General features: G+C 41.5%; 1 protein-coding gene and 1 long non-coding RNA gene across 2 annotated transcripts; both read left to right on the top strand.

Moving 5' to 3' along the window:
- Positions 1–18,933: 18,933 nt before the first annotated feature.
- Positions 18,934–22,836, top strand: LOC138767949 (uncharacterized). Its single transcript, XR_011358885.1, has 3 exons — positions 18,934–19,189; positions 20,430–20,553; positions 22,319–22,836. It is a non-coding gene; the product is annotated as an uncharacterized lncRNA (long non-coding RNA).
- A 9,427-nt stretch (positions 22,837–32,263) lies between these two features.
- Positions 32,264–121,692, top strand: ADAMTS5 (ADAM metallopeptidase with thrombospondin type 1 motif 5). Its single transcript, XM_069944361.1, has 8 exons — positions 32,264–33,736; positions 54,501–54,633; positions 80,961–81,128; positions 98,628–98,911; positions 101,526–101,709; positions 106,344–106,519; positions 107,606–107,781; positions 119,491–121,692. Exons 1-8 carry the CDS (start codon positions 32,681–32,683, stop codon positions 120,044–120,046), a joined length of 2,733 nt encoding a protein of 910 aa, XP_069800462.1. The 5' UTR covers positions 32,264–32,680; the 3' UTR covers positions 120,047–121,692.
- The last annotated feature ends 22,487 nt before the right edge of the window (positions 121,693–144,179 follow it).

Raw genomic sequence — 144,179 nt, 5'->3', positions numbered from 1 at the left:
CTGGAAGACTTGACATTTTAATAGAAGTACATTACAAATATCTAGCACTTTCTGGCACTAGTTAATTTTAAATATTTTTTCTGCTCAACTACCCCTTTAAGCTATTGACACTGGGCTATGGTGGGAGGAGGAAGTATGAGGCGGGGGGATTAAACTCAGGGGGCTGTGAATATAAGGCTAAGGGGGCATAAATCAAGTTGATTCCCCTAAGCCTATATATATATATATATATATATATATATAAATATTATTATTATTATTACTTTTTTTTTCTTTCCCTTTTCTACTTACCATAGCTCCACTTAAATAGAAGATATTAACAAAGGCGTTTTTTTTTACATTAGATGATTGGTTGGAGGTGGAGATCCCTGCTCCTACAACTATCAGCAATTCTTATATTATTATCTTATAATATTATCCCAGTACAGCCATGCTCACAGATACCCATTAAAGAGCAGACTGCCATTTTGCAGAACCATTAAAGGGATAATTTATTCTTCATTTAAGGGGTCATGAGAGTCCCAGAGGTCGCAACCCCTCCACCCACCCGCCAGTCATAAAGTTATATAATATCCCACCAAATGCCATAACGTAAGATGGGAGCAGCCCTTTAATTATTCAAATGATCAAATGCGGAAAAAAAGTAATAAACTCCAGGCCCCGGTTCGACACAAAACTACCCACATAGAAGTTACTGATTAAAACAAAAGAAAGTCCATCCACCATTCATATAAAGTAGTTAAAAAAACTTTAAACTAATTGTAGTGTGATTGAAGAATAATGAAATTTATGTAATAATAAAAGTTTAATATATGTTGAGGCCTAATGTGTAGGAGTCGCATAGATGATCCATGTCTTCTCTAATTCCTTCTAATCCAAATACTTGTTGATCACGTCTAGCAATCCAAGTGCGTAATTAAAGCCATTCAGTATGGAGAGGAGTAAGCACTTATGTGTCTCTATCACGCTGCGTTTATGCCGAATAACTCTTCCCTTAATGACCGCTCTAATGTTTCCCAAGTTCACCGCAGACACCGAGGCTTTAAAACATTGTTATGTATTGTGCCTGTTGTCTTTCCAATTTTCTGTGCACTTAAACTCCTTCATTAGCCGAGATGAGAACACAGATTTCCGAAGTGAACTTGAGAGGGATAGGAAGCGTGATAAGCAGAGGACCAAACATCGTAAAACGAGAAAAAGAATGCAAGAAATGTCTGGATGTAAGAAACCATTTCGAAAGAAGGAAGATTAAAGTCTTATATAGCTGGCCCCTGTTTATGTGCCATTAGGGTATATGGCCTTTATAGAGGGAAGTCCCCAAGTTAGGTACCCCCTTATGACCATCTCCCACTCCAGCAGCTCAATGGCTGCCATATAATGCCGCTATAGGAAGAATTTCTTGTTGGCTGTGGTTTCCATAGCAAAAAACAAACAAACAGCTGGTTATTCTGTAATACTATGATCTGGAGTTAAATCTGGTTTTGGAGGTTGTCTGAAGAATAACTTTTATCTTGAGGTGATCAAAGTAGGGTGAAAAAATTGCAAAAATGAACTTGCCTGAGAACAACCTGTTTTTACTTCAGAACACATGTACTTGTAAAAAAAAATTCTCAGGAAAACCAGTAGTTTTATGCTGTCCTAATTAAGGGTCAATTCACACAGAGCAAAAGCTGCAGAATTCCGTCCGCCTCAGACTTCCACACTGTGTGTATGGGAGGGCTTGTGTGCCTTCCGCGGCTCCCCACTCAAAGAATTCACATTGAAAGAATTGAGGTACAGAGTAATTACAGTGAAAAAGATAGCCACACTACATGGTTAGAAAAAAGCGCACCAGAAGAAAACTTTTTGTGCGGCAATTGTACCTGGTGCAAGTTCTTATTATTCGTGCAAACCCATGAATCTAGGAGTATGCTTTGACATACGAGACACTATTTGTTGCCGTACGTAATGTGTTGTCTATTATGTGGGAAAAACCACTAGACCCATGAATGTTAGATTTTCCATACATGTACGATCAGTAAGGCCTGGTAAAGGAGTACCCATTGAATTTGCCATGTACAGGAGATGCACGGAGGAGACGCTAAGGTCCTGAAATTCACAGGTCTCAAACGGATCAGTCTGAATTATGACAGAGACAATAACAAAACCTTAATACGGGAAGAAGCTAGAATTATACGTGCTACTAATGCCCAAGGAGCTTTGGGCATGAATGAGAAAATGGACTTAAAGATGTTCTTATAATGATATTATTATATTGCATTGCATATTTGTGATTTTGTATCTTGTTTTTAACCCACTTGCACTTTTGTTCTAGTAATGCGCCTGCGTGCCACCATTATGCCATTTTGCTGTGTCAGGTGAGCGCATACACAGAAGCACATGTGTTGTGCAAAGCATTTTTAACTCACCACACCCCTTCACACTGGCGTCCGTGCCAACCCAATGAATTTTTATGCCTACATGAAGTAACTACAATAAAGACTTTCTACTCTTTTTATTTTTGAGACTACAGCAATAGACAGTGGTGTTTTGGTTTAAGAGTAACTTGGATTGAGAGCGCTTTGCAAGAAGAACTCATAGCTCAAATTGTAACTTGGTTTAAGTGGGGAGTGGAAAAGGGGCATGGTCTGCACTGTACTCTTACCCAGGAAGTCTCTCTCACCTTCCAAATCATAACAGATCCATTTCAGGCTAGGGCACAGGACTGTGGAACTAATCTCTCCACACCTGTAACCCCTCCCTTCCTTGACCTAGATCGCTGCATGTATGTGCTCACATATGCTTATTCCTTTAGGCTCCCTGCAGTCTCTGTCGGCCTTTGTTTTCCCCATCTCCTCTCCATTACTGCTATAATGTGCCTGCACTTACACTCAGCTATACACACTGCTGTATAGAAAAGTATCTGTCACTGTCCTCCTGCACAGTTCTGTGATTCTCACTTCCTGATTGGCCCATTGCTGTCATGTGACCACACAGACCTCTGAAAGCAGCCCTGCTTCTCTATTCTAACCTGTTGTACTACACTACTGCATTATGGAGATCTGCAGCTCCATCCTGTATCTACAAACTGCAACCGTTTTTTTCAGGTTTATGCACTTGCTATACGTTATACTCCACATGCTGATTGCTATACTGTACAGTAACTTATAATATCACATATTCATCTGTTTATAAATGTTTGTTTCATTTGTTTTATGTGTTATTCAGAATGGCAAATCATTATTTTTGGGGTGTGGAACCAATTGTCTGCATTTCTATGATTTCTTATGGGAAAATTTGCTTTTGTTTAGAAGCTATTTGGATTACAAGCACAGTCCTGGAACGAATTATGCTCGTAATCCAAGGCACCACTTTAATTTGATTCTGGTAGTGAGCACCCCGTAATTACGGTTGACTCCCCACAGTTACCCTCCCCATTTTAGTAGTGCCAGTCTCTTTTTCTCTATGAATGAGTAATGTTCAGTTTATTTGACGTTCATTTACTCAACATCATTCATCTGCACCTATTTGTACTTTGTAGACGGCTGGTCCTGACATTTGCACAGCGCTCACCTGCTGCAGTGTGGGCACAAGGGTTTATTGAATGAAAAACATGATTAAAATAATTTATACCCGTCAGAGAATTTCTTGACTTCTCTCCCATTCATAAGGCCAGCATAGTAGGTTTTTACAGTATGAAAACTTGATGCAGCCAACTAAAATACATTACCTTAGGAAGTCGGAATCCTTAACTAGGAACTGGATTTCCTGTTCTACCATCATCAATAAGGGCAGAAATCATTACGTTGTAAATAGGTTTTACCAGTCACTTCCCAAATCCTAAAATTGGTTATTTTATTTTATTTTTTTTTAAGTGTAGACAATAAAACAAACAAAAAAAAAGAATATAATAAGCAAACTTCCCTTGGACTGTTTCCAATGACGTATGTGACCCTGTGAAAGGTAGATATATAGATATAAAAAAAAAATTGAAAGTGAGCTCACACCTGCTGTTTACTATATGTGAGTGTAGCCTTAAATTGAAGCTTACAGTGAAGAAAAGAAAAATCTTTCAAAACAATTGGTATCAGAAAGTTAAATACTTCTAGTTCAAAATATTCCAGTCTTCTAGTCCGTATCAGCTTCTGTATGTCCTGCAGGAAGTGATGTATTCTTTCCAGTCTGACACAGTGCTCTCTGCTGCCACGTCTGTCCTCTCCTGCTCTGAACAGTTCCTGACATAAACAGAGGTGGCAGCAGAGAGCAGTATGTCATACTGGAATAAATACACCACTTCCTGTAGGACATACAGCAGTTGATAAATACTGGGTGAGATTTTTAAATAGAAGTAAATTACATATATATACATATTTCTAAAATCAGTTGATTTGAAAGAAAAAAAATTACTCCTTTACCCCTTCATGTTAGCAATCTGTATAGATGCGTTCCTACTGCACATAGCCCATGCAGTAGGAATGTATATATATGCTCATACACTGACGGGGGCTTTCTGATGTGAGCGAGATCACTGCAGAGAGAGCGATCCCGCTCACATCTGTGTCCGGGCCGGAGGTAATGAGAGTCAGCTGCGATCCCCTAGCCGACTCTTATTAACCCCTTAAACACAGCGATCTACAGCGATCAAGGAGTTTAAGGTGCTCAGTGACAGATCAAGCGGGGGTCCCGATCCCATGTGCCGACAGGCAGGGGTAAGCTTCTTACCTCCGTCCTGTCAGTTCGGTGATCTGTGTATAGAGTCTGCTCTCAGGCAGGCTCTATACATAGATCACCGATAACACTGATCTATGCTATGCTATGGCATAGCATAGATCAGTATATGCAATCTAATAATTGCATATTTTACAGTGAATTAAAGTGTAAAAAAAAAAAGGTGTAATAAAAAAAGTTTTGATAAGTATTAAAAAACCCTTATAAACCCCCTCTCAATAAAAGTTTAAAATACCCCCTTGCCCATTATAAAAATATAAATTTAAATAAATAAACAAACATATTACATATCGTAGCATTTGGAATAGTCCGATCTATTAAAGTATAACATTATTGTTCCTGCACGGTGAACGGCGTAAACAGAAACAAACAAAAAAAAAAAGCACCAGGATTGCTGATTTTATTAGATTATATATCACAATTTTTTTTTTTATAAAGAACAATCAAAATTTTTCTGTTACACCAATATGATATTAATCAAAACTAGAGATCATGGCGCAAACAATGACACCCCAACCATCCATGTAGGCGGAAAAATAAAAGCACTATGGCTTTTAGAAGGCGGGGAGGAACATTTCAAGAACACTGTCATCTAATGGCTGCATTAATTTGTACAATAACCCCTGGATATGATGGCCTTGAGATACTGAATTTACCTCTCATGGGTCTTTATAGAGTTGAATGGAGTACTAACATACAATACTACCAGCTACACACTGTTCCAAAGAGAAGTAAAGCTTAAAGGAGCATCCCAATATTGTCGTCAAATTCTTTCAGGTTGAGGGTTTGAGGGTGTGAGAACTTTGAGGAATTCAGAATTAATTATTGGTCTTCTATAGAGTTAACGTTTTAACATACAATGGTTGTCCCTTAGCCAATTACCATTATATGGTGACAAGATGTAAGTGCATACGCCTACCACTTCACAATAGGGTACAGAGGACATACGGTACAATCTGTGATATCTCATGTAAACAAACTTGTTAATGAGCAAACGATATTACATATGTTCTCTCCACTGTGATCAGAATATGAAGCCAGATACAAAACCCAGGGTCAGGATGTGCGTAGGATTCAGATATGTTTCCGGTGCTGTATATAGATCAAGCAGCCAACGTGGAGCCTGAGGTGAGAAGAGCTGACACTTGTTTAATCCAATAAGCAGCATTGCAGCTGTTGTTGCACAGCTGAAACCATCTAATATGTATTAAGGAAGGAAGTATACAGTATACAAGTGCAAACAGACAAGAATGTATTATTAATACAGACTCAGTAAAGAAGTGAATGGCATACCAATGCAGGGAGTGGTAGGGTATGGGCTGGACATTTGTTTCAAAGAACAAGAAAAAAATACTAAAGGGGTTTGCCATTGAGCGTCTATATTTGTGAATGGCTGGTGGACATCTAAGTGCTGTAATCCTGGCCCATCACTGGTCGTCACCGCAGCATCATGACTCTGTAGTTCTTACCTTTTTTAAGGTGCCATGGTTGGTCCAAAATGGTTAACAGCTGGCCATACCACTGGCCATACAACTGGCCATACCACTGGCCATACAACCAACCAAAGGTGCATTGTCTTCTTCTGCGTTGCTGCTTTTTAATTTCATAGATTGCTAGAGGTCACAGGGGTCAGAACTTAACCAATTCAACATTGATATTTCTTCAGATAAGTAGTGTATGTTCAAAAATGTCTGTATACCACCAGAAGGAAAAGCTTAACCATCAGCCGATGAATGGCCATTTTCTTGTTTGTCGGCTGATTGTTGGCCCTTTTACATTCATTCACGTGATAATTAGCTCATTCAAAAGGCCTTTTACTCTGACAGCTTTCTGACCCAGTGTTATCCATCTGGAGATAACATTTACTGTTATATGAGTTTTAGAGTCTTAAGGCTTGTCTATGTTGAATTTCGAATGCCTGATCCTTCTTTTTTGAGTGTTATAATCTACTGCTAGAGGGTGTTGTCTAATGATGTTTTTACACAAACAGATTTATCTGACAGACTATTGAAGCCGAAGCCAGGAATGGATTTGAAAAGAGAGAAATCTCAGTCTTTCCTTTGTGACCTGTTCTCTGTTAATAGTCTGTTCCTGGCTTTGCCTTCAATAATCTGTAAGATATCTGTCAGATAAATCTGTCTGTGTAAACACACCCTAAGCATACCCTCCCCTTTACACGAGATACCCCTGATGGTGGAGATAGACTTTCCCGGAGGACACACATCTAATGCTGCGTTTACACAGACAGATTTATCTTTCAGATTTTTGAAGCCAAAGCCAGGAATGGATTTGAAAAGAGGATAGATCCCAGTCTTTCCTTTATGACCTGATCCCTGTTTATAATCTGTTCCTGGTTTGGGCTTCAAAGATCTGTCAGATAAATCTGTCTGTGTAAACGGACCATAACTATCGACAAGTCCTAGAGGCCGGATGCTGTATCTATGCTGAATCTATGACACTGGACTGGGTGTAGGAACTGGACAGAGAAGGTAGGAAAACTGTAGTGGGCTAATATTGGTACAGGAGGCTCTTACGATAACAGCGCAGAACAGACCTTAGCAGGACCAAAGGACTTGACGCTCAGGCAGGGTACATGTGCATAACGCCTCCTTATATACCTAAACAACAGGTGGGAATATTTAAGGCACTGAGACTTTATATCTGGGAAGGGTGCAAACGTCCTCCCCCCTAGTGGTTGGGTCTATGCTGCTGATGGACACATGCTAGCTCCATGCGGTTAGGACTGGGGACAACAGTCACCACAGATGGGAAAAGATGGCCATGGTGTCAAGAGGATGGCTATTTCAAAGGCCTTCCCTAGTAGCCAAGTGGCATGATTTTTCCTTCCTCTGCTTCTTCATTGTCTATGCAGCACTGTCAGAAGCATTGTCCTATAACCCTGGCCTGGCAACCATCCCTAGTGAGTGGTCACAATCTTAGGAGGCACGGCAGGCTGTCCAATCAAAGAGCAGGGACACTGGACCAATCTGACTTTGCCTCTGTCAAGTCTGTCTGGTTGTAACCCAGTCTGTCTGACTATCCCCATGCAATAAGTCAGTGTAGGGGCAGTTACCCAGTTGGAGGTCTCCAGTTATCAGAGATTGTTATAGTAATATATTGGCATAATGGGGTGGGTTCAGCCTAGGGCCGCACTGTACCCCTTGTCATTAAAGCATGTTTTCCCAATCCCTAACAATACGTTTTTTTTTTAAACTATACCTCTCATACCAAATACTAAATAAAACTACAAAACAATAAAAATATAGCCTGTTTTTTTGTTTTTGTGTTTGTTTAAACCCATTTCATGAACATTTCTCCAGAGAGTTAAAAGCTCGCTATCAGTCTATGGCGATATTCATGAATACGTTTAGGTGCTCTTTCTTTCTACTATATCCTCCGGTCCCAGCTGTTGTGTGATCTCACATGTCCCAAGATGCCGACTATGTCTGTGTCGCTTCTCATATTCAGCTTCAACACAGACTGCTTTATGGCCACTAAAGACCTGAACCCGGCCCATAAAGCCATTTGTCTCCCATGTGAGTATGGATAATGACGGAAGAGTTGGTGCGAGACATTTAGAGCCATATAGCAGCTGGGACCAGAGGATCTGTGCCTGGCAAAGAATCAAAAAAGCCTAAATCTAAAGAGAATATATTACCTTACTTTTTACTGAGTAAAATGAAATTTACCATATACTGAAACATAAGGCTGGGAACACAAATGCCTGGCAATCAGGCCTACTTACCCTCCAGGATAGACACATAAAATTAAAAGACATTGCATGCAGCATTTATCTACATAGATCCACTCTAGACACCGAGAACAATGCTTATTGTATCTGGTTCCTAAGTTAAATTTAATCTATTTTTTTCTTTCAGATGTTGAGATCAGATATTGGTCAGGTTCAAGGATGGAAGTTTTGTGGTGAGAGCTTCAATCTGGCCTTTGCTGTGTAGTGAAACACTGCCCCCTGCTGTTGTGATGCTGTTGGAAGAACACACTGCCCCCTACTGGTGTGATAATGTGGGGAGGACACACTGCCCCCTATTGGTGTGATGATGTGGGGAGGACACATTGCCCTCTATTGGTGTGATGATATGGGGAGGATACACTGCCCCCTGCTGGTGTGATGATGTGTGGAGGATACACTGCCCCCTATTGGTGTGATGATGTGGGGAGGACACATTGCCCTCTATTGGTGTGATGATGTGGGGAGGATACACTGCCCCCTATTGGTGTGATGATGTGGGGAGGATACACTGCACCCTATTGGTGTGATGATGTGGGGAGGATACACTGCCCCCTACTGGTGTGATGATGAGGGTAAGATACACTGTACCCTGTTGGTGTAATGATGTGGGAAGGATACATTTCCCTCTGCTGGAGTGATGACGTGTGGAGGACACACAGCTGGTGTGATGACGTGTGGAGGACACACAGCCCTCTGCTGGTGTGATGATGTGTGGAGGACACATCGCCCCCAGCTGGTGTCATGATGTTGAAACCATAACATACTACAGTCGGTCATCCCTATCAGTGATACAAGGACACTAACAGCCCAGTGATATGTACAGGACATCCTGCGGCCACATGTGTTGGCCCCAGCTGCTGGATAATGTCCCCCTACACACAGGGGAACATCTTCTCCAGATTGAAACACTTCCTGATTTATCACTAATCCAGCATTTAAGGTTATTTAGGTTCAGCAACCTACAAGTGTGCAGGATCTACAGGCCGAGCTGTAATATCTATGGTGAATGTGCTGCAGGACACCATACAGAGCCTGTATCCTCCATGTCCAACTCTATCTCATCTTGCATACACAGTAGAGGCGCCCAACAGGGGCCCAAACAGTGGGGTAGCTACTGTGAAGGCAGGGAAGGCAACTGCTATGGGGCCCCTGCACTAAAGGGGCCCGAGAAAGCCTGCTCTGCCTCCATGGTATGACACTGACAGCCTGCCCTACCCCAGGGGCCTGGAGAAGGAGAGGGACCCGCCACTGTACTACAGCCTACTGTTGTGCAGGGTTAGCGGGCTGAACGACAACAAAAGAGGAACAGAGGAGCAGGACCTGCCAGCCTTCTGCACACACAGAAGGAGAGGGATAAAGGACCTTATCACATGACCCAAAGGTCCTCAATACTTGTGTACAGATAGCCCGACTACAGGAGAAGGAGTAGGAAGGCCTGGGAGCTGTAAGTGCTGTGTCTGTATAAGTGTATGTATTTGTGGGTATGTATGTATATGTCAGTGTATGTATGTATATGTGGGTATATATCAGTGTATGTACAGTATGTATCGGTGGGTATATATGTATAAGTCAGTGTGTGTGTGTGTATGTATCTATGTATCTTTATGTAACAGTGGTGTATATGTGTGTCAGCAGTGCCTCAAGTGATTGACAGGTTTGCTCCCAAAGATGTTCTGCAGCAACTTCTATTAATGCTGGGCTCTTTTAAGAGAACCCTCAACTAAAAGAAAATGCTTCCCAGCTTGGGCTATGTTCACACAACGTATATTTTTGTAAAATCACGGCCGTTGTACACAGGGTATACGCTTTGGCCGGGATCCCTCGCGGCGCCGCAAACAACTGACATGTCAAAACCATGTCAGTGCACACTATGGAGCGAGCGGCTCCGGCCGTATGCTCCATAGCGTGCAGTGGAGAGTTCTGATGCGGGCGCGCAAGGATGCTCCCGCATCAGAACCTTTTAGCCAAAAAGAATATCCGGCCGGGATGACCTTTTCTAAGACCGGTTGTTCCGTGACCCACCTAGGTCACGGAATGGCTGGTCTCTTACTGCGTCTGAACATGGCCTTATACTGTCTCTCATTCCAGCAATCTGGTGACTGACAGATCAGTTTATAAAGATGTTCTGCAGCAGATGTTATTTCTGGTTCAAAAGCTTTTATAACACTTGGGAGATAACTTGTGTACAGTCTATTCATGGTGTATACATCTGCACTAGTATATGTCTGCATGGTGTATACGTCTCCACTAGTGTAATCACATTCCAGTGTGGCTATGTTCACACTGCATATATGTCCGGCCGCATATTTTAACGGCCGGACATATACGCGGTAAACTCCGGCCGGAGATTTACGCTACTTGCGGCCGGCTACGTACAGACCGCGAACTTACGCCCGTAGTCTACTTACGCTTCTCGAGCGCCCTATGTAGCGATCCGACAGCGGTCTTTTACTTGGAAATCTTCGCCTAGCCCCGGACACCCCACAGAACCTTTTGGATCGGCACAAAAAGCTGCAAAAATGAAGAAACAATGGTCTGGTTAATTTTTTAAGCCGGCGTGTACGATCCGGGCGTAAGTGTGAACTGTGCAGCCGTACTTCGTATACTTTCCATTATACGCAAACTACGTAAGTCTCCGTCCGCTTATTCACGGAACGCGGTACGGCCGGAAACTTACGTAGTGTGAACATAGCCTAAATGTGTGTATGTCAGTGGTGTATCTGTATATATGTTAATCATGCCCTGTGACATGTGCAATGAGCAGGTAGAGGAGGGGAGATTTATAGTAACTTTAATGATCCTGTGTTTTCCACCTCCACCTCTCTAATAGCTGTGCCTCCCTACATTATAATCCTGCGAGGGATGCCTCTAGTATACACTGCTTAATATAGCAAAAGAGATCTTCTGGTATCTATATAAGTGACTAAATTCACTAAAGCCTCATGTGTATGGTGCCTGTCCACTACACACCCTGGTCTCATATTACAGAGCCATAGACAAAGTATTTGTCCTTGTACAATGCCTCCGTACTGTGCCATATTATGGAGGTATTGTACGTACTAAAATATATTTGGAGTCATATTAAGTTGTAGTGTATCCCATAGACTTCTATGGTCATCATATTACAGCTCCACACAACTTTATTGTTCTGTGGCTCCATAGAGTGCATGCCGCCTCGGAGCAAGTAACAATAACAAGTCAATTAGATAAAGTAGGTGAAACAGACAGGCAAACACTATAATAAAAGTAAAGTATCTTGTACAATCTACATGAAAGCATCGACATAGCGGCGACACGTCCCAGGAAAATAGTTCAATATCCCCGGCTGCGCTTACAGCTATTGTAGTAGTAAAGGCTCGAAATAATCAGGACAACATTCAGTGAAGTATTTTTAGAGAGTGCAACAATTGAGGAAAAGTGCTTGGAGCAGGAAAACTCACAAGAAGGTTATTTCTAAGACAGATTAATGCTGCATTTGTTCATTCCCGGCTTTTTCGAAGTGCAATGTACAGATAACTGGAAGAACATATGTTGCCGGCTACTTTTTTGCACACTGCAAACTTTGCGAAACTGTAGAAATCTTATTTTTCATAAAACTACCTAACATGGGCAGATGGTAGATATTAAAGACGTCAGCCGGTCTTAGCCTAATAAAGTTAGCCATCTTGGCCTTTTACTCCGGTAGAACTTATTTGCTGTATACCAATATCCAAATGTGATGTATAATACGATTGGTGATTGGTGATTTTTAGGCACTCTTTTTTATTTTAAAAATGTGAATTTTTAAAAGGCTTTGAATAATAATATTAATAATAATAATTATTATTATTATTATTATTATTATTTACTCCAGCTAAGACACGCCCCCAACCAAAGAGACAATCACTGACCACTCCCTCACCTAACAACTGAGTTGGCAGTTCTTGAAGGATGCAGGGAGGAACGAAGAGCGCAGGGGACTAGAGGGCAATGAAATGATGGTAATGGGGGATTGGGGCAGGCAAGTATGCTTTATTAATATTTTTGAAGCAGCTTTGTAAATATTTTGTCCCTGGACAACTCTTGGGTATATAAGCGGTTCTAGATGTGGAGGCATTTTCAGTGCATAGAGGTAAATATTAAAGCATTACTGCCAATTGTATGTCACAGTTTCAGCAGGTCACCAGAGTAGGACAATCAGTAAACTTCTAACATGTCTGAGGACATGTCCATCATTACTGCAAATAATAGTAGGGTGTAAAGTGATACTGTCATCCCACCCCCTTATTTTCGCTTAATTTCATTGGTAGACAGTGTCACCTAGTGTCACTAGTTTGGTCTCATCTCCCTAGGAAGACCTGGAAAAAAGCCCACGGCTGTATCCATGTTTTCCTGAAAGCTCTAGGGCAGCTTCTCCAGAGACCAATAGATGAATGCCAGGCATTTAGCTTCGGAGAACCTTGCCAAACCCAAACAGCTTGGCAAATCCATTGAACACTACCCGTGGTCAAAAGTTTCAAACATTTTATTAAATGAAAAGATTTTTTTAAGGGCAAAACAGCAACATCACTCACCATGTGTGATTTATAATACTGATGTCTTCTTATGTATCAGGGTGAACGCTAGTCCCCATCAGCCACCAGGGTCTTAGTATGAGACTGCTACCTCCAAGAGGGGGGCTAGACTCCTGGGGGGGGGGAGATTTATGAAGATTTACGAAGCGTATGCCACAGACGTACGACAGAGTGAAGGTGCAGATATGCCCCTTCTCCCTGGCGTACACCTCCCACACGCCCCGCTCGCCTGATGGGCGGGCTGGCGGAGCTTGCAGGGCGTGATGAGGTGGGGAGGAGGTGCAGCTTCTTCCCGCACCTAATTTATCATGCTCGCAGACGTAACTCATGATAAAAGTCTAGACCTGCTGGAAGCAGGTGTAGATTTCGTACGCCGAGCGCAGATTCGGGCGCCCAGATGGCCGGATTCACTACGAGGCGTGTGCCGGTCTTCTTACCCTCCCCCCCCCCATGTTAAATTTTCTGTCATTTGTTTTACAAGTAGAAGGTCCACTTTGTCTTCGAATTCCTTCACATCTACGTCATCTCCAACACAAGAGATGGAGGTATCACTGATGATACGATTTAATACGTCTCATGTGATTCATTACTTTAGTATAGAGGTCTTTGAGCAATCCTTTAATATAATTTTAATTGAATTTTTCAATCCATTTGTCTCAATTGCCCAATTGCTTAGAAAAGTGTAATGCAACTTTAGAGGAATGCAAATGTTTTTTATCTATTATTTACAGGTGAGCTGATCCTTAGAATTTAATGGGAAATTTGTCTTGAGCCCCGTTTCTCATCCTAAAAAGCAAGCACAGTGGTTTTTTTGTATTTTTTTTAAAGAAATTTTCACTTTCAAAATACATTACATTTATCATGTGGAGAGACTACATCAAAAGCCCTTGGAGGATACAGTGAGTTAATGTAAACTGACCTATTTTAGAGCGCGCTTTTAAACAAGACAAAAAAAAAAGCTGTAAGATAAAGTCGAAAGCGTTTAATGAGGATTTCTCATTGCAAAATAAGATTTACAAAGCGTCCAAGGGAGGCAACAGCTGTTTTTTGTGGCGATATGGTATATCTTGGGTTTAAGTGGAATATATTTACATAGCTTTATTATTAGAACATTTCCCAGCAGTATTAGCTGGATGCTATATCTCGGTATTATGAAGGTATTATGTGGTAATAATATTTGGGAACCATATGGTCATATATTTGCACTATAAGTAAGAATGATTTGGGTCAGTATTAGGGTATGTTCACACTGAGTAAATGTAGCAGAATTCTGTGGCAGAACTCTCTTCCTGTCAAACGGTGTCTCTATCGGAGGGCTCGCACGCCTCCGCTCTACTGTCAATTCTTTGAGCGGACAATGGTGGAGAGCGGAGGCGTGCAAGCCCTTCCATAGAGATGCCGTTTGACACGGAGGCAGGTGTTATTTCACGGCGTAGACTTCCGCCGCAGAATTCTGTCACATTTACTCAGTGTGAACATACCCTTATAGAAGAACCATATGATTTGATTTGATTTTATCGGAAAAATCTATGATGGTATTTGAAGTTGATCTGTTGGACAAATGTATAATGGAGTTTTAGTGACTCTGTTAAAAAGTGTAATGACTAGATGCCTGGGTAAGATCATGTGCAAAACATCAGGTCTTGTGAGGATTTTTAATTTTAAATTGGTTGATACCTAATGTTGAGCATTCACACTTTCAACAAGAGTTAAGGCTATGAAAACTTACTGCTCTTGTCTTCTATCTTCTATTGGTTTAAAATTGCCATTCAGCCAATCAGATCAGTGGCTGCAGCCATGTCCCGCCTCAGCCACTGATTGGCTGAGCAGTTGAATATTAACCCCTTAGTGACCGCCGATACGGCTTTTTACGGCGGTCACTAAGTGTCCTTATTCTGCTGCCATCAGCTTTTTACGGCGATGGCAGAGAATAAGGCTGCGGGGCCGGGACGGCCCCCACCCCATCCCCCCAGCTACCGGAGGTAGCTGAGGGGTTGGGGCAGTGTGTGGGGTCCGTCCCGCCCCCCCCCCCCCTTACCGACGATCGCCGCTATTAACGTTATAGCGGTGGCCGTCGGTAAAGGAGATTACCGGTGCCGCCACTGCTTTTCATCTCCCCCCGCCGTGAATCCACGGTGGGGGGAGATGAAATAAGTGTCTCCTCAGACTCCAGATCAGCCCCCCCTAGTAGGGAATCACTAACCCCCCTCCCCCGGCGATAATTTCCAAGATGGCCGCCGCCATCACTGCGAACAAACGATGTTTGTTCGCAGGGATGGAAAAGTTTAAATGAATGAAAGCCCCATGCTCTCCGCCACTAAACAAACATATTATTGGAAAAATTTAAAGTTTTTCATTTTTACTGTCTAATTTTAAATACTTTCCTTTAATACCTGTGGGGTCAAAATGGTCACCACACCCCAAAATGAATTCTTTGAGGGGTGCACTTTCCAAAATGGGGTGACTTATGGCGAGATTTTACTCCGCTGGCACTACAGGGGCACTGCAAACGCACCTGGCGCTTGGAAACTTCTGCAGCAAAATCTACATTGAAAAAGCTAATTGGCGCTCCTTCCCTTCTGAGCCCTCCTGTGTGCCCATACAGTGGTTTACGCCCACATATGGGGTACCGTTGTACTCAGGAGAACCTGCGTTACAAATTTTGTGGTACTTTTTTCTCTTGTTCCTAGTGAAATTGAGAAATTTCAAACTAAACAAACATATTATTGGAAGAATTTGAGTTTTTCATTTTTACTGTCTTCTTTTGAATACTTTCCTGTAATACCTGTGGGGTCAAAATGCTCACCTCACACCAAGATGAATTCTTTGAGGGGTGCACTTTCCAAAATGGGGTGACTTATGGTTTTTTTTCTCTCTGCTGACACTACAGGGGCACTGCAAACGCACCTGGCGCTCAGAAACTTCTTCAGCAAAATCTGCATTGGAAAAACTAATTGGCGCTCCCTTCCTTCTGAGCCCTGCTGTGTGCCCATACAGTGGTTTACGCCCACATATGGGGTACCGTTGTACTCAAGAGAACCTGCGTTACAAATTTTGGGGTACTTTTTTCTCTTGTTCCTCGTGAAATTGAGAAATTTCAAACTAAACGAACATATTATTGGAAGAATTCGAGTTTTTCATTTTTACTGTCTTCTTTTGAATAGTTTCCTGTAATACCTGTGGGGTCAAAATGGTCACCACACACCAAGATGAATTCTTTGAGGGGTGCACTTTCCAAAATGGGGTGACTTATGGGGGATTTTCTCTCTGCTGACACTACAGGGGCACTGCAAACGCACCTGGCGCTCAGAAACTTCTTCAGCAAAATCTGCATTGGAAAAGCTAATTGGCGCTCCCTTCCTTCTGAGCCCTGCTGTGTGCCCATACAGTGGTTTACGCCCACATATGGGGTACCGTTGTACTCAAGAGAACCTGCGTTACAAATTTTGTGGTGCTTTTTCTCTCATTTTCCTTTTGAAAATGAGAAACTTTAATCTAAACCTATATATTATTGGAAAATTTTAATTTTTTCATTTTTTTACTGCCTAATTGTGAATACTTTCCTCCAGCCCCTGTAGGGTTAAAATGCTCATTAAATCTCTAGATTAATTCTTTAAAGTGTGTAGTTTCCAAAATGGGGTCACTTATGGGGGTTTTCAGGATACCAGACTTCTAAATCCATTTAAAAAAAGAACTGGTCCCTAAAAAAATCAGTTTTGGAAACTTTCACGAAAATGTGATAATTTGCTGATGAATTTCTAAGCCCCATAAAAAAGTAAAATATGTTTACCAAATTATGCCAGAATAAAGAAGACATATTGGTAATGTTACTTAGTAACTAATTTATGTGCTACGACTTTCTTTTTTTAGAAGCAGAGAATTTCAAAGTTCATAAAATGCATTTTTTTTTTATTTTTCATGATATTTTGATGTTTTTCACAAAAAACACACAAAGTAGTGACCAAATTTTGCCATTAACATAAAGTGCCATATGTGACGAAAAAACAATCTCAGAATCGCTAGCATACGTTAAAGCATCACTGAGCTATAAGAGCATAAAGTGAGACAGGTCAGATTTTGAAAAATTAGCCTGGTCATTAAGGCCCAAACTAGCTGCAGCACGAAGGGGTTAAAAAAATGCTTGATTGGGGTAACGAGCACTCAAGCAATTTAATGCTTGATCAACACTAGTACCTAGTAGTGATACTCCTAGGGAGGACATGTGGGGTGCCACGGATGAGTAGGGAAGTAAAGACAAGCCTGGCTAATATGCCATAGACAAGGTACTGAGTATATATTCTTGCTGTGTGTCCAAACAGCTTGGTGTGGAGCTTTGGAGCTACAGACCAATCAGCTTGCTCTTGCGGACCTATCCACCCCCTGAAAGTGCCTAATCAGGTATGTGAGCATTAGAACTGGAACATGGAGCAATGGAATAAGGTGGCTTAGTTTGATGATTCTCTTATACTTTCGCACCAATATTGAGTCCGGCCCTCATTTTTTTTTTTTAAGTGGCTAATGTAGTGTATTTTGTGTACATGTTTTTTATGGGGAATTAATTGTTGCAATAAAGATCATGGAATTTTTCAAGCGATTTGTGTTTGGTTCAGATTTTTTGAGGTTTTTGTAGGTTATATATGTGGTAAGTGAACCTCATATTGAGTATAATTTGAAAATAGGTGGTGTTCTTGTGTAGGATATATCAATAATGGAAAAGGTGGCTTAGTTTTATGATTCTCTACTTTTACATCATGCGGATGGTGCCTCACTTACCTAAAAAAGAGACGGCATAAGGATGTACTATAAGAAGAAGATATGCCAGCAAAAGCAGTGTGATGGGCAATGTTCGGCTGGAAAACCTTGGGTCCTGTCACTCATACAAATGTCACTTTGATACATTTCACTTCTTATAACTGTAACCACCCCCTTCTTAAGTGGCGGTGCTCTACAGTTTTTATGTGTTCACACTCTGGCTTATTGCTGGACTACCTGCTAAGGTAGTTAGATACAACATAATGCTGTAGCAAGCAGAGATACACACCTGCATTGGCATTCACTGTACTATTCTGGACATGTACATTATTGGGCAGGAGAGTATCTACACTGTGGCACCTCAATGTCATGCTGTCATGATATCATTGGCAACTGCTATATCTATAAACATTGTACAGCACTCCCCCCATGGTAGTGGGATATGTTTTGTCAGTCATCAGTGTAAAGTTCTGGCCATTCTACAAATAGCTTATTAGTCGGGGTGGGAGTCAAATATCTTTTTGATAAAGAGAACGCCAAGACTCGACAGGTCATCTTCTCCACTCTGGAGGATCGCAGAGCATTAGGAAAAACAGTGTCAAAATGCTACTCCCCTGACCAGTCAGGTCCTGGGGCCAGCTTCTGAAGTTCCAGGTTTCCCTTTAAGAAGTTATTTTTTTAATTCTTAGGTAAATTAAGAAAATGTAGTTACCTGCTTTCTCCATCTCTCCCCGCTTTCTCTTTCCAGGGTAGGAATAGTCTTACACACACTGCACATTTAAAATTACCAATGAACAAGAAAAAAAAAGGATTAAATTATAGTGTTATAACCTTCTCACTGTTACATATAGACATGGAAAGTCAATCCAAATGAGATAATCCTTCTGCGATGAAGTAGTTATATATGGCAAAGTGTGCTGACCCATCTTTATTTCTATGCCTTTGTGGCGGTGACTCATATACGGCCACACAGAACGGACTGTGAGCTCAGACCTCAGAGTTCACGGCACACACACAGACCATCTCAGATTTTATTAAAACCACAATGCTCACACAAAGGAAAAGACCGGCAGAAAAACGTAATGCGTGAAACAGTTAAGAAAAGGTCATCTTCCCCTTGCTTGAAAAAACAACAGTATTAAGATGTTAATGCGCTGTAAAATCCAATTACGCACAGGTCTATTGAGAAACTGAAATGTAAAGAATGCAAGTAAAACCACTGGATCTGACCATTAGTTCTTCTTCATTCCAGTCAACTAGGCTTTTTCTTTTACAAATGAATGAACCGGACTCTGCAGTCATTACGGCTTTGTGTATAGTTAGAGGGGAAGACTTTGAGATCTTGACTCACTTGGAATGACATGTTCTTCGCCGCATCAGGGAATATCATGACCGGAATTTTGACGAAGACCTGTCAATGAGCCAGGTGAGGATGATGGAAGTTTATTGATATATAGAAAAAACATAGTTTAATAGAAAAGAAAATTACTTTTAGCGATTGAAGTGAAGACATAAATATGGTAGATGGCTTTTGCCTCCTTAGATCAATAAAAAAAGGCCTGGCACTCAAGAAATATTACATTGTAATAATCTTACCTGGTTGTGATCCAGTGAAGTCTTTCTTTCCAAAGGCAAATCTTGAAATCTGCTGGAAGGGGGAGAAAGGCCAGGTATGGAGGTTAGACCCCCCCATGATCTTTACTTGTTTCCTATCCCATGAATCGGGGACAAGTTAGTTTTGGGTTAACAACCTCTTTAATAATCTTTAAACTAACACAGATTTTTTTTGTTGTGCCATTTCTCTATTATTTCTCCTGAAAAGTAATGACTTCACTGACAGCTGAGTGTTACCATTCTCCTTAACATCAGGGTATGTCTCTGAACATTCTGACATTGTCAGCCCTAATTGGACAATATCAAACTATCATCTTTTTCTTGACAATAAACAGTGGTAAATGCAGTGTCCCAGTACCTGTAACCCAGCTATCAAAGGTATGAGGTTGTTGTGTGGCTGTGGAATTCTAAAGTGTCTGAATCTGTGTCATGAGGTAACTTGTGTGCACTGTAATTTTGTTTGCCACACTGCTAATGCTGCATACATGTATTATGTACAAGGGTTAAAACTCCTATTTCCACTACAAGTGGATCACATTTCCAATGAACCTTGGTCACATGACCTTTTCTCAATCATATTCTACTTCCGAGGGAGGAGCCTCTCAAGCTCCTTTTTTTCTTAGGTTTGAACCAATTACTGCAAACAAAAGTCCTACCCAATCTTGAAACAGGGTTGGGTCTTTCTAGTCAGTCCAGGCAAGGCCAGGAAAATGTAAGGAAGCATCTGCCAGTTTATTAGACTTGCTAGGCCCTATGACAAAAGCTTAGGCCTAGTCAGTAAGCAGTTCCCAGTTAAAGCCTTCTTCAAGCAAGATAACTAGGGTGTGTCTGCAGACACATGTTCCAGCTGGGAAAGCTTCATATGGGCACAGACCCAAATCGACTCTACAAATCCTGTTTCTGTTTTTAGAAGGTCAATTGTCTAGACAGAAGAGGGAATATAGCTGTGCAAGGACTCTTCGGCAAACATTAACTCTTTCTGGATTGGACTTCTAACTGCAGTTAGTGCCGAATGACTTGCATTTTATAACTGTATTTATCTTTATGCCCAGCAATAGGGTATCGTGCTGCACCTACCTATCTAGAAAGTCTTCTCAAGTATCCACACCAGAGTTAGCCACACCACAGTTAAGGAATGAGAATCACCTGAACAGCATATCTGAGGATCAGGGGATGGTGAGTATTACTGTATTTTTTTTGTTTTTTTTTAGAGCACCCCAGAAAGAGATGGGTAAATAGATAGATAGGAGATAGATAGATAGATAGATAGATATTATGTTATATATATCCTCACACAGCCCTTTTAACAGACATGCAGCCAAACACAACTTAATATAGCATCAAACAAATCCCAAGCTGAGACATGTACAAAGCCTACACATTTCTACATCAATCCTTCCTATAAAGCCATCAATATATTTTATATTTCCAATAAACTATGTGTGAGGAGGCAGAGCCAACAAGAGAAATGTTTAGTCACGGAACTCAATCCACTGTGCTTGCACTGGTCCTTGAGCATTGTGTTATCTGGCTGCTGTTATACTTGAGCCACTATTCTTTAAAGAGTATTGTTATGTTTTATGAGTTTTATGCTCTACTTAGCAACCAGGCAGGTCCAGCCTAGAATAAAAGAATGACAGCTCTGAAGTGGAAGAGAAGGCAGGAGGGGAAATATGAAGAGAGAATAAGAATGAATTCTAAGCTAAGTAGATATTTAATAGGCTCGGGCACTATAAGATTACATACTTACAGCAAGAAAATATGTTGTACAAGGCTTTTCTTTGTTGAGAAAAACAAGGATAATCCTTTTTTCTGAGAAATTTTAATACATATAAATATTCTATCATTCATTGTTTTTACCTTTCAGTGTTCTTTAAGTGATCGCTATTGTACTCTAAGGGCTTCTCAACATTTTTTCAGCCAGTTGGTGAGGCCTGGTTCTCACCGGTGGTCAAAGCCTATGCCGAATTTAAAAAAAATATGTACAGTGGTACCTCGGTTTAAGACCATCTTGGATTGAGAGTGTTTTGCAAGAAGAGCTCACAGTTTTTTAAAATGGTTTAAGAGCATTGCTTTGGTTTAAGAGTGCCCTATACTAGGTAAGGGAGGGGCATGGTCTGCATAGCATTGTTTACAGTACTGTACTCTGACCCAGGAAGTCTTCCTCACCTTCCAAACCATGGCAGATCCATTCAGGCTGGGGCTTTGATCAGAGGACAGGACTGTGGAGGTAGTCTCTTCATAGCTGTAACCCCTCTATGTGCCCACATCTGCCCTGCTCATTCCTTCATGCTTCCTGCAGTCTCTGCCAACCCTTGTGTTTCCCAGCCTCTCCATTCCTGCTATAATGTGCCTGCACTCACACTCAGCTATAGACACTGCTGCTATAATGTGTCTGCACTTATACTCAGCCATTCACACTTCTGTATAGAAAGGTTTCTGTCACTGTCCTCCTGCATAGCTCTGTGATTCTCACTTCCTGATTGGTCCATGCTGAACACCTTCCCCATTGCTGTCATGTCATCACACAGACCTCTGACAGCAGCCCTGCTTCTCTATTCTAGCCTGTTGTACTAGGCTACTGCATTATAGGGATCTGCAGTTCCACCCTGAATCTACAGATTGCAGCAGTTTTTTCAGGTTTATGCACTTACTATACATTATACCCTACATGTTGTTTCTAATTATTTGTTTTGTTTTACATGTTATTCAGAATAAAAAAAAATCATATTGTTTTCATTGATTTCTTATGGGAAATTTTACTTTGGTTTAAGAGAGATTTGGATTACAAGCACAGTCCCGGAACGAATTATGCTCGTAATCCAAGGCACCACTGTACTTGATTTTATTTGTCTGCTAAACTTGATATTATAAGAGAAAGTGGGTAAATTGTGTTACTTACCCAATGGCTAACTCAGTCTTTTTTTTTTTTTTTCTTTAGAAAGACATTATAATGAAGTCAGAAACCTGCTTTGAACTTTTTTTGTTTGAGCAACAACATTCATGTTTAGCTGTGACGGTGTTTGTCTGCTATTTTGGATTTGACCCAGAGTCGCTGCCTGTCCTGGCATGAATTCTGCCAGTCCTGTCCTTGGATCTCTTATGACCACTTTTTTGTTTATCAACTCTGGTAACCTTTGTAAACATCATGCCAGGATATGGGACAAGGACAACAAAGGACAGGTGTAGCCCTGATGCTTACACCCGCTTAATGTCCCTGCCTATTTGCCTCAACAGCCCTAAACATCAGCGGACAACTGGTCGACGGTTCCTAACCCTGTATAAGTGTGAACACAAAACAATGACAAGACAGAGAAGTTAAAAGTCCAAAAGCCAGAAAGTGAGAATACCAAGTACACGATGCAGGGAATGCTATTTCAAGGTCTCTTTTTTGAGCAGGGAAAGACCAAATATCGGCATGGAGGGAGCATGGACCACAGTTTGGTCATATGTATAATGTTAGAAAACTTTAAAAAATATATTAAATAAATAATATAAGTATATTGCAAAATTCTTTGTGGTCACAATCCCTGGTGATTTCTTGATAAAAAAATAAAAAATTACGACAGGTAAATAGTGTGGTCCTCAGCCTAATTTAAAACAGCCATTTAAATATTGAGGGTCCCATGGCTAAAGGGTTTTCTTTTAATAACAATCACCTCTTGTCAGGGAATTGTTATTCAGGTACCTCTTCCCTATAACCTTCCGAGGTGGGTGAATATCACTTCAATGTATGGGAGAAAAGACTTCCCATGGAAGCAGTTGTGCTTGTGTTTCATGTGTATAGTTTCTGTTGTTTGTTCCCTATCTTTCCGACAAGGTCGTGTCGCCATGAGCCTGAAGTGGAAGCATGTCCGCTCATCTCGAAATCTGTGCAATTACGGCCGTACAGTAGATAACACTTTAATAACTTATTGAGTTTTGCCACGGCTGCCCTCCCTGTGCATCTGTAATATGAAACATTCAGCACTTCTTCATCATTCCCATGTGACAATGTCATCGTGGAGAAAAGTTATTATCAGATGCTTTCCGTTTGACACGTATCTGATGCCTGAGATTCACACCAATCTGGACTGCTAATGTCAAAGAAAAGAAAAGGAGGAAAAAATAGAAGTTCTGCCAAACAAGTTAAAGTGTCTCCTATTATTATTCTATGGCCGCAATGGGAGTCATCCGTAATCTGCGATGCCAAACCTGCATTGATTTTTGCTTTACATTTGATAAACAGACTTTTGCCTTTTTTAAAAGTCCGGTCTGACCGGCGTCTGGAGACGAGATTATTTATTTACTTCATTCAGTCTAAATGTCACTTGATCATTTTCCTAAATAATTGTTATTCTTTTCTCTGGTATTTTGGTGGCTTGTCAAATCACTCGGAGACACAGCTATAAGACAGATGCAGTCTAGACTCCCTATTTTGGCCTTTTGATGAGGAGGTCCCTCATGTTTGTAGAGCATCATGATTTCCTATAGTGATCAAAGTTTGGTCTAACAGAATAATGGGGGGCGGGGGTGGGGTTACCTTGGACAATAAAATATGGCCATATTAAGGTAAGAACTGATAGCATATCACTATCGCTTCTTGGTGTAGTATGTCAAGGGAATACTTCTACGCAGGGTTTGAAAAGTGCCTTGAATCTCTCACCTGATGGGGTTCTGCAACACCATAGATACAACTCTATTGAGCGTATAAAGAAGTAGCTGTGTAGCTCTCAGAGGACCACTACCAGGGGAGAACACAGCAAAGAATATTGAGATGAAAGTCAACCCAAACCATTGGATTTTAACACACATTTTGGCCTAAGGTATGTGCAGATTCCTTCCAAATGTGCCCACAAACTATATTTCACTATTTTATATTGGACTCCATGCCACTGACATGTCAGTTTTTTACAGAAATCCCATCTAGAAATTATGCCTGGAAGCAGATTAAAGGGGCTATCCAGGATAAGAAAAAGCAAAGCTACTTCCTTGTAAAAACAGCACCACCCCTGTCTTTAGGTTATGTGTGGTATTACAAGTCAGCTCTATTCACTTCAATAGAACTGAACTGCAAAACTCATTCATACCCAAACTGAGAACAGGAGGAGTGTTGTTTCTGGAAGAAAACAGACATGCTTTTCTAAGCCTGGATAACCCCTTTAAGCCTATTGAATGGAGAAAATCTACTTCTAGCCAATAGGAAGCTTTAATATAACCTAGCAATTTGACCTTGCATTTTGATAACATATATCATCCCACCCACCTTCACACCTTTTACAAGACTATTCAATTTCTTAGATCCTAGAAGACATAGTAGGAGCTCCATGGTCCCTAGAGGCAAATTCACACACATACCTTTTCCTTTCAGCATAATAAAATACAAAATAGGTGATGAATTGCAAGCATTTTTAGCATGTTTGGTGGCCTTTTTATTTTGAAACATTTTGTACAGAAACGAGTTACACCTGGAGCATGCTGCTTATAACAAAAAAAAAAAAAAAAAAAAAAACTTACCGACCTCAAAAAATGCTACAAAAACAGCAAAAGGCTGCGTATAGATGCTACAGTAACATCTGGCCAAAGCGTTTTGAAGAAAACAAAATATACTTTGAAAAACACCAATAAAAATGCTAATGAAAACTCAACAAAATGCTGTGTGGGATAGTTAACAGTTTCCAGGTTGATTAGTGACAGAATCTGAAGCAGCACTTACCTTCTAGCTATAAAACTTCACATCCTTCATTATATAATAGTGAATATTATGGTTGTGTCCTAAAACTTACTTGGTTTCAGAGTTATAAATAGAGCCCTCTGGGACTTAGGGCAATGGTGACAATAAAAAAATAATTTATTACATTAAAACACTATAAATGGACCAATTTTTCCCCAGTCACCATATAGAAGAATATACCGGTGCTAGGCAAGATCAGCATACCATATATATAATTATAGTGCAGTTACATCCAGTGACTCACAGGGGGCGTCTTCTTTGAGTGAATGACAAGTAACATCTTCTCTAATCAGAATCGTCCACTTTTCTAAGTCGTTTCCATCCAACACAGGCCATCATGAAGACTTCTTCAGCCATGAGTCCTTTCTCTGAATCAGGACAAATATTTTAGGTTTCTTGCACCAGTTACATCCTCACCTCTATACAAACTTTCCATATGTATTATACTGCCCCCATATGATAGTTAGGCCCTCCATACTGTCCTTATATAGCAGTTAGGGTTCATCCAAACCTGAACATGCTGCATTTAATTATCAGTGGCTTAAGAAGTTGGATGCAGACCTAGGGAGTCCTGGAAAACATGAATACAGTCTAAAGCCTTAGGGCTGCATTGAATTTCTTCAGCCACCAGTAATCAAATTCAGAGTGCTCAAGGTTTGCTCATCTGTACACACACCCACCCACACACACTGTCACCATATAGTAGTTAGGTCTCCCATACAGCCTCCTTATAGTAAATTCCCTTTGTGCCCCATATAGTATAGGCCTCTTCTGTCCCCCATATGGTAGTTAGGGATTAGGGACCCCACACTACCCCTTTATAGTAGTTAGGGATTTCCACACTGCCCCCACATTTGCAACTTAAAAAGAAAAATACTAAGCTGACATAGAGCTCTCATTATTATTTTCTTATTTACAAAATTGAACCTAAAATTAACTCCTAATTTTGCTTTAAAGTCTTTAATGGCACAAATCCAAGTCCTGGAAGTAAAGAAACCTTTCTTAATAATAATAATAATAATAATAATAATAATAATTATTATTATTATTATTATTATTATTATTATTATTATTATTATTTATTTTTAAATTTTTGTTTTTATCCGGGCTGTTCTTTTTTTATTTTTTTTGAAAATATTTGTATCAATGGACAACCCCTTTATAGGAATATTTCCAATTCAAAAAGTTATCTCATATTTACAGGATAAGTAGGGATAACTAGCTGATCAGTGGAGGTCCCTGAAGTCAGGCCCTCATTGCAGGGACGTAACTTGAAAGAGCTTGGTCCCATAGCAAACTTTTGATTGGGCCCCCCTCCTTTCCCTCCATCCCACTGTAGGTAATCCCCCTATTTGTTAGCCCTCCACCCAGTAGATAGCATATGTATGGCATTCCTCCCCCAGTAGAAAGTGCCCCTATGGTAGTCATCTTCCCTAATGTGCCCTATGGTAGGCATCTCCCCTTGTGTCCCCCATGGTAGGCCTCTCACCTTGTATTACCCTGTGCACAGTGTCCTCCTATTATTCTTCCATGGTAGGAATATCCCTAGGTAGTATGATGACAGCCCAGAGGCCCAGTGCATTGCAGGGAGCCGCCGCTATGGCTTCTACAGTGGTGTTCTGCCTCATTGATCAGCTTGTTATCCCCGATCATGTGAAGGAAGGAATAAAATAAATTGAGAGCAGTGTGAGTGCACAACCAATGGAAGCTTCATTGACAATTTGGGGAACAATTTTCTTCTGTTCTTGGTATTATGGAGGTTCCTGCGCTTACACCCCTACTGTTCGGCATGTTGGACCCTGTGCATAAGGGTTAATGTTTAGAGTTGGGATTATCCCTTTAAAACTAATGGAGGCCCACGGGCAAGAAAATACATTTGATGATTGGCTCCACCTCCAGGATCTGGATCCTCAAAGATACTTTATCAAAGACATAATTAGGGTAAAGTGGGTGGCCAAACCTTGATTTGGGCCTATCCTCTGAAGTCTATGGGAGGTATGAAGCAACTTATTTAGATTTTAAAAGTTATATGTATGCGTGTATGATCACCTCTTCATCTCCTCTCGATTGGATGGGATCCTGCAAAAGCCATCAGGGATTGTGGTGGAGGTCAGCTAGGTCTCCTGCCCCATATGTCCTCCTTATAATCTTCACTTGTTTACGACACCATCCATTGTTGTCTTACCTCTCAGCCAGACAATTGTCCATCCAATGGGTGTAGTCTGCTTGGCTACATACACACCTTAGCATGATAGATGTGTATTTACTGAACATTAAGAGTCGCCATTTGGTCCTTTAAACTCAAGGTTGAGAAGTTCATGTTTATTCTGCCTTCGGCCAGAGTGATCAGCCAGGTTTCCTTTTGTTGAACCCAGAGACTCCATGTATAATTTTTTAATATACTTCTATTATCTAAATTGCTCCATTTACGTCTGGGAGTGACCTGACAATGCAAAAGGGCAGCATCGGGGAAATTCATCTTCAAAGGGAAACCTCATTCTCCTCCCCTCTGGGAAATCTAAAAAGAGAAATGTAAGGAGAAACCACCTGCAAAGTGCCTGATGTGAACAAGTACAAATAGAATAAGTGCTTTATACTGTTGTTACTCTCAACTTTTTACCTGCATGAATTTGAATGGAGAAAGATTAGAGAAGCTTTGGTTCTTTGTGATGGCACGAATAATGCTTTATACTGTATATTACCAGAGCTGCAGGGATGTCTTAGAGAATGGGGACATAAGTCAATTTACTGTAGTGTACTCTATACATTGACTATGTTAATGCTCTGTGCCGTATACCATATATCCATCACAGGCACAAATATCTGTATGTTCTAGGAGGGATGCCTTACAATGATCTATGGACACTACCAAAGTACCCGAGAGATCTGCCGAAAGCGGGCAGATGTTGTATACAGCCAGCTTAGGAAATATTTCAGGTCCCAGCAATTTACCCCCGAGAACCCCCCACCCCCAATCGGATTTTGACTGAGGCTCCCCCAACGTGAGTGCCATAAAAGCTAGGGGCTTGCAAAGCCTATTAGGCCATGGGTGCATTTCTTGGATTCTGTGAAAGCTGGAGAACTTTGGTCGCTGAAAGATATTATAGAGCTCGAAACACACATTTAGTTCTTTTTTTTTTTCAACCAAAGCCTGAAAGAGATCTGCGGTAAGAAGGAAGTATAAATAACTTTCTTCCTACAGGTTAATAAAATTATCTTCCCTAACTTGGAGTGCTCTAAAGGATGCTCTGCTTCTCCAAAGAAAATCAGACAACAACACTTCAGATAATTTACTAAAGGGGTACTCCGGTGGGGGAATAAAATGTTTTCAAATAACTGGTGACAGAAATTTAAAATTCTCTATTTAAAAGTCTGAAGTCTTCCAGTATTTATCAGCTGCTGTATGTTCTGCAGGAAGTGGTGTATTCTTTCCAGTCTGACACAGTGCTCTCTGCTGCCACCCCTGTCCACATCGGGAACTGTCCAGAGCCGCTCTGGACAGTTCCTGACAGACCACTTCCTTCAGGATATGCAGCAGCTGATAAGTACTGGAAGACTTGAGAATTTTAGATAGAAGTAGTTTACAAATCTGTATAACTTTCGGAAACCAGTTAATCTTTTTTTTTGCCAACTTCCCACTTTTGTCCAAAAGATCACTGATAGGTGGTATTATGCAAATCACACTGCAAATTTTCAATGTTTTCCCCTTAAGTTTTCAGCAATGGTCTCCATTTGTACTATTATGTTTTTAACCACTGAACGCGTGAAGTAAATCAGCTTCTAAGGCTACAACAAATGCTGTCCTCCAGATCTGACACTTGGGCAGTTCTTTCAGGCTAGACCTGGTTCTTTAAAAAATAATGGCTGATCACTCGTGCATCTGAGAAAGCCTCAATGTATGTAAATAACATACTGTTTCTGCAACAGCGCCACCTATCTGCAATTTTTTATAAGTCATTTCACAATTGGTGGGCACTAGAGATGAGCAAACCTAAAGCATGTCCGGGTTAGTCCGTATCTGAGCATGTAGCATTTGATTACCGGTGGCTAAAGAATGCAGCCCTTAGGCTACCTGGAGAACATGGATACAGACATAGGGGGACATTTAGTGCGCCAGGCTTAAAAATGTTGCTGCAGTGCGGATGCTCTGCATATTCACGTAGAGGCGCACTGCCTTACACAAATCCTGTGTGCACCAGTGTGTGCGCAGAGTGAAACCTATGCCAGTTCAGAGCTGACTTAGATTTCCTTAACATTTTTCAATGAGAAAAATTAAACATTGAGCGGACCCAGCGCCCTTGCTCCCCATTGTGCCCCCTTTCCAGACCCTCCCCGTCCCTCTGGCACAACAAGCAACGACCTGTTTTGAAAATGTATTTGCACAAGCATGTGCAAATAAATTTATCTGCAAAAAGCCCCTCTACACCAAAAAAATAAATCCACCCCATAGACTGTATTAGTGAGAAGTGCCCAGTTTTTATTTGCAGCAGCAGAATGTTCCCCATAGCCCTCTGAATTGGGGAATACCTCTTAAGAACACAAAAAGTGCATCTGTGATTCTATCCTATGGTTGGTTTCACATACCGTTTTTTTAGGCCACCTTCACACAATGTATGAACATCGCCGTAGGTCAAACAACGGCCGATGTCACAGAAGTTTGCCTGGCTGGTACTGCAGTATTGGATAAACATTACTTTATTTTAATTGGAATGTGGGCACATTTGGGTGTGCCGCTTTCCAATTAGCCGTAGACCACAACGTAAAGTAAGGTTGGGAGCCGTACTTTACACTGTGAGTACAGGCTATCTTGTATGGCCGCTGATCACTGAATAGTGGTCACACAAAATAGACCTGTCAGTTATTTTGTGCAGCCACAGAGACCCACAGCCATAGGGTATACAGAATGTATACACTACCGCCGTGGTTCCATAGACTGCTATTCAATTTAGCAGTGCTGTTAAACAACGGCCGTTGTTGCACTTTGCAACAACAGCCATTGTTTAACGGCCGGATACACTGTTTTTGAAGTACAGCCAGTGGTGGATTCAGAATGCGCAACAACTATTAGGAAAGGCCCCATACTCTTTCCTTGACCCACCCCTGCACTTTGGCTTACAGTGCTGCATTACAAACTACACAGATGTTTTTTTAAAAAAAAAGTGCCGTGTGTGAAACCATCCCACGAATTCTCACCCTTGAAAGACATCTGAATGGGAATATTAACAAAAACAAGAGACCCGCACACGTTTACACTTTTATTTATATTTATTTATTTATTTTCAAAGCCAGTGAAATTATTACTGATATAGAATTCTAATAGTGTATACACAGTCCATACAGTATAGTGCATAGGATGGGAGCCGCATATCAAAGATAATAATAAAGGGGCACATATATCAATGTGTGCCCCTGGCATAAGCAAAGGAATAGGTGCCGCCTCCTCCTGCACCTAAATTTACACCTGGAAACAGAAGTAAACCATGGCAGCAGTCTACACTTGCTCCGGAGCAGGTGCACCTCTTAGTAAATCCTGCGGACTGCATGGGAACAGGACTTTGTTTATGACTGGTATACGAGTACGCCATTCTAAATAAATCTTCACCAAGGTTGGCCATTGGAGAGCTGGCTGACACCAACACATTGCTAATTGTCCAGGCCAGGAGGTCTTTGTGCCCCCACCATATTTAATCCACTGTTTACCAACATTTGAGACCTGTGGAGCTCCCATATTGGACATTTACACTATGTAATGCATGCTGGGACTTGTAGTACACTACATGATAGATTAGTTATATCAGCGTTTCCCATCCTTTGGCTCTTCAGCTGTTGCAATACTCATCATGCAGGATAAGAGTTGTAGTTCTGCAACAGCTGAAGGGCTACAAAACGCTGTCACATTCAGTGTCCACCAACTTGTGGCTCTCCAGCTGTCTTCAAAACTACAACTCCCATCATGCTTACACATCCACAGTGAGAATTGCAGTTAGAGAGCCACAAATCGGGGAGAACACTGCTGTAGGCGTCCTATTCTGGGACTTGTAGTTCCCCAATGAGAACGTTACACGTGTTTCTATAGCTCCATGTCATCCTATCAGAAATGTTCAACTTTTGTCATAAAACAGAATGGTAACACACACACACACACTCACCTTCTTCACGTGTAAAGCTAAGCATGATGGGAATTGTAGTTTTGAAACACCTGAAAAGTCACAGGTTGGGAGAAATTGGTCTAAATTGCTTATTCTGGGACCTGTAGTTCCCCAATGAGCAGGCATACTGTTTTCAGTACATTTCATCCTTTATACGACCTTCAACTCTTCTCATAAATCAGAAAGGTGACCCCCTAACCCCAGCTCCCCCTTATAGCAGAATGCAATGAATCTCAGCATGCTATCTAATTATTGGAAGAATATATTAGTGGATTCAGCTCTTGAAAAGCTGAAAGTAATCAGGATCCCTAATCCACTTGTCATCTGCAATTCCATCCCAGTACCAGACTGGTTAATATAGAATCTGCTGGGATCACTTTCCATTTCATTTATCATAGCACTTTTTTCCCCTGCTCATCCATTTACTGTGTGACCTACCTTAAGGTTATATCATCAGCTCTTAAAGATAAAAGACAGATGAAGGCTACAGAAGACAAATGGTGGGGCTGCTGTTTATTCAGCTGCAATGAGGGATGCCAGGGGGCACAGCATGCCAAGCCATTGACACCCTCCTAAGTCAACATTTCCCATCAATAGTAACAATTAAGTGACAGACAATCTATCACCTGACTGCTTGGATTGCATTAGTTAAAAGTCTACAAATTCCTAATAAATTCCTCCAAGCTTGTTTCCTGATCCAGCATCATCATTATCATTGCATCATGGCAGGGTTAGTAATATTATTTTATCCTTCCAGGACAAGACATTAAAATGCAATAAAACCTTGTGGATGAGATGAAGTCAGCTGTTAGTCAGGACAGTTGGGAAATAGCAGATCCGGCAGCAGCAGCAGCAGCAGCTTAGAAGCAGTGAAGAATGAAAGAAAAGCCATCCAGAGAGTGCAACACTTTCCTGCATGTGATTACTGGAGGCAGTGGGAGGGAGGGGTGCACTCCCTTTAAGGCAGTGACTACATTTAAAAGCATTCCAGTATAAATTCATTGTTCCTCCTCCTCATCTTCACATCTCTCCCTCTCTCTCTCTCTTCTCTTCTTGTTCACATCCACAAGGCTGAGGAAGGAGGAGAGTGAGTGCAAACACTTGCTGTGGATGACTCCAAGAGGACAGCTCCTTTGCGCAAAGATTCCACAATCCAGAGGATTCAGGCAGGTTGTGGTTCTCAGGGGGTTAACTCATCCTGCCCTGACAGCTGCTGCTGTTGTCCCTGTGCTTTGGAGGGGGGATAGTGTCCCTGGTATCCAGCTTCTTCTGATGGAGAAGAGGAAATAAGTCACCTCAGCTGCTGCTCCAAGAAAGTTTAGCCCAGTCTCTGCTCCTGTTGACATTTCACTGCTGGCTGATTCATCCCAGGCTACTTTTCTTTTTTTTTTTTTTTCCTTCTTCTTTTCCTCTCTCTCTTTCCAATTTCCAAGGGAGAACAATGATGCTGATCTTACTGTTCATGTTTGCTGCTGCTATTTCTGATAGGACTGTAGACTCCAAGCATGGAGATTCACCTGCTTCTTCTTCTTCTTCTTCCAAACATCACCCATCATCTGAGCCCCAGAGGAGGAGTGGGATAGTGCAGAACATTGACCAGATCTATGCTGGAGGAGGGAAAGTGGGCTATATCCTCTATGCAGATGGCAAGAAGTTTATTTTGGACTTGGAGAGGGACGACATGCTGCTTTCTCCTCACTTCAGCACCAAGTACCTGGGACGTCTGCATCCTCAGCATCGCTTGCATAGGCATTGCTTCTACAGGGGCACTGTAGACTCCAGCCCACAATCCTTGGCAGTGTTCAACCTCTGTGGGGGACTGGATGGCTATTTTGCAGTCAAGCATGCCCATTATACCATCAAGCCTCTGATAAAGGGTAAGGCTGGGCTAGGGCAGGTGTACAGGGATGGCTCTGAGAGGGTCCTGCATGTCTTTATCAAGGATCGCTTCAGTTTTGAGACTGTGCCCAGCAGAGCCAGCTGTGAGACCAGAGGTTTTGGGAATCACCTCCATAAGCATGGGAATGGCTCCAGGAGGCATCACAGGGAGGACCACCATAAGTGGGGGAGCCCACCCAAAGCCAACCAAAGCCTTTCCTCTTCTGCTGCAGACCCCAACCTCAAGGAAACCCTTTTATTGCAGCAGGGAACCGCACTGAAGAGACGCCAGAGGAGATCGATATCCAAGTCCAGACATGTGGAGCTCCTCCTGGTAGCAGATGAGTCCATGTCCAAGAAGTATGGGAAGGACCTCCACCACTATTTGTTGACCTTGGCTTCCATTGCTTCCCGGCTTTACAGTCATCCCAGTATTGAAAACCACATCCGCTTGGCAGTAGTCAAGGTGGTGATGGTCACTGACAAGGAGAAGGGGCCAGAGGTCAGCAAGAATGCGGCCACAACTCTCAAGAACTTCTGCAAATGGCAACATCAGCACAACCAGCTGGATGATGAGCACGAGCAGCACTACGATGCGGCCATCCTCTTCACCAGGGAGGTAGGTGTCTGGGCCAGCCTGGCTCCCTGTGCTACTGGCTGACCCTGTGCCAGTCTATATCCCCTTACTAATCTACGTCACTGTTCCAGGCTATGCCCCTGTGCTATTCTGTATACCTGTGCCAGTCTATGCCCCTGTGCCATTCTGTATACCAGTGCCAATATATGCCCCTGTGTGCCAGTCTATGCCCCTGTGCCATTATGTATACCAGTGCCAATCTATGCCCCTGTGCCATTCTGTATACCTGTGCCAATCTATGCCCCTGTGTGCCAGTCTATGCCCCTGTGCCATTCTGTATACTAGTGCCAATCTATGCCCCTGTGCCATTCTGTATACCTGTGCCAATCTATGCCCCTGTGTGCCAGTCTATGCCCCTGTGCCATTCTGTATACTAGTGCCAATCTATGCCCCTGTGCCATTCTGTATACCTGTGCCAATCTATGCCACTGTGTGCCAGTCTATGCCCCTGTGCCATTCTGTATACCTGTGCCAATCTATGCCCATGTGTGCCAGTCTATGCCCCTGTGCCATTCTGTATACTAGTGCCAATCTATGCCCCTGTGCCATTCTGTATACCTGTGCCAATCTATGCTCCTGTGTCATTATGTATACCAGTGCCAATCTATGCCCCTGTATCATTCTGTATACCAGTGCCAATCTATGCCCCTGTGCCATTCTGTATACCTGTGCCAATCTATGCCCCTGTGTGCCAGTCTATGCCCCATGTGCCATTCTGTATACCAGTGCCAATCTATTCCCCTGTGCCATTCTGTATGCCAGTGCCAGTTTAAGCCCCTGTGTCATTATGTGTACCTGTGCCATTTTATGCCCCTGTGCTAGTCTATGTCTCTATACCAGTGTATGCTCCTTTGCTACTTTATATCCTTGTAGCAGTATATGCCCCTGTGCCAATCTAGGTCCCTTTACCAGTCTAGGTCTTTATGCCAGTCAGTCTGTGCCCCTGTACCATTCTGTGTCCCCTTGCCAGTCTATGTCCCTCTGCCACTCTCTGCCCCTGTGCCAGTCTATGGGGGGGCATCACTGCCTTTCTCGCCTTACATGACCTTGCATGGTTTCGCTCTCTGGCATGCACTGTGTATTTTAGGCTAACCACAATACTCTAAATGGGAATCACTAGTTGTAGGACTTAGTTTGCTGTAGGTCCCCTCCTGTGGTGCACAAATATATTAGCAAACCATGCCATACAGTATACCAGACTAGGATTGCTGACACTTGTAGTTCTCCTTTACTTTTGTTGCACACTAATTCCTTCAACTTATACCTGACCGCAGTTTTGTAGGGTATGTGAGAGCTTAACATGGTGTGACTTGTAGTACCAGTGCCAGCTGCTGTAATAAACTGTATATGCCCATAATTGCTTATTTAACATAAGGGATATGCTGAGACTTGTAGTTCTTTACAGTCTGGTGATTAATAGTGTAAATGATATGTTCTTTGCGTTCCTTATAATATTATCAGAGTAGTCAGATATTTGAATAACTCATTGCCAGGCATGGTACATACTGCCTCTTAGGTTTTATCACAGAATGTAAATCAAGGGGTTCCAGATGTTGCAGTGCCTGTAATTGCTTATTTAACATAAAGGACTGCCTGAGACTTGTAGTTCTTCACAGCTTCCAGACTAGTTTCTAACACTGCAATTAAATGGGTGTTGGATGCTGTAATACATCTCATTTGCCCATAATTGCTCATTAAACATCAATAAGTCTGGGGGTTTGCTGACACTTGTAGTTCTTCACAGCTTCCAGTCTAGTTTCTAACACTTATTGCAATTAAATGGGTGTTGGATGCTGTAATACACCTCATTTGCCCATAATTGCTCATTAAACATCATTAAGTCTAGGGGTTTGCTGACACTTGTAGTTCTTCACAGCTTACAACCTAGTTTCTAATATTTATTGCAAATTAACTGTTGCCAGGTGCTGTAATAAGTTACATCGGCCCATAATTGCTTGGTTAGCTTGAATAAGCCTGTGGGTTTGCTGACACTTGTAGTTCTTCAAAGCTCACAGCCTTCTTCCTGGTTGCTGCAGCCAATACTATTTAGGATAATTGTAATTGCACACTTGCCAGGCATGGTACACACTGCCTCTTAGGTGCTTTATAGAATTACAATGCAACCAGTGGTGCCAGGTGTTGTTAATTGTTTATGTAACATAATAAATAAAAAATATTAGAGTTTTGCTGAGACTTGTAGTTCTTCTCAGCTCATGTGTAGCAAATCAACGGATGTCAGGTGCTCTCATAAACTAAGTTTGTCCTTAAATGCTTATGTAACATAAATATACCTATGGGTTTGCTGAGGCTTGTAGTTCTTCACAGCTTACAGTCTAGTTCCTAGATGCTTATGAGTACAGCTAATATTATTTAGGACAATCCCTTATTACTAAGTGCTTCATAGAATTACATCGACATGCTGGGACTTGTAGTTCTACTACATGGTAGCAACACTCTTACATTAACTTTACCTTACTGCTACTATAGTATTCTAGTTTTCCTAGAACTCTAAGTATCTTGGCTGCTTGCCAGGTAGTAAAACCAACTACAAGGCTCAGCACACCCTGCACACTGCAAAGCAAGCAGAGGCTGAGACTTTTAGTTCTTGCCATCCTGGCATGCAGCCTAGAATAAGAAAACAGGCAAGGCAGCCCAGTGTGAGTATGCACAGGGGGACATAGCGCTAGAAGCTATAGGTTACCTACATTTATAATACACTGAATTCACATGACCTGAGCCGAGCTTCCCCAAATTTATAAAAAAAAAAAAAAAAAACGAACCTGTCTCATTACGTTACAGCTCTAAAATAGAAATCTTTGTGCACGGACATAATAGACGAATTGTATACCTTGTCTTGTGATGCAAGCAGGTGTTTCCAATGATATATTATTACGGACGAGTGTTCCATAATAACACATTACAGTTCTGCCGCACAGTCATTCATTTCGTCCTGTATACACTATGGGAGCGGTACACCCAGCTTTTATACTACAGAGATATTATGAGTAATAGGAATAAACAAGCACATTCCTTCCACATCGAGTGCCTGGGGCTGCGGCTTCTTACTTCTACACCAAGTATAGGACGATTCCTTCAATATTATCTTACATTATCCACCTATTCCTCCAAGAAATAAGTGCCAGTTTGCAGTATATTACTCTCCATTAAGTGACTTCATTGAAAATAGTCTGACAGGTGATAGATGACAAACTTCACAGTGTCATCGCCCCTACACATGTGTGTGTCTCCTTCCCCGTAAGGAAGACACATTGACATGTCATAGGCTGTATATTGGATCTATAACATGGTATAATTTCACGCATTGATGTGCCAAACATGTTTTCATCCAGACCTGGAAACACAGATGCCTGTAGGATGACATCACTGACGTTTACCTGAAGACCAATAGCAGGCAAATTATTGGCGAAACGAACAGGATATTTAATGCAAAATAATAATGGCTCCATAAGTACACAACATGATTGTTATGTAGCATTAGTCGGGGAAATATTTCAGTTTTTCGCTTATTTTTGGCATCCCCATATTTGCCTGGGGTCACACTGAGCACTTTATAATAAAGCTGTGCAGGTTGGGTGGAGGAAATGTGAGATCTGCAGCTGAAAGTTTAAACAAGGCCCTGGAGGATTGCTACAGCTGGCTGACTTGTATCTTTGCCGGCTGCTTTCTATTTGAGAGGGCGCCCAAAGCCTTGAGGAAAGGCGTGGGTAATGTAGCTCCTGTGGTTCGTGGGTAAGACGTGAATTTGAATTTTATCCACAGAGAGGTTTTAAAGTTCAGAGAGAAAGTCTTATCGTAGGTTTGGAATGAAAACATGCTTTCTTTTACTCCATGCAAATAGTGAGATTTACACTTTTCAGATTAATCGGATGGAAATGCCAAAAAACCTCAGTAGAGGATGAATTGTTTAACTCTTGTGTGTGCAGCCTCTAGGCTAGACTATCTGAGAAGGGTTATCTGTAAAAGAAGAGATCCACCCAGGAAATTATTATACATGAAGGGGGAGATTTATGAAAGGGTGTAAATATACACCTGGTGTAAACTGCCCACAGTTACCAATCACAGCTCCTCTTATATTTTACCAGAGCTGAAAGCTGAGCTGTGATTGGTTGCTGTGGGCAGTTTACACCAGGTGTATTTTTACACCCTTTTATAAATCTCCCCCGAAGTGTCAGGCTTGTGGTTCCTTGAGCCTACTAGAGGAAACAATCTTACCATTCAGAATTAGATGTCTACAGGACATATGATAAGTAAGGTCTAATAGGTTACTGCAGGGCCGCTTTAACCAGAGGGCACATGGTGCAAGTGCACCGGGCCCACTGGTTAAAGGGGCCCCCCGAGCAGGCCGGCCGTTGCTATGTGCGACCAGTGCGGTCGCACAGGGCTCCGGCCACCAGCCTGTCAGGGGGGAGCGCCATGGATGGGTAATCTACTTACCCCTCCATGGCGCCCCCTGCAGGGCCCCCCCGTCCGCCGCTGCCCCCGCCCGCCCACTGCTGCTGCGGCGCTTCAGCGGCAGCGTTACTGACAGAGAGAGAGCCATTGGCTCCCTCCCTGTCAGTCCCTCTTGTGGCCGCACTTCCTGCGGTCACAAGAGGCCGCACTCTCCCTCTAGCGCCCGACGTCACTGGAGCGTCGGCGCGAGGGTAAGGGGAGTGCAGCCTCTTGTGACCGCAGGAAGTGCGGCCACAGGAGGGAAGAGAATAGGAACGCGTGGACCTAGGTGAGTAACAGTGTTTGTTTTTTTCAATGTTATATGGGAGGGGGAGCACATATACTAGGGGGAGCACAGGGGGCTATATACTAGGGGGAGCACAGGGGGCTATATACTATGGGGGAGCACAGAGGAGCAATATACTATGGGGGTACACAGGGGGCTATATACTATGGGGGTGCACAGGGGGCTATATACTATGGGGGAGCACAGTGGGCTATATACTATGGGGGAGCACAGGGGGCTATATACTATGGGGGAGCACAGGGGGCTATATACTATGGGGGAGCACAGGGGGCTATATACTATGGGGGAGCACAGGGGGCTATATATTATGGGGGAGCACAGGGGGCTATATACTATGGGGGAGAGCACAGGGGAGCTATATACTATTGGGGAGAGCACAGGGGGGCTATATACTATTGGGGGGAGAGCACAGGGGGGCTTTATAATATTGGGGGGAGAGCACAGGGGGGCTATATACTATTGGGGGGAGAGCACAGGGGGGCTATATACTATTGTGGAAGAGCACGGGGGGGCTATATACTACTGGAGAGCACAGGAGGGCTATATACTAATGGGAGAGTGCACAGGGGGCTATATACTTTTGGGGAGCACAGGGGTCTATATACTATGGGGGAGAGCACAGGGGGGCTATATACTATTGGGGAGAGCACAGGGGGGCTATATACTATTGGGGAGTGCACAGGGGGGCTATATACTATTGGGGAGAGCACAGGGGGGCTATATACTATTGGGGAGAGCACAGGGGGGCTATATACTATTGGGGGGAGAGTGCAGGGGGGCTATATACTATTGTGTAAGAGCACAGGGGGGCTATATACTATTGGGGGAGAGCACAGGGGGGCTATATACTACTGGGGAGAGTGCACAGGGGGGCTATATACTAATTGGGGAGCGCACAGGAGGGCTGTATATAACTGGAGGAGCACATGAGGGTCTATATACTACAGGGACACCTTAAAACTATGGAGGAACAGAGGGGTGTAACTATGTAGGGGTACAGAGGGGTGTAAGTACTGTATAAGGGTACAAGGGACCTAACTACTGTATGTGTTGGAGCCTTAAATATTTGTCTGACAGATTCTGGAGAGAAGATTCACAGCCAGGAGAAGACTTCAAGGTGGCCCAGGCTGGATGGAGAGAAAAAGAAAAAGTGACAGATTCTGATCGGAGAAGACGCCCCCGGTGAGTCACTGGGTGTAACTGCACTCTGTTATAGGGTTGTAGTGTTAGGGCGGTATTATGTAATGGTATCATTGATGATAGCTTTCTGTTTTGTTTAGTGCAGTTTTTATGTAACATGTAATCACTGTATGGTGGAAATAGTGTTATAAGGTAACTGCTGTATGTATTGGGGCTCTTGATACAGTGTGGGGGCAAATTCAGTACATTATACAATGTGCCAAAAGGGAAGGGGGGGGGGCACTCTTGAGGGCTGTGCACTGGGCCCACCAATGTATTAAAACGGCCCTGGGTTACTGAACAATCCTATAAGAAGCAGAGCCTAGTGGTAAAGAATTGGTCCAAAGGAAGTTGTGTTCCATTGGAGGCTTGGTGCCCATTATGGACAAAGAGCCTTAACACACCGTTAAACCAGGTACTTGGCATACATAGATTTTTACAGGGTATTCTAAAAAAAAAAAAATATATATATATATATATATATATATATATATATATATATATATATATTTATACATATCTCACAGAAGCCACACTGAAATATTACTGTTAAGTAATGTTGATCATTCTGTCAAGATGTCTCTGGGGGAGATTTATCAAACATGGTGTAAAGTGAAACTGCCTCAGTTGCCCCTAGCAACCAATCAGATTCCACCTTTCATTGTCCAAAGAGTCTGTGCGGAATGAAAGGTGGAATCTGATTGGTTACTAGGGGCAACTGAGCAAGTTTCACTTTACACCATGTTTGATAAATCTCTCCCTCTGTGTTTGATTCCACATGGCTGCAAAAGTTTAATGCCACCCTAGGGCTGCCAGGAAACTATTTATACAGCCATAGGCCATGGTCCCATGTATACACTCCGACCAGGATTTCTACATAAGTTCTGTAGCATTAACGGCCGTTGTTACAATGAGCAGGATTATTACGAAACTTAAGTAGTGTGAACATAGCCATAGGCTGTATCCATGTTTTCCAGTACTCCCCAGGGCAGCATTCTACTTCTGAAGTTACTGGGAATCAGAGCGTTCGGGTTTGGATAATATTGCCAAACTCAAACATTTTGACAGGTCCACTCAACGCTACTCTGAAGGTCCTCGGTACAAAGTGTATTGGAGTCTCCCAAGACTAAACCGATAGATGATGTTAGTGGAGAAAAGAACCGGGTGTGATGGAAAATCTATGCTGACGCTTTTGTTCTCGGAGGGATAAGCTGCTGCTTACCCTCCCTTCCCCAAAGACAAAACAGAAGTGTTTTGTCTTTAGTGGTGTATGATGAGGATGGGATAGATAATTGTTGGTTAAACAATTGGCCAACAGTTAGTAAAGGTGTATGGCCACCTTAAGGCAAGATAGATCTTCTTGATGAAAAGCACAGATACTGACACTTTCAATATTCTGTCCGATGAATGCTTGACCAACAGCTATCTCTCCCTGGCATCCAGGGGAAAAGGGCACCCAAAGCCATGTGGAAAGGCTTGGGTAATGAAGGTCCTGATAAGACGTGAATTTGAATTCGAATACATGAACATTCTTCATGGCCAAGTGTTAACACTCCCTCTATAGCTGTGTCAAACTGTGGTCTTTTTGGCTTTTGCCTATCCAAGCATGATGGGAGTTGTAGTTTTGCAACAGCTGGAGGGCCGTGGGTTTGACATCCATACTCTATAGGCAGGGGTAAGCCATGATCAGACAGCACTAGCACCTGCTTTTTTCTCCCACAAGAAAAGGGTTTGACAGTAAAAAATAAAATGTGCAGGACCCCTCTCTCCCTCGACATCATCTGTCTTACTTTTAGCTTAGTCCACCAAACACAGTGGGAGTGGCTACATTTGGTCTAAGGTAAAAGGGAACCTTAGGAAAGGTAAATGACAATTAGTTTCTGTCAGAAAAAGAGATTTTTTAGTAAATCTGAAGAGCAAAAAGTATTTATAAAAAAAAATGATTACTACTGCTCTATTAGGGGTGATGAATGTCATGGTATGACTGCTGCTGGACTGTTCTTCCATTCTGTTCATTTAATGCTGTGCCAATTCAGCTTTTGCTGAGTCATTTGAGATAGATGCTTTATAAGGTTACACATCGTAATAGTTCTATCTTTTATACAGGAAAGAGGGTTGTCAGTATGCCCCCGGAAGCCAGTCCAAGAATATACACACCAAAGTCATTACCTGTAATTTTTTGGGGTTCTGGAGGTCCAAGTAGGGTTGCTCCAAATAGATAGTGTAAACCTAAGCAGGAATTCTTTACTCTCTTCTCGCCTACAAGGGATGGCAACAAGAGTTGTTTCACAGGATAACAAGTTTACACCAGTCTACTCCAGTTTTGCATTATGGCCAAATGTCTTCTATAAACACATCTGCTGAATACTTTGCAGAACTTCCGTAGGATAAATTAACACTAAGTAAAAGTCGCAAGTAGGCTTGGCAGCTCGAGACGTACGTTCTCTCCTACTGCCTTATTGTCTAGATCAGTGCTTCTCAAACTGTGAGGCGGGCCTCACCAGTGAGGCGCCCCCAGTTGTTGGTGAGGCCCAGCTGAGGAGCCAGTTTTCACAAAAGGGACTATGATCTGCACAGTCTTTTTGCTCCATTTTAGCAACATTATTAACTTATTTTGTACTTGCTTTATTAGTATTGAGAGCTTGGGAGATGAGGGAAAGCTAGCCCTAGCATTATTTTCAGCTTTTAAATGGACTTTCACCACAGATAGTGAGGCCCAGGCACCCTCTTGGTCAGTCTGGTGAGACTCAAGCATTGCCTTGGTCTGTTGGGTGAGGCTCCAGTAGAAAAAAGTTTGAGAAGCACTGGTCTAGATAAAGGAAATCTATTAGGTCGAGAAACTCTTCAAGAACTGTAGCATGAAAAGTATGATAATAGACTTCTTTCTTAAAAGTTAAAAAACACCTCCAATTTTGTATGAAAAATTTGTCAAAACCATGATGACCACTATGACCAAGACATGTTGGCCAAAAAACGTTTTCATTCTTCTGGTGGTGGCTTGTCTCTGTAATATAAAATAGGATTGTCTGTCAGGGGAGATTCTAGGGGCCCCTATATGCATTAGTCAGTTGAGTAGTCCTGCTGAAGGTAGAGATATCAACCTCTAAGCTTTCAGCTTTCAACTTAATGCCCATTGTGGCTATCAGACAGCCCTGGGCTACTTAAGAAGCTCATCATGCACAAACACATAGTCAGCCAAATTACTGATGGATAGTCCGAATGTCCTGTGTTTGCAATTCCTTTATTTCCACAGGGACGCCTTACATATCCACAGCCCGTGTAAAGACCAATGACAAGTGGCAATATTTTTTTATGGCTGAATTTTGTCATACTCACAACTATAACTATGGACGGTTCTTGGTGGCTTCAGGCCAGTTTGTCTATTTATTTCCCAAATGATAAGAAGCAGCTTATTAAATTCATCTTGGGTAGAATATATTAAATTAGCTCATGTGGAGGAGCTCTAAAGGATTCTCTACCTTGAAGAATACATACTTGTTAGCGTATATGTTGATTTCAAATTTTCTGCCTTTTCCTCACTCCTCCTCACCTTGTTGTTGCCACATTAAAGAGCCTTCTGGGTGGAACTCAAGGGGCAGGAGTAGCAGTGTGAATGTTTAAGGCCCCTCAGTCATCTGCAGTCAGATGTCAAGCAAGGAGGACGATTGTTCCCCCAAATAAATTGAGTAGTAGCGTGCAGGCTCAGCCATGGGCTTATGAACATTGCCAAACATTGGACTCTCACTTTTATCTGTAGTATGCATGAACATGTCCATTTGTTGGAGTTGGAGTAGTCCAAGTTTAACAAAAGAAATCATACTTGTAACAATGCCACCGTCAGTGATTTGGAGGAACAAAGCCAAACACCATTACAAGTGATCGATTTAGATAGCTTGAACAACCTCTTAACTATAGCATTTTCTTAAAGTTACTTATGCTAAAGTCGGCCTAACCCACCACTGGCCTATACAACTTCAATAACCTATACACTGACCTATACACCTTCAATAACCTTCCAAACATTCAGCTAGCAGTTATCTCTCTCTCCCCTCCCATCTCTATACACATGAACTTCTGCCAAACACATTAACACTCTTCTGGCTCGCCCCCTCCCCCATACACATAAACTGTGTAAAGCATCCACTATCTAAATATACAGTTGATTTTGCATGGAGATAGAAGTGTATTCCTTGTTTAAACATCTATAACGGATGTACTGGCAAACCTTTATAAACTGAAAAAAAAAAATAATAATAATAAAATGAAAGAGACGAAAGAGTTCATAACATTTTGTAACTCCTACTTGGAAGGACATAACCAGACTGTAAGAGTAATGACCCGTTGAGTATTTTTCTACAACAAGCAGTCTTTGTACTGTGACTACTGAATAGGAAGTCGCCTCCCGTGGTGGCCCAAATCTAATCCTAAAGCTAAATGGTCCCTGTGACCCAGACAAATCCATCAATCGGCAGATTCTTCAAATGTGTCGTCAGTTTCCAATGCATTACATTTACCCGGTCTCTTCTTTTCGTGCTAGATGTTGCATGCCAGCCTCAGAGTTTATAAATTCATTTCCACATCAGAGGTTTGGAAAAAATGTCCCTGGAATGCCTTGTGGAAACCACTCGTCCAGATGGCATGGCATAACTTCCAGGGCTGGAACTGCTTCTTACCGGGTACTTTTTGCTTTTTTTCTGCACTTGTGCATTCTTTCAGCAATACATATAAGCTTCTCCATCCTGCTAAGGTGAAACTTTATGACCCAAGCCAAATCATTGTTCTATTTATAAGTCACCGTGAGACTGCAGATGTCCCGTGCCTCCCTTGATGGTCTTAATCTGATTAAGAAACTGAAGATCGTATGTTAGGAATATGTGTGCGCCTAACCTTGGGACATCTTCCCTCGGCAAGTGAAAATCGAATTGGTTTCAAATAGACAAAAGCGTTAAAGTTGGGCTGTAAAAATATACAATGTAGCATTTGTTTTCGGGATGAAGATATACAATAGGTAAACCCCGTAAACTTCACGACACTAACTCAAAACATATGGTAAAACGGTTTGTCCAACGTACTGTAACCCCAGGAGGAGCTGGCTTCCTAAATATGTTTGGAACAATGAATCAATGAGTTTGGAATTTGAAGGGACGCCGTCTGCTGTATTGTAATATCGAAGGCCCTTTCGGAAAAAAAATGATATTTGTGCTGGCTCGCCTGACTTAACCTTTAATTTCCGATGAACAATGAATACAAATCTATAACCTTGAATGGCTCGAAATGAGAAATCTTCCTGCATATTGAGATTACATATTCCTTTTCGAAATGATTTCAGCACTTTTTTTTTCTCCTCAATAAGTTACAGCACCGGCTAGAGCTGTCCAACTTTAGCAAATGTGTTTGCATGTAAAAGTTGGTTGCTTAGCAACTAGACGCTAAACTACCATCTCCGTGTTTTGATGGGCTGTGACTGCTGCCTTTGCTAAGTTTGAACGTCCAGATGTCGTCTCCTAATGGCATGTTTACCCGCCATGAAGCAAAGGCATGAGGTACATTTTCCATTTCTGTTTACCAGCTAGGTCTACTTTGAACTTAGTGTCTATGTGCTAGCGAAATAATATTTGCATTTCATCTGTCAGTGAAATACATCTCACGAGGGCTTGTAACTATGAAATGCACTAAAGGTATGCATTAGCCAAACGCGGGGAAATCTAGAGCCGACGCAGAAAGCCAACTTTGGAATTTGTCATAAACATTACCTGGGGTGACTTTGTACATTCGCTTTTGTTGCTACCCGATAATCCATCCCGTAGCCTATGATATTCCATTAAGGTCTTTATGCAATCAGCACTATATTCTAGGAAAGTGAAGTAATATTACGGCAGATGAAAGAATATTATGCATTGACACGCAGTAAGCTGAAAGACGTATGACAAGCAGCACTAAAGAGTTTGCTTTGCTTTTCAGTACCCAGTCTATAGCTGCTTGGTACGGGGTGTATGTATATAAGTCGGATTTGCTGTAGACAAAAGTGATTTGAGTTACGTAAACTCTGTTTGCCATAGACTGAAAGGAAAATGATTAGGAGGGTGAAATTAGAGATAAATTAGAGATAATAGAATCAACCCTCTGACCCCAATGACTAAGACCAAGGCTTATGTCTCCTAAAGAAATTATTGATGTGTTACAAAGACATATCGAAAGTTTTTGTAGGCCAAGGTCTGGGTTTTGGTACTTAGACCCCCATCGGTTGCAAGATATAATCAGGCTAAGTGCATGGATATAGGCTTAATTCTGCAGCTCATCACTCATCTTGTTGCAGAAGACAGGCCATATAGACTTACAAGCGGGACAGAGCAGCAAACAAGGGTGTGAATCAGGCAGCTTCAGGCCATAGCTAGCCATTGGGGGTCTCCGAGACTGAACACAACTTTTTACATTTATTCTAAGTAACATTAACACTTTAATGAAGTGAGTTTTTGTGTGTTTGGGGAGTGAATGCTGTTGTTTCAAAACTGCAATTCCCATCATGCCTGAACAGTCAATGTTTTTGTTTTCTAGGCATGATGGGAATTGTACTTTTGGGATTAAAGCCAAGATTAGGACCAACAAATTTTACATTTAAAATCCAGTTTATTCTGGGCTTAAGAGTGATTAACAGCCTTTCCTGTATGTCTGTACATAGAGAGATAACTAAATGTCATTAAGAAGGACCACCCACTGGACTCCTACGCCCAGAGCGAGCAGCAATCTATATGAATATACAAGTTTTACAGATTTTTCTTTTCACTAAATTATATATCAATCTGTTCAGTAAATCCTGCTCTGCATGCAGCCTGCAGATGAGTTGGTATGTATAGGTTCCCAATGAACATTGATATACTATCCACTGTTGGATAAGTGGACTTCAGACTTTTGGGACCCCCCACTAATTGTAGCCCCATTTCTTGTATACTTATCCATGAGGCTCATCCATAGATGTACTGCTACTTGTCCCCTTCACTGCCCATTTTTGGTGACCTATTGCTTTCAGGAAAGTTACATCCTAGAATAGTTGTGAATCTTGTCTATTATCATGATATAGCAATGCTTGCCGAACCAAGTCATCAGACATATGTAGGCTAGATTTCTACTTCTGAAGCATGTGCAAGAAATTTAGTATCAAAAGTAATATTGCACCCAAGAAAATCGATGAACTTGGCGTTATTGTGCTGGTGCTGGGAACAATGACATGTTAGAGCTCTGATCTGGAAATCAATATTAATTTGAGCTCCAGATTTCAGGACATCTGTACATTTTTGAAGCAGAAAACTAAAATGCCAGAGAAAGAACACAATGTCAGTCATGTCTACCAAATTGTACCTGATGAATCAACACGATCCCTGCATATCCTGATACTCCACTCTCATTGTGTACTCCCTGTGTCATAGATGTACTGTAGGTGATCTAAGACGTAAGAGCCCACCTCCACACCCTTACCCCTCACATTCATTCCCTACCACTTTGTATATTAACAATGCACTTTATCTGGCAAAAGTAGTCGTGACCAATCAGAGATGGCTCCTCTATCCAGGGGCCCCCTATGAGTGACTTAATCTACCTCTATTATATATACGACTCCAGACTCCCCATACATTATTTTTTTATATAATTAACAGTGTTTTCCATGTTAATATGATCCTGGGGGTAGGCCTTAAACCTCTGATTGGCAGGGTGCTGAGCTCAAATGGGAATTGAACTGTAGTAACACTCCGCCACCACTATACAGTGAATGGCGCCAATTGCATATGGCCCTGCTCACTGTAGTGTTTTGGGTGCCAATTAGCAGACCTATTATTATTATTATTCCCCCCACCCCACCCCACCCGAGGATTATGAACCATCTATAAGAGATTTCTCTTCTGTAGATATGTACACATATACAGTAGATACCTATGGCATTACTGTGAGCATTATGATAATATTTAAGGGGGGGGGGTTCAATGGACTATAAAGAGCGACCACAGTCATGTCTATTGGACTTGGAAATGTTTGGCAGCCCTATAGGTAATACGTGGAGCACAGGCCAAGGGAGCCATGAATGCCTCATTTTTTGAGGGGACAGTTGGGTCCTCGTTCTCAAGATTGATGGGTGTTCCAGCAGTCAAACCCCCCAGCAATCAGCCTGTTATCCCATGTCACTAGGATGATAATCTGAGACTGGAATATCCCTTTAAGACAAGCAGGTAAAATGTCAGTCTTTGATAAATTTCTCCCTATATGTCTTTCAATAAGAAGGGAACATATCGTATTTTTAGCACCATCGCTACATCCCAGTTACAATTGAACCTTCATAGGCCAAAATCACACATTCCTATCCACACACACATTCTACTCCTACTCATGAGTGTTAGAAACAAGTGTGACATTGGGTGATTGGGTAAGTGAAGGTGCCAACAGTAGACTTTTCATTTATTTTTGGCATGGGGCAAGAGCACAGTTGTTGATGTGCAAAAAGAAAACACTACTGTCTCCTATTCCTGCCTGTCAACACCTCTCAGTGATAAGGTAGGGAGGATCATTCAAACATTCCTATCAGATGACGTTACAGGTGATGACAGTCCATGATTGCACACAGTACAGTCAGTGGTATTTTTTTAACACTATACCATTTTTTTTTTTTAGATCCATCACTCTGTGCCGGTTCGTTTTATCATATATCATTGTATAGTGATCATAGTTGTGTTCTGACTTTCAGTGGGATTAACTTTAGAGTTAAGAGTTATTAAGAAATTGAAAAACACAACACAATTAAAAAAAAAACACAACTTGTGATATTCTAGGAGGACCGCCGCCTATCCTCCCGGATCTATTCTATACTCAAAGTAAAGATATTTATAGACTGACGTCCACATCTATAGGTCCAAGAAATATATTTACTCAGTATAACTTTATATGAGTGCTTGGTAATGTACACGAATATAACACGGTATATAATATGAATATGTAAGGAAAAACCTGTCACTTTCTTGGCTGGCACTTTCTCCGTTTTCTCCCCGATTTCTCGGCTTAGATTTAAATAGCACATCTTGTAATAGATCTGTTGCCATGTTCCTTCATGATTTTATCATCAAGTTACCATGACATTTTCTGAGGTTACTCCGACTGTAAAACCCATCGTGAAAGGTAAATTTATTGTATTATATAATCCACTCTTATTAATATCTCCTTACATAAGGACCATAAAAGAAATTCCCAACGAAAGGGCCTGCTAATGTCATCATAACCTGGAGAGCAGTCTGGGAAGATCTACATTCTCCTTATCTGAACTGCTTTTACTCTGAATAAATACATTTTTGTTATTCTTGGCCCGAACCTAACTCATTGTTTACGCACAGAAATCCACAATTCAGCAGTCTTACATCCTCCAAGCTGCTCTGCCCATGGTCATGGTTTGACCTTGGGTAGAAGAACAATAAGAATTTAAGGAATTGTCTTCATTTCGGATTTGAAAATTTCCCATTTATAAGTATAAAGTAATAATGAGTGTAAAAGTCATGGTGGCTCTGCAGGAAACCGTTACCACTCACTGTAACCCACCGGTCTCCTGTATTTTCCGGTTCTGTGAAGTCACGGCTCCACCGACAAATTCTTGCTCAGCCAATCAGTGACTGGGAAGAAAAACCTTTGCACTTACTGACTGGCTGTGTGGGTAGTTTCTGTGGTCTCGTAAAGACACAGGAAACTGAGAGATTCTGGAGACCAGAGGGTGAAAGGAACAATAATGAAGGATATCACTTCATTGTTATGTTTCCACCACTCCTGGCCTCCCTGTTTTTAACTTTTGCCCGGAGTACCCCTTTAATAGGAGTCCAAGCTCCTGTATATAGTTTTCTTGGCACTCTACACTGTTGGCTCTGCTCGTTTAAAAATGAGTAAAAAATTTAAAGCATCACAACTACCCCTGGGTGGCCTGATACATTTAAAGGTCTCTCCTTTGGTCTCTCCTTTCAATGTCCAGGAGCAGGGACACTTGAATTTGACAGGAGCCCTTGATTCTGTACTAGATATTTTTAGAACAAATTTTTAAAAATATTGTAAAATTTGGAGCAAAATGAGTCCATGTTGAAACAACTTGCCCATGTCATAAAATGGCCATATATAATGCATATATGGGCCACAATATGGCCGATTCATTGCATACGTGAATATGAACAACATGTTACACTAAACTGTTAGATCTCTGTAACTGGCAGAGCGTCACTTAACCAGCTCAAACTATTGTTCATGTTTAATTTTTTACATGATGGTCGGCCAAAATCAGCCAATGCTTATCTCATGTATAAGACCAATTGTAGTTCATTAGTTATTTAGGACATTTCTGAAACTTTGGCCAGTCCTGGAGCTATAAGTGTAGTGTTCACCTACACCTTAAAGTTATCATCAAACTCTTAAACATTAATTAAAAACTTTCTACTTCTATAAAAGCTCAACTCAACTATGAATGAGAACAACCTATTTTTCCCTACTGAATGCTCTTTTTCATTGCCATTTTATAGATCCTTCTGGGGGAAGTGACATATCTCGGAAAAACATTAAAGCTCTTAATAATAATGTTTAGCTCCTTTAGAGCAGACGTGGTGTATGGAGAATTTTTATAGGAACAATTAGTCTCTGACCAAACAGCGTAAAATCAGATTTTCTCAGTGGCGGGCATAAGGAAGAAGCCGGTCTCACAAATTACAGTCAAGTGGCTCCGATACCGAAGGCTTTTGTAATTAAATCAGAGGTCTCCTTATCAGCCTGTTGCAGTATTCCTGAAATTCTCGAGACGATAGAGTAAAAAAAAAGAAAAAGAAAAAACAAGAGCATATGGCGTTGAGTGAATGGCTTAATACAAAGAAGCGGGATCCGTCATACACGTATGTTAATCCTGTCACCTGTGATGAGGCTGTTACCAATACGCGTCTCATCAACTTACTTCAGCTACACCGCTCCGTAGCAGCAGGATGGTGATAGACAAGCTTCAACATCATGGTCGATTATAAAACAGGAATTTGTAGGCAATCTGCATTCTTACGTCGTAGTTGAATTATAGCAATTTTATTGCAGGAATGTCTAAACATGCTGTGTCACCTGGCACCTAGCTTATGGCAGCCAGAGAGAAACAGTACATTCAACCTTATATTATAAGCAGCATATGATTTATTTTTTTTTCTAATATTGTGGGTGTTTGTACAAGTAGCACAGCTGAATTTATTTTTTCACTGTTGTTGTTTTGCATGGACTTCCACCATAGACGGTGAGGTCCTGCCATCCTCTTGGTTAGTCTGGTGAGGCCCAGGTATGACTTTGCTCTGTTGGGTGAGGTCCCAGTAGAAAACGTTTGAGAAGCGCTGCTGTAGACTGTTATGGTACATCTATGGGTGGGGTAATGAGGTGGCCAAGGGGGTCTTTTACCATTCAGCTCTAAACTATACTTACTTATCACTTCTTCCCTGTGTTGCATTATGTATCAGAATGAATAAAGCACCATCTCTTCCCCATACCTTATACTGCAGCTCTTATACGGCTCCATATTAGCTCAGGCTCAGTTTTCTGTGTGTTAGCTTTGCATAGCATGTTTTCGTTCCAGTGTTGGTGTTTGAGATGGAAAACATGGTATAATAAGAAAACATACACAAAATAAGCTGCCAGGGTACAAAGCAATCAGCATACATGGGGATCGCATCCCCGCCAGCTTGTTTTGTGGATATTTATTTATCACAGTATGTTTTTGTTCCAATGTTGCTGTTTTTCATTCCTATCAGCAACATTGGCCGGAACAAGTGCTGTGCTAAGTAACACTGGAGACCCGTAGGGGGACACAGCCGCCATCTTTACAAACTGGTTACAGACTTTGCAAAAAAATAGATTTGGTGATGAAGCAAGCTTTTTGCAAAGTTTGTAATGAATCTCTGTTGTGAAGTAATCATACATGTATCACCTATGTTTTATTGTATTGTATGTTTATGTATATTGTATGTATTCTTTCTTCTATTGTCAGGGATGACTTTGGATGTGTGATTTATGTCTACTATATCTAAGAAATTAGGCTTACTGTATGTCTATGTCTATTAACCTTTTCTGTCACTGCTTATATATAGTGGGGCTAACATATCATTAAAATGAACTTATATTATGCTTAGATAAAAGACTCTGTACCCACAATCTGACACCCCCCCCCCCCCAAAAAAAAAAAAAAAAAAAACAGCTTGTACATTTTTTTAGCTTTTAATCTAAGATCTGTCCTGGGGTCTGTTCGACAGGTGATGCAGTTATTTTGCTAAAAAAAAAACACTTTTAAACTTGCAACCCTGTGTCAAATTGGTGTAGCCTAAAGTACTCATGCCCTAGGATTGTGACACGCCTCCATCCCTCCTCCCCTCGCTCCTCATTATTAGGAAGGCCCCTGGAACATTTTCACCTATTCATCACCTGTGTGAACACTGCACATGAGCTGGCTTGTTAAGGCACCTGTGCAGTGTTCTGACAGGTGATGAATAGGAAAAGTGGTGAAGAGGGCGGGGAGGAGGGATGGAGGGGCGGCGCAATCCTAGGGCATGGGTACTTTAGGCCACGCCAATTTGACACAGGGCTGCAAGTTTAAAAGTTGTTTTTTTAGGACAATAACTGCATCACCTGCTGAACAAACCCCAGGACAGATCTTGCATTAAAAGCAGCTATCCGAAGGTACAAGCGGTTGGGGGGGGAGGGGGGGGGGATGGGGGACAGACTGTGGGTACAGAGTTGCTTTAAAATAAAAAGCTCTTAATACAAACAAAGATATCCATTAATATTATATTGACCAAGGTGAGTAATACAAGTCCCAGAAAAATAAAGTGTGTGTATCTTAAGGTAATTGTAGTATATACATCACTGAGGGGTCTGTACCAGCAGGACCCAGCAATGAAATATAAATGTGGGAAACCATGTACGTAGCCAGTGCTCCAATGAGCTTCCCCCCAGAAGATGTTAGGTTCATCAAAGAACTAACAGTACAATTAACACAGTATAATGAAACTACTTGCAAATAATAGTAGATAACAGTTCATAAAGGACACTTCAACAAGTGGGATAGGGATGGGTAACCGTTTGGAGGGATGGGATCTGTATCTATCAAATATTTATTGTATATCCTATGTCCAGGGTGTAAAGATCTCTTTAAGGGAGCTTTCAGATGATGAAACTTATTTACTACCAGAAAGGTTATACTCAAGAAGGTGTAGTAGAAAGGAATTAGACTTGGATGAATTCCCAGCTAGATTGTACACAGGAAAAGAAAGTCTGTTACAGGATGTACACTAGACAGGAAGTTGAGTTAACCAAGATGGAAGAATTGACAATTTGCAATAAAAGCAGAAGTCAAGTATAAAAGACCTCAGCAAGTATCTTGCTGATATACGTTCATTCATTAGAAATAGGTTTCATCATCGGAAAACCTAAATGATCTTCCCATCTTATACATTGGATATACAATAAGTATCTGATGATTCGAGATCCCCACCTCTTCATAACAGGGCTCACCCAAGCTTGTCCCATTTGATATTTGTAATTGGTGCCATTATTCTAGCTTCAGTTTTACTGTAATCCAAATGTAAGTCCCCTGATGCACCAGGCACCTTCTGGGGAAAACTCATTGGGACATTGCTTATGTAATTTTCCTTGATTTATACTGCTAGTTGGTAATGCTAACACAGACGTCTAGTGACTTGTGCTGCGTATCGTATATATATGAAAGACACATAAACACTCTGTCTTCAGTATTATCTTCATATAGCACTGCATTAAAGGGGTTGTCCGGCGATAAAAAATTATTCACAGAATAACACACATTACAAAGTTATACAACTTTGTAATGTATGTTATGTCTGTGAATGGCCCCCTTCCCCGTGTTTCCCCCCACCCACGCTAGACCCGGAAGTGTGGTGCATTATACTCACCGCATGTCGTGTCGTCCACGGTCTCCGATCGTCAGCAGTGACGTCTTCTTCGTGAGTCCGGCGGATCTTCCCGAGTGCCGGCAACCCTCTGCAGCGTCATCCGAAGCTCAGCCGCGATTGGCTGAGCATAACTGTGCTCAGCCAATCGCGGCTGAGCGGCTGATGACGCGGCCACGTCATCAGCTGCTCAGCCGCGATTGGCTGAGCATAACTGTGCTCAGCCAATCGCGGCTGAGCTTCGGATGACGCTGCAGAGGGCGGCCGGCACTCGGGAAGATCCGCCGGACTCACGAAGAAGACGTCACTGCTGACGATCGGAGACCGTGGTCGGCACGTGAGAGGTAATGTATAGCGCACCACACTTCCGGGTACACGGGTGGGGGTGGTGGGACACGGGGAAGGGGGCCATTCACAGACATAACATACATTACAAAGTTGTATAACTTTGTAATGTGTGTTATTCTGTGAATAATTTTTTATCGCCGGACAACCCCTTTAACTTCTAGAAGAGAATAATTTTTTCCCAAATTTATACAAAATTGGATGAAATATGTATTTCTGTGTGTCCTGTATGGTTAAGCCATATATATACTCATATATTCAGTGAGTCTGCTCTTTAGCACTTGTTTTTCTACCACATTGGTCTGAATAATAAGGAAATGTGACCGTTAGCTGGCAAGGAAGTGTTTGTTATAGAGACAGGTGATGCCTGTAATCTATTCCACTCCAGCCAGACCCCCATCCAGCGGCCGCAGGGCTCGTCTGTGTAAGTGGCTGACAACACGTTGTTACTCACTGTTAGCGTAAGAAAACAAGATTTGCATGACTTATTTTTTTCCTTCTTCTTGGGCAGGATTTATGTGGGCATCATTCATGTGATACCCTGGGAATGGCAGACGTGGGGACCATATGCTCTCCTGAGCGCAGCTGTGCAGTAATTGAAGATGACGGCCTCCATGCAGCTTTCACCGTCACTCATGAAATCGGTATGTAGTGCTGTTTCTGTTCTGTAGCCAAATCAAACACCACAAACAGCTGCATCAGGATCCAGAATACCCGGCAATGAATTCCAGGCCTGCCCTTCTCCGTCTATTAACCTGCACACATCGCCCCATTCACATCACACTCTCAGCCAGCTACAGGGGTGGACACTACATGCTTCACTTTAGGTTATCATTAAAGCTTCTGCAGATCCCATATCGAGACTCTATGTATTCGGTAACAGCTACACTCAGCATGCAAATCTCATGGGGGTTACCCAACTAATGCAAATCACACGGTTCAATGAGCCAGATAAGTACAAGCTGCAATGCAGTAACTTCTCCCCGACATCTGCAGGTTTTTGCTTCTCGGAATCACAACTTCTGTGAGACAAACTTTGGGTTTTGGGTAGGAATGTGATGTAATATTCCAGTTTCCTTATTATGTTTTATATTAGAAGTGATTTATGGCTTCTTAGATGGTCCAGCCTGGAAAAATTATATGCAGGTGGAGCAGAATGGTTCAATATAGATATATAGGAGTTAAAAGTCAGGAACGTGACCCCCTTAGGCTAGGGCTGCACACATACTTTATGTAGTAAGATTTTTCAATTGCTGCAGCTGCAGAATGGAGGAATACATTGAGTTATATAAAGTTAAAAGATCTGGGAGAGACTATAGTTAGCAGAGATTTCTTCTGCCTACTTGTCGGTTGGGGCCATAAAAATCATTGTTATCGTCTGTACATCTGGGTGTGTGTAAACAGGAGATATGCAGCCAATAACAGTGCACTTTAATGGCTGCTCAAGCAATGCAGCAATGCAGCTGTCAACCACATGTGGATTGTAAAGTGACCCATTCACCATCATTATCTGCAATATGGCACCATTCAGGCGTCATGACCATACAGCAATCAAAGTCATTAGTCTTGAATTGATTGGGGCTGAGCTGCAATACCAAAGACAACCTGTGGACGACTAAAGCGCTGTTTTGAAAGAAAGTTGTCTTTTGACTTGTCTGTATTCATAGATGAACACATGTAATGTTACCAATGGGAAAAGGAAAGGTCTAGTTCATGGGTCTTCAAACTGTGGCCCTCCAGCTGTTGCGAAACCACAATTCCCATCATGCCTGGACAGCTAAAACTTTGGATTTGGCTGTCCAGGCATGATGGGAAATGTAGTTTTGCAACAGCTGGAGGGCCGTCGTTTGGAGACCCATGCTCTAGTTGGTCATGGTTTACCCTGTCAAAATTGGCTTTCTAGAAGACAAACCTAACACTCACTTAGGGTCCTATTACACAAACTGTAGATCGGCACTCGTTTACTTAGCTATTACTCAGGCCGACTATCAGGCAGCAAGGGCTGCACGGGTATCGTTAGAGATGTCCGTGCAGCTCTTGCCTTTAGTGTAAAATAATAAAATATTAACTCATCTTACCACGTTCCCTGGTGTCCTCGAAGGCCTTCCCTTGTGTCTGTAGCTATGCATTCTGTTCCGTTCTCTGCACTGACAGGCCACCAGCCGCTCAGCCAATCACTGGCCAAGACAGTGATTGGTTGAGCAGCCACCAGCCTGTCTCAGCCGGTGATCGGCCGAGCAGCCGCGGCCTGTCAGTGCAGAGAACGGAACAGAATGCAGAGAACGGAAAAGTAGGCAGAGCTGCACTGCGGGGAAAGTCTCAGAAGACACCAGGGAACGTGGTAAGGTGAGTTAATAGTTTATTATTTTATACTACAATCATTAGCAGTCGGTCGTGCATCACTGTTACAAGTAACGATGCGTGCCCAACGTCCGATGATTTTAGGTCTAGACCTAAAGAAACAATCAGCCGATGATCGTTTTATCGGCTCACCGTTCTCTCTATTACACAAAGCAATAATTGGCCTGATTCGGCTGACTACCGCTCCGTGTAATAGGGCTCTTTCTCTCGTTGATTAAACATGACTGTATTCATTGTACATTACCAGTAGAAGTTGCTGAAGTTCGGGTTCGTATGAACCTGAACTATCGTCTTCTGATTCCCGCTGTCTGCAGCCTCCGTAAACAGGGTGGATACAGCATAAGGACCGCCTGGTAAACTGGGATACAGCCTATGCCAATGTCTGTATCCCATTTTTCCGGGCTGTCCGTAAGGCTGTATCCACCCTGTTCACGGAGGCTGCAGACAGTGGGAATTAGAAGCCGATAGTTCAGGTTCATACCAACCTGAACTTTGGCAAATTTTGTCATCTCTAATTACCAGCTTATCTACAATATAGCATAATATGTCATGCAGGTGGCTTCCATTAGAGTGGGTGGGCAAACGAAAATATGTTACAGTATATTCACAAGACAACCTCTTTATTAGTAAGACACATTATTATTACTAAGGTCAGCAGGAGGAAAGCCTGAATTGCATTGACAAATATGCCTCCCTATGTGTACGTTATATTAGAGATTATATTAGCCCTTACAATACCAGCCAGGGTATAAGCTGTACTATATTGTAATATTGAAAAGATGCTCCACTACCGCAAGCTGAAGTAATAGACAACGTACAATTATTATGATAGGCTTGGACCACAATGCCATAAGGATTGTAGTAGATTAGAAGGGATGTAACTAGTGGTGGTGTCCTTGGCCTAGAACGATTAGATTGCTGAGATTTTCCACATGTATTTCCATTGCTATAAGCATAGTCTTGAAGGTGATTTCATAACCTTGCTCCACATTGCAATAACCTTTCTGAAATTCCACTGCTTTGCAATGCAGACCTTCATATAGCTCACAACGAATATCAAAGGGAAAGGTTTAATGGGCTTAGTGTGTGTAGTAATAAAATATAACTGGTTCTGTAAGGAGAAAACTAATCTACCGAGCAGAAAAAAGAGAAATAGGTTGAGCCGAAACTCTTGGTTTGGCCTTGAATTTGACTTTTTTAGGATTGGTGCTACCATCTTGTATTTAGACTATACCGCCTAATGTGTCACGCAGAAACTTATAGCATTTTCTCGTTCTAATTTTTGTATTTCGTTTAATCATCTCTTCAAGGGATAAAAAATACAAAAATTACAACAGAAAATGCAATAGGTTACTAGACTCTGGAGGCTTCAATCAAGTTATACAGCAGGGAATAACCTAATGCATACCATCATAGAATAAAAAAAAAAGTCCATGTATGGTCCATGTAAGTTCATTTGAGAATATGATAGTGGAAGTCAATAGCTGGACCTCCATTGATGCCTTCAAATTAGCGTTTATAACACCCAGGGGATAGTTACACCTCCTCTGACTTGTATATTCTTGTAACTTAAAGCTATATATAGCATGGCCTTCTCTATGTGCAATGGATGGGTTTTCTTGGTTGATGATTCCAAGATATAGAAATCGGTAAGCTTGACCAAGGGGTCTACGATGTCCTTGACCAACTATAAGGAGCCATTTATTTGGGTCATTGGTATTAAAACCTGAAGTGTCCAAAATTACTTAAATTGGAAAAGTAAAGATTATGTTGATGGGAAAAGCAGAGGAATCAGCTTATAGTGTATAGGCCAGAAGCTTATGTAAGGGTTGGAGACCATCAGTGTAAGCTTTTAGAACTTATATATGAATCCAAGGGGGTAGTTAGATGGGTCTTGATGGGTTTGTTCAAAGTTTTAGGTTCCCTGGCCAGTGTATTTTATTACATGGCTATGGCAGCAAACTAAATTTGCCCCAGGAGGGGAAAGAGAGCCTGACTATAACCCTGTTTAGGTCATTACATGGTATCATGTGTACAAAGTACATAATTGTTTTGGATTGATCATCACTATTTAAAATTTTCAAAAAAAGAAAAAAGAAGAAAATATTATTTCGTGTTCTTGGCAGGGGAAAAACAACACGAGGGAAACTGATTTTAAAACTGCCAACTTGAAAACTACTTACAATTCACTGCCAAATCAGAAAAACGCTTCCCTTTGAGTCCTGGTTCACTAGTTCAAACCACTTTAAATAGCAACAGCAGAATAATGTGTTATGAAGTTGTGTTTTCTCAATCTGATTACTCATTTCTCTCTGTAACGGCCTGTAACCAATTAGGTGAGTTACGTGTCCTCAATGTCAACATCTGTGACCACTACAGGAGCGTGTAAAGGGTCCAGCTATGGGGTAATTGTAAAGAGCTTCATGAATATTGGGATCGGAATAGAATCATGACGAGGTTATCAGTAATCCTTATTGTGTTGTGTCATCACACCTGGTTTTCCAAGGTGAACACTTTATATTTCATAGTGGCCATTTCTGGTACTGCAGGTAGCTCAGTTCCTTTCATTTCAAAGGGAATGAGCTGAATTTCCAGGCACAGCCACTATTATATATGGTGCTGTACCTAGTAAACAATAAAGAGGCCACAGCGCTTGCCCCAGCACCAGCTCCACCAGTCTAAAAATTGGTGGCCTATTCTAAAAGTGCCCATACACCTTATACTAAGGTCATCCAAACCTGCCGCCGATATTAGGCTTGGCTTACAGTTTAAAGTGTATGGGGTCTCTACCACTCGGTGACTCTCCCACCGATTATGTCAGTGGAGGAACCGATCAAGCCTGATGGATTTTAACACCTGACCCTATTGTTCTTGAAGAAATAAACCCCCTCCAGAGCTGTTTGGCTGCGGCTTACCCTTCCCCATAGGGAACACATGAACGTTCAGTCATTATGATCATTTTTGTGTACAAGAAACATGGGAATGATGACATGGACAGCTATTGAAAATTTATAGCCACCTTTAGGATGTGCTGTGGGATAAATTACTAGCTTATGTCTTCCCACATTGCCCACATTACTGTATCAGGAACGGTTGTACTACAGGATAAATTCATCTCTGTTAAACTGATATATAGAGCTCTATTACATCTGCATACTAGACATTGCTTGGTAATTGCTTCTTTTAGGCCTTTAAGAATTGCCAGAAGAATTATTTCCAGTATAGTACATATCATAGGATAGATTGGGAGCAATTGGTGGTGCAGCATTAGAGGGTGTAATGGAAACAGAAGTCTTATGTCTGTTGGGGATCCAAAGGTTATTTTGCTACATTAGGGAACGGTAGTGCAAAGTGCATAGTAAAATTTGCCAGACAGAACTCATCAATCAAATGAGCACTTTACTTTTTCAATGGAGATTGATCCACAATGGATTCATTGTGCACAACAGCATGTGACAGCAATAGACATTATATAGGAGGGGGTGCAAAATATTTCACATCTGGACCCAAAAGCTTCTTGCAATATGTCTGAGAATAAGACATGTTCATGTATTTTCTATGCTGTCTTTATAAAGTGTCAATCATCCAACCTTATTGATAAACATGGTTGTTAGGCAGGGCCAGGATACAGTATCTTTGAGTAAATCTTGAGGTGCCTAACTTCAGATATGGGAAGACAATTTAAGATCGCTTTAGTCTTGAGGAGAACAATATTCCGTTGGATGTTTAGTGTTGTCACCCAACAGAGATACTTTTTGGTGTCTACTGGTTGTAGACTATAATTTCCATTTGTTAACCAACATCTTTGGCATCCACCAGTAAGAGGCCATTGCTGTCACTCATTGGTTGGTGATCAGTGTTGAACAAGCACTAAAATGCCAGAGTGTCGGTTCGTTATCTTTTAATGCTCAAGTGCTCGAGTAATAAACCCCATTAAAATAACATAATATTTAGGAGACTCGAGAATCTAACCAGATGCCCCCTACTTGGCAGAGCAAAGGGTGCCTAGTTTATCTTCAATGGATGTGTAAAACGAAATGTACAACAACTAGAGGGAAAAAATACAATAGGTGACTGCAAGACACATAAGAACTCTATGCTGTCAATTGATTGAGCGCTATGTTAGATAGTGCATAGTTTCTCAACACTGAGGCTGGGTTCACACTACGTATATTTCAGTCAGTATTGTGGTCCTCATATTGCAACCAAAATCAGGAGTGGATTGAAAACACAGAAAGGTTCACACAATGTTGAAATGGATGTTGAGTGGATGGCCGCCATTTAATGGCAAATATTTGCTGTTATTTTAAAACAACGGCTGTTATATTGAAATAATGGCAGTTATTAACTGTTATATGGCGGTCATCCACTCAATTTCACCATTGTGTGAACAGATCCTTTCTGTGTTTTCAATCCACTCCTGGTTTTGGTTGCAATATGAGGACCACAATACTGACTGAAATATACGTAGTGTGAACCCAGCCATAGTATAGGTGATCAATGATGTCATCTACTGTACCAGCTGAAGACCAGTCTCCACGTCTCATGCCAGACGGTGACCAATACTGACACTCACCATCAACTAACATGGTCCTCTTCTATATGAAGACTATTGTTGTCATCCACCAATTTGATACCAATGCCATCACTCATTAGTGACGGTTGGCCACCATCTGGAGACCAGTTTTGTCACTAAATATTTGGAGACCAATGATGTCACCTATCAGTCGGAGACCATTTTTTTTTCCATACCAGACAGAGGCCAATACTGTCACCCACTAATCAGATACAAACATTGTCCCCTATTACATTGAGACCATTGGTGCCATCTACCAATTAGTGGTTAGTATTAGTGCTCTATGACCGGGCTTCTGTCCTATATTAATTTCTAAATCAACGTGGCAGCCTGTACACAGATTTGTAATAAATATATAGGTCAATAAATATATTTTATTAGGGTGTTGGCGGTAGACATGAGTTAAAGAGGTTCTAGACATATTATTTAACAATGGGCCTGGGGATAGGCAGCTAATGCGAAAACCCTTCACTAGGTATGTGCGGAGGTTTACCTTGGCAGTCTTCCCATGTTATAATAAAAGATTACAACTTTCTCATTGGAATTATTACATTTATAGACATGTTTGCAAAGACCCAGACACTGAACTGTAATATATATGTTGTATGTTCCAGGAGGACACAGTCGGAAATATAAGGAGATTTCCACACTCAGCAAACAGTAACGCAGACACTCTCTGACTTTCCCTGAACTTCCGCAGTTCTCTCCTTCCCCATCCTTCCTGCTGAGCTTGGGACCATTGATAGGCAGTGAGTGATATAACCTGACTCTGGCAGCTCTCCAATGGCCGTGATCCTGAATAGTAGGGAATAATCAGCTACAGCAGGGAAGTCACTGTATGGCTGGGCCAGAGATAACAAATAGAGTGACTATGTCCAGCCAGCAGGAAAGTAGAGAAAGTTGTTTAATTTCTATTGTACAGAACAGGACCTTGAGCATTGGCATGTGTAGCACGATCCTCGGTCTGGCCTGCCAAGACCAAAGGCAGAACACAACATGGCTCAAACTATTTGCAACCTAACAGCCAGCGCTCATCTTTATGGCACTGAGAATTCTGCATAGCTTGTCGTAAAAAAAAAAAATCACTTTAATGAAAATGGCGAGAATTTGGCCGTGCGACCGTTTGATTTGTGCGCATAGACAAATCACCATTTAAAATATAACATACATTAGCTGCAAATAGTAGTTTTGTATTGCTTGTATTTTCTACATTTTAGGGAAGTCTAAATATCTCACGAACATGGCTGGCGACTGCCACTGGGAGGATATTGCTGCACTGTACCTGTATAGCCTCTATTGACTTTAATGGAATAGGTAATAATGTGTATGTTGTTAAAGGAATGTAGTCAGAGTTCTATCATTCAATTCTATAGCAGTGTGATGGGAAAGGGAACCAGCAGAGAGAGAAAGACACTGCCACACACTTCTCTACCTGTTCTGAGTCTATGAGACCGGCACCGCTCCAAAGACTTGCATTGCAACACTGTTCTGGTCAGGTGACATTGAGCAGGGAGAGAACACCCTTGTGTGACTGTCATCTCTGCTCAGCTTATGTTCCTTATGGAAAGCTCCCTGCTGGTACGGTTTATAAAAGACAAGTTAATAATGGGGGTATTCTGTTAGTACCTAACACCAGTGGTCCTTTTTTTCATTGCTGGGGTGCATGGTTGCTGACCTGGCATCATGGTTGCTGACCTGTGCACTGCTGTTCTGTGCTTAGCTCAGCTACACCAACTCTGACAGCTCCACTGAGCTGGGAAATGTCAGTGTCATGGATTACTGCAGTTAAGGTAGCCGACAGGGGAGCCTGTGCTCACACGCTCCGGCCAGAGTCATTAGCCCAGCCAGGCCACTGCTGATAACAGTGGTCAGAAACCTAGAAAAACAGCTGTTAACACATCAGACACATTAGAAGGCCTAGCAGGGAGCCAGAGCTAAAAAGGTAATAAGAAACAATTTCAAAGTTTCTTAACTTTTAGTTATCAGTTGGTTAATCTTACCTTCTGATAGTCCCCTGTTGCGCTCGAGAGGCTGAGGATGAAGGTAAGAGACATACCTTCATCTTCTGCGTTCCCTGCGCAATAAGGAGCTATCAGCAGGTAAGATTATTCTAATCTGCTGATAGTTCCCCTTTAACTAATGTTTTAGATATAGTTATGGAGATTGGAATACCACTTTAAGGCCCTGGTTTACATAATAAAAACACCTTGCAAACTGTTCTGGATCTCGGCCTTCCTGAAAACAATTCTTAACAGTATGGCCTTTCTAAGGCAAATTCCCCATTATGGTGACATTAATATAATTCATTAATTTTAATCCATCCTAATTTTATAATTTCACTCACGCTTATTACGGTGCTGAAACTTCCTGAAAAGACACCATTTTGTCAGACTGTATTGACAGCTGGTGGCAGAATACGGCCTTATCATCTTCTCAACCATTTATTTAATAATATTCTTCTTTCTATTTCTCTCCTGAACTTCATACATTTCGACAAGGTCCCAGACGACGGCCGGTGCACCAGGCTTTATCTGTGTACAGCAGATGCGAGGCTGCCGGCCCGCTAAGGTGTCTCCCAGGCTTTCCCATCACATCTGTGACAGGAGGGATTTTTTATGGTTAGACTAAAATTATAAGTGAAAAATGAAACCACTTTCCCTTTGCTTTAGTAATTCGCTTGCGGAGGCTAAAAGCTTTTAGGCCGGAGGCTTGGATTTCATGCTCTTCAGAGGGTGCAGGCTGCCTCCTGATGTATGTGGGATCTCTTTCTTGCTTCGTCAGGGTTAGGACACAGGATTCTATTGAACTGCAGACAAGGAACAGCGGGGCGCCCGCTAAGGCCTCATGCACATGGATGTATTATAGCCTTTTATTGCGTGGAGCTGTAATAGGGCTGCTATAGAAGTGCCTGAGGCCTCTGTTGTACTTTCTTGAAAATATTCTCTCCTAGAAGTATAAGTACTAGAGAAGAAATCTTCCAACACCTGGTGGAGTTGGCTCCAATAAAAAAGAGTCCCACTGAGCTATAGATCCCTTATGGATCGGTAAGAGGTCATATAGAGCCGTATCACAGTCATACTGTCTGCAGTGTAGCTAAATCAATAAGATTTCTCCAGTAGGTTCTTAGTAGGTGTCTTGGATTTGTGTTGACATACAGTAAACTATGACAGCAGCTGTTTCCTTCCTAAAAATACATTTCCCGCTGAAGGAAAAGAAAAATATGACCTAGAAGTATGAGGTCAGCGTTGGCTTCTCTGTTGATACTCTTCAATTATCATGGTCTTTTGTGCATGTATCAACTAGGTGACAACTACTATTAGCAGTCATTGCAGGGCCTCGGGTTGTCACTAAGATGTGTACAGACCATGTCTAAATTTCAAATAATTTACCATATGGTAATATGTAATGCCCTGATACGGTGTCAGTCTATACTGCGTTCTGCTGTTACGTTCATGTCATGAACCAGCAAGACCCAAGGTTTCCACTTCTGTATCTCTTCAGGTAACACGTTTTTATCCGAAGATCAAAAAACACTCCAAGGTCCAACCACAGTCATGATAACAGGGGTCCCTTGTCCCAGAATGAATGGAGCGGCGGTGTGCATGCTCAGCAGTCGCTGTGTTCATTTAATATGGGGCTGCTGGAAATAGCGATCACGGAGGGTCCTGGCTGTCTTTAGGATAGGTTATAAGTTTTAATCTTTGTATAACCCTTTAAGGAGGTTTTCCAATTTTGTGTAATAACTATATCAGAAGATTACAATATTATTATTTAAAGGGGCACATTTTTTATGGGCCTAATATTGGGGGGGGGGGGGGACATGCTTACCTACCTGGGTTAATCCCCCTGTGACCTTTTCCTGTTTTTTCCGCTCATCACTCTTCCTACTTTCAAGATGGTCTTGTCTCAGCACTTAGGCCCTCTCCGCCAATCACTGACTTACGTGGCACAGTGCTGTGGCCACAGTGACTGGCTTAGCGGGTTGTAACTGATCAGATGAGTCCATCTTGGAAGAAGAAGGAGCGACAAAAGAGGAGCCAAGAAAATGTCATGGGGGTGGGGGTTCCAGGTAGGTGAGTATGTGTTGTTGTTTTTTTTTGTTTGTTTTCTTTTTTTTTCTTTCTTTCTTTTTTTCTAAATGTTCTCCTCTAATTGCTGTTAATGAATGGAAGCATTTTTGTTTACACCTGGTGATCAGGTAACGTTGTCAAAGATGCAGGGCTTGTTAAAGTGCATCAGTGCTTTCTTTCATATCAAGCTCTGCAACTATGTCAGCAGAATCTGATCAAGAGGGCTTTTCAGTCTCCAAATTTTCAGGACTTGTCTGGGATTAAGGATTAGAAAAATGTCCTCATTCCTGCAGAAACAGCACCACTCTTGTCCACAGATTGTAGCCGGTATTGCATTTACAGTCCATTAATGTGAAAAAGGCTGTGCTATAATACCCATACAGAACCTGTGTATAGATATGGTGCTATTTTTGATAGAAGGCCATCATACTTTTCTAATCCTGTGCAACCCCTTAAAATAATTTCACTGACTGTAAGCAGGAAACGGTAAAGAAGTGAAACATAAATTATATTACAAATTTGCTGAATGTTTTATTATACAATGAATGGGAGTTGTTAACATGAAACTGGAAACCCCCTTTAAGTAGCTTGTGTACCCGCTAACAGACAATTTGTAGCAGACACTTATCCAGATGTATAGACTGACTATCGTACACAGAGGTTGTCCAGTGTAGATGCCTGTAGACAGATTGGGAGCAGATGTTTGGATGCTATAACTATCCTTCCCCTGTGAAGCCGCACATTGTGTCTAAAGAGCGAGGAATCTCCTTCTAGATTACAGGATAAGGAATGTTAAAAGCCTCGGCAGTAATACACCATCAGCATTTTTACCAGTAACTATAATAAATATGGAGAGGGACTGGATCTGTACACAATTGTTATTCTGTGTCATGCTCATAAGTCATCCCTGTGTATGGAGGATACGGGTTGTATACTCTATATGTAGGAGCTGAGTCAGCCCAATTCCCATGGGAGTTGCTGGTGCCCAGAGCGAACGTTGACCTTTACCCTTCACCGTGACATGTTTATTATACCAGCAGTTGCTTGAAATGAGATGTAGCAGTATACAGTATAATATAGAGGGGTTGAGGATTGACTAAAATGTGGACATTAAATGGTTAATCCAGTGTTACTATTACCCATCTCTTATATCCTATAGGTGAGACTTATCAAACATGGTGTAAAGTGAAGCTGGCTCAGTTGCCCCTAGCAACCAATCAGATTCCACCTTTCATACCTCACAGACTCTTTGGAAAATGAAAGGTGGAATCTGATTGGTTGCTAGGGGCAACTGAGCCAGTTTCACTTTACACCATGTTTGATAAATCTCCCCCTCTGTGTTTACTGTATTAAAAGTTCTGCCCCATTAAGACACCTAAAGACTCCATTCAATATACAGGGAGTCAAGATCTGAGTAAAGTGGTAGCATGGTGCATGGTGATAGCCCATTGACTTAATGGGTGCCGTATTATACCACAATAGGCCTGGATTATGAAACTGGTGCTCAAAGAAGAAGCTATAGTATACAATACAGATGTAGCAGAGATGAGTTTGTAATTTACTTATTTCTTCTTTGTATAATATTAACACTGAGTAGGGTTGCATTGCATTGGTGATAATGTAGCTGCATCATATTACCCATATTACATCCACAAGACCCCGATCCTTCATAGTTAAAAACAAGCCAAATTTTACCTACTAGTGACTGTGTGGGATGCTAATACATAGCATCACCTTGGTTCAGACGGCCTGTCAATAAAAGGGCCGCACTTCCGGAATCCCTGTGCTGCCACAGATCGATTAAGGTAAAAAAAAGCACAGCGATGTACCTGATGATGAAGATAATCTGTCCGCTCTATATAACACTTATAGGGGTACTCCAGCAAAAAAACGTTTTTCCCAGTAATTGAAACTTTGTAATATGCATCAATCGCCTATCTGCCCCCGTTTCCTATCTCTTCCCCCCTCAATCCCCCACCAGGAAGTGAAGTAAACGCATTCTTACCTAATGACTGTAGACCCCAGGCTTCTCTGTGTCAGCCATTTTGTGACAATGACATCATCAAGAGGAGGGTGGGTCTAAGCCCTTTTAGGCCAGCCTCCCTTTGTCAGATGACTCAGATTGCTCAGCTCTGATTGGATGCGCAAGATGTAAGCCATCTAACAGTTTTACAGAGTCAGTTAGACATCACGGGAGACAAAGTGCATCATGGGAAACCCCAAACCAGGAAGTAAAGAAGAAATTAAGCCACCAACTGAAGCTTCAGGGACCTGCAAACAGCGTGAAATTCAAACAAAGACAGACTCAGGAGGGATGGTAAGTGGGAAAACTATGTTTAGGATTGATTGTTTTTTCATCAGAGCTGGAGTACTCCTTTAGCTCCTTTAGCCCCCCCCAGCTCTTACCCACTCGCTGCTGACACGTGTAATAGTGCCGGCATCAAACGCGGAACGAGGAGAAAGCGAGCGCTGATAGGGCTCGTTTGTTCCTCTTCATCACCCCAAGTAATAGAGGTTTTAGAGCTGTAGACATTGACGGAAAGCTAAGGAAAATAAAGTAAATGATACCTGTCACTTAACTTATGGCTGTTTTCAACATTTTAAAATTCTAAGCTCAAATGTTCTAAGCTCAATTCTAATTCTAAGCTCAAAAATCATGGAGGCCGGGCTGAGCTGCAGCATTCACATGTCCTCCCTCCCTGCTTATCTTCTAACATTGACCCTTGTAGACCAACCATAGGGGAAAAGGGAGGGAGGAGACATGCATGCTTCAGTTTAACAACACCTCCTTGACACTTGAGATCTAAGCATGACATAGATCTGACACATTCCCTCCTAAAGGATCGTCCCATTTCCTAAAGTGATGACATGTGACTAACATTATAATATAATTGGTGGGGACCAAACCTCTGGGACCTCCACTGATTGTAAGAATAAATAGGATGCAATGCTGACCACGGGGCACTGTCCAATGGTTAAACAATGAAGTGGATGCAGCACTACAGCAATGTTTTCTCCTCCTTATTCTTACAATTGGAGTCCCAGAGGTTGGATCATCACTGTTCATAATATAAAAGTATATTGTTGCATTTGTCATCACATTATGATCCATGGGGGTCCTGGAGGTTGGATCATCACTGATTATAATGTAATGGTTTATCACTTGCATTTGATATCACCTTATGACTAGTGGGGGTCCCAGGGATTGGATGAGAAAACAGCATGACGTAATGCTACATAACCATTCTGAATTGTCCCTGCACAGTAGCGCCCCCACCTGAATGGAGCTGTATGCAGTAGCTTAGTAGATGCGTTTCTTCACTATTGTACCATCCCTTTTATTCTCACGATTAATGGGGTCTCACATATTAGACCCTCAATGATCCTAAATGTGATAGCACATTGCATTGATGCCCCATAAAAAAAACACAGCACCCAGTTTTCCTTCCTTTGGCAGTGGTCATGAGAAACCACATTGGACTGTGGCTTGTGGCTTTCTGCTCTTGGTGAAGGCAGCTGTATTGATATGCTACCACTATATGAGATACTAGGAAACAGCCAGTGGCGTAACTAGAAATGGCTGGGCCCCATAGCAAACTTTTGATTGGGCCCCCTCCCAACTGACTACTAAGCCGCTAAGAGTAGTCATAACTGCATTGCTTTCAGTTAAAGGGACATTTGTAGATCCCAGGAGGCTTGCTCGGCCAACTCGTGCTGCAAATGGTGACAGCATAGGTGTATTGCAGGAGCAGGCCAAGGGGCCCCCTGTTCTGGTGGGCTCCATAGCAGCCGCTATGGCTGCTACAGTGGTAGTTACACCCCTTTAAACAGCTCCACACATGTCCCCAGGTTGTGTCAAGTATTCCAGCTCAGTTCAATTGCCGTGATTGAAGATGAGCTGCAATACCACACACATGCTGTGTATAGGTGTGGTGCTATTTTTGCAGCCATGTTTTTATAATCCTATATAACTTATATTAACCACTAATAACACAATCTGATGTAGCAAACTCAGTTCTATAACAAGTATACAGCATCAGGTATACAGCATCCAGCAATAGTAAGTGGCAGTATGACTACTAACGCCTGAAGATGTAATTTTATAGCTGAGTTTCCTACGTGAGTCCTTTCATAATATGTTGTTCCATTTAAAGCTGAGCTTCCTACCAAGTGGTGGCAGGGCCTTTTCTTTCTCCTTTTAAGTGATGTTGTTCTACTTTCGTGTTTGGGGTTTCGTGAACGCGGCTGGTAAAATGAGTCAAAGGCACAAGTTAGACAATCTGAAATCAAAGCAGAATGTTCAGCCAAGATATTAGGAAGTGCTTCAGACACAACACTATCTCCGTTCCGCGTTTGCTGTGGTTTGAGGTTTTTTTTCCCCCTCTCGCTTCTGCTGATCTGTGTAAAAATTCTTCTCTACAAACGGCTAAATTAAACAAGACTTATATTTGTAAAGCTGTGGGGCACGGTGATAACACACTAAGCGTAAAGGAAATCTGGGGTTTGTGGTGTGGTCCTCATTATAAGATTTCCCATGGGATAATCCAGAATTATCATTGGAAATCAATCAAACCAAACATTAAAGAAGTTGTGTAAAATTACATAAACATGGCCGTTAATATGCAAAAACAGTGCCACCCTTGTCTGTGGGTTGTGCCTGGTATGGCATCTTAGACTAATTGGCTACAATGGAGCTAAGCTTTAATACACAACATATGGTCAGATGTGGTGCTGTACCTGAAGAATTGAGCCTCCCAAAATGTAGGTAACTTTAGACATCAAGGACAAATGGACCATGCCCTAACTATAAATGAGCAAACCTGTAGGGATTTGATGCATTTGGGATTTATTGAATCTGATTGTCAAATCTATGTTTGATTTGAATCCCAATTCTGATTCAGAAGTGCCCCAACTGCCCTGTGGTTCCCCATACAAAGTATGTACTGTACAGTAGCATGGACACCTGTCAAAGGCAGGAGTGCCTGCTCTTACGCAGTACACTGAGTGCCTTAGTGCAGCACGTCTCACTCAATGAATGTAGTAAGTGGAAGCTGTGATCCAAACCGCATCCCTGCATATCTCCAGGCGGTCCAGTGTACAAGAGCAGGGTTTACACTGGTTTAGCATCCTCATGGCCTTCTTCTATGTTTCCTTCATAGTTAAAGATTCTAATTTCTCATTATGCAAATTCAGGACAATGCCACACCAGATATACTGGGTGAATGCATATAGTCACATATAGAATAGATATCTCTCGACAGAGTATTGCAATATCAAGACATTTGGGGAGGCCCAACCAGGGCCGCCATCAGGAATTTGGGGGCCCCATACAACCAAAGTGTCTGGGCCCCCCACATAAATAAAAAAAAAATTGTGTGTTCGACCCACGCCTTGCTGGGAGGTATAATTTGGTTCAGATCAATTCTAGAGAACTGGCTCATATACCCCATTTTTCCCAGTGGCTTAAAATGTAACCTCTGTTATACAGTTATAAAATTGTAGAAACTAAATGTGAACAAGGTGCAATGTAAATGTCACCATACAGACACTTACTTGTATAGCTGTCTCTTGTGCTCTGTATGCAGTGCATTATATTCACCCCTGCAACATACAATATATAGCGCGTCTACAAGCCCAGCGGGGCTCATTATGATGGAGACTAAAACTTATACAAGAGTGGGGTAGGGGTTCCCCTGTATTCAGAATGCTGTTGAGTACTAGGCAATGCCCCGTTTGGGGTTATTGAATTTCGAGGGTCTGGGGGGCTGTGTGATTTGTATATAGAATATGTTGATAATAGAATATGTTGATAAGGCTAATATAATGAGGCTGTTCCATGTTAGTGAGCATATACTTATCCCCCCCCCCCCCCCCAGGCAGACTAGTTTAGCTCACCCAAGACAGTGATAGCGAATACATGGCGGTGAGAACGCTTTCTAGGAGATCCTGTTTGTGCAGCAGAGGTGTCTTTATCCTGCTCTGCATAGACCCTCGAAATTCAATAATCCCAGACGGGGCATTGCCTAGCACTCAACAGCATTCTGAATACAGGGGAACCCCTACCCCACTCTTGTATAAGTTTTAGTCTCCATCATAATGAGCCCCGCTGGGCTTGTAGACACGCTATAAATTGTACGTTGCAAGGGTGAATATAATGCACTGCATACAGAGCACAAGAGACAGCTATACAAGCAAGTGTCTATTTGAATTGCACCTTGTTCACATTTAGGTTCTACAATTTTATAACTGTATAACAGAGGTTACATTTTAAGCCACTGGGGAAAATGGGATATATGAGCCAGTTCTCTAGAATTGATCTCACACACAGACACCTGCACACATGTATACAGACACCAGCACACATGTATACAGACACCAGCACACATGTATACACACATACAGACATCAGCACACATGTATACAGACACCAGCACACATGTATACAGACACCAGCACACCAGGGCACGATGAAGTTTGAACTTCTGCAACCTGGAGAAATCACCTGATATCACCTGCAGTCCTATGTAACACCACATAACACAGTGGTATCTGAGTACAGATAATGTAGTAGATTTCACCTGCAGTCCTATGTAACAGCACAGATAACACAGTGATATCTCTGAGTATAGATCATGTAGTAGATGTCACCTGCAGTCCTATGTAACAGCACAGATAACACAGTGATATCCCTCTGAGTACAGATAATGTAGATGTCACCTGCAGTCCTATGTAACACCACAGATAACACAGTGATATCTCTGAGTACAGATAATGTAGTAGTCACCTGCAGTCCTATGTAACACCAAAGATAACACAGTGATATGTCTGAGTACGGATAATGTAGTAGCTGTCACCTGCAGTCCTATGTAACAGCACAGATAACACAGTGATATCTCTGAGTACAGATAATGTAGTAGCTGTCACCTCGGGGCACCCCTACTAAATGATGTTCTACAAAATAAGAAAAGTGTCATACAATGACTCACAGGTGACGTTTTCTTTGATCTGAGGCGTCACTTTCCCTTTTCCTCTCCATCCGGCCCAGACCTCCATGATGATTTCTTCCAGATATGTTTCATCTTTTCAGAACCTGCGAGACAAACAATTTAGGCTCCGCACATTTCTAGCAACTTCCTTCCCTTTCTCCCTCCTGTAGGCTCCCATAGTAACTGCGCTGTTTGGTGTTATGTGCAGTAAAGCGAGTAGGAATGTGGGATGCCCCCTGTATGTAGGATCCCCTGCTGTGCCCCCTGTATGTAGGATCCCCTGCTGTGCCCCCTGTATGTAGGATTCCCTGCTGTGCCCCCATGAGCTAATAATGCCCCAAGAGGTGGCCCCCATGAACTAATAATGCCCCCAGAGGTACCCCCATGAGCTAATAATGCCCCCAGAGGTGCCCCCATGAACTAATAATGCCCCAAGAGGTGGCCCCCATGAACTAATAATGCCCCCAGAGGTACCCCCATGAGCTAATAATGCCCCCAGAGGTGCCCCCATGAACTAATAATGCCCCCAGAGGTGCCCCCATGAACTATTAATGCCCCCAGAGGTGTCCCCATATACTAATAATGCCCCCAGAGGGGCCCCCATGAGCTAATAATGCCCCAGAGGTGCCCCATATACTAATAATGCCCCCATGAACTAATAATGCCCCCAGAGGTACCCCCATATACTAATAATGCCCCCAGAGGTGCCCCCATGAGCTAATAATGCCCCCAGAGGTGCCCCCATATACTAATAATGCCCCCAGAGATGCCCCCATGAACTAATAATGCCCCCAGAGGTGCCCCCATGAACTAATAATGCCCCCAGAGGTGCCCCCATATACTAATATTGCCCCTGGAGGTGCCCCCATATTCTAATAATGCCCCAGAGGTGCCCCCATGAACTAATAATGCCCCCAGAGGTGCCCCCATGAACTAATAATGCCCCCAGAGGTGCCCCCATATACTAATAATGCCCCCAGAGGTGCCCCCATATACTAATAATGCCCCCAGAGGTGCCCCCATACACTAATAATGCCCCCAGAGGTGCCCCCATACACCAATAATGCCCCCAGAGGTGCCCCCATATACTAATATTGCCCCCGGAGGTGCCCCCATATTCTAATAATGCCCCGGAGGTGCCCTCATGAACTAATAATGCCCCCAGAGGTGCCCCCATGAACTAATAATGCCCCCAGAGGTGCCCCCATATACTAATAATGCCCCCAGAGGTGCCCCCATATACTAATAATGCCCCCAGAGGTGCACCCATACACTAATAATGCCCCCAGAGGAGCCCCCGTACACCAATAATGCCCCCAGAGGTGCCCCCATACACTAATAATGCCCCCAGAGGTGCCCTCATATACTAATAATGCCCCCAGAGGTGCCCCCCATGAACTAATTATGCCCCCAGAGGTGCCCCCATGAGATAATAATGCCCCCAGAGGTACCCCCATATACTAATAATGCCCCCAGAGGTGCCCCCATACACTAATAATGCCCCCAGAGGTGCCCCATACACTAATAATGCCCCCAGAGGTGCCCCCATATACTAATAATGCCCCCAGAGGTGCCCCTAAAAAAACAAACATCTTACTCACCTAATCCGCGCTGTGCAGGCAGCAGCTCTTCCTCCTCTTCGTGCTCCATCTTGCGAGCCGCAGGGACGGGACTTCCGGCAGGCGTGATGACGTCACATGATCACGCCTGCCGGAGAGGTCACGGCCCGGCCTCCCATAGGCTGCTAGTATGAAGTGCCGGCAGCCTATTTGAGAGAATACAGGAGTAGGACGCTGCCAGGTCCTGCTCCTGTATTCTGATCGCTTTAATGTTCCGCCCGCTCAATGTGTGGGCGGAACATCAAAGCGATCAGTGCATCCCGAGAAGCTGCGGGGCCGCAGCTTCTCGGGATGCTCAAAAACAGGTGGCAAGGGGGGCTGTGCGGGCCCCCCTAGCGTAGCGGACGGGAGGCGGCGGCCGGCGCCATGTCTCTTAGGGTCCGGGCCCCATACGGCAGTACCAGTTGTACTGCCCTATCGGCGGCCCTGCCCCCAGAGGTGCCCCCATGAGATAATAATGCCCCCAGAGGTGCCCCCTTATACTAATAATGCCCCCAGAGGTGCCCCCATACACTAATAATGCCCCCAGAGGTGCCCCCATACACTAATAATGCCCCCAGAGGTGCCCCCATATACTAATAATGCCCCCAGAGGTTCCCCCATATACTAATAATGCCCCCAGAGGTGCCCCCCATGAACTAATAATGCCCCCAGAGGTGCCCCCATACACTAATAATGGCCCCAGAGGTGCCCCCATACACTAATAATGCCCCCAGAGGTTCCACCCATGAACTTATAATGCCCCCAGAGGTGCCCCCTTATACTAATAATGCCCCCAGAGGTGCCCCCATACACTAATAATGCCCCCAGAGGTGCCCCCATATACTAATAATGCCCCCAGAGGTGCCCCCATACACTAATAATGCCCCCAGAGGTGCCCCCATACACTAATAATGCCCCCAGAGGTGCCATCATATACTAATAATGCCCCCAGAGGTGCCCCCATATACTAATAATGCCCCCAGAGGTGCCCCTAAAAAAACAAACATCCTACTCACCTAATCCGCGCTGTGCAGGCAGCAGCTCTTCCTACTCTTCGGGCTCCATCTTGCGAGCCGCAGGGACGGGACTTCCGGCAGGCGTGATGACGTCACATGATCACGCCTGCCGGAGAGGTCACGGCCCGGCCTCCCATAGGCTGCTGGTATGAAGTGCCGGCAGCCTATGGGAGAGAATACAGGAGTAGGACGCTGACAGGTCCTGCTCCTGTATTCTGATCGCTTTAATGTTCCGCCCGCTCAATGTGCGGGCGGAACATCAAAGCGATGCAGCTTCTCGGGATGCTCAAAAACAGGTGGCAAGGGGGGCCGTGCGGGCCCCCCTAGCGTAGCGGATGGGGGGCGGCGGCCGGCGGGCCCCCCCCCCCCCATGTCTCTTAGGGTCCGGGCCCCATACTGCAGTACAAGTTGTACTGCCCTATCGGCGGCCCTGGGCCCAACATATTTGCTAGACCGTGTGCTGTTTGTCTGACACAGGGAACATGCACTAAACAGTAAGGAACACAGTCTATGCTGTAAGTACAGGAGCGCGGACATCTGCTTTGGAAAGGACTCCCTGTTACTCTAGGCAAATTAAAAAATTTTGTAAACTTTGCGGCAGATTTGCTTCTTTTAGAATTTTAGGTTTAGGTATTAGTTAGAGATGTGTGGTATGAAATGATATGGTGTGAGGGAACAATTATTTTGTGATACTCTGTCAGGAGATGTATGTGCCAGATGTGGTCACCTAGATTTTATTATGTTAATTGCAGCCAAGGTCCCTCCCCCCCCCCCCCCCCTAGCATATTGTGGTAATGTATTGTAATGCGAATACTTTTTAGACAGGTAAGGGTGGACACATCTGGATATCTGGGCAGTGAAAGTGCTAATTCTTTATAATTATATGGATTTGCTGACCTCATACATCTCCAGTAGACACTTTCCTCTGACCGTGACACAAGGAAGTCGTCTCTTACCGGCTAATTCTCCTAGTTTTCCTTCTTCTCCACTGGGACATAATCAATGGTATCCAGCTCCTTCACCTCACATAGAGCCATGCTTACATACTAGATATGCCAGGACTGACGTCATGTCCACTTACCCATAAATGCTGTCACTGTGAGGCAATGGGGTTCACCTAAGTTACATAAATATAATAAAACCTTATTAAAGTAATTTTAAAGACAGCTTAATTCTTGGAGACAAATCCAGTGACACTGAAATGCCATTATAACTGGAGTGCTACATTTCCTCTACGTTATGGGTTTCAAGGCTCGTATGATTTTGACAGCTGTGAAAGATTTTCTGTATGAAGTATCTGTGCATTTTTCATAGGTGGATTTTTATTTACATAATTATTTAAGGGGAAATAAAGACTGGCCATTTCATTTCAGAAATAGTGCTTACTCCTCTCTATAGGCTGTATCTGGTATTGCATCTATAGTTTATTCACTTAAATAGGGTGAGTATCTTTAAAAAATCATTAGAAATTACTAACGGTGAGCAGAATTTATATGAATAAAGAAAAAACATCCAAAGGGTAAAAAAAAAATATGTACCTTAGTATTGATCCTAAATAGGGATGGTCCGAAACTGCCGAGGTTGGGGTTCGTATGAACCCAAACGCTCGGCATCAGATTCCCGCTGTCTGCCCGCCTTGTGGAGCGGGTGGATATAGCGGGAGGACAGCCTGGAAAACTGAGCAACAGCCTATGGCTATTGCTGTATCCCAGTTTTCCAGGCGGTCCTCCCGCTGTATCTACCCTCTCCACGGAGCGGGCAGACAGCGATAATCATTACCGAGAGTTCTGGTTTGTACGAACCCGAACCGAACTCGGTTCGGACCATCCCTAATCCTAAACAAACTACATAACTGGAGTTAAACCATAATAAAGGTTTGTAGACCTTCACAAGGCCATAAGAACTTTGCGGGCACTGGGAGGGGCTACAGATGAAGAGAGTACCATAGGTGAGGAGAGTGTATGTTACCTGTTTGTCAGAAAGTAGAGATGAGCCCAACTCCAGCATCCACGAGTCCATCCAAGCCCAGAGGCCTCTACATTTGATTACCGGTGGCTGAAGAAGTTGGAAGCATCTCTAGGTAGACCTGGAAAACATGGATACAGTCTATGGCCTATGGCTGTACCATATTTTACAGGCAGCTATAGGGCTGCATCTACCTTCTTCAGCCACCGGTAATCAAATGCAGAGACTTCCAGGACTTGCCAAAAGACCCAAACCCGAAAAGATCAATACACTTGCTATTTGACTTCTGATGTCTGGAAAAGTTGCTTGCAACCCTAGGATTCCAACTTCTCCAGCCACCAGGAGTCAATTGCTGAGCGTTCGGGTATGGAGCGATCTTGCTGCTTCCATACACTTCCAACATTTGGCTTGACCAAACATTCATAGGTTCTCTATTAAAAGAGGATGAGTAAGCTTCTGCCAGAGTCTTCTGGTGGTAGCTTTTCCTTCACCGAAAAATAGTGTCAGGCATTTGAGTCAAGAGGCCACTTCTTCATTACCTGAAGCTCTTGGGCTATGACAAGGCCTCCAATTACCATGTGTCGACTACACCCTTGGTGTCTTTTTATATGACTATAGGCCTCCTCAGGCACCAAAACTTGGTCTAACTCTTATTTCGGCACCCCTATAGAAACATGGAAACATTTAGTAATACTGATTTTATTCTAGAACTTTTAAGAATTGTTTTCTTACTGGATTTTCTTTATGAGAAGTTTGGAGATATCTAAAACTTTAAGCACAGGAGGGAACAGTATGTGTGTTTCTCAATTTAAGCTTCTTAAATTCTTAAGTCTGTGAAATGCAATCCACACACCACTTGATACTCACCGTGATTTTTCTAGTAAAGCCATGTTAATGTTGGCATTCGGCGCTATGGAAAAAATCTAAGGTGACAAGAAGCAATTACGTAACTCTTACCGGGGGAATAAGCTCTGGGCAATTAGTGCTTTGAGCCGGTTGTTTAATTAAATAGCAAGTAGCGCACCTGCAGTATGTCCACACTCCAGAGCTGTTTACTTTTTTATGCTACTTTGCTGTGAGTTTAATAGTTAAAATTGAGCAGGTTATAGCGGTTTATGCAGGAGGTGTTATGTAACTACAGAGAAGCTTTGAGAAACAGGGGAAATATAGAAGAGAGTTACCGACTATAGATGGAAAGATATGTTACCAACCCACCAGAAGCCTCATTCATTACTGATAATTAAGTCTATGGGACAAAAATAATTGCAGACATTAGGTTTTTATGATACATGTTAGTTGCGGGTGGTTAACAAAATTTTTATGCATGCCAAGTTGAGCTTGTTGGCTGTTGACCCTGGCTTACTCATATAGCATATTTCCTATTGACACAGTTCATAATCGTGTATATGGTATAGAGCCCCTTCAAGTGATAATAACAATTTTACATAACATGAGAAATGTATTGTTTAGTTGATGCATTCTGTGCCGATATTTTTAGTCTCAGAGTGGCTATACACGTATATTCCTTTGGTGACCTTCCTATACACATAAATATTGGCATGGCCGATCATATATCCAGACTGCTCTGATGCCGCATCTGTACATTCTATTCTATTGTTAGGTTTATCTGATACCGATCCGCAAATTCCTGGCCCCTCTGACTTCCAGCCATTCAGACTACCCTATGCATAGTGTGCTTTGGAAGTCTAAGACATGCTCCCCTGCTTTCAAATTCAGAGGCCATTGTGGATCATGATTGCCAGCCCATCTGATTGTCACGAACTACTAAAACCCCTGTACATACTGTATGGTAGTCTAAGAGACTGGTGGTCATTTTACAAAAAAAAAAAAAAAAAAAAAAAAAAAGGGGGGGGGGGGGGTGTTACCAGAAGTTATCAGCTCTGTCAGCTCTACTGAAGTGAGATGTGAGATTAAAGGGGTTGTGCCACTAAAGGCACTGTCCAGTCTTAGAAAAACATGGCAGTTTTATGCCAGAAACAGCACCTGTCATGTCCTCAGTTTGGGTGTAAGTTTTGCAGGTCAGTTCCATTGCATTGAATGGAGCTGAATTGTAATATCACACACAACCTGAGGACAGGGGTGGGGCGATTTCTTGCTAGAAGGTACGGTAGCTGTGTTTTTTTTCAAATCCTGGATAACCCCCTTAAGAAAGCTTCAAATGTACAAGCATTTCTAAAATTGTCCTGTAGACTTACTTGCCCCTGTTTGCCTGCATTGTTTTGATAAACTGTTACCCTTGGTTGTGGGCCAGGCACTCAGTTTAACTGCAGTCTCCAGAAAGTACTGGCAGTTTGTCTCCAATGAGCCTGAAAACAAGAAAGATTATAGGAAAGAGTGTGCTCTGTTGCATGGCAACAACAGGGTCACAGTTCATAGAGGAAACCAGGAAGTGATTAGATATATGGTGAAGAAAAATGGTAGAGGGATGAAACTATAAAAGCACATTACTGCTCTCTTACATATATGTATGTGGTACACATTTGCTCTTACCAACTTTGCTTCATGCTACAACCCCTTTAAAGGGGTACTCTGGCCCAGGGGTATTTTTAAGCTATAGCCGGGGAGGGGGTGGTTATAGATGGCAGTGGTCACTTACCTCCCTGGTTCCAGCACCGGGTTCCGGATCGCACCGCCCCGTACACCCGTCCCGTTTCCTGTTGTGAGCTGAGGTATGAGACGTGTTGTCTCAAGGCAGCTCAGCCATTCAGCGGCCGAGGCGGGACTTGAGACATCACGCAGCTCACACCAGGAAGCGGCCGCGGGACGGGTGTACGGGGCGGTGCAATCCGGGACCCGGCGCTGGAACCGGGGAGGCAAGTCACCACTGCAGTCTATAACCACCCGAATAAATAGCGAAGAAAAACGATCGCAATTACGATCATAAGTAACGATTATCGTTCCATGGAAATGAGTGAACGCTTTCAGGTCTTTCGCAATAGTGGTCGTTTGAGATCATTAATTGTTAACGATTATGCAAACGATAATCGTCCGGTGGACTAGGGCCCTAAATTCACACTGTGTATTCTTAATGGGACCATATCTTTTAGTCATTAGATATAGGGATTATAGAGATTATAAGGATTAGATATAGCATTTTTGTAACAGGTTCTTCTGCCACCATACAAGCAGCTTTATTGGCAATGTATATATTTGTTGGGACAAAATTCAGCACGTATATGTGACAAGAACCTGTTACTTTAACAGACCATTCCAATCTTGTCTTATTATCCCCCATGCTTGGCAATGTACAGAACAACCACAATTATTAAATAGAGCAGTGGCTGTACAGGTTATTCCCATGCAACAGATTGGTGGGGTTCCCAGAGATCAGACTCTATTGTGTGGGTAGGGGCAGGGGTGTAGCTAGGATCCACGGGGGCCCCATAGCAAAAATCTGTAAGGGGCACCCCTCCCCTACACACAACACAAAGCACAGGCTCGGTGATGTGGCCAAAAAATAAAATCTCTTGTCGCCAGAGGCAGAATCCTGGCTGCAGCCACAAGAGTAACTAGCAGAGCAGAGAGCCATTGGCTGATTGCTATGACAGTCCACTGTATTTACCTATAACGGCCCTTATGGTTAAATACATAGGTGCAGGAGCAGACTACCTTCTACTTTACCCCTCATGTACCTCAGTGTGTAAGTGACCCAATGTTCAAAAAACAAGGAGATCTATGTTTTACTGCTAGTGCACTGAAAAACCCTGACCTCTGCACATTTTCCTACTTGATTGCAGCAGGCGGAGAACAGAGGTCAGGGGTTATCAGTGCAGTGAAGCAGAGATCTTCTGCTTGTTAACCCTTTTTTGTGTTGTAGCATGTAAGTAAACATTGGGTTACTTACACACTGCAGTACATAAGGGGTTAAGCAGAAGGACCAGGACAGCTCTTATCTTCTCCCCTTGACCCTCCTGCTGCACAGGCACCATAGCAGCTGCCTACCCTGCCTGTATGGTAGCTATGCCACTGGGTAGGGAACAACATGTTGAGATGGGAGTAGTCTTTTATAGCAGCTAAAAGACACTCTAAAAAAATATACACTTTTAGTTGTCCTTGAACTAATCTATTAGGCCCGCAGCCATGTGTCATTTCCAAGGGCACAATTGCCTGGTTACAATTGCTATATCTGCATCCTGAGAGCTACATCTATAAAGGAGATTTTGGTAAAACTCCAGTAATATATTCCTTTGGGATCATTACAATATACATAAGCAGACACATACACCCTCCTATTTATATACATTAAAATGACAGGTCTCATAACCACAATTTCTGCATGGAAAATGTCTGTAGATGTCTGCACATGAAGACCTAACCGCAGCCTTCATACCGTCCCCTGTAATACATTCCATCCATATGTTCTTTCAATTTACAGGACATCTCCTTGGGCTATCCCACGATGACTCAAAATTCTGTGAGGAGAACTTTGGCTCCCTGGAAGATAAACGTCTTATGTCATCTGTTCTAACAAGCATCGATGCCTCCAAACCATGGTCAAAGTGCACCTCAGCGACAATCACTGATTTCTTGGATGACGGCCATGGTAAGTGCCTCGAAGTGCACAAACTGTCAAGTATATTCCATAATTTTAATCACTGACAGTTATGAAGTCAGCGGACAATTTATTACTTTGGAAGTCTGTTTCATTAAAAGTACTTCCTATACTAAATGCTAATGGCGCAGGGTCAGGAACGTTATCTGTCTCCGAAATAAGAGCTAAAGTATGTTCAACTCTAAAAGATGAAATTTGACCCAAGGTTTTAACTGTGAAAAAAGATTCTGACATTTCATTAACAACTGTATCGGGGGAAGCAAGATTTTTGTCTGACTCCCACAGACACAGAGACTATTACACGGCTTGATGAGCGTAGGATCATGGCTGCACAAACAATCATTACATTATTCGTATGGCCCTCTGCTTTAGTCATCCTTTATTACATGAGGAAATGTGCGGGTGATGGCAGATTATTTTTGAGAAGTGGGTTCAGAAGTGAGCGATGAGCTGATGATCAAGTGTTCATAGTCTGATCACCTGCCCTCTTACTTTGGACCTGACTGGGCAGATAATTGGCCTGTGCAATAGGGCCTTAAGAGAGGTGCTCTGTGAAGAGCAAGACACCCATATGAATCTCTTTGACAGGGCCTTAAGTAGGTAACAGGGCTCGACTGTTCTTGCACAGTCGAATGGTAAAAGAGAGAACCCACTGGCACCCATTAATGCTTTCTACTGGTGTATTATCAGAGAAACTGAAGGAGGTAAGCCAGTATTGCTACTCTAACTACACTGGACCCAGTGGGTAAGTGAGAAAACTTCCCCGCTTAAGGAGACCATTGTCACCCTACTAGTAGAAACCAAGGTGAGAGACTAAAGATGAACTGGGGTCCAATGTCATACTAGTACACGATACACATAACACACGTGGGAACGTGAACGATAAATATAGTGTAACGATTATTTTGCGGTCGTTACATGGTCATTTAAAACGTTCGCCGGGGGGATCATGACCATGACACACCTACTTTTTTTAAACCTTTTAACGAACGACTGAAAGATTTCTAATTTTACGAACCGATTAGCGAATTATCTTTCAAAGACCAATGATTTTTTTCCGACATGCTGAAAAACAATTTTGAACGACTTTCTAACATTTTCGGCTTTTTCGTTTGCTCGTTTACACTAATTCCACGAAGCGATTATAATTAACGAGCCGCCGTTGTAGGGAGCGTTTAAACGATAATCGTTCTGTGGAATAGGGCCTTTACAGCTATGATAAGTTTTTAGAATAAATTATAATTCTCTTCCTAAAGGAACATGTAGGTAAGAGGATCCCATTTTGCCCTAATAGGAGTTTATATTAATGGATTGTTAGAAAGAGTAACTGGGCCCAAGCTCTTGCATGGGTCCAGTTGGTAAGAGGGCCTACTGCCACCCTATTCATAAATTGCCAGAGAGACATAGGAGCAATGTTCTCTAATAAGCCATTGAAGACTAATGCAGTATACTTCCTTTGCCTGGCCCGAGTTGGTAAGGGGGTGCACTGCCACCCTATTCATAGATTGTCATAGGGAAAAATAAGATTGGTGCTTTGTGATCAGCCAATGGAGACTGAGGAGGCAGTATATTGCTTTTGGATGGTTCCAGTTGGTAAAGGGGTGCACTGCAACCCTACTAGTGGATTATCAGAGAGTAGAATAAGAGTAGTGCTCTATGATGAGCTATTGCATACTCAAAAGCTCATATACTGCTGTTATATCGGGGTGCAGTAGGTACAGGGGGGCCTGTCATTTTAAAAGCAGCTGGTGGTGGTGCTGGTGTATTGTCAGAGACATAAAAGTAATTCTTGATAATGAGCTATTGCAAACCATGGGGTCCGTATAATACTTTTGCACAAGGGCCACTTGCTATGGCTGCCGGCCCCTGGCCATAATATATCATAAGAGATGATGGCACACGCATGGCACCATCCCAGAAGACACGAGCTATGAAGTATGTTTAATCTATGTAAACCCAGAATTAGCTGCACAGGAAACTTCCATCTACCATAAAATAATATTTTTTTTTAGCTTTTTAATCATCTGTCCTTTGAGGTTTGTGGGCGATTGACTGAAATTAGTCTGAAGAAGCCTGGCATACCACAGAGACAATTTTAGATCCTATTTTATGGAGATGAATTATGATATGTCTGGTGGCCGGCATTGTCTATTACATGACTTCTCACATTCCAACTCTCTAGTGTCCGGGCAGTTGTTAGCATTTATTGAGCAAACAGGAAGCATTGTGGACTGTGTCTCGCTTCTATTTATTGTTACCGTTATTTAAGAGATAACTTTAGATTTTAAAGCTATTTCACTATGATATTATTTGCTTTTCTGGTACTTACTCCATGAATTTTTTTTTTTTTTTTTTTGCTATGTTTGATTTGATTTGAGCTAAATAATGTGTGACACATCCCGAAAGTTATCAGCAATATGATGGTTTCTAATTTTTAATAAATTAAATATTTTAACAGTTAAGAGTAAGTATATGGCCAAAAGTATGCGGACACCTGACCGGCACATCTGCAGAGGATTGTCTGAGAGCCCAAGCCAAGATGGGAGTTGTAGTTTTGCCATAGCTGGAGAGCCAAGGTTCCCTACCCCTGCCTTAGATGGACGTCTGAATCTGCTGGTTCAGCAGTATAAAGTCTAAGGTGCATGGAGACCTTAAGTCTTAGTGCTCCACACACAGTATAATGCCCTTAAAGTGCTCCAACATAGTATTAAGTGCCCCAATACATACATAGTTATCTTATAACATTGTTTCAAAGAAGTTTTGCCATCATACAGTAATAATATATTGCCTCTCAATCATTTCAATAGATAATACCTAAATAATACCCTACAAGAGCATTACATCCAGTGATTCACAGGGGGCATCTCTTATTGGAGTCATTTACCTTTCCTTTTTCTCTCCATCCAACCCGGGCCATCTTAAACTCTTCTCCTGGACTTGCTCCAGCAAATGCAATAGGTTCTCTTTCCCCTTTTCAGGCCCTCATAAAGTGTCAGACTCTCATGTCTGCAGCCCCCATATGGTATTAGCCCTTCCGCCCTATGCAGCCCCACATACATTATTAACTCCTCTGTGCCACCCTAATATAGCATCAGTTCCCCCATGAAGCCTCATATATAATCTATTCCCTCTGCTGACCCATATAGTATCAGTCCCCCCTGCAGCCACCATTTAATATCAGCCCTCCCTGCAGACCCCATATAGTATCAGTCCCCTCTGCAGCCACCATTTAATATCAGCCCCCCTGCAGCCCCAATATACCATCATTAGGCTCCCCTGTGGAAAAAAAAGTACTCATATTGACCTGGCTTCTGCTGGCTCCTCCAGCATCCTGTCTACTTCTTGGTCTGTACCTTTCTGCTTCTTTGTGCAGCAACAACAGGCAAAGAGTGCTGGAGCATAGATGTATAGAGAGGCCTCTTCTGTCGCCAGGCATAATGATGCCTGAAGTGACAAGAGTGCTTGACAGCGTGGGAGCCAATTGCTTCTCGTGCTTTCAATCAGTGTGCCCTTTTTAAATAATAGGCATGTCATTATACATGCTTCTAGTTAAATGTCATTGCATCACCCAACACCTGTCCCGGTTCACTGGGTGCTGGCACCCCTTTTGATCAATATGACGATGCATCCTTTGCATCACACAGGTCGTACACCTTTAAGGCTACCCTGAGTATGTTTTAGATTCACAGCTTACACTTCTCAGTACTTCTTTATAATGTCCTCCATGCTGCAGCTGCTTCTGAGGGTGTGCTATAAAGACATTGGGGAACAGGTTTCCCCCTTCTGTGTATGTTTAGTGTATGGAACACAGCTAATAGCAGCTAATAGCGGACATTTCTGAGTCATTTGGTATAAAAACATGGCTTTAAAAAGCCATCAGCCCCACATAATTCTGTTCTGCAGCATAATGATCCACATTGACTATTTTGTTACACGTACTGTACATATAGATAAGGATTAGTCCTTTTGGAACACTTGAAGTGACAGTTGCTATATAGCAATGTTTATAAGCATGTCAGCAATGTTTGTATAATATGACAGTTCACTATATTTGATGTACCCGTATTCCTTTTATCTCTCCTTATATATTGTATGAAGTCGCCATGTTTATATAAACACATGTAAGCAATTTGTAACGTTCTGAGCTTGGGAAGGATAAATCATAGGTAGCCCATTGTTTGCACAGTATAGATAACGTGAACACTTATCCGTGTATATGGATTTACTTCCCATTTTTATTTTGATCTTGGTCCAAGTGGCGTCTTGCATTGATCTCCTCGTCCCCGTGTCGTGTTCAGATGGTCCTGCTTATCCTCTAAGTATAACTGATTTAGGCAACACAGCTGTGTTTTCACAACCATGACCGTCATCCCTTCTGCCTTCCTTTATCTTTCCTTCTTCCATAAGCTTTTTCACTAAAAAACATGATTTTTGTCTCGCTTCTAACTTCCATGAAGCCGGCTAAAATTTTTACGCTGTTTATTTATCAGTACTGGGCAATGCTCACAACTGTGATTGTGTTAACTATTCACTATAAATAGAAATTGGAAGTCTGTTATTACATTGTACTATTTAGTTATACTATGATCTTTATTCCAAATTCTACCACTAGGTGGCACATAACTGAGTGATTTGATTCTGTGAGTCAACAGCACACCATCTGGTTAGATATGGTAGTTCAGGTAGAATCACATTAATATTGTTTGCAAATACAAGAGTCATATGGAAAAGCATACTATAAAACTGCAGGGTCAGACTGACACCAAATCAATAGTGCAAAAAAAATATAAGAAACCCTTTTCTTCCAGCATCCTCACCTATTAGCCCATGTTTACTGTGAATGGAGCCAACAGCTCCACTCACTTTGTAGTGGCCGTGCGGGGAAACTACAGCTCAACTGTCATTCACTTCTATGGGAGTTTAGCTGCAGTTACACAGCATGGCCATTGCCCAGTGATTAGAGCTGTCTACTTCAAACTCAATTCATAGTGTAAACCAACTGATCAAAAGGGGTGGTGGGTGGATAGGCCATCAATATGTGTATTTGGAGAATCCCTTTAACTTCCCTACCAGTGTATTAAAGGGATACTCCAGCGGTAAAAATAAATCTTTCAAATTAACTAGGATCAATAACTAGGATCATAAAGTGCCAGATTGTAATTGACTTCTATTTAAAAATCTTCAGTCTTCCAGGACTTACTAGCTGCTGTATGTCCTGCAGGAAGTGATGTATTCTTTCCAGTCTGGAGAGCAGATAAGGTATTCTACATGGATTTCCTACTGCTCTGGACAGTTCCTGTCATAGACAGAGGTGGCAGCAGACAGCACAGTGTCAGACTGGAAGGAATACACCCCTTCCTGTAGGACATGCAGCAGCTGATAAGTACTGGAAGACTGGAGATTTTTAAATAGTAGTAAATTACAAATCTCTGGCACTTTCTGACATCAGTTAAAGTGAAAGATGTTTTTTGTTTTTTTTTTTCTTGGGAGTACCCCTTTAACAGCTGGAAAGTTGTTGAAAGAGAGGTATATATTGCCATAGCTAGCAATGGAATACAGTTCCCTACAGTCCTGTGGGTTTTCACTTTGTTTTTGGTGTCTGATAATAACTTTATACAGGGAATTGTTATTATGCAGTTGCCTACTATTGAACAAGTAGTGAAGCTTCATTTTAAGGCAATATGTTAAACCAGCCCTAATCCTAAACAGATGGGTCTTCGGCGACTTGATAGACACACACTTTAATATAATGAGAAAGAGATAACAGTACAAACTTTTACATATACTTATGTACTCAGCCGAAGATTAACGCTTCTCAGAAAATCATGTTTTAACTTTGGAATAGTAAACCCTGGATTAATAGAGAAAGTGCAGCTGTGCTGTAATAGAGCGCTTAGTGTAGGCCGAGCAGAAGTGTGGCACTGCATAAGATACAGAGAGGCTCCGCTGATAGGAAGATGGACAGCTCGTGAATTTATAAAGGACACACAAGTTATCGCCTTGGAATGGAAGGACGTAGGAGCATCAGCCAGCTGCTGCCTTCATATGCAGTATATAGAAAACTTCCAGGGGGTGAAGCACATGGCACAGAGGGTGCCGGACCAAATCATTCTGCTTTATCTATTATAAGTCACAAAGGTTTTGTGAAATAAAAAATAAATCCATGATGTAGACGCCAGATTTATGAGCCCGGCGGAGTTTATGCAGCTGGCTATGATGACTCTCGGACATTCAGCAACGCTCTATAAAAGTCAAATAATTCATGTAGTTATTAAGGGGCATCTGTCATGGCTGTACGGCTTTATGTCCTAATAAATAATTCTGTGCTGGATCATTTCATAATTTTCTGGATGCAATGCTGCAAATCTTCTTCATATAGGTTGGTGTATCCCATACTGCGGCTGGCCAATGATACCAAAACAGAGCTGTGATAGAGTAGGCCTTGTAGCAGACTGTGGCCCTCAAGCTGTTGAAAAACGACAACCACCAACGTATCCAAACAGGTATGTCCGGACATGATGGGAGTCATTGTTTTGTGACAGCTGGAAAGCCACCGACTGGTGGACACTAACCTTAGGGCCCTATTACCTGAAGCTAGTATCGGTTGTACTTGGCCGAATGCCGGCCGCTCGGGCCGATAATCATTTTGCATGATAGCTCACGTTAAAAGGATGTTCTAAAATCCTGATGACAATAGCAGTGGTCTGATGCCCGTCGTTGTATGCAATAGGTGCGGACCGCTGGTCTCTTCTATTGGCCACCCGCACAGCTCCCCAAACAATCCGCTCCTCCCCACTCAATATTGGTGTATGTAAAATCACAGACAGCAAGCGCGGAACAAGGAGGAACTGAACGCTGACAGGATGACAGGTCGGCACTTGCTTCCTCCCCAATATCGGGCAGCATAATAGGGCCCTCAAGCAAGAATTAAATTAATCCCATATTTATGGTGCTGGGTTTCTTCATCTAAGACAGCAGGGCCAGGTGCACGTACAGTTATATGGTAAAATAACTTCTCCATAATGCAATCCAGTAAATCGCTATTTCACAAGATCAGTTAACCTCTTAGATGATTGTCATTGATCAGGCTGTTGGCAAATTCCAATGGAAACAAATACAAATCTTATTGCAGTTGTGAATTTGGGCCCTTAACCCCTTAAGGTCAAAGCCAATTTTCGTTTTTGCACTTTTGCTTTATCCACTTTATATTTAAAAGTCCATAGCGCTTACATTTTTTCACCTAGAGACCCACATGAACCCTTATTTTTTGCTAAACCAATTGTACTTTGCAATGACAGGCATTATTTTTCCATAACATATGCTGCGAAACTGTAAAAAAATCATTTGCGCTGTCAAATGGAAAAAAAAAAAGGAATTTGTTTAGATTTCGGGGAGTTTTGCATTTACGCCGTTCGCCTTATGGTAAAATTGACTTGTTATGCATGTTCCTCAAGTCGTTACGATTACAACGATATATAACATGTATAACTTTTATTGTATCTGATGGCCTGTAAAAAATTCAAACCATTGTTAACAAATATATGTTCCTAAAAATCGCTCCATTCCCAGGCTTATAGCGCTTTTATCCTTGGGTCTATGGGGCTGTGTGAGGTGTCATTTTTTGCGCCATGACATGTACTTTCTATCGGTACCTTGACTGCCCATATGCGACTTTTTGATCACTTTTTATTACATTTTTTCTGGATTTGATGCGATCAAAAATGCGCAATTTTGCACTTTGGAATTTTTTTGCGCTGACGCCGTTTACCATGCGAGATCAGGAATGTGATTAAAAAATAGTTCGGGCGATTACGCGTGCGGCGATACTAAATATGTTTATTTATTTGTTTATTTATTTTTATTTATAAAATGGGAAAAGGGGGGTGATTTGGACTTTTAATGGGGGAGGGGATTTTTTTATTAATAAAAAAACATTTTTACTTTTATTTTTACTTTAACTAGAAGCCCCCCTGGGGGACTTGTATATAGAAAGCACTGATCTCTCATAGAGATCAATGCTGTGTATAAACACAGCAAAGATCAATCAGATCGGTCATAGATTGCTATGGCCTGCTGCAGGCCATAGCAATCTATAGCCGAGCCGGGATCAGCGGCATTCCGACGCTGAGGCCCGGCACAGGCAGAAGAACGGATCGATTGTGGGGGGGGGGGGGAGATCCGTCCCACTAGACACCAGGGACATTTGGATCAAAGCCTCTAAGTGCAGCTATCAGGTTTGACAGCTGCACTTAGAGGCTTAATTAGCCGGCGCGGCAACGGGACCCGCGCCGGCTAATAGAGGCACTGCCCGCTGCACATGTCAGCCCGGATCAGCGCCGTTAACACCCCCCACGGCACCATGACGTATCAGATACGTCATGGGTCGCTAAAGGGTTAAGAAGATAAAGCGTTATTGTCATCTTGTAAAGTCATAACTATCAATAGGGTATATCATCATTTCATGATTGATGGTGGGTCAACCTCTCGGACCACCACCGAATCTGAGAATGAAGTGCTTATTTAGTGTTGTGCACCATTGGGGACATTGTGGAAAAAAATAAATGAAGGGGACGCACAATTACTCTTGTGTTGCAGTCTCTTTATTTTCAGGACTAGTACAACTCCCAAAGTTCAAACTACCGCTAACTTTGAAGATATATATGTATATATTCCTTGATTTTACAAGATGGAAATACCCCTTTAGAGGTTTTCCAGGCCTAGGGAAACATGTCCACTTGCTTACAGAGCCAATACCACTCTTGTCTCCAGTTTGGGTATGGTCTTACAACTTAGTTCTATTAAAGTAAATGGAGCTTAAATAGAAAACCACACCAACTAGAGACAAGAATGGTGCTGTTTTTGGAAGAAAGTGGCTGTGTTTTTCCAAGTCTGGACAACGCCTTTAAGAAAAGAGGTGATACAGTATAAAAAAAAAAATCATAATTGCTTTATTTCAGAAACAACTCTACTCTTGTGTGTGAGTTGTAATGCCACATACAACCTGAGAATATGTGCGTCTCCATTTTTGAAAGAACGATGATATTCTTTAAAGGGGTTATCCAGGACAAGAAAGTTATTACCTTTCCTCACTCCCTAGCCCTTTTCTTATGGTCTTGAAAGTATAACTTCTGACTTGAAATGGGGTGGGGGGTTTACTCTATCATGGTTATCCCATGTCAGTGATCGATCCATGATCCATGATAATGATCCCAAGGCAAAAGTGGAGTGAGTGAGACAGGGTAATGGCCCTAGGGGGGCCCTTTTGGTACTTGTTTTATGTTTCTGGAAGGTTCTGGTGGTTCTGTAACACCCCCCCTCCCTTTACATGAACTTTTGCCCAGTACTTTACTAACTATCCTCTGGAGTCCAACCAGGGTTGGGCCCCCTCTCTCTGAGGACCCCATAGCAGCTACATAGTTGATATCCTTGTATCAGAGATAATCAGTAGCCTCTTTCCATAAATCTAAAGGACAACCTTCCTTGTAGCTGAATGATAGACATTTTTTTCCCCAAGAAATAAAAAAAAACAACAAAGTGCATGTATTTCATTATTATTTCACGAGACAAGTCTTTCCTTTGTCAAGTCCTATTAGTTCTCTGGCACAGTTAATTATTCCGATAAAGAAATACAAAGCATATTTCTTTATCAGGCTTAATAACATTAACCAAGGACCATGGCAGCTAACCATTGAAGTTTGATGCCAAGCATTGCTTTGAGCTGAGTAACTGCTGCGAGTTTGTTTGAGGACACTGCCGAAAAAACTCTGAGAACTTTTCAGACTTTTGTTTAGGACGTACAGATCGTGTCATTTATTTTTCCACTTCTTGGAGATAAATTTCTTTCACATGGTGTTGCTACTGATTCTTACGTAACCCCTGTAAACCAAGTGCCATTCTACTGAGAGTGTCCCTGGCTGGTCGTGATTTATATGTTAGTCTTGGGAAATGAGTTGCCTAAGGTAAAGACAAGGAGGATTTGTCAAATAACATTCATAGATATGTTGCTATTTATTTATTCCTTCATTTATTCATTAATTTAACACGGCCCATATGTTTTCTGCTGTCTGTAATTGAATTCACTGTGTCTGTTTAAGGAAATTACCATTTATCAAACAAACATGTAGATGATGGGGAAATTGATTCCTCTATTACAGAAACACTTGAGGTTAAACACTCAGAAAACACTCAGATAAAGAAGTCAGGAAACCAAGCAGTGCCCAAGGAGGCTCATAGATTTTTTTTTACCAGGTAGATTATAAGTCCCATTGGTGGCTTCCTATCCTGAAACATTAGAGAATTCCATGTTATTCTTGAAAGATCACGTCCTTACATGGATAAAAGTAGACAACATCTTTTGTAAACAGTTAATATAAATGGGCATATAAGTTATGCTTCTACTCCAAGTGGATAAGTCCTATTGGGGGTTATCAATATGCCAATATGTTACAGATGGCATCCATAAAGGTAGGTGACATTAGGTATAAACATGTAATATAAATGGACTGATAGGTAGAGATGAGTGAACCTCGAGCAAGCCCAGGATCGTCCAAACCAGAACATGTAGAATCTCATTACCAATGGCTGCAGAAGTTGGATGTCCTGGAAACCATGGATTCAGCCATAGGCCTTAGGGCTGCAGCCAACTTCTTCAGCCACTGGTAATGAAATGCTGCACACTTGGGAGGATGAACCTGAGCTTGCTTGAGGTTAACTAATCTCCACTCGCAGGTTATCTTTATGCCCCAAGCAGAAGGTAAATTAAGTCATTGGCAGTTTCCATGTTCCAATGCATTATAGAATCCCACATTATTTCTTTGATATCTTATCCAATACATTAGGAAATTCTACATTATTCCCATGATGTAATGTCATTACATGGCAGTGATGGGTACCGTCAGCCTACATCAAAATTACACAGTAAATGAGAAATGGCTCACAGGCCGCTACAATGATACACTGTATCGGTGGCATCTCATATATTGGAGATGTCATGTTCTTACATGGTAACAATGACCCTACTGATCTTAGCCCAGGGCCATGGAGGTCTCAATAACACCAGGCATTAAGAAGGGAAATAATCTAAGCTAAATCAAAATCAGACCCCTTCATGCTATGGACCCTTGATGGGGTGTAGTTATTTAATTGCCAGTCAGGGTTGCCATCTATTAGATTAATCTTAAAGAACTGCCCACTGCACAGCATAAACTTCATACCAACAGTACAGGCAATATCATTGTATTGGTGTTTTGTGCTACAATGCATGGCATTGTGTCAGGTGACCAAAAAGTGATTTTCTATTGGCCAGTTTTGGGATGGTGAGGTTATGGCAGGACTATGGAGTTGGGCATTGTGTATCACTGGTCCCAAGTAAAGATTATTTTGATAGCCTAGGCACCAATATACACACAATAGTGCTTCTAAAACACTCTATAATTGTATAATGTAAGCCATATAAATTGGTACCATATGTTGAGGGGGCATCAATAGACTGTACAGCATAGGGCTCCAACTAAGGCTGGCCCTGGATGAGCAGTGACATACTATCCTATTAACCTTTATGAATACAGGAGACAATCTGGGGCTGTTGGTGGTCAAACCAGCATTGTTCTATCTATATAACTGGGTACCTGCTCCTTTTGTGCCTTCACACAGGGAATAAACAGCCCAAACTGTTTTTAGTAACAAACTGACAGCTTCCAGATCTCATATTTGTTGACAGGATCCTGCTCATACATTAGACCATAGCTGCCAAACAGGGTTCACTGTGCAAGCTGCTTCATGCATGGGACTGTTAAGCCCTCAAATAGTATGCCAGGTTAGTATTGTTTGCTAGCCATCAAAGTCAGCTCTACTTCACTGTGGTCTAAGCTGTTCAAAAGTGAAGTAAACAATGATACAAACCAATTTTGGATCCTTTAACCCTTTAAGGACAGAGCAAATTTCGATTTTTGCGTTTTCGGTTTTTCCTCCTTGTGCATAAAAGGCCATAGCACTTGCATTTTTCCACCTAGAGACCCACATGAGCCCTTATTTTTTGCGTCACTAATTGTACTTTGCAATGACAGGCTGAATTTTTGCATAAAGTACACTGCAAAACCAGAAAAAAATTCAAAGTGTGGTGAAATTGAAAAAAAAAACGCATTTTGTTTATTTGGGGGAAATGTGTTTTTACGCCATTCGCCCTGGGGTAAAACTGACTTGTTATATATGTTCCTCAAGTCGTTACGATTAAAACGATATGTAACATGTATAACTTATATTGTATCTGATGGCCTGTAAAAAATTTAAACCATTGTCAACAAATATACGTCACTTAAAACCGCTCCATTCCCAGGCTTATAGCGCTTTTATCCTTTGGTCTATGGGGCTGTGTCAGGTGTCATTTTTTGCGCCATAATGTGTTCTTTCTATCGGTACCTTGATTGCGCATATACGACTTTTTGATCGCTTTTTATTACAATTTTTCTGGATTTGATGCGACCAAAAATGCGCAATTTTGCACTTTGGGATTTTTTTGCGCTGACGCCATTTACCGTGCGGGATCAGGAATGTGATTAATTAATAGTTCGGGCGATTACGGATGCGGCGATAGCAAACATGTTTATTTATTTATTTATTTATTTACTTTTATTTATAACCTGGGAAAAGGGGGGTGATTCAGACTTTTATTAGGGGAGGGGGCTTTTTACTAATAATTACATTTTTTTTTTAACTTTTACACTTATACTAGAAGCCCCCCTGGGGGACTTCTAGCAAAAGTGCTTTGATCTCTCATTGAGATCTCTGCAGCATAGATATGCTGCAGAGATCCATGAGATAGGCACTCGTTTACTTCCGGCTGCTGCAGCCGGAAGTAAACGAGTGCCGAGCCGGGGACGGCGCCATCTTGGAGCGGTCCCCGGCCGGCTTCATTTACGGAGATCGCTCCTCCGGGATAACATCCTGGAGGAGCGATCTCCCCACTAGACACCAGGGATGACGCTGCGTCAGGTAATCGGATGCAGCTGTCATGTTTGACAGCTGCATCTGATTACTGTATTAGCGGGCACGGCGATCGGACCGTGCCCGCTAATACCTACGGTCCCGGGCTACACGCGGCACCCGGGACCGGCGCGGTTCAGAGCGGGGCCGCCCGATGTCGTTAAGGGGTTAAGAAAATGTGCAGTGGTGTGCTTCTAGATATTGAAAAAAAGGAAAAATTGGCAGCACATCTATGACTCTGCTCACACTGCAGGTTGCACGCTGCTTGTGGCTTTAGTACAGACAAAAAAAACAACAGAAGGTGCAACAGCAACCTACAGGTGCAAGGGCATATATGGTAAGCCCTTACACCTGTGGGTTGCTGTTGCACCTCCTGTTGCTTTTAGATATACTAACTGACTAGAGCCAACTAGGTAAGCAAATAAAATATACACACAGTCCATAGATGTGATTGTGGCTCCCATTACTCAAAAACCCCTATGACTTAATGTATAGTTGATTAGACTTTCCAGAAGACAGACACAAATAAAACATATAAACATGTATCCATACTAAAAGGTAACATGAATAGTAATTCTCTGATACATGATTAAAATTGGATTTGACAACCTTAACAACCCCGGACTCTGTAGCAGAAACAACAAGCAGGCTCTAGGACAGAGAAAAAAAAAAGCTGAGCAAAATCAAGAACAGAGAAACTTGCAAACTATACAAGATTGCCGCGATTTAAAAATAAGAACATTAGGGTAGCACAAACAGATAACAAGAAATACATAGGAACATGAATTACAACTTAGAACAAGAGAGAAGCAAGAAACTCCCAGATAGACTTGCATGGCATACACGTTATTCTACAGAGAAAAGTACAAACTATGAATCTGGAGATGTTAACTAGAGGGACTCCACCCAAAACTATCCTAGCCCTAGAAATCTGTGCCTATAGTGTTATGACATTGGGTATCATATATGACAAAGTGGGCATTTTGGGGCGGTCCTTGGGGGCTGTCTTAGGGGTGGAGTTTAAATGTTAGAATTTCCCCCTGGTCCTAATATATATATATATATATATATATATATATATATATATATACACTCACCGGCCACTTTATTAGGTACACAATGCTAGTAACAGGTGGTCTTCTGCTGCTGTAGCCCATCTGCCTCAAAGTTCAACGTACTGTGCGTTCAGAGATGCTCTTCTGCCTACCTTGGTTGTAACGGTTGGCTATTTGAGTCACTGTTGCCTTTCTATCAGCTCGAACCAGTCTGCCCATTCTCCTCTGACCTCTGGCATCAACAAGGCATTTCCGCCCACAGAACTGCCACTCACTGGATGTTTTTTCTTTTTCGGACCATTCTCTGTAAACCCTAGGGATGGTTGTGCGTGAAAATCCCAGTAGATCAGCAGTTTCTGAAATACTCAGACCAGCCCTTCTGGCACCAACAACCATGCCACGTTCAAAGGCACGGTTTGCTCGGTTTGAACTGCAGGAGATTGTCTTGACCATGTCTACATGCCTAAATGCACTGAGTTGCCGCCATGTGATTGGCTGATTAGAAATTAAGTGGTAACGTGCAGTTGGACAGGTGTACCTAATAAAGTGGCCGGTGAGTGTATTTATTTATTTATTCCTTAGGGAAAGCTCTGGATTTCTTCATTACGCAGTAGTTAAATAATGTATAGATTTATAATGTAGGTTCAGTCAAGCAGACAGGACTACAGTAAGCAGACATAGATTATATATATATATATATATATATATATATATAATTTTTTTCTTTTTTTAGTATGTAATGCTATAATATAACATGGTTCAATGTTACCCTGGAGAGCCAATGCGGCTGTCACTATCTCCTTTATATGCAAAACATGGTTCTGATGGGATCCTATAAAACCAAGGAGCTCTGCCGAGTCACTGACTGTTCTTAAAGTGTAGGACTATCTCTAGAAATTTCCTCCTTATGGTAATAGCCTTCACAAGTTTCCTGATTATACAAGGCATTGCTGTAAGTTTACTCCCAGCTCTGCTACATATGCACCGGAATTCAATACAAGGTAGCATACGGTGATGAAATGAGTGGACTCCAATACAGGGGTCGCTAAATAGATTGTTCCAGTAATTACTTTTCATGCTCATCGCCTCCATTAGACAGTGTTATGCTTGTCAGAGGAACGGAGAACAAAACACATAGCGATTGATAAAACCTCCTGGAAGCTGAGCTGAATTCTTAATCAGAGTCAGAGGGTAGATGAGGTCACCATGATCCTGTTTTGGAAATTATAGCAATGTTTTCTCATCGGTCTTTTATGCTCCACCAGCAGCCTGTTTTAATGTTCCGGTTTACATGTTAGTGTTTCTTTCCATAATGCCCAACTCCTCATTTGGGGCTGATTTACAATGCCAGCAGCGGGCACAAGGGCACGAGTGTTTTGAGTCCTGGTGGACCATTGCCAAGGAGCATTCTTTGAGAGTCAACAGAGCTTTGCTAAATTCCACGGGGGCGCTTGTATTTTTACCTTTCTTCTTTGCTCAAAACTGCTGACAGTCATGAAAACCCATTTAACAGACTTAGCTGTAGCCAAGGATATGGAAAGCATTAGATGAAGCTCGTTCCTGGAGCGTGACTTCAGCCCCGCACACTGTACCCAGTCTGTTTATTAAATCTATTGGCTCTTGCACTCTTGTTCTCAATAAAATAAAATCTATCAATTAAACTTCCCTTTGGAATCGATTACTGAGTCTTAAACAGTGCTGTGACCCATGTGCCGTGCTCCCTCTCCCTGCTGCTTTTAAAGTTGTTTATGCTTTAAAATAAAGAGGAAGATACACCACCAGGTGAGTGCCTTACCTTTTTTCTCTATATGAGTTTATGTGGACTATATGCTTGTCTGTAATAGAGCACCACCCGAATGTATCCCTAGCGTGTCTAGCGTTTTCCAACTACTACAAAATCAGGAGTTAGTGATGCCGGGACTACATTTCTAATTGCGTTGTTAAACAGTGTTGTCCTTTGTCAGTGAATGCTTCCAGAAGAAGGAGTTCATATTCACAGACCCTCATTTTCTGGAAACTGTACTTGGTTTTAGATTATTTTTTTGGGCTATCTTACAAGATATGAGCTGAGGTAATAGTGTCAAGCAAGCATGCTCAGTCAACTATAGGGCTAGAATGAGCATTGGGGTGCTCAATCAAGCTCAGTGTCCGACCAATCACCTTGTGGTCCTTGAGTAAAGGTCTTATAACTTCAATAACTGACGTCCGTCAGTTATATCGCTCGCCAGCCATAGAAATGTATTCCTTTTTTTATTCTAATGTTTGCATATTTCGTCTCTTGATGGGATGTTTTATGGAAATATACAAGAATTAGAATGAAACAGTGACAGTAGTTGCCGGATTTCTGATGTGTCTCACAGAAATCTGTTACAGTTTTTTGTCCTAATTTTTGTATATTTTGTTTAAACATCCCTTCCTGGCATGAAATATTTACACAGCCTATCAAATAGCTTGAACGTCGTTTGAGAATCGATGGAGCCTTTGGCCTATTATAGGCCAACATGGCTGATTGTTGATGACTTCTTAGCTCTCTGCAGGAGACAAACTCTATAGTAAGTCTATGTAGCCTATCTTAGGCAGTAAGAGGACAGATGGGCAAGAAGTTCTTGAGTGCTTCTCCTGTTTAATTGTATTGATCCGTCAGAGTCTCAGAACCAGACCCCAACTAATTAAAACTTTTCAAATGTTGAAATTCTTTCTAAGTGACACTTTAAGAAATAACCAGCAATCTAATATGGAAAAATAAAGTAATGCAGTTCAGTGTAAAAGCACAATATACAATATATCTGTAGCATTATACTGAATTATTTAGCTTCACTTTCCTGGGAAGTGGTAAAAATCAGGACAAGGGAAAGCATAGCTTTGTCTATCCTCCTCCCCTCTAGATGAACTCTTACAAATTACTGTATAATTTTCTGCTGCCTTTTATACTGTTTTCTCCTGGCAGTTCTTGCTTCATCCAGCTGATGTTGTTAAAGGCCACTGCACACTTAGCTTAGCAAAATGTTGGCTAAATTGTTGCTTCTTCCACCTAGAAACAGTGACTACGCACAAGTCTGAACCTGTCTTCTGCCATAGGTGTTACAAAACATCCTAGATACAAGATAACATGACTCCAGGCACGTAGCTACATTTCTTTGCCCTCAAAACAAGTCATTAGGTGATAACAGGGAAAATAGCAGAATTACACAACTCTCAATGGTGACTCATAGGATATATAATATTTATGTAAAGAAGAATATGGTAGCTACATTATCATCCCAGGGCTATTGTCTGAGGTGCAATCTGTGCCGGGGTACAAACGTTCCATGTGATATCTATAAAACTGGTGAATTCCTTTATTGTAGAGTCCTTTGGGCCACCTTAGGCACCAGAATCTGGGTACCATTATTACCTTTGTACTAGTTATAGCTATACTCCTGATTTTATTGTATTATTTTATCTATTTTTGCAGGAAACTGTTTGTTGGATCAACCAAGAAATCAGATTCTGGGTCCCGAGGAGCTTCCTGGGCAGAGTTATGATGCCGTCCGGCAATGCAAGCTGGCATTTGGACCAACGTATACAGTGTGCCCCGGTATGGATGTCTGCTCGCGGCTGTGGTGTGCGGTCGTTCGGCAAGGTCAGATGGTTTGTTTAACAAAGAAGCTGCCTGCAGTGGAAGGAACACCATGCGGTAAAGGACGGATCTGTCTCCATGGCAAATGTGTAGACAAGACCAAGAAGAAGTACTATTCAGTAAGTGTGCACTGTGTACCACTCAGAGTACGCTTATTTGGAGCCGTGCATTATAATTTCCATCATTAAGGGGTTATTCAGGCTTACAAAAACGTGTCTGTTTTCTTTTAGAAATAGTGCCATTCTTCTCCAGTTTGGGTGTGGGGTTTTGCAGCTCAGTTCTTCTGAAGTAAATAGAGCTGAATTGTAATACCACACACAACCTGAGGACAGGGGTGGTGCTGTTTTGCAAGGAAAAAGTTGTGGTTTTTCTAATCCTCCATGACCCCTTCAATTAATCACTTAAAAGAAGGTGCAACCAGTTTGGGAACTGACAACCCCCGAAGTGTGTATACCTCTTCAGTGTGATTGTAGACTTTCTAAGGAAACATAATTTTTTCTGTACTTTTACATTTTGTACTTTTTGTCCTGCACAACTAAAGAAACAAGTCTCCTTGTACTTCTAGCGTTATTTATAAGTAAACAGTATCCTAAATGTTTTAATATCTTAGAATCTTGGCCCCACAGAAACCAAATATGCCATTAGCCTTCTTCCAAAATAAAAAAAAAAAATAGCCTACAACTAACATAAATGGGTTGTACAGGATTACAGGACTAACATGGCTGCTTTCTTCCAGAAGCAGAACCACCCCTATCCTCAGGCTATGTGTAGTAATGTAGCTTAGCTCCATTGAAGTAATTGGGACAGAGCTGCAATACCATGGACAGGAAGGGCATTGTGTGTGCAAGAAAGTATGTAATATGCATATGTAATCTGTGACAACCACTTTAAAGGGAACCAATCAGCACAATTGTACTGATATGGTTCCTAGCAGCACAGTAAAGATTTACTGTACAGCTCATGGAGCATACCAGGCACGTATACAGCAGTAGCTTTATAAAGTAGAAAAAGATGTTTTATTATGCCACACAAGGCCGGAAGAGGGTCGGCAACTAGTCATCTAGGCAGGGAGCTGCCTTTGACTAGTCACGGCTCTCTGCCTGTCAGCATGCAGTGCCAGGATGATTGACAGGCAAAAGGACCTATTAGTGGTCAATCATCCTCACACTGCGTGCTGACAGGCAGAGAGCCATGACTAGTCAGAGGCGGCTCCCCGCTTAGATGACTATTTGTCACTCCTCTCTCGGCTTAGCACGGCGTAATAAAACATTTTACAAATCCCCAATATACGCTTATTACGGGAAATGCTTATAAAGTCCTTTTTTCCCAGCACTTACTACTGCGTCAAGGCTTCACTTCCTGGATAACATGGTGATGTCAATTTCTGGATAACATGAGGATGTCACTTCCTGGATAACATGGCGATGTCACTTCCTGGATAACATGAGGATGTCACTTCCTGGATAACATGGTGATGTCACTTCCTGGATAACATGGTGATGTCACATCCCGACTCCCAGAGCTGTGCGGCTGTGGCTGCTGCAGAGCATGATGGCAGAGGGTTGCTCAGTGTCCCTCCAGTGCCCTGTGTCCCTCAGTGTCCCTCTGCCATCATCCTCTCCAGCAGCCACAGCCCGCACAGCTCTGGGAGTCGGGTTGTGACATCACCATGTTATCCAGGAAGTGACATCACCATATTATCCAGGAAGTGAAGCTTTGATGCAGTACTAAGTGCAGAGGAAAAAGCACTTCATAAGCATTTCCTGTAATAAGTCTATATTGGTGATTTGTATAACTTTTGGGGGGGCAATACAATACTTTAATAAAAATTTTCACTGGACTTTAAGTTTGTTGTTTACTTCATATGTTAATGAGGCAATTTAGTGCAATAGGAATCTAGCTACCACCCTCAGTGCACTGATCTGCCCCTGTCACCCCGCCCCTTCTAATGCATATTCAATAGGCACTCTGCAGGGATAAGCACAGGCGATGACATTACTGCAGAGCCCCGCCCCCAGTGCACCAAACAGCCTAATTAGCATATGTTTTTTAATGCAAACATTACGAAAACTGCGCTGAGGATCAAGGTAATAAAACATTCATCTTCAGTTCCCCAGGACATAACAGCAAGTTAGATACGTCTAACCAACTAGAAGCTATTAGAAGCAATTAGACTCAACAATAAATTTTCTCCTTGTGTTAAATAAAATTATTGCATTTTTATGATTTACTTTTAAAGGGGTAATCCAGAGACTGAGGGGATTTGCATTATAACTGCATTAAATAAATAAATATTTTAATATTCATATTACTTCTGTTGAGTGGCAATAAGCAATAAGGGGAGACACAGTTCCCTTTGCTGCCACCAAGAATATACAGTACACCCTGATCTGTATTGTGCTGTCATGCTTTAGCACAGGAGATCAGGAGATCAGGAACTACAGGGCTTAGTTCCTTCAGTTCCTGCCACAAATGTAGGGATCAGCAGAGGGGCTCATCTCGCTCTTAACTGCTGCTAGTTGGAAGTATATATAATATAATATACTATATATATATATATATATATATATATATATATATATATATGTAATATAACTTTATTAAAGCAATGTATTAAACATTGGGTGAAAGCAATGATAAAGTCTTCCATATACACTTATTCATTCTAGATTCACCATATAATAGACCTTGTCTTGTTTTCATTGTATTCATCTTATCATTTGTATATTACAGATCTCCAGTCATGGAAACTGGGGCTCCTGGGGACCTTGGGGACAATGTTCCCGAACATGCGGAGGAGGGGTCCAGTTTGCTTACCGTCACTGTAATGACCCTGCCCCTAGAAACAGCGGTAGATACTGTACAGGAAAGCGCGCCATCAACCGATCCTGTAACGTTAACTCATGTCCGTCTAATGGTAAGAACATGTCCTTCCAATAAACTGGAGGAAATGGGCAGAACAAGACACAATTGCCATTACTTATCAAAGGTGTTGTCCATAGCAACCAGTCACAGCATGGATATCACATACTACACTGATCTGAAAAGATGAACCATGATTGGTTGCTATGGAAAGCAATAGCAAAACGTGTTTTATTTCCTACAGACATGTACAATGCTATTGCACCTTAGTAGACTCTCTTTACCATTGGACCCCAGAGCAGCTGCTATGGCTATAGTTATGTCCATGGTTGTGCTGCTTGTCTGCTAGACCTCCCTCACGTGACTGTATTTCCGAGTCCTCATTTTTTCCACAATTTTGGACAATGTAGGACCTTAGATTTCTATGGCCCTGAGAATATATTTGCTTTTTTAGGGATAAAAGTCTGGATTTACAAAAAAAAATTGAGAATTACCCATAGAAGTCAATGGGTTTATGTATTTGATTTGAGGTTTGGTTGCCTGGTAACTCTTGGCCAGGCTCCTCCTGGTGACCATCTTGTACAACTTTTTTGGGGGTCCATGAAAACAAACAAAATTTGTTTGTGGATAAGTTATTGCAGACAATGGATTCAAGGTTTTATGGTCTCCAAACTCAACCCGGTTGAGTAAAGAAAGCTTTGGGGTAATCTTTTAGTAGCTTTACCTAAAACCTAAGACCTAAAATGGTGATACACCTTCAATACTTGTGAGTTATCTCTCCTGTCCTCCCCATACACGGGAACTTTAGGCATGCACGAACAGTCCTGAGGCTTAAGCCGCAGCCAGCCTGCTCTGGCTGCAGCTTATCTCTTTGGAGTTGGACAGTGATTTTCCATCACCCCTATCTCCACCTACATCATCTGTCGGTGGACGGTCGGGAGATTTCCATGCACCTTATACTGACACCCTAATCCACCCCGGAGGCAGCCATGGCAATGGGGACCTTTAGCCACAAAAAGTTTAATTTCTCCTGTAGGTGCATTGCAGGGACATTGAACACATATTTTTAGGGACATTTGTAACAAATGGATTTTTTATAGTAGACAGCCCCTTTAAATCCTGGACTGTTGGAGCTTCTGCTTTAAAGTAACAAGAGATAACAAGGCACCTGCAGCACGGTAAGCATTATCAGGCAAATGATAAGGCAGAGAATATATCAAGTACATTCATTTTCTCCCTCAGCATGTGTGAGCCGGAGAAGGATCCGTGTGGTCTTCTAACTACAGCAAATTAAATTTTACTTTATCCAGGGATGGGAACAGTTAGGTGGAGATATAACAAATACATGATCTAATATTATCCCAGTGTTGTGAGCCGGTCCCTGCTGTGAATGTGTCACTCTTAATAGAGAATGTTGTAAAGTCTCATTAGTGCCTAGCGTCTGTTTTACAAGCATACCAAATCGACTGTCAGAAGACAGACGGATCGTATACCTCAGTGATTCACTTCACAGAACGGAGAGGCTAAATCATAAAGGAAAAACAAATAAAATGCAAATAAGACCGGCAGCCAATGAGGCAGCGTTATTCGCCAGTCTCACCTGGCTGGGTCCGCGGCCCTCCATGCTTATTTAATTTAAAAGCTGAATAATTACAGGTCCCGTTGAGTTTCTCAAGTTAAGGTCAGTTGTCATATTACAGGTGTTAGAGTGATATATCACAGGTGTCACAGTAGTAAAAACACAATAAATCAAAGTGTGATATCTTTTAGCAGAGTCTATGTAATGGCGCTGTGTTTATTACCTTATGGTCATTTGCCCCAACAGTTACGAATCTGAAAAACAACTCCCGACTCCATACAATATACTGGCAACTGTGCGGGTTCTTCTGTTCTATACCATGTATACTGTATAGAAGAGGAAATGGAGGTCATCTACAGTAGCTGGGGTAGAACATTTGCAATCTTCCTAAAATGACTATTACAATATAATAAAAAATAAAAAATAAAGGTTTTTATAAAGTTACAAAAAGTTGGAATATTGTTAGAAGGGACTTATACAAGGATAAGGCCCATTGACATTCAAAAGAAGTTGTCCAAACCAGCTGATTTCGGTAGGACTGGTTGACTATCTAATGTGTATGGGGGCCTTTCGACTATCTCCTGATGATCACGAGAGAGAGACGAGGATCTGTAAAGATTTGATCCTTTTGTCCTCCTTGGAGATACACTGCCACCAGATGTGTTTGGCTAATGTTTGATCTTGTGTCCCTACTGAAAACAGATGGGAATAGTTATTGGTAAATAAGAATTTAGTCAACAGCTTTTGACTATTTGTGGGACACTCGAAGGGTGCTATTAGATGGGCCAATGACGGCTCAATCAATAATGTAATTGAGCACTGTAATGTAATTGAATCTGCTAGATTGGCGCTCATTTACTAAGCCTATTACATTGCTCGATTATTGTTTAGCAAGGGCTGAACAGACATCGTTGTGCAGCCCTTGCCCTAAACTATTATACATTACCTCTCTGCGCTCCCTGTCTTCTCCTGTTATGTGCTTCCTGCTGCTGTAGCTTCAGAGTGGCCTGTCAGCTCAAACAGGCCGCTCTAAAGCTATAGCCGCAGAGCCAGGGAGGAAACAGAGAAGAGAAGAAGACTGGGAGCATGAAGAGGGGATGTATGAGGGTGGCCTCCTCAAAACACGTGGCTGAATGCAAATAAAGAACATGGAGTCAGTGTCCGGTAACACTGAGGTCAGTGATCCAGACATCAGACTCCTGGTCCAGATGGACTGCGCCAGGGAAGCTACCGCTTTTATCACTTTTTCTTTGTGCTAAGAGGTGATGAATAACAGTTTATTCAATTGTTAGCCGTCAGCCGCTCATTGATATTACACGTAGCGATGCACGGTTGGTGGCCGATGATTTTAGGTCTGCCCCTAAAGACATGATCAGCCGATGACACAAATGGCTGATCAGGTCCCTATTACACAGATCTATTTTAAAGTTGCCCATACATTGTATGCTAAAGCCGCAAGTTTAGGCTATGTTCACACTGCAAAGATCATCCCGGCCAGTACTGCAGCTTCTGGCCGTAGTGTTCTGATGCAGGCACATCAGAGCGCGCCCGCATCAGAACTTCACACAGCACACAATGAAGCAAGCGACCAGAGCCGCTCGCTTCATTGTGTGAACTGACAGGTCTTTCTGCGGCCGCAATTCACTGAATTGCGGCCGCAAAAAACTGACATGTCAGTTCTTTGCGGTGCCGTATGGCATCCCGGCCGGACAGTATGCTAAGTGTATACGCTCCGGCCGGGATCCCATAGCAGATAAGGCAGTGTTCCACACTGTTCAAAGTACGGCTGTTGGCAACAACGGCCGTACTTTTACGTATTGTGAACATAGCCTTAAGGTGTATGGGGGCCTCCTGAGTCTCCACCGACAACTAATGTTGGTAGAAATAAGAATTTGGATATGATGGATTTTTGCTACTCAAATCCTTAGTTCTTGTACAGATAAGACGTTTCTAAGACGTCCTTTTGGTTTTTTTTTTTCTTGTTTTTTTTTTTTTTGTTTCTTTTTTTCAGCCCACATTTACAGGCCTTGTACAAGCCCATTATTTGCTAAAAGAATGTTTATAAGAATGTTGATTCTTAAAAAAATTGATCTGTGTAAAAGGGCTAGAGATCAGCCATTGTATGAAAAAATGCCTGTTCTTTGGCTCATCGCATCATTTATGCAGGCCTAAAAACTATTATAAGTTGGCCACACATCACCCCTTGTAACAGTGGTTGTGCGATGAACCAGATGGACAATCCACTGATGGTTTTTGTGACCCTGTCTGCATGATTATCAACCTGGGTAAAATGCTTCTTAAATGGGTTACCCAGAAATACAAAAACATAGCCACTTTCTTCCAAAGACAGCACCACTTAAGTTTGGGAGTGGTTTTGTAGCTCAGTTCCATACACGTGAATGAAGCTGAACTGCAATACCACACACAATCTGGGGACAGGGGTGGTGCTGTTTTTTATAAGAAAATAGCTGCATTTTCTAATCCTGGTTAACCTCTTCAAGGACTGATATACCGCCAGCACCCGTTTAAGGCGTACATCGGCCTTATGGGTACAGTCAAGAAAGTATTTTTTTAAGCAGTTTAGAATGGCGCCATTGGACAATCATTTTCCAAACAAATGGAATGCCTACCTATCCAATGTTTGTGACATCTCTTGGAAATTTCAGGTTGGGTTGGTAAAATTATTCCAGCCTGCTCAAATATTCTTGCCAAAGCAAAAAGTAAAACAGTGAACATATCTTGGCCTCGATGCAGTACTGGGCAAGAATTATAGAATTCTTTACCTACACCAAGCGTCTTTTAAGCAGGTTTCCCAGAAATGTTAAAAATGTCTACAGTCCGTTGTGGTTATATATTTGGGAATCACCGCCTAAAAGGGCTTATTTTTAGGCCGTGTCCCTCAGTATATAGCTCATCAAGTAGGAGAATATAACAAAAACTTTTTTAAACTACCTTCTTCCTGCTGTGAGCTGCCCCTGTTTTTGGCAAGAAAGATGAGGACAGGACACATTCACACAGCGTATTCTTGGTTCTTGTTCTAAGTAAATACAAGAAAGTGAAATATGAAAGGAGATATAAGATTAAAACATTATTCTTTCTTTCCCCTTCAGCTAAATCATTCCGACAGCAGCAGTGTGAAGCCAGGAACGGTTATCAAACTGATGCAAAGGGTGTGAAGACATTTGTTGAGTGGGTTCCGAAATATGCAGGGATCCAGCCAGGAGACGTCTGCAAGCTCATATGCCAGGCTAAAGGAACGGGATATTATGTTGTCTTTTCACAAAAGGTAAACATTTTACCCAAATGTTGAAATCTGGTAACTTGTGTTCTCTGACATCACCAATCAGCCATTCTCCAACAATGGTACACAAAATAGATACGAAGGCCTGCTGCAGAAAGTGAGTCCATTTGCTGTGTTGTCTATGTGATTTCATGACGTATGGATTCACTAAAGCTTAGATCGGCTTTATTTATAAAAAACAGCTGAAGCCTATATGTAGAGGCCATCTCTGTAGATCTAGATTGGATGACTCCTCGTAGATTTACAGACTGGGTAGGCTGATGGTCGGTGTTATTTTTGTATGTTAATGAACTGAAGCGCCTTGTCAATGAGATGAGCGTTACTGGAGTATGCTTAAGTTTGATAGTTTGGCATTTGAAAACTGGTGGCTGAAGACGTAAGATGCAGCCCTAGGGAGTCTGGGAAAACATGGATAACGCCATAGGCATGCTTAAGTTGCACTCATCTCTATTGACAATTTTTCAACCGATCATGGTGATCAGACACTGGCTTACAAATGAGTTCTCAATTTTAAATTTTGAATTTAAAGTGACTGTCAGTAGGTCTCTGTTGTCTTATCTAATGGTAGCATAAACTAGTGACAGAGAAGCTGAACAGAATGATGTATCACTTACATTGTTCTGTGCAGCTGATTTGGAGATATCCTCCTGAATAACATGGGCAATAAGTAGTCCTCTCCTTTAAGAGCATGAGCCCAACAGTCCTGGATATTCATGGGAAGCAGAAAACTCTGATTGGCAGTTATCTATCCATGCTGTATTTAAGCAGTCAGCTGTCAATCAGCAGCTGGAGGGCGGAAGGAGGGGTGCGTCAAGAACTCTATTCTGCTGCATATTGGGAGAACGGCTGAACAGAATTATACAAGTAATATAACAATCAGTTCAGCCTTTCTGTCACTAGTTTATGTTGTCTTCATTTAAGACAGCATAAACCTAGTGGCAGGTTCCCTTTAAACCCAATTCAATTGGATCAGTTAACTTATGGATAGAAATGTCAAGCTGGTTTTCAGTTGACATTTCTTGAAGACCCTCATAGCTTTACATATACATGTCCATGTTCTTTAACCCATAGGTGACCGACGGCACTGAATGTAGACCGTACAGTAATTCTGTATGCGTAAAAGGGAAATGTGTCCGTACTGGGTGTGACGGAATAATAGGATCCAAGCTTCAGTTTGACAAATGTGGAATTTGTGGAGGAGACAACTCTAGTTGCACTAAGGTCATGGGAACCTTCACCACTAAAAGGTATTTGTTATGTATGATGCTTATACATCTTCTATAAAAGCTTAAAAGCTGGCTAACATTCCAAAAGTTCCTTTTCTCAAAAGTGCATGCAATATTCTAATGATTTACTTAATGGAGCTATGTGATAAGTTTTTTCTCATGTTTATAGGTCTGGACTGACCTAATATTGAACCAGGTTATGCAAATGATGTCTGTAGGATGGAAAGACTGAAGGATTGTTTGTGATTCACTGATCCATTGATTCCTGTGATCTTTGGCTTATGAGCTGTTGAGTCTGCATAATTTTCGCTGAAGGTTATAAACATAGGAAATATCAAAGGAGTCGTCCAGAATAAGAAAACACATGGCTTCGTTTTTCCAAAAACACCACCCCTGTCCTCAGGTTGTGTGTGGTATTACATTTCTGCTTCATATACTTCAATAGAACTGAGCTGAAAACCCCACTCCCAAACTGAGGACAGGAGAGGTGCTTTTTTTTTTTTTTTTTTTTGGGGGGGGGGGCATGTTTTTTTTGAGCCTGGACAATCCCTTCAAAATATAACACCATAAAAAGGTGGGAAATCCTTCCCGCATACAGTGTATACCACACATGGCAAGCTTTATATGGTTTTCTTGGGAGCAGCCACTACTGCAACAATTTTATGAATTAGCCTGCGGATACACTGATATTTTTTAACTTTTATACTTTTTAAACTAATTTAGCAACTCTTTAAAATTCATTTTTATTTAGTTTTATTCTTTAGATTTAGTGGCTTTTTAACAGGGTGAAATAACCCAGACCAGGAAAATCTTACTGAATTAATGCACTTGGGATCATAAGAGTGTTATGGCTACCATACACTATTATATGCTATCTCTTTGTTCAACAGGTATAATGTCTGCCTCCGCAGGAGACAGAGCCCACATTGTTGGAATTGCCATCCAATATTTCATTCTTTAGGCTTTCAGAATAGCTCAGCAAGCCATTTAAGCAGAAACGTCCCCAAATGTTACAGTTTCTTGGCTATACGACTTTATTGGTCTTTCTTGAACATTCAGCACTATGCTAATAGACATCTTCACATCACATTGCTCTGAGACTGCAAAGGTTGGTTTTAATCTAATGTGTTCCGCCCATCTACCCAACTCTAAAGTCCTCAATGCAGTGGAGCTAAACAGAAGATATTAAAATGAACTTGGAAAGTTACTTTAGAGAGTCGGCAATATGGGATCCTTATCCCGCAAAGCATCTCTCCCTTCACTCAACTATGAAAGACGCTGAATTTGCTGGGGCCTTTCTTCCTCCAGATACTGATGGAGACTAAGTACTTCTAATGTAAAAATACAATTTGAAAGTGAATGAAAAGTGAATTTCTTAGCTTGCAAATTGGCCTTTACTGCACGCACTGCTAGCACTGTGCGCCTGTTTAAATGGCTTTGGATCTCCATCTATCCCATTTTAAAGAGTCATTTAAATGTTACAGAACTCTACTCAATAAAACAATATAATTACCTAAGACTTATGCAGCAGTTTTAAATCCCTTGATGCTAAGAATCTAAGAAGTTAAAAGATGCCGGCTAACAACTTCCTTCCATGCACCCTATATTTACATACATTTACATTCATATTTACATACATTTACATTTATATTTACATACATTTGAATGAAAATTTTCCACTAATATCAGAACACAACAAATAATAGCGACTGCCTCCAGCTATACTTGAAGAAGCCATAGCAACATTACTTATGGTGCATATAGAAGATAGGGGTTCCCATCATGATTTTGGGTTTTGCCATCCAAGACAGATGGTCTTGGCATTTGTTTATTTCTCCCTCAATTCATTTTCCATATCCTATATATCTTAACTAATGCTTATATCTCCCGTCCTCCCCATACACAAGAACATTTGGCAAGGTCAAACTTTCACGTGATCCCTAAGGGAAACACAAGGCAGCTTTGGTGCTGGACTACTCCTCAGAGAACAAAAGGGAAGAGTATTTAAAATCCGTATGACTTACCCTTATCTCCACCTCACCAGAGTCGGGGGGCCCCCTACACGCCTTATACTGTCAGACAAACCCACTGCCAGTATAATGGTACTTTTACATTACCCAATTTGATGGCTTGCTATTGCCCCTAATGTCTACACTTCAGGAAAAAATATCCTAACATTTCCTAACCAATAGGATTCTAGTGGGCATGGACACCCTTTAAGATTTTTCCTGAAGGGTGTCCATTCCAGAAGATAGGTCGGGAAATGATAGGACATGTTTGGATTTCCATTGTCTGGAATTCTGGAACAGATGCCCCATAAAGTCCTATGAGGGAATCCGGAATTCTGGACGCTCTTGGTGTGGATCTGGAAACTGTTTGGAATTTCGGATACATTTCTTAGCAGTCCGGGCCAGCGCCAGTACCTGGGAAATTGCAGTTGGGTCCTGACGAGGGCCTTTGAACTTTATACGCTTCTAATCAGGAGCACATACATTTAAATGCGGCGCTGTCTGCCTCCGGCCACAACAGGCCGGTCTCTCCCCAAGAGCGCTGTGGCGTATGAGTGACATCACTTGTGCACTTGCAGAGCCAGAGGACAGAAGGAGAAGCCAGCTGCGGGCTCTGCTGCAGGTGCATTTTTTCCCACTCCATTTTTACAGTCAGGAAACACTGATAGTTTCCTGAGGCCTCCTGAAAGGCTTCCTGATGAGTGTTTCTTGACCAAAAAAATGCCCACGGACATATAAAGGGGGCCTAACAAAGTGGTCATACACTCTCACTGCTTGCCACGACCCTAAAGCAAAAGAAATGCGGGAGCAGAGATGATAGAAGCACAGAAGAAAACTGCTCACCTACTCCCCCCCATGCTGGTGAACATGGGAGCCAGCAGGCAGGGGGGATTGGCGAGCAGTTGTCTTCTGTGCTCCTGTCATCTCTGCTGCCAGGCGGCAGAGGGCTGCACTTTGGGGGATCCGTGCCGATCCTCCTTCAGTCATTGCGACACAGACCATGGCACAGATCGTGTGAATTAGGTCTTAGTGTACAGTAACAGGGACTTCTGTGGTAGACAGAAGTCCCTGCTCCTGTACACAATATGCCAAAACATATTCCAAAAAATTTAGATTGGAACAAATTAGAATTTTAGCAAATTCAGAGAAAAAGAAATTAGTTTATAAATGATTCACTCATTTCCAATTGTCACTTGAAAAAACTTAACAAAAGTATTCTACTCAGTCACTTCACTTCAAGTTTTCCCAGGTTGTATGGATGAAGCAGAAGGCCATGCCATGTGCACTGCCATGTTATAGATGAGTACTGTACAGATCTATAATATGCAAGCAAATTGGACTCCACACCAGATAAAGCCCATAAACAAGTGTGACAACTGTTTCTGTAAAGAAGCAGCCCTGTTTTTCAATTCATGTAGAACCCCTTTAGGAGAATAATAGGCTCTAGAATAATTTTCATTGTATTCTAAAGAATTAAAAACATGTGGAAAGAGTCCGTATTATCCCATGTATAATTATAATACTACACTCCTTTATAATACATTTAGTATTTGGCACCAAATACCATGAGCTCAGTTTACAGCATTGTGGCTTTGCAGCCTTGGATTAATCAGTTCCTGGCCTTAAGTGTCTGGCCTTGCTGAAAATTATTGTCCAATCCATGAGATTGATTAAGGGTTATGTACAGAAGACAGCTAAAAAACAACTGGATACGTTCCTTAAACCTGAAACAAACGACGGCAGATAAATTAGTTGTATTCTACCTTGGCTAAAACAATGACTTTGTTAATCAGTTACAGATTTACCTGGTTTAATGCATAAAATATGTATTTATCAGGGTGTAATAAGAGATCTTTACTTTAGTCTTTAGTGGTTATCTTTTTAAGACTGGTGTTGAGCAGACTGGAGAAAACTGTTTGGGTTTGGCAGCTTCTTTGAACCCAAACATTGCCACTGCTGGAGGAGTCTGGTAGCAGATAGTTATCCACTGAAAGGAATATTCAGCCGACAGCTATATTATGTTTATGGCTGATAATCAGTTGGTGTATTCAGCCGACAGCTATATTATGTTTATGGCCATATTCGGCTGATAATCACTTGGTGTAATGCTGCATTTATACAAAACGATAATTGGCCCGATCGTACGATTAACGATGTCGGAGTAACAGTTTTTTTTTCATAACGATCAGCGTTTAGACCATACGATATAATGTATGGAAAATTCGTTTTGCGATCGTTTTGCGATCGCTTAAGCCTATCTCACACATTAGTTCTGCGAATTTTTTGCGAACGATCAATGACGATTTGAGAACATGTTCAAAGATCAAAATGAACGATTTCTCGTTCGTTGTTTGATCGTTCACTGTGTTTACATGTACGATTATCGTTCGAATTCGATCAGTATCGTGCAAAGTCGCACGATAATCGTTACGTGTAAACACAGCATAATAGGAGACAATGATCAGCTGACATGCATGTTGTCTTTCAACAGGCTGAAATGCCAATGATCAGCCTGTTAATGATCTGCTGCCATTGCTCCATGTAATAGGAGCGGTGGCAGCAGACCGCCGCTGTCTCCTATGGGCTGCCCGGATGATCTGATGATTGCCCGAGCAGCCCTCCCACGGGGCTTCCTTTGGGCCTCCCCAGCTCTTACCTGCTCCTCCTTGCTCACAGTTGGCACATTTAATAGCGCTGGCAGCGAACGGGGGAACGAGGAGCAAGCGAACACTGACCTGACAGGTTGACGCTCACTTGCTCTCCACATTTCCCCGTGTTATAGGGGCTTAAGTTAGCTTCGGTTTACAGTTGTCATTAAGTGTTAGGCCATGTTCCCACGTAGAATTAGACCTGGCCGGGTCACGGAACGTCTGGTCTCTGAAAAGATCAGTACCAGCAGGATGATCTTTTCGGCCATAGGGTTCTGATGCGGGTGCATCCGTGCCCGCCCGCATCAGAACTCCCCACAGCACACTATGGAGCGAGTGGTCAGAGCCGCTCGCTCCACAGTGTGCACTGACCCGGTTTTCTACGCCCGCGGCCGCAGAAAACTGACTTGTCAATTGTTTGCGGCGCCGCTATGGATCCCCGCTGGAGCATATACCATGTGTATACGCTCCGGCCGGGATCCTATAGGCAGAGAGGCAACATATATTTTCGTAATAATCACGGCCGTGATTTTATATTTTCGTAATATTACGCCCGTGATTTTTCCAAAATATACGTTGTGTGAACATAGCCTTACAAGGTAGAAAAACACAGTTATCTTTTTTCAATATAATAGTCATCTTTTTACTGTAGATCAGAGATGGGGAACCTTCGGCCCTCCAGGTGTTGCAAAACTACAATACCCATCATGCCTGGAAAGCCAAAGCTAAAGCTTTGGCTGTCCAGGCATGATGGATATTGTAGTTTTGCAACAAAGGTTCCCCATCCCCATCCCATATTTCTATCACCATATATAGGGAGATATATTACAACTGATGCAATCAATACCAGGTATATTTTCTAGGTTTTTAGAAAATGAACAATGCTTTATAATTGGTGGATACCTTGCTGTGCTTATATACAATAATGCAAGTGTTTTGTATTCACATACGGTAACTCTTCTCTTTATGGTCTGCTGTGCATCAAAGATGTGCATACGTCAGTAGGCATTTTCATTTTAGTAAGCTGAAAGAGTTTGTACGTAAGTTGATGGCATGTAGACTATTTTTGGAAATCCTGAGCTGGTGGAAATGTAATTAAGGATATTGGCTTCTATTGAGCCAGGGAAATGCTGTTTTTAAGGCACAGTGCCCAAAAAATAGTTCTTGCTTCAAACATTTGGCTGCTGTGTTATGGAAGAAAAAATATGTTATTTTCAGTCTCAAAACTCAAACGCCGCACAAGGATTTACACTTGTAACCACCCTAGGTCATTTTTATTTGTATCTTTCAAATGGTTAAAGAAATACTGTAGGCAAAACTGCATTATATTGGCTGTATGAGTCTATGGAGAGATGGAGTATGGCAAAGGGATCCTGCAGTTGGTGTTGTTCAAATCCCAGTGTTATGCACCAATCCTGCCCTGTACTGGGAATAATACTGTGCATCAGTTTGGATTGTCCCTGTAAGTCTCTATTATTGCAGGTTTATACACAGAGGTTTGTTAAAGTGTTGAAGAAGTGATGGGAAGGTGTTGATTGTGCCAGAAAATAGCTCAAGTAAAATTTACAAAAAAAGCTTGTTATATTCATGGCTCGTATATAGCTTGGATACCTGTAAGTGTTCATGATGCCGGATTGGTTGCTCAGTTTCCCTACTCAATAAAGTTTGAACTTTAAGTCAATATCAATGACAAAGTCCATTCTTAGAAATCTTAAAAGGGTTTATTTTTTATTTTTTAGTAAAACACATCTTCAGTGGTGGGGGGTGTCAAGGGGGAATCAAAGCCCTACCATCAATCAGTAGTAGTGGCAGTGTCTGGTACTGCTCATTAGTCCCATGTATGAAGTGCAGTGACTACCAAAAATGCTGAAATATGGTGGAAAGCCACAGCCTGTTCACGGGGGGGGGGGGGGGGGGGGGGGGGGTGCTAGGAGGCAGACCTCCACCAGTCTGATATTAAGCCTATTAGCCTATTCTAAGTTTTAAAGGTCCTTTTAAACTCTGCTACAGCTTTTGTAGTTTGTTTTGCAGCTCTTATCCTGAAACTAGATCGGACGCCTTCTGGCTCTTCTCCAGTGCCCATCTGGATCACCGCTTCCCTCTGATTCCTGAATTAACCCCTTGACCGACTCTAGTACCAGCAGGTTTGCTGGAGTTGAGAATGGAGGAAGAGTAAACTGACTAACATCTTCTTTACGGATACAGTGTTCTTTATTAATACAGAACATCTGACCTACCTTATTTTTGGGTTGTGGAAAAAATCATCTGCTGTTTTTTACTATTTCTTATGGGAAAATGTTCCCATAATGTTCAAGTGATTTGAATTACAACCACGTTCTCAGAACAAACCAAACTGGTACTTCAAGGTTTCACTGTATAATTTCTTGTCAAAACTCCCTAAGAAGTATGCACCCAGGGCACATGACACCCCTGCCTTTCCTAGCAATACCCCAGCTTCATAGGGTATCTTCACCTCTTATTCCAGCATCATTAAATGTAAATCTTGGGTAAAAAAAACCCTAAGATTCATTCATTCATAGCTGTCGTTGTCCGCAGATGTAAGTTCTGGCACTCTACCATCTTTTCTATTAGCTTTGTAATTTCCCAATAGAAGAGCTCTCTGTGCGTTTTGCGATAAGATTATTTAGGATTTTACTCTTTATTTATACTTGGACTAGCAGCAGTTTCCAGAAGGTGGGGGGGTCTTAGACCTCCAGTAATAAACAAAGATGACGTTAATACTGAATACTGTGTTAAAACTGTATCACAATATTATAATGAAAATACAATATGAGACATTCTCAAATTTAAGTAATTTTGGTGACAATTAAGGATGTTCTTATGTAATCTTAGAGGGACTATTGTCTGTACACTAAAACCCATGTATCCTAGTAATAAAACAGATGACCAAAACATACTGTAAGTTTAGAAAAAAACAGTTTATTGATTGAATTATTGAATGAAATTCAGTTTCCATCCCCTTTTTGCAAGTGGTAGCTGGTGGGAAGACCATAGGCAGGGTTGGCCGTTGAGCTGCCTATAGCGTTGCAGATAAATTGTCATTATCGAAGAATGACATTGACACTTGGATCTTGCACTCTCAGTGACACATTTTTGCCTGAATTTATAACTGGAGAAGATGCCACCACAGTCCATGCAGCTGAGCTATGTTAATTATGAGACCATCCAGTTTTATTTCCCCAAGATATGACCATAGTCTTTCCACTTCTGCCACCCTTGAGGGCTAGTTTATAATGGTAGATGTTACGAAAGTGAAATACAAATATATTTCTGAAGCACGTTAGTCACTTGTCTTGCTCATTCAGTCACTGGCCTGACCATTAGATCTCATATTTTTGTTACAATTTTGCTACGGATATGTTTATAGAGTGTCCAAAGCCTGGTATGGGTCCATACTGTTCCTCAGTGTGCTCACAAAATAATGGAGCCATGCCGTTATATTTATTTATTTTGCACTATGGACCTGTAAGAAAAATTTTATTTATAAAGCCCTATAGACATTAAAGGGGTGAGTACAGTGCTACATGTGGAGAGTACAGTAAGAGGGTCCATAAAAATGGACTGTATGGGTTCTGTGTGTCACTATTAAGACTGTTCTTTAAAATACAGTGGAGCAAAAAGTTAAAGTATTTGTATATTGCTCTAATATGATATACTACAAAAAGCACAGTCAAAAAGGTTTTCAAAACTACTACCACCAACCTACTCTTAAAATGGTATTCCAGCCTATTTACAGGGGATCTCATAAAGTGGAACCAGAATCTCCTGTCAGAAAGGAGTAACAGAATACACATATGCACTGCCAGTACAAGGTGTTCTCTCCCCTTGTGAAGGCTTAGCATTGCATAGCGGTTCTAGTGCTCATAGAGGGAAATGGAAACTTGCTAGTAGTGTCCCTGTTAGATTACCTGGCTAAAGCAAGGCCCTGGCTTAGCTTCTCCAGAGACTTGTCTGTCTAGCTTCTTCAACACACTAGACTGAACTGAACTTCACCCACCAAGAACTAGTCGTAACCTCAGAGAACTAACTAACTTGGTCATGATTGGTGGGCTGTGTGTGTTTAGAGAAGAGAACGAAAGAGAAAGGATGGAAAGCACCTGTGAGTGGACAAAAGGCAACATGTGACACACAATTGTTAACCCCTGGAAGACTTAAACTTTTCAAAAGACAGGTTAAAAAACACAGTAGTGACACCTAGTGGGAAAATATGCTAAGTACAGCAGAGACCTCATCCCACTTGTGTGAGCCAAAGAGAGTTACCTTACTCAGGTGCAACAAAGCTTAGGGGCCCATGCTGGGTCACTACAGGAGCATTCGGCACGGCCAAGAGACTCTGTGTTCTCTATGGGAAGGGGTAAGCCATAGCCAAAGTGCTCTGACTGTGGTTTATCTCTCCCAGAAAAAGGGGTATGGCGGTGATTTTGCATCTTAACCAAGTCCTATCACCACCTACATCTATTGTCAATGGAGAAAGCCCCATACACCTTATACTGGCAACTGAAAGTCTAAAATGTATGGGGACCTTAATTTAGGCTATCAATGTGTAATTGGTTGGAGTTCAACCCCTGTGGTCCATAACAATCATCAAAACAAAGGGGCCACAGCTCTTCCAATGATTTTCTAGGCCCAGGCACACCCATACATGTGGCTATATGCGATATAACAGCCTCATTTGTGTAAAATTGAATGTCCATATGGTATACCTATCCAACTGTTTAGATCCAGAAAAGACTGGGTAATATTTTATCGACTATTGTAACAAATCATCTTATAAAGCCAATTTTGGAGCTTTTCTTCTGTACATCTGCTGTATATTAAAGCCAACCCAGCACTGGAAATCAAATTCTAAAGAAATGATTTATGACTTAGAAAAACCTCAAACATACATCTAAAATTGGAATGAAGCAGATCTATAATTTAGAAGTTGTCCTTACTATAAAATTCAAAGTCTCCAGCTAAAAGCATTCCTTTTATACCGAAAGCTTTCATAAGTTAAATCAGTCACTCGATAAAAGCTGAATGATGGCAATCCTACTCTATGGCCCATATGCTAAAAGCTTCAGTAAGGATGCATGGTAAGCACTCTGTTTTGTAGATCTTGGTGCCAGCCGTGGAGATATTCAAGTGATGTTCTGCAAGTGACAGCAGATTATCTCATCCAGCAGGGAAATACAAACCATTTTCTTGTTTTCTTGGAATCGAGCTAAACGGAGGAATCCTCCACAGGAAGTTAATGTGTCTTACAAAATTGCAGCCAACGAATCAATTTTATCAAACAAAGTCTCCGGGGAAGAAAATGTGATTGTTTTCTTTGGATGATATATTGTGCTTTTAGGCATCGGAGTTGTATTTGTTTATTTGGGTATTTATTTTTATATACGGTAGAATACAGTCCTGCATTGCAGCACAAAGGGCACTGGAAGGAAACTGGGTCACCAATACAGGATATAATAGGACATTGATTCATAAGAAGTTAGATCAGCAATGTAGGGTTGTATAATAAACAGGTAATGAAATCTACAGTATACGGTATTTTTACATATAGAGCAATACATTTACCAACACCATCTTGTTTTTTATACATTAACAACTAAATTGTTCGATTGAAAATGTATTTATTTTCTTTTGTGTACAGCTCCTATGTAGTGATGAGCGAACATGTTCATAAATGTCCGTATGTTCGTACAAACATGACGCTAATTGTTCATGTTTGCCGATCATGAACAATTTGTTCAATGAACGGAATGGTAATAACCATCCTTTTCAAACATATTTGAACATGTGAATATTTATCTGGTGATGTACGGATTTGCCCAATTTATGTTTTGCACCTGATAATCTGTACGCATATGCGTAGATCGAAACTGGACTGTTTTAGAATCTATCTTATTCAAGACAGTGGAGCAAAAAGTTGGAGTATAAGTATAATGCTCTAATATGATGGACCTGTCACAGTACAGTAGTTACCATAAATGCTACAAAAAGTAAAGTCAAAGAGGTTCTCAAAACTACTACAACCAACCTACTTTTATACACATGGGAATCTCATAAAGGGGAACCAGAATCTCCAGAAGGGAGTGACAGAATACACATACGCACTGCCAGTCCAAGGTGATCCCGATTAGGCTTCTCTCCCCTTGTGAAGGCTTAGCAATTGATAGCCGTTCTAGTGCTCATAGAGGAAAACGGAAACTTGCTAGTAGTGTCCTTATTATAGGACCTGGCCAAAGCAAGGCCCTGGCTTAGCTTCTCCAGAGACTTGTCTGTCTAGCTCATCCTCCAACACACTAACTAACCTGATCCTGTAGTTGTATTCTTTTCCATTTGTATCCTATGTATTGCTAAAATTCCAAATTTATGTTATCAAAAAGTGTGACAATAGGATCGGATTACAGGATCTGAATTAAGTTGGTTAATTTGGAGTCTGTAACCATGGAGATAAATAGAATTGCAAAGAAACTGTATACAAGAAATGGTAGGAGACTGGCCATCCAAGCTGTCTAAACAAAAAAAAAAAAACATTATTGGGTTGCGACTGTGCTTAGGCAGAATGTTTAGGCAATGGTAGCAATAAAAGATGGTGGTTACACTAGATAAACAAAGTATGATTAGAAATTACCAGAAAATGTATAATAAGACCAGAAGGATTGACCCAAGTGTACTAAAGCTGAAGAAGCTACAAGAACAATTAAAGTCGTAACAACAGAACTGGCCCTTATTGTCCCTTGATTACCAAAATTTAGGTTTTGACATGTTGAAAAACTTCATAACCATAAGCTGTTTTTGTATGACATACATAGCATTTGTGACATGTATTATCTACTTATTTTAATATGACCTTTGAGGCACTGTATTGTGGTCATAACTCCTATAGAAAGCAGAGTAGCCAGAATGCAATCTACTGAAACCTAATATAAAATGAGCCCTGAAAGAAAAGAAAATTATTGCTTTCCTTAGCCAGTGTCCAGTAGTTTTTGTCTGACTATATTTTATGGTGTGTAGGTATTGTTTGTAGCCTGTGAATAACATTTATTTCTTTAATTTGCCTACAGCAAAGGCTACACGGATATTGTCAAGATTCCAGAAGGCGCAACCCATCTAAAAGTGAAACAGTACAAGGCCAAAGACCAGACTAAGTTTACTGCTTACTTAGCGTTAAAGAAGAAGACCGGGGATTACATCATTAATGGAAAATATATGATATCAACTTCTGAAACCATCATTGAAACAAATGGCTTTGCCATGAACTACAGTGGCTGGAGCCATGCTGAGGATTCTTTTCACAGTATAGGGCATTCGTCTATAAAGGAGGTTTTAGTTGTACAGATTCTTGCTACAGATGTTAGTAAACCAATTGATGTACGTTATAGTTTCTTTGTCCCGTCAAAACAAGGTTCAACCACAAACAGCATTAACAATAACGTAGTTCCCCAAAGTTCCCAACCTCAGTGGGTCACTGGACCTTGGTTATCATGCTCTAGAACATGTGACACTGGATGGCACACCAGGACTGTTCAATGCCAAGATGGACTAGGAAAATTAGCTAAAGGATGTCTACTTTCTCAAAGACCCTCAGCGTTTAAGCAATGCTTACTGAAAAAATGTTAGCCAAAGGAGAGCTATTGTCTCAAACTACACGTTTTCTGCCGTGTAACAGTAGATCTAGCACGTCAAAGTTGGCTAAGGTTTGGTCTGAGCTCAACCAAAATAACTTAAGGGCTGTACAATATTTGGGCCACGATGAAGATACCCTTTGAGACATGGGCTCTTGAACCAACCTTAAAGGTGGTAAGAAATTCCTTAACAAACCACAACATGTAGGTGATGGAATGGATGTCGGCTTCCTCAATGTCTTGTTTGCATCACCTACCTCTCGAGAAGAAAGCCTTCAGGAACATCTGCTAAATTATACTTATGAACGGCATGTTGTAGGTTATATTTGTGGTGTTTTGTATATATGTGTCATTAGGTGTGTCACTTTATATATCACTTGCTTCTTAAGAACAGTGATTGACCAAAGTAGATCTACAGCTACATTTCTTGGATCCTTTCTACAGCTGTGGATATTTACTGGAACAACAGATGGAGCTTGTTGCTGATTTTCAGCACAGAATCTTAACTTTCATCCTTTTTTCCTGACGAATCAACATTGAGTGACAGATTTTCGTGTGATATTTCAAAGGTGTTTGTTTACAAATTAGAACAACCTACCAAATGTTGGGTACAGGTATGCTTTTTTAGCCTAAACTAAAAATTTAAAGGGCATTGACATTTCAAATTTGAAACAAAAGCCGTCGAATAGGTATCTAGGTAATTGACATTCCCTTTAGCTGGAACAAAGTGTTGTTCTATGGAAAGGTTATTTTTCTGTGTAAACACAGCAAGGAAAAGTTATAAAAAAAAGATAAAACACAAAACAAAACAAAAACACTTCTTACCATGACAGCAGGATATTTTAAGACAAGTAATATATTTTAAATAAGCCTTCCTGATGAACAAAATATCCGGTGTGTTTCTCCATGTAATGATCTTACAAATACTACATGGTGCTACCAGTTACTTGGAGAAGTAAATATGTAGAAAACTTAATAGTATAACAACCAAACTGTTAGCATACCAATAAAAATTCAAGATTTCAAATTTTAAATTGGACTGTTTGTTCGTTAGGAACACTAGCGTGTATTTTCTAATATTTTTGTAATGTTAGAACTATTTTTCGCAATTAAAAATTTTAAAATCTTTTTGCCTGCAAAGTCAAGTCTTATACCAAGGCATTCAATGAACACAGACAGGGGGTTGCAGCTCAGGTAGGTGACCCCCATAGGACATGTGAACTGATGCCGGGTTCCACAGTTGTTATAAATTGCAAAAAATAATGGAGGGAAGAAATTAACTCAGAGGTCATGAGCATAGTATATTATTAAATAATTGAGATTCTTTTTCTTATTGAAAAAAATAAAAATAAAGCAATAACAGCAAATAAAATTTGGTAAACGAGAAGACCTTTTGATCTTAACTCTATTGATTATGTACTAAGAAAAAAAATCAATGCACAGTGTACACGAATGGCAGTAAGTGTTATATAAAGTGTTCTCGGCAGTATCATTTTTCTCAGCGACAAGGACATTGTTCTGAGATTTGGAGGTTTCCAGTTACCAAAGGTTTATTAAAAGACTGCAGGCTCAAAGTCCATGAAAAAAAAAATTACATCTCAAATTCCAACCCCTCAATGTGGTTTCAATGGGTTACTATGTGCAAAGTAAATAAAAAAAAAAATTATATATATATATATATATATATATATATATATATATATGAAATAGCAAAATATATACAAAGGCAATAAAGGAGCTACATGGCAAAATAAAAAAATTAGGTTTTATTTTTGTTGGAAATATTCTATTTTTATGGAATAATCAAAATTTATTCTGACAGTTTATAATATTCAAAAAGAATACACTATATTTAAATGTTTCCAGGTAAAACAAAATTCCCCACTAAATCATTCTTAATTATTTTTTTTTTCCAAAAAGTTTGGAAGCAGAGTCTAAAAAATAGACTTCTATTTTATCTAAAATTACCCAAGTGTAAAGCTTGGCTGTGATTCTCCTTTGATTGCAATGTGGCACTGAAAAAAAAAAAAAGAGAGAAATAATTTATTGTTTATACAACTCGTATGTGAAAATACATATGTAATGATTTTATTTATTTTTTTATTTAAAACAAAAATGAAAAAAAACTATTGTACAAGTTCTGTATTTAATGTGTTTTAATCTCATCATTTTCTTTTTTTTTTCCTATTTATGCTTCCTGTGTGTTAATAGTACACTTTGTGAGTTTACATACTGTGCGGCGCTGGTTGCTTTTCTATGTTTTACAAACAGCATTCAATATAAGATAAATGTACATATACATAAGCTGTAAATAATATATATATACTGTATATTCTCTTTATAGGACTATATTCTGACACCAGCTTGTCAAGCTTTTCAAAGAAAAGTAAAAACTAGCTTTTTTTGTTATTTTTTTTATTATTTTTATGACAGGCAATGGTCTACGCACACTGCTGAACAAAATGTACTTATGTAATCTTATGAAATTCAGGTCAAACTTAGTTCACTTAATATAAACTACGCTTAGAGAAAAAAAATCAGATTGTACTGTTCGATAGAAACCCTATTTCTTAAAATTTGATTTTCCAAAAATATGACGCAAAATCTACTGTATTACTGTACGAGAAAAGGTATAGTTGCTAGTATATGAATAGAAAACCATTAGTTAAACATGTGTCCTTCCTTACCTTTTCTGTGAGCTCGAGATATCTCAAGGTCATTCGCATAAGATGATCATGTCATGATCTTACTGTACTCTCTATACTAAATGTATCTATATGTTTCCACCCAGATAGCATTTAGAGAGTTTTGCTAGCGAGTCGGGGTAATGTATTGAGAAACAAGAGTCCTTAATAATGATAATTTATGGAAAGGTAAGGGAGGACACATCTGTACCGACCATGGCAAAATCAAAGACTGACACAAAACTATGACTACAGATTCAAGGTTGCACTTCTAATTATTGACCAAGCTGGGGAGAACTGTGGGTCTTCCATTAAGCTTTTGAACAGTTAATGTCTGAGAATTTTTAAAATTGGTGGGATTTTTCCAGCTTCTTACCAGGTGGGCCCTTGAGGCTTAAAACATAGCAGTCATTTAAATAGATTCGACATGTCACAAGGACATGTCAAAAGTTTGGATTAGTCGGGGTCTCACTGCTGAGCTCCTCACCAATCAGGGGAATTTGTGGAGAGAAGCACACAGTAGCCTCATTTCCCTGCTGTCAAACATCTCCGCCCAATGGCCCCATAGGCCTGTGAAGCCGTCTGGATGGAGATTGCTGCAAGACAGGATGTAAATGTGTCACTGTGCACTTCCAGCTTGCCCTTCTGAGACCAAGACTGATCAAAAGATCTTGCTTCTTGAGGCCCACAACTTTGACTATGTTACGGATTTCCTAGTCTACGTAAAATCACCCTTATCTTTCCTTAATTAATGCTCTACCTTGGATAAGGAAGTAAGAATTCTCTCCTTGAGTTTCCTTGAGATTCTCAATGTTCCACTGGGAAAAATTATGCAAAGGAGCTCTCCTCCAGACTGACAGCTTGCTTGCTGGTGCCATCTATTACAGACAATATCCTCAAAAGTCAAGGCTTTTAGCGATTTTGGCTGCAAACCCTATCACAACCGAAAATTGTGTGCATCACCAGCCTTAGAGCTCTAAAACATGTCTGCCAAGCCAGAATTTGGAGGACCAACAGAAAGGAAACTCTCTTCCTTCTGGAGGAGAGCTACTTTGCATATAGTTATCCTAATGAATTTGTGGCCATATATATATACAGGTTTACAGGTTTGGGAACATATTTATAGCCAAGGAGGATGTTCTTTATGTGTATTTTTGGAGGTTCAATTTCTCAGCCATTTACTCTAAAGCATTAATGCAAATTTCAAACAAATCATTTCAAAATCAATATCCAAATTTCACTTTTTTTTTCTTTTAAACACAGAAATGAAGAATAACGTATGTACCATTTGCAACCACCATTTCTTTATTAAAAACAGTTGAGAATTTCAAAGGGCGACAAAAACTATAAAAATAGTCTTATATAAATAAAGGACGTATATTTTTTAATCATAAATATAGATGATTTTTCTTCCCACAAAACAAAAAAATTATATTTGTAGAATAAATAAATAAATAAATAATAATGAGAAAAAACAATAAAGAAATGGATAGAAGGGGTTATCCAGGTTTAGAAAAAAAACAAAAAAAAACAAACGGCTTTACTGTTATCCTCAGTTTGGGTGCAGTATTACAGGTCAGTTCCACTGAAGGGAATGAAGCTGAATTGTAATACCACACACAACGTAAGGACAGGGTTTGTGCTGTTCTTGCAAGAAAGTAACTGCTTTTTCTAATCCTGGAAAACCCCTTTAAGATATACTTTTTCTATCTTTAGAGTTTGGCAATAGAAGTAAATTAGAAAACTCTTATACTGTTAGCCAATTTATAAAAAAAAGTATTACTATATTTTATTACAATATCATGTATTACCCACCCCCTTTTATTGCACTCATATTTGCCATATTTATACTTTTCGTTCTGTATGTGCGTGCCAATCCTATAAGCAAGTTGTATTGTTGCGCGCATATATACCTATGTTACTTGTATGTTGTGTTCATTTCTTTACTAGGTGTATTTTGCCTTATGCCATAGAGTCTACTGTACATTATATTGGAACTGAATGATGCTGAACAAATGGGTGGTTACTGTATCTTCAGAATGTATTTCAGACAGACGGATCAGGTTGCCTCGGTTAGATGTATTTTGACGATGGCCAAACAAAATCTTGCATATATCTGTTAAATGTGAACATGCAAATTTGAGCCTAATCATAACTGATGTAGATGTTACTGAATTTAATGTAAGCATTTTTTTATATGACAAACTATATACAGTATGTATATTGAACCTTGTTATTCAAAATGGTTAAAAAGTGTCCTTTTTGCCCATAGAAATTATTGGACTGTGGGCCTAAGTAAGGGAAGTACTCCAAGGCCAAGCCTTTGGTCAGGTCTATTTTCAATTGCTTCCTTTGCATACTAAGGCTATAGAGTGGTATGTAGTAATTGTAATCAATGCCAGGGGCATTCTGCCCTGGTGGCCCCTCCACTGTCCCACTTGTCCCCCCAGTGGCCCCTCCATTGTTACTGCACAACAGGACATCAGTACTATGGGCTTTATGTTATGCCTCTATGTAGATTATTATTGTACAAAGACCTTGGTAAATACATGTATATAAAGTCTACATGACTACAGGTTACATGGTTGACGTACACATCTCAGTTGTATTTAAACCATATACATTGATCCATTGGCAAAGGGAAATAATTTTTTATTTTCATTTTTTCAAAAGTTCATGACTTTTATGCTGCCTGAACCATACATTAGCCGGGTGACCCCTTTTGTCTTCTCCCCTCCCCATCAGCCTTGATTATTAGAATTAATGGGGCAATGAAAAGCCACAGGGATTGGCAGATGAATTGGGATTTGCGCAGTACAGTATATAAGTAATAACAGGTCCCCTTTAATATTAGAACAATACTGTAGCATAAAATTAATTTATAAGAATAAAACTGAAAAAGCTATAAAAAAAAATCCATTATAAAGAGATTATCATCTTTGTGGCTATTTCTAGTTTCTAGTGTACAGCATTTCCATACCCACTGAACCATAGCTAAATGAGTACTTAAGTCGATTAATGAGCCCCATTGAAATTATTGGGAGACTCGAGCATTTAACCAGGTGTTTTTAGACACATCTCTAAACCAAACTACTGTACGATACGATACAATGGGCCTTTTAGCTATTGTGACTTTTGGACATGTGACTTAAAGTAGATGTCTAGTTTAGAAAACCCCTTTCCATAGACACTATTAAGAAATTCTGTATTGTGGAACGGGGTTTCCCATATGCAGGGATAGGTTAAAAAGTTTCAGCGACAGGTTTCCACTACCCGCTAGCAATCACAGCAACAGGTGGCCACGGAAGGAGGTGGGGGTAGGAGGGGGATGCAGCTGGGTTACTTACTTTTCGTTGTCTCCTCTTTGATTGGGTGGTACAGGAGAGGAAGGAAAAAACATATAGAACTCAGCATGATTCCAAAATTATGGATAAGGACTGCTTTCCCCAATTATAGTGAATAGAAATGAGCAAACGTGCCTAATTTCACCTGTGGTGGCGCTGCAGGGAAAATGAAGACTTACTGTCAAATAACTAAGATTAAGGCCGATTACTTTTGGTACATTGTGATCAGATAATCATTGGGACCCCCCTTTAAATTAATATAAATATTACACCATCCTAGGGTCCATTGTCTATAACTATTAGGTTTTTTTGAACTCTTACTGTCACATTTGAAGCGATGGTACACCCCCATAGGATGTATTCAAAAAGCCTAAAGACGTGGTAGTATACATGTATTCTACTTCTATTACTCAAAAGTATTGGACACGTATACCACTAGCATGTATCTTTAAACAACCCGATGGGTTTCCTTTGGGTTGTATTGCTCAATGGAAAAAAATCAGTAAGGTTCTTCCCATCATAAATGAAAAAAATGAAATCCTACTTGTGTCATACTGTATGTGATACTCTCAGTATAATGCAAGTGAATAGCAGCTATATTTGTAAATGTTGTTAAGAAACACAAACCATATAGCCGTATATGCCATTATGCAACTAAGGTTCTCCATGATGAATGTCTATGATAGGATATACATATTATAGTAGCGGACAACTCAGTCTATCGGGCTGAGATCAAGACTATTACAATCAACTGCACTATTGGATCTAAGGGTAGATTATATATGGTTGCACCCTCATTGGTCTCCTCTTCATATATGCAGTAGTTTGCACCCTATTATCCAAGAACTGTAGGATAACAATGTACTGTATCAGCAATGTAATGGGATGTTAATGTCACGTTTTTTCCAAAAATAAAAATTTGAAAAAAAAAAGAAGTAAAAAATAATTGTAAGCAGAAATTCCTTATGTTTTCTTTACAATGTGTACTCTCGACTTTGGATTTTGTTTGATGTTTTGACGAAATTACAAAAACAAAAAAAACAAGAAAATAAAGATGTAGTACATGGTTATTTTAAATTACCCGGACTTGTGTGTATGTGTTTCTGCATGCGAAAATAACAGAGGTGACTTTGATCTGTGCAATGCAGGCAAAAAAAAAAAAAAAAAAGCGTAATGTTAGAATAAGCAGCAAACATGATGAATTGGGAACGGGAGAGAATGAGATTCAGCATCATGAGGTGTATTAAACAGAATAGGAATTTAGCTGGAAATCCGCACCGAGCATCATTATAGCCTATCAGCCATTTGTATGTTTCCAGCACACGGTAAGCTGAAAGGGCAGGGACATTATTCAGCCGCTTTCATTTACAGACGATGGAGTAAACATTGCTTTCATTACCGCTGCTGCTGTTTAGGTTTTTTTTTTTTTTCTTTTAATACAATAAGGAGAGAACCAGGCTATTAGGAACGAAGGGAATACATTGGATTTATTACTTAATGTGAGTTTGGCTGGAGGAATTGACCTAGGACTGGCGGAGACGGCCTCCTTTTTAACAACCTTAAAGGCTGGGGGCTAAGATGTCCGGAGTGATTTGTATACTACTAAGCCCCTTGTGTAAAGGCTATAGGGAACTGGAGAGGGGGTGTGCACACACCTTTAGGCTAGGTTCACACTACGTATATTTCAGTCAGTATATGTATATTTCAGTCAGTATTGCAACCAAAACCAGGAGTGGATTAAAAACACAGAAAGGCTCTGTTCACACAATGGTGAAATTGAGTGGATGGCCGCCATTTAATGGCAAATATTTGCTGTTATTTTAGAACAACGGCCGTTATATTGAAATAATGGCCGTTATTTACTGTTATATGGCGGCCATCCACTCAATTTCACCATTGTGTGAACAGAGCCTTTCTGTGTTTTCAATCCACTCCTGGTTTTGGTTGCAATACTGACTGAAATATACTGACTGAAATATATGTAGTGTGAACGCAGCCTTAGTGTGGCTTTTCTTCTCTCTGGGTAAACACATTGGGGGAGATCAAAAATGGTGTAAAGTGAAACTGGCTCAGTTGCCCCTAGCAACCAATCATATTCCACCTTACATTCCTCACAGACTCTTTGGAAAATGAAAGGTGGAATCTGATTGGTTGCTAGGGACAACTGAGCCAGTTTTACTTTACACCATGTTTGATAAATCTCCCCCATTGCCTTAGCTCTCTACTCAAATATTTTAGCTAAGGATAAGTTGTTTTTAAACAAACCAGGTACAGTACAGACAAACCCTCTAGACATCCATTTGTGCAGTAAAAAGCATACAGGGAGGTTTCAGAGAAAAAGGGTCACAGTAAAGCATAATCCAATTCATTATACATTACAGCTAATTTACATAATAAAACTCAAGTTATTTTGTACATAGTGTATATTGCATAACTTTACTTGCTACAGAGCTGCACTCACTATTCTGCTGGTGGGGTCACTGTGTACATATATTATTATCCTGTACCGATCCTGAGTAACATCCTGTATTTGTTTTATTAAAAATGTAAACATAAAAATAAATAATTGGAAGAATAAAAATAAAATCTTACAGAACAAATATAATAAATAAGAAAAATTACAATAATCTATATCATAAAAATGAAAGTCTGTCTCTGTCCCATATAGACTTCCAAACGCCTGAACCGTTTGACCCCAAATTTGGCACACAGATACATTGGGTGCCCAGGAAGGTTAGAGCGAAGGTCCCGTCCCCGCCAGATGTACAGGAGGGGGGAGGGGGAAGAGCGCCCCATAGGGATGAATGGGAAAATCTCCACACTGCACACACAGGTGATATAATTAGTGCTGCAGCTCTCAAGCAAAAACGGCAGTTACTACTTTCATTTTCACAGGAAGTTGGAATCTGATTGGTTGCTAGGGCAGCTGCCTCACAACAGATCTACAGAAATAAATACAGTAAGTGTGCCTTCACACCTATCGGATCCGCATCAGATTTTACATTGAAAATTCACTGCAAAATCCGCTGCGGATCCAGTGTCATTCAACCCTAGGACACTACATACTATTGACATCCCGCTGTGAGTATGTAAATTAACCCCCTCGGTGGCTGGAGTGTAACTTACACTGACAGAGGCCGCCATCATCCCGCCCGCACAGACCACTGTTAGATCATGCAGGCTCCCCTCCAGTGTGTTCAGCGCTGTGCTGCTGCTGCCAGGCACAGCTCTCTTCTCATGGCTCTGGACACTGCATACACTGCTCCAGCTTGCTTCGAGGGGACGTCCAGAGCCATGAGGAGAGAGCCGTGCCCGGCAGCAGCAGCACAGCTCTGAACACACTGATACTGGAGGGGAGCCTGCACAATCTAACAGCGGTCTGTGCGAGTATGTAGTGTCATAGGGTTGAATGACACTGGATCCGCTGCAAATTTGCAGAGGGAAATCCGGTGCGGATCCAGTAGGTGTGAAGGCACCCTAACAGTGTACAGTATATATACAGTGTATATAGTAAGGGGCTTACCTGCCGGGTGGTGGTGTTGGGGAATGTGTACAGTAAGGGGGTGTTAGGGAATGTATACAGCATGGGGGCTACCTGGGGGGGGGTTATACAGCATAGGGGGTACTTAAAGGGGGAGTGTATACAGCATGGGGGCTACATGCAGAGGGGAGTGTATACAGCATGGGGACTACCTGAAGGGGGGAGTGTATACAGTATGAGGGCTATCTAAAAGGGTGGCAGTGTATACAGTATAGGGGATACCTGCAGGGGGAGTGTATACAGTATGGGGGCTACCTGCAAAAAGGGGGTAGTGTATACAGTATGGGGGCTACCTGCAAGTGGGGGGGGTGTATACAGTATGGGGGCTACTTGCGGGGGTAAAGTCTATACATTATAGGGACTACCTGCAAGAGGGGGGGTGCATAGAGTATGGGTAAAAGGTAGTGTCTAAGAGGGACAGATTATAATGATGCAAGATTGTGTATGCACTTATTATTATAAGCTGCAGGTTTTCTGCACACTCACCTTACTTATGGTCTGCAATCGGTGTGGGGGGGGGGACCCCAAACTACACACTAAAGGTATACAGGACCCCAGAACTATATACTACAGGCAAGCAGGACCTCCACCAACTATATACTACATGTATACAGGACTTCCACTAACACTGCCAATGTTGTATATAACTAGGCTGTATATAACACTGCCAATGTTGCATATAACCAGGCTCAGCATAACACTACCAATGTTGTATATAACCAGGTTTTGTATAACACTACCAATGTTGTACATAACTAGGCTGTATATAACACTGCCAATGTTGTATATAATGAGGCTGTATATAACACTGCCAACGTTGTATATAACCAGGCTAAGTATAACACTGTTAATGTTGTATACCAGGTTGTATACTGTATAACACTGCCAATGTTGTATATAACCAGGCTCTGTATATAACACTGCCAACATTGCATATAACCAGGCTGTATATAACACTGCCAATGTTGTATATAACCAGGCTCTGTATATAAAACTGCCAATGTTGTATATAACCAGGCTCTTTATACAATCTGATCACATGAGGACATCTCAGTTTGGCTATTACATATTTAGGATGTTTAAAGTTTTTAGTTTATTTCTAACCTACAATTTACATAAACAGTTCAGAACTGTCAGGGTATATAGTGTATAAAGGGATATATATATAGGGCTCCTGGCGATTTCCCCTTAAACAAAAAAAAAAACAAGGGCATAGATTGGCCTCCTGGGCGACCTTGGAACAAATCTAATTAACACACTGACAATTTATACCAGGGCAGCGCCGGGTACATTTTCTAGTAACTGAAAACTGACAATCTCAATAATAACTGACAATAACATAACATTAATATAAATATCATATATCTGTTAAAAATATCAAAGTCTATGGGGGACACTTACGAAGATCGGAGTAATCGTTTAACGTTCTTAAATTGGGCCATGCCCCCATTTACCTCACCTGATTGACTAAGAGGTGCATGCCCAGGGGCGAATTAACTTTACCATAGGCCCCGGGCTGTTCACCAAGCCTGGGCCCCCCACCCCACTGTATTCATAGTACAGGACAGATAATGTCATTATGTCCTGATTTGTGCAAAATTGCCATACAAAAACAGTGATTTTTTGCAAATCATGGCGGAAGTGTAGCCAGGAGACAGTACACCACTGAAAGTATAAGTCTTTTTGGGTGGTCATGGGCCCCCCAAGAGCTCAGGGCCCCGGGCTACCGCCCGAAACGCCCCTATTATAGTCCACTACTGTGCATGCCTACGGCCTGACCTTTTCCTGAGCAGGTGTACATTTCTGCCATGATTTACACCTGCGAGTAAATCTGGTACAGGAGGAGGCCACGCCTACTCCCTGAGCATCAGACAAGCAGGGGATACGCCTTCTTTCCAGTGTACGGCAGGGGTGCACCATTTGTAAATCTCCCCCTAAACGTGCATATTAAGCCCCAAAAGTCCATAAAGAGCCCATCTATGTATAGGCTGGTCCGGCCTATTCTTGCAAAACACAAAAGCAACGGCCGTGATTTATACCAACCCATACATTGTGCAGGGCCTGGATAAGGAGTTTTGGTGCCCTAGGCAGAGAAGACAAATGCCCCCCCCCTTTTAACCCAGGGTTATCAGAATCGGTGATCCGCACCCAGTATAATGCCCTGAAAGTGCCACCACACTGTATTAAGAGCCCTAATACAAATGGTAATTATCTTATAACACTCTTACTACAATACAGTGATTACCCATTGCCTCCAAACTGCTCTGAACAAAACAGGAAGATATCACTAATGATACCATTACATAATACCACCACACCATGACCACTATCACTACAGACCCTATAACAGAGTGTAGTTACATACAGTGATTCTGATCAGAGTCTTTAACTTTTTCTTTCTCCATCCAGCCTGGGCTACCTTGAAGTCTTCTCCTGGCTGTGAATCCTCTCTCCAGAATCTGTCAGAGAAACATTTTAGGCTCCAACACATCCAGTAGTTAAGTCCCCTGTATCCCTTTATAGTAGTTACACCCCTCATAGTTTTAAGGTGTCCCTGTGCCCCAGTATACTAGTAAGGCCCCTCTGTGCAGCCCTAATATAGTATAGACTGCTGTGTGCTGCCCAAGTAGTATATAGACCCCCTGTGTTCTGCCCCCAGTAGTATATAGACCTCTGTGTGCTGCCCCCAGTAGTATATAGAGCCCCTGTGTACTGCCTCCAGTAGTATATAGACCCCCTGTGTGCTGCGCCCCAGTTATAAATAGACCCCCTGTGTGCTGCCCCCAGTAGTATATAGATCCCCTGTGTGCTGTCCCAGTTATATATAGACCCCCTGTGTGCTGCCCCCAGGTATATAGACCCCTGTGTGCTGCCCCCAGTAGTATATAGACCCATGTGTGTTCCCCCAGAAGTATATAGACCACCTGTGTGCTGACCCCAGTTATATATAGACCCCCTGTGTGCTCCTCCACTTATATATAGACCCTGTATGCTCCCTCAGTTATATATAGACCCCTGCATGCTGCAACCAGTAATATGTAGACCCCCTGTGTGCTCCCCCAGTTATATATAGACCCCTCTGTGCTTCCCCAGTTGTATTTAACCCTTGTTAGCCCCCTCCCATATAGCAGGCATCCTCCAAAACAACCAAACTAACTAAAAAAAAAACACTTATCACCTGGGCCGCGCGTCTCCTCTTCTCTGATTTCTTGTGGCCACAGGCTGCGTTATACTAAATGTGAACATGGCCTAATAATGTATACAAAAACACACACATATATATATATATATATTTTTAAGTAACAAAACATACCAGCTAAATCAGCCTGCAAGTAGTAATGTATCTTTTTTTTTTTTTCGTTCTAGTTTTTGCATATTTCATTTAAACATCCCTTCAAAGGATGAAATATACAAAAATTAGAACTTAAAAGTATATGGCCACCTTTACTCAAACATCTTGTCCAAGTTCAATAGAAAACCCTGATGCCCGACAGAGCACTATTTACAACAAAGCTCCCTCAACACTAATAGCAATCCCTGCATTTAAGTGTGTCAGTTGACCCGCACCCCCGCAGGGTGACTACAGGGGGGCCAGTCTGTTTCCAGGGCAGCCGGAGGCCTTTTCTTTACCTCTGTGCTGTATATCATGATGCACATTCTATAAGTGTGTCTCTAATTTATAGGTTTTGCATGGTATTTATTGCTATATAGTTATATATGACAATGTTATTATTTACTTTCTATTATTATATGTGAACCTTGCCATGCATGGTTATGCAATCACATGTATGGATTCTTTATCCTACATGATGTACCACTCCATATATACTGTACTAATTTACATGTGTTTGGGAATACTTGGAGTTAAGTATGCATTAGTCTTTTATGTGACGCTGGGATAAGTGCTATCATGACGCACACCCAGCAACAGCACCCAATGCACTGGATATCATGTGTGTTGTAAAGAGTCTCTATGAGGCCATATCAGGGGCATAGCTAGAAATGGATGGGCCCCATAGCAAGCTTTTGATTGGGGCCCCCCACTTTTCCGAATGACCTTTAAGTCGTCAAGTGTAGTCATAACTGCAAGCGATTGTAAGGAGTGTTTTCAGTTAGAGGAACATTTGCAGAACGCGGGAGGCCATTTGGCCGCTTGGTGCTGCAACTGATTACAGCTCAGGGGGACCAACGTATTGCAGGAGCAGGTAATGGGGCCCCTTGATGTGACGGGCCCCATAGCAGCCGCTATGGCTGCTACAGTGGTAGTTACTCCCCTGGGCCTTATCTACAGGGGGAATAAATGGAGGTCACACTGGACTATTTATAGGAATAGGATCAGGATCTGCTATACAAGTTTTGAGAGCTCTGACCAGTCATGTACTATAACAATAGACTGGAAACAACATTTACATGAAAAAAAAAGCCATCTATATACCACAACCCATATCAATGGGCGACTTCTTCCTCTCTGCCCTTCCAAGGGATGATAAACAGAGAATAAAGTTGTGTGCTATAGGAATGCACTTCCCTACAATGCTAATAGTATAGGAAAATAATTTTATCGTTGAAAAAGTTTTTTCCTAAGTTGATCCTTGGCCTTATTGTCCGACCTGCACCATTACAATATAGGCGACATAGGGACAACTTCTTTAATGGGCGTGTGTGAACGAGGGAGAGGGAGACTTGTGATAAGTGCCATAGCGTTACTATTACATGATCTACATGTTATTTCTAATAACACCTAGCAACCAAGAGGCAACACACATGGATAGGAGGGTATCTGGAATGCAAGCCATGCTATTGGTATAAGGGCTATTTGCAGCCACTAGGGGGAGCTTCTATTGTCACTTCCACTAAATGGGTTGCATAAAAAACATCACTAAGGGACACTGAGCTGATCAATCTTCCCTCAATGCTGCCCTGACAGAGCCTGCGTCCTCACTACTCACCACTTCATAGTGACATTTTGATGCACAGGAAACAGTCAATCACAGCTTCTATACCCATGTATTAAGAAATTTGTAGGAGCTCTATTTTTGTACCCACATGGTCAGGAGAAATAATTCATTTGGATGGTTTTGACATTTCCAAGCACTAAGATTTAATAAATGGGAAGAGATGGGTGTTTGGTTTTTTAATGCTTGTGGAGTTTTTATGTTTTCAAAAACATATACATACTGTATACATTTTTTTTTTTACCAAAGTAAAGTTGAATAGATGATTGTATACTCACCTAAGGCCCTATTACACGAAACGATTATCGGCGTATATCGTGTAACAGAAGGCAACGATCAGCCAACATGAACAATGTCAGCTGATCGTTGCTGTCGTTTGTCTTTCAACATACAGAGCACAGGAGAAGACTGGGAGCGTAGATGGGTAAAGTATTAACTGTTTGGGCAATCATCAGCCATTGGCCGTGCATCTCGGCGGCCGAAAATTTTAGGTCATGACCTAGAGATACAATCAGTGAGATTCGGCCGAATTGGGCCAAATCTAAAAATCTCAATGGAGTTCCCAACGTCCAATAGGTTTGTTAGTTGCCAGTTGAATCTATTGTATGGCATGATCCAGTACTGCTCCATGACTTCTGTTATAAATGGAACATGACACTGGTGTGAACAGAATCTTACTTATACTTTGTTTCATATTTTGTATTCACCTGTAGTTTATTCACTTTTGCTCTAAAGCCTCCAAATACTTTTCCCGTCCATCTATAAAGCTCCCGGTTCTATGAAAGTCTTTTTTGCAGTGATATATTTATATATAAAAAAGAAGGAAGTGTTGTAAAGCCTGAATAGTACACCAATAACATAAACCAAATAAAATGAAATGTCCTTTCTGAAATAGATAAACCTTAAAATATGTTAGTACTGTGGGTCTCTGCTCCGCGGACATGGTAAAATTGTTCTCAGCTGCATGATCTATGCTGACCACCAAAAAGAAAGCATAAAACAATAACAAATTGCAAACAAAAGGAAGAAAAATTGCACATTCATACCGGTGGTGATAAATATTGAAAGGGGATTGAATAAACTTTGGTCAATGACAAGGTGTGGGGAAGACCAATGTTTTTTCTGTATACTGCTGTCAAGGGACTATACGAGCTGTTATATATGTTATCTCCAAGATAAAACTAAATAACTGAAAAGTTGGCCAAGTTGTGTAGGTTTGCACAAAAATTAGCAATACGAGATACACATGAGAATGCCTCCTGTATGGATCCTCATGTCTGCCATGCATTCACTCCAGACACCTTTATTATGCAAATAAGTCAAATTTTATTCTTGGCTTACACAGAGGCGTTTCAGCTTAATGGTTAGAGTGAGGTTAAGCAGTACTATGTCCTTGATGGGAAAAACACACAGAGCTGTCTGCTCAGCCCACCCGAGGGTGCATGGCTGGATCCTCCAAACAGTAATCTGTGGTAACCCAGGTTTACTAGGTGATGGTGACTAGGACTGGTTGTGGTATCACTGTGGCACTTGCCACAACTTGATAAAAGGTTGTAGGTGGAGTGCCTGTAGGGTGTGATGCAGTGCAGATGAACTACAGAGTCCAGGATAAACTTAACAACTTGCACACTTTACAGGTAATGTCCTTAAAGTGACAGGACCGCTTAATACTTGAGATCACAAGTTGAGATCGTGCTTGAGTGTGCCAATTTCCGTGTTTTGGATAAGCTTGGCTTGAATAAGGACAGTCTCATTGGCAGATTGTAGGTCGAACACTTTGAAGAGTAGATAGGGGGCAACCAGGGGCACCTGTCTAGGTAGTTCCGAACTCTGTCAGGGTGATATTAATACTTGATGCTTGATAGAAGAAACCCATAGTCGCAGTTTAGAGAATACTGCATCATGAGAAGAGATCACAGAGTGCCAGATCCAGGAATACAGACCCCGGACTTGAACAACCAGGCATAGCAAATCCCTTAAGATTACCGGAGGAGATTGAGCAATGGTTCAGTTTGGTACTTCGGCTTTAACTGCTCTTTGCCAACCACTGGGCATAGTCCAGAGAGCTTAAGGACTTCCTGATGAATACTTTTGTATAATTAGGTCATCCCAGACCTAGAAAGGTTAGGTCCCTTTGGTGGTAGTTGTCCCTCTAAGGGTTTTATAGGCAAAGACTTGTGAAGAAACAGATCCTGCCGAATGCAAGTGAAAACGCTCAATGCAGTGAAGTCCCAGGTGCATTGCCCTTCTGGGAAACATGAATATGCAAAAGAAGAGCCCGTGGAGCCTCATCAAAGAGTCTCGAAACACAGGACTAGCCAGATATCCCTCCGGGAAGGACCCAGCCGCAGAGGGATATCTGGCTAGTCCTGTGTTTTGAGACTCTTTGATGAGGCTCCACGGGCTCTTCTTTTGCATATTCACTAGCAGCCGGCAGTGTTGTCATTTGGCTGGTCTCCCTGAGATCAGCGATCTGTTTCTCTTATGGCTCTACTAGGCATTGTTCCCACCTAGCCAGAATTCTGCTCCACACTGATGAGGGGCAAAACCCCGAAACAGCTGTATGTGGATGGTTACCTGGCCTTGTTTTTTTCCCTTGTCATTACATTGACTTATAGGGCCACTTAATATGGTGATTTTGGTGGTTTCCTTACAGGAGCCACCCCTTGGCTGGGTGAGTCCTTCCCGGAGGAATATCTGGCTAGTCCTGTGTTTCGAAACTCTTTGATGAGGCTCCACTGGCTCTTCTTTTGCATATACTTGTGAAGAAAGGAATGGTCTCTGGTAGTGTTGTGCAGCAGCTGTATCTAATCAGAAACTAAAAGACTAAGACCCAGACTGACTAAATACTTCCCTATTTAGGGCTAAACCTGGGTCAATTCTTCATTAGTGGAGGAATTGTGTGGTGACTCTACACCTCCTTTGTGGGAACTTTCTAAACTAAAGAAGTCCTAGGCTAGGGCAGGGAAGTACAATTGCAGCCCTCCATCTGTTGCAAAACTGCAATTCCCATCATGCCTGGACAGCCAAAGCTGAAGCCTTAACTGACAAGGCATGATGGGAATTGTATTTCTTCAACAGCTGGAGAGCTGCAGTTGCCCATCCCTGGGCTAGGGAATGGGACTTGACAGGCAATCACACTTTTGCACATGTAAAACATCATACAATATAACCAATGCATTAACCCCAATTAGCTTTAATGTGCTGGACAAGAATAAGCCAATACTCAGTGGTGGCATCTTGTGGCCTAAAGTGAATACACAGATATAAAAAAAAAACAATAGAGAAAAAAATCTAGCACAGTGGCATTAGGGAATACAAGGGACCTTCTAGAAACTACCTGCTGGAAGAAACTAAATCGAAATAGAAAAAAATGTCTCCATCCACTCTAGAGCTGATCTCAAGCCGGGACTAAGGGCCATATTACACGGGACGATTATCGTGCGAAAAATCGTTATATCGTTCGAATTTAAGCGATAATCGTTCTGTGTAATTGTAGACAACAATCGAAAAATCGTTTGTATGTCGTAGATCGTTGATTTAGATCTGAGCCTAAAATTATTGTTAATCGTTCGCTGTAATTCCACATTCGTTCGCTCAAGTTCCGCATTTGTTCACTAATCGTTGAGTCTAATTGCACATTGTTCATTGTTTTGCTGAGATCAGAAGCAGTAAACGATCTTAGTAATAAACGAACGACTATCGTGCTGTGTAATATGGTGAACAATTACGAGTTAACGATAAAAAACCTCGTTTGCGATAGTTTTTTCGTTAATTGTAAAAAATCACTCTGTGTAATAGTACTGGAAACAAGCGTTGATAAGAAAGATTGTACACGGTTGTACATGGCACAACTAATCGAGCGTCCGGGCCAGATAAGCGATTTCTGTATAATTTGTGCGGCCATATGAGTACATTGCTATCTGCCACACAACCCCTGTTTACACAGGAAGATGTACGGCTGGTAAACAATGATTTATTGGCCTGCTCAAAAGATGTGATCAGCCAACAAGCGGATGCTTTCCTGCTCCTCAGCTGATCACTGACACTTTTACATGGGCTGACTATTAGATGAATTAGTGTTTCTGGAGACGCTTGTTGCCGATAATTGGCCTGTGTAAAAGTGCCCTTAGAGACGCAGTCTGCTGCATGGGTGAAAAGTGTTATTGACAAGTTTTGCAATAGCCAGATACTGTATGACAGCTTATCATGAAAATTCTAAACAAGTAGTTGTCCAGGCGCAAGCAGTCAGAAGCACAATGTAATACTTTATATTAATATGATTTTTTTTTTTTAATTAAAGGTTCAGGGTATATGCGAAGCATGACCACACTAAAGCATATTAAATGCTCCTATATGGATTTTTGCATATAGTAATGGTGGGGAACCTGCAAACCCTCAAGCTTTTGCAAAACTATAATTCTGATCATGCCTGGACAGCCAAATGCACTGGCGTATAGGATGGCCATATATGAACCCATAGCTGTTCCCGATTTTTGTGCCCAACAGTAACCACCAGCAAAAATGTTCCTCTTCAGTATCAATTTAGAAGATTGAGAAGACTTTCAGTATAGTATGGTCAATGTAAGAATAAAGATATATATATATATATATATATATATATATATATATATATATATATATATATATTAAAGTGTCACTCTCGTTTTAAAAACCTTTTGGCATACCATAGAGACAAGTTAAAAGTTTCGATTGGTCTGGGTCTGAGTGTTCAGACTAGTGATGAGCGAAGATGTTCGTAAATGTTCGTATGTTTGTACGAACATGACACAAATTGTTCGTGTTCGCCTTTCACAAACAATTTGTTAGATGATCGGAGTGGTTATACCGATCATTTTCAAACATATTCAAACATGCAAACGTTTATCTCGCAAGTGTATGCAACTGTGCAATTTATGCTTTGTACTTGATCATCTGTACGCATGTGCGTAACTGTAGACCGAGACGTACGCAACTGTGTAATTTCACTTTGCACCTGATAATTTGTAGGCATGTGCGTAGACCGAAACATGCGCTTCTACTGTACGTTTATTATTTGTTCGTGAATGTTCGGCAAACACGAACATGAACCGATCACAATGATTAGTTTTATGTTCGTGTTCGGAATCTGAACCAAACATCGGGATGTTCGCTCATCACTAGTTCAGACCTGTGTCGTTCATGAGAACAAGCCGGGTAAAGACAACGCTAAGCCTGATCCTCTCCCGACTCTGTGTGAGATGATCAGTTGGGCTCCATTTGATTGGCTATGTAAGTCTATGGAGTCCAACTAATATCTTGTGATAAAGAGTGAGGAGTGGATGCGCTGCTCCGCTGTCTTCTCCTGGCTTCTTCTCATGATCTGAATACCCCTCTATGACATGTCAAACATTTTTCCAAACAAAAGTGACACTTCAAGTGTCAATAATGTACATACATCAAGCAATCCAAGAATTACAATGATTGACATCCTATAACCTTAACAGAGTACAGGTCACATCCATTGGTTTTACCAAGTTCTCGCTGAAAGAGATATCTTCTGGTGACTTCAAAAAACAGATCCAGCAAAGCCATGTCGATATACTGCCAATAGGACATTCTGCCTACAGTGTCTGACAGATGATGGATATCACATAGAGAAGGCCTCTTCCCCTCTAGGCCTCTGGGAAGTTGCATTGGTGTTTTTTCCTTTTACCTCTGAATGACAAGGACTAGGCATACAGTAATATCGGACGGGGTCAGCGGGAGTCTATATGATTGCTCACGGCTGAAAATCTTCCCACATGCAAGTTACACTGTGAAGCATCCTCCGTCAGGACTCATTGTCTTCTATCTTTATGTATTATTGATTTGCTGCTCATTTCATATGTCAGATATAGACATGTTAATATTTTATTGCTTTTTAAGTGATAATTTGTGCTTGTCAGGTATAAGAAATTAAACAGAGGGCATCAAATGCTGTAAATAGTGACACAGATTCACAGAAATTTATTGCTTTATACATCCCAGAGGTGTGAGATTAGCATTATATCCTAATCTAATATTTATGACGTGCCGTGCTCCTCAGCTCTGTGGAAAGGGGAAGTTAGAAATAGAAAAAAATAGAAAAAAAACCTAAGGAAGAAATAAAGTGGAAACATTTAGCCATAATTTCTATCATTGAAATCAGCACAGTGGCTCAATGGCTAACACTGTTGCCCCTAACCACTAAGATCTTGGGTTCACGAGAACAACAATCTACAGAAATTATGATTACACATTAGATTGTGAGCTCTTTGCACTACAGAATATGATGATGATAATTCATAATAAGTAAAAATAGGTACAACAAACTCCTTTCTGCAAGTATTTAGACTCTTCAAGTGGATATAAATGACATCACTTTTCAGAAGCTCAAAGTCCCTACAAAAACAACTCAATGCACCAGTCACATAAGCACCATGTGACATTATGCCCTACACAGATGACCCCATAACTCTACCAATCACAGATGACCCCATAAATCTACCAATCACAGATGACCCCATAAATCTACCAATCACAGATGACCCCATAAGTTTACCAATCACAGATGACCCCATAAATCTACCAATCACAGATGACCCCATAAATCTACCAATCATAGATGACCCCATAAGTTTACCAATCACAGATGACCCCATAAATCTACCAATCACAGATGACCCCATAAATCTACCAATCATAGATGACCCCATAAGTTTACCAATCACAGATGACCCCATAAATCTATCAATCACAGATCACCCCAAAGGTCTATCAATCACAGATGATCCCATAGGTATAACAATCACAGATAACCCCAAAGGTATACCAATCCCAGATAACCCCATAGGTATACCAATCACAGATGACCTCATAAGTCTACCAATCATAGATAACCCCATAGGTCTACCAAGAACAGAATACCCCATAAATCTACCAATCACAGATGACCCCATAGGTCTACCAATCGTAAATAAGTCCATAAGTCTACCAATCATAAATGAGCCCATACATGTAGCAATCACAGATAACCCCATAAGTCCACCAATCACAGATGACCCCAAAGGTCTACCAATCACAGATGACCCCATAAGTCTACCAATCACAGATGACCCCATAGGTCTACCAATCACAGATGAGCCCATAGGTCTACCAATCACAGATGACCCCATAGGTCTACCAATCACAGATGACCCCATAGGTCTACCAATCACAGATGAACCCATAGGTCTACCAATCACAGATGACCCCATAAGTATACCAATCATAGATAAGTCCAACGATCACAAATGAGCCCATACGTTTACCAATCACAGATGACCCCTGGCCTGTATAAAAAAAAAAATATGATAAAAAAAGACAACTCTCACCACCCGAAGAAAAAAACATTTCACTTGTCAATTCGCAACTAGTTTTTAGCAGACACAGACTATGATTTGAGTGAAGGTTTCTATAAGCAGAGTTAAGTTAAGAGATATGAATATCCTAAAAACACTTTCAAGTTGATTCATATTGACCAATTCTGATTTGGATTTGTCAGTATGTACAGGAACATTGACTTCTGTCAAAGGCCGCGGTAGCACGTACATTGTATGCCTTGCTAGGCTGAAGGCAGAGTGCCCAGACCAATGAATGCAGTGAGTGTCAATGTAGATAGGATTGCTGCTTCCCTCCACGTGGTAACACACATTCACAGTGCAAACTTGCAAATGTTAAAGCAAATCTGTCAACCTGGTTGCACTGCCTCATTTTTAGCAAAAGCTCTTAGGGCATACCCCTCATAAGTGTGTGTGTCTTTATTAGGCTGGGTTCACACTACGTTTTTGCAATCCGTTTTTTTTTTTTTTTTTTTTTTTTTCCATACGTTTTTTGAAAAAAAAAAAAAAAATGGTTGAAAAAACGGATGAAAAAATAGGGATGCATTTGTGTACATCCATTTTGATCTGTTTTTCCATTAAATTCCATTATAAAATAAATGGTTTAAAACGGATGCATTTTTTTCTAACATAAACAAAAAGGTAGTCAACCTCATTTTTGTGTCCGTTAAAAAAACTGATCCATTTTGATCTGTTTTTTTTTTTCGTAACAGAATTCAATGGAAAAACAGATCAAAATGGGTGCACACAAATGCATCCGTTTTTTTCCATTCGTTTTTTAACCATTTTTTTTTCTCCAAAAAACGGATTGCAAAAACGTTGTGTGAACCAAGCCTTACAGAAAAACTGACTTTTATTCTTTCCATAAGGTAGATGCTATAGTGCCCTGTGCTCTAAGACCACTACACCTTCAGACAGCATAGTGGCTTACTGGTTTGCACTGTATCCTTGTAGCGATGTGGTCCTAGGTTTAAATCAAACATCTGCAAAGACTCTGTGTTTGCTTGGGTTTCATCATGGGGCTCTAGTTTTCTCCCTAATGGGGAATTAGTTGCTACAAAGTTGCAGATACAGCTTCCCAGTGACTTGTTTACATCAACCATCTTGGAAGGTGGGAGAAGAGACAAGGAGAAAAGCTCACACACAGATTTTTGTGTCTTCAGCAGAAAGCAGCAGCTCAGAAGGCGACTGAATAGATCATAACAAGTATGGAATGAATTGTTAGTCTCCCTATGGGCAGCCACATATCAAAAGTTATGTTTGAGCGGAATACCCCTTTAAGAGCCTAAATATAAATGTCACTAATATAATTAGATAGATGGCAGATAGATAGATAGATAGATAGATAGATAGATAGATAGATAGATAATAAAAAATTCTTATGCATTTTCCAATACTTCTTAAATTTGATGATACTACAAGCCCAAATCTAACCTGTCTACTACCCTATCAGCGTCAGCAAATGGTTGAGGGATTAGCATTCTCATAGCTGTGGCCTATGGAACAACATTAGATTTTGAATATTAAATGACGGTGTTAAAGGACAGCATACAGTGATCTCCCAGAGAAACAAAAGTAATCACCTCTCACAGCCCTCCGAGTCAACATCAATCCAATTATCCCTAACCTAGAGCAATAATCCAACTGTATAGGAATGACTCAGAGATCTATCATTATACTTATCAGTCAGCCAAGGCACTGGGGCAGCTTATCTTTTATTACTATTTCTAATCCAATCCTATTACTTCTGCTATGCCTCATTATTCCGAATGAGAGAAAGACATGTACATTTCACTTTCGTCACTGCGGAAAACTGGGAAAAAAACCCTAACAATGAGAATGATGAGACCTTAACCTTTTCCTGTCCACTCAGCAGCTGTACACAGGTTAATTGGGAGCCATTTGTTTTCTGTTGATGATTCCTTTTGATCTAGACTGACAGGATATCAATGAATGAGGTTATAAACTGCTGTTACAATATTGTGTATTACATGAGAAAATGCTGTCATGTATGTTCCTATAGGGAAGAGTAAACTCAAAAATATTCTAAGAGTCTCTTCTCAATGGATTTCCCATAGTATTTAGACAAAGAACTCCATAGTCACGTTTCAGAGTTCTGTAGGGGGTCAATGTCTAACAAAAAATTTCCTCCAATAGTTGCTGGAGAATCAGATTTGAGGATTTGCATAGTTTTTTTCAAGGAAAATATGGTGGTCTCTCCAAGG

Source organism: Dendropsophus ebraccatus, chromosome 11 (genome assembly GCF_027789765.1).
Source record: "Dendropsophus ebraccatus isolate aDenEbr1 chromosome 11, aDenEbr1.pat, whole genome shotgun sequence".
Taxonomy (NCBI): domain Eukaryota; kingdom Metazoa; phylum Chordata; class Amphibia; order Anura; family Hylidae; genus Dendropsophus; species Dendropsophus ebraccatus.
This window is presented reverse-complemented; position numbering and strand designations above follow the sequence as displayed.

Bases quoted from the DNA above. Each gene is read 5' to 3' on its own strand.
- ADAMTS5 (XM_069944361.1), top strand. From the start codon at position 32,681: ATGATGCTGATCTTACTGTTCATGTTTGCTGCTGCTATTTCTGATAGG. The intron at 106,520-107,605 runs GTAAACATTTTA...TTTAACCCATAG, and splicing joins ATGTTGTCTTTTCACAAAAG to GTGACCGACGGCACTGAATG. The intron at 107,782-119,490 runs GTATTTGTTATG...ATTTGCCTACAG, and splicing joins GGAACCTTCACCACTAAAAG to CAAAGGCTACACGGATATTG.